The sequence below is a fragment of the Pseudophryne corroboree genome, chromosome 3 (genome assembly GCF_028390025.1).
Source record: "Pseudophryne corroboree isolate aPseCor3 chromosome 3, aPseCor3.hap2, whole genome shotgun sequence".
Taxonomy (NCBI): Eukaryota; Metazoa; Chordata; class Amphibia; order Anura; family Myobatrachidae; genus Pseudophryne; species Pseudophryne corroboree.
The window spans coordinates 530,119,965-530,264,143 of NC_086446.1; the positions used below are offsets into that span (position 1 = coordinate 530,119,965).

Consider the following 144,179-nt stretch of genomic DNA (forward strand, 5'->3'; position numbering starts at 1 on the left):
TCAGACCCGATCGCACGGCTGTGAAAAAAAAGGCAGCGTGCGATCGGGTCTGAATGACCCCAAAGTAAATTCTCACATTATCACGTGTGTGTATACTAGTATAGAATAGTTAGTGATATCGAGCAAAGATAGGACATTGCATTTTCAAGTGAGATGAAGAGTATCATTTCCCGTGACCGATGGACATTTGGCAGCCCGCGTTATGTGTTTTCCTCCTCTGCCACTACATCTGTCACCCAGGATAATAAAAGTAATAACTGACTTTCAGCTAAGGGAAGCAATGGCACATGACCAGGCCGGTGTTCTCCACTGTAGCCAGATCTGCAGGCCCAATTTCATCAGCTGTGTCAGGGGACAGATGCATATCAGACAGGTACAGAGCTGTTAAATCATTTTATTGAAACAGTGAATTTTTCTAAAGATTTTATCTGTATTTCTGTATTTCATTTGACAATAAGGCTTTATTGTTAACAGTTAAAAAGAAAAAGTTCTCACTGTGCTTCAGTATCATGCTGTGGAGAATAATTAAGACAAGTGGGAAATCATAGACTGAGAGGCCCATACAATTTCCTGTATTCACGCTGAAAATACTTTATGCGTGAAAATTATCTACATAGTAATCGAGTATCATGCATCCCGAGTAGTATACATGCACTGCGGGAGAGGGGGCTCGCCCCCCCCACCCTTTCTGCCAGCGACTCTCACTACCGTGACACACCAGGACTGAGAGGAACCCAGCAGTATGGGGCTCAACACTGGGTGAGTACTGTATAGTGGGCCAGGGACAGGCTGAGGTGACCCAGCATATGCCAGCTCCATATTACTAGTAGATAAATATTTAGCTCCCACCATTCTAATTTTGCTCCTATGTTATTTCTTCATGGAAAGTGTCATCTTATTTACTAAATTGCACAAGTTACTTTCTGTTAAATACAAGTAAGTACCTGAATCTGATCACGAGGCATTGGGTTGCAAACAATTTAGGGACAGTGAGATTCAAACATAAGCATTTGTGAATTTTCCTGTAATTTATACTAAATGTATATTAAATCATACCTTCCAACTGTCCCGATTTACTCGCGGCAGTCCCGTTTTTCTGGTGGTGGTGGTGGTGGTGGGGGTACCCTGTCATCCTGAGACAGGTACTGGGAACAGGCCAGCAGCTCACAGAGCACTGGGCATGCCCCTACAATGATGAAAATGAGAGTCATTGCTCACGATCGAGGCATTCCCATGAAGCCATGCCCCTTTTTGACGCACATGCATTCGGCACACACAGGAGTCCCGACTTGGCATGTACGGTATCAGCATGATCCCCTTCAGTTAAGGTAACCTCTGACGTCCTCATCTATTTGTAATAATTTCCTGTGGCGTGCAAAGCTAGCCTCCATGCCCGAAGCGTGGTGAGCAAAGTAAGCCCATGAGGGTACAAGTTTCTACTGTTGGTGGCCAGATAACAGGAAAAATAAGCTACATTTAGGACACAGAGATGTACTAAGCAGTGAAAAGAGTGGAGAAGTGAGCCAGTGGAGAAGTCGCCCATGGCACCCAATCAGCATTGAACTAAGAATTATAATTTGCATACTATAAAGTTATACAGAGCAGCTGATTGGGTGCTATGGGCAACTTCTCCACTGGCTCCCTTCTCCACTCATTTCACTACTTAGTACATTTCCCCCATAATAACAGTGCTTTGAGGGCATGTAACAGCACTCCCTCCCTCACTCAACGTCATGGCCGGGTACATTAACTGAAGGGGGTATAGACACAACCTTGGCCTTACACAATGTTGGGAGGTATGATTAAATAAACAATCAAAACATGTTCAGTATCACTGGCTCTCTACCCCATGCTTTTGCAGGTATGACAGTGGTATTTATATTGCCACAATGCCTATTCATTTTTGACCAAGGCAAAATAATCTTTGTTTGAATTTTAATTTTCAATATTGTTACAAAAATAAATAAGGATAGAAATGGGTAATCAGCCAACAGGTGTCTATGCGGTAAAGTTACTAAGGTGGGAGGTTTTTTTTTGAACTGGTGATGTTGCCATAGCAACCAATCACATTCTATCTATTATCTTCTAGAAGCAGCTAAATAAATGTTAAGTAGAATCTGTTTGGTTGCAATGAGCATCATCACCAGTTCTAAAAAAAAACTCATACCTTAGTAAATTTACCCCTATGTTTCATGTTTGGGAGCAGCTGGTAACTGAGAGCTGTCCAGTCTCATATAGAATTCAGTTAACGAATGAGTTAACCTGCGCTCACCTATGCTGATGGTGTGGCAGCATATGTAAAGAAATCATGTAGTGGTATGTACAGTAAATGCCTTCTATTGAGGAACAGAGCTCAGGTTATAAACATACAATGGTGATGTAATGAGATGCAATAACACATGTGCATCAGAAATCAAATGCATGCAACAATAATGTTCAGTATGGGGTTATGCTATGGATTGTCCTTGGAATTGCAATGTAGTCTTCGTGGTCCCAAGTGGTAGAGTTCTAGCTGATGATATGATTCACCTTCCTGAGCTACTTCTGGGTGCTGTGTTCTGGAAAGCTGGCTTCCCGTACCTTCTAGGTACAACAACTTACCCTCTCCAGCAGGCAGCCTTGCGGGTGTCGCAAGACTTGCCTGTGCCCGTATTCACTGTGGTGCTGTCTAGGCCGGTGAGAATTAGATCATGGGAGGTGGCCTGCTGGTTTTGGTGCGTCTAGTTGTGCGGTAACGGTATTTTTCTCACCGTCCATAAAGCCACCACCATTGGACACTTGCATCATCCTTGAGAAAGTCCTTGACAGCTGAAATGTGATGGTGTAGTTTTAATTTATTTATTGTAATTTTTTAATTTATTCATTTTTATTTATTTTTTGTTTCTTTTTTTTTCTTTTATTGGCAGGGAAGCGGCGGGGGGGGGGGGGGGGGGGGGGTTGGGGGTTGGTAATTACTGCCTTACCCCGGGTGCTGAAAATCCTAGTTTTGACCCTTTGAAACAACACCTGATTATTGCCAGTACTTTACTTTATTGTGCATAATCTGTTGCCAGACCTGGATTGATACAAGACCTGCTTTGATTTCACCCCAATCCTGCTGGATTCCTTACTGGGTTTTTTGGGACTGTGTCTAAATTCATATTGATTGGACTTAATTAATTGGATTTACAGTCTGGCTGCATATCACAAGTCCAAGGGTAGTTACCCTGAAGTCATCTGAACAGTTCAGAGAGTTTCCTTGTATACTAATTGCTTTCTTCCTGCTACCATATAATTATGCTTCAGTTGGGATTCAGAATTGCCTAAAAAAGTTTAACTCTAGTATACACGTAACAATATTATTGTTTCATGCTCTGAAAAATATAGAGGATGATTTGAATGCAAGTCAGTTTTGCGAATATGTCATGTGTGCACTGCTGATGATGGCTATGAAATCAAGTTTACAAACACTGGGTGGGATGTACTGGCATCGCATTCACAATACGGTATATCCCAGCCAGTCATCGGGTACATACCTGTGTAAATAATGCCAGTATATACCAAGAAATCTGCAAAGGACAGCCCTCCCTATGAGAGCTATCCTTTGTGATAGAAGGACTTCCAGGTTTATTACTTGGGAGCCCTTCTGCACATGCGCAGTGTGACGCAGTGGCTGTGTGTGTGTGTGTGTGTGTGTGTGTGTGTGTGTGTGTGTGTGTGTGTGTGTGTGTGTGTTATGGTTGCTGGGAGGGATCTGATTGGATGCCTCTCAGGTTGATTGCATTGAGAAAGTCATAGGCTTCTATTGGGTAACACCATATATAGATGGTGTTACCCACCACATCCAGCTTGGTACATATGGGAAATGCGGCCAAATTCCCCCCAAATTTTTTTTGTGATTTCTGGACACATGTTCACTTTAGTACATCTCGGCAAGGGAGGGAGCTATGTACAAGTGGGAGCTATTACGTGCGACTTGCATTCAATTAATTGGACCCACGATGTCTTGTGCTAGTCCAAAATAGGAACTAACTATAATGGCAAAGATCTAGATTTCATTTACACTGTCGGCCTAAGCAGTTAGCAATGAAAGTGTTCATAATATATTACATAATGTCGCATCAAAGCCCTTTTATTCTGCAATGCTAAATCAAACAATGTATGGCCATTCACATAGCTGCACTAGGAACATTTTAGAATACAATAGTGGGAACAAGCCCATAAGAAACCATTCATTAATGCACATTTAAGCCATTAGCAGTGAAAAGTGCTATGGCAGTGAATAAATGTGTACAATCCCTCAGAGTCTGTTTTGCTTAATTTTCAGAAATTGGTGCAGAAATTGGTGCCTGTAGGTGGAAATAGATATGTTACATTGTATTTTATTTGTGTTCCTTGCTCTTTAACAACAAACTCTTTTCCCAGATAAACATAATGTAGATGACTGTGTTGGACAGCAGTATGATCATGTGTGGTATTCACTCACAATGCCCCAGGCGGCAGTCCTGGCGTGGCCCAACACTAGTCAGCAGATCCACTCTTAATGCAAGAAACGCACCAGCCGCCTTTCAGCTGACAATGCAGAATATGATGCCAATATGCCATCAACAATTTTCAGAAAAGGGGTTAAATGGCAGCATGCTCTGCAAACTGTATTACACTAGACCGACTAAGGCAAATCTTTGCTTGCATTATGCCAACTTGGGTTATCCAAATGGGTGTTATAGAAAGGAAGTGTCTGAATATTTAGAATTTCTGGCTGGATAAAATGACACCGTGTATTTCCAGGAATTACTTTTTTCTTATTTGCTTTAAGAGCAGAGACAAAAATACTTAAAAAAAAACACCTTTGCTGATATGTTTAGCTGCAAGCTGTCATTTCTGTTAAGTTGTTTAGCAAATGGCAGAGATGATATTCCTACATGTGTGATTCAACCGTTTTGCACTTTCCAACGTTTGCTGTAAGCGGGCACATGGTAGCTCCATAGAAGCCTGAAGCAAAATGTAAGAATACATACTCATAACATTTAAAACATATATTATATAAACACATTTTGCATTGTTATGTAGCAGCTGCTGACGAGAGAGGATGGCATGCCAGAATAATCTTTATTTTTAACTTGCTCAGCACTCTTACCAAAGATGCTCCACCACAGTCCAGATGGACTTCACCCAAGGGTTCTTATGAAGTTTAACTCAGAAGTAGCAAGGCATTTAAATTTGATTTTTTATGACTCAATTAAAACAGGCATGATACCAAATGACTGGCGTATAGCAGAGGTAATACCAATATTCAAAAAGGGTAGCAAAACTCATCCTGGTAACTATAGACCTGTTAGTTTGACATCGATTGTTGGGAAAATATTGGAAGGAATATTAAAGGATAGCATACAGGAGTACTTGGATACCTCCAATGTTATTAATAGGAACCAGCATGGTTTCATGAGGGACAGGTCATGCCAAACTAACTTAATTAGCTTTTAAGAGAAAGTGAGCAAAAATCTTGACCAGGGTCTATTTAGATTTTGCAAAAGCCTTCGACACAGTGCCTCACAAGAGACTGATTTTGAGAGAACTCGGCCTAGGAAACACCATTTCTACTTGTAATTGGCTGGATAACAGGGAACAGCTAGTTGTGATTAATGGGATGTTCTCCAACTGGGCCACTGTATTCAGTGGACTACTGTAAGGGTCAGTACTCGGGCCTCTACTGTTCAATATATTTATTAATGACCTAGGAATAGGTCTGGAAAGCACAGCAACTAAATGGAGAAAGAGGTTTAACACGGAAAAATGTAAAGTCATGCACTTTGGAACTAAAAACAACCATGCAACCTACAAATGAAATGGAGAGAATGTAGGGTAAATGGTAATAGAAAAAGATTGGGGGGTGCTCATTGATAATAGATTTAACAACATTACCCAATGTCAGAGAGCAGCGACGAAGGCAAATAAGATATTAGCATGCATAAAATTAGAAATTGAGACAAGGGATTAGAGTGTAATTCTACCATTATATAAATCATTGGTACGGCCACACTTTGAATATTGTGTACAGTTCTGGGCGCCACACTATAAAAAAAATATACTAGAGCTGGAAAGGGTTCAGACACGAGCTATAAAATTGATAAAGGGGTTTGAGCCACTGGAATACTAGGAAAGGCTTACTTGGTTAAATATGTTTACACTTGAAAAAGGCGTCTAAGAGGAGACATTATAAATATATATATATATATATATATAAGTACAGTATATAAAGGGACAATACATCGAACTAACAAAAGATTTGTTTATTAAGAGATCTCTACAAAGGACATGCGGACACCCTCTGAGGTTAGAGGAGAGAAAATTTCATACCCAAAGAAGGAAGGGGTTCTTCACAGTGAGGGCAGTAAGGATCTGGAATTCTTTACCAGAGAAGGTCATAATGGCAGACACAGTTAGTAAATTTAAGAAGATTATCTGAAGGCTGAATAAGCCTGAGGCCATATAAGAGCCCCATTTTTTTGTGATTGGTTGTTCATGACTAAGCAGTTGCTAGGTAGTTTTGTAAGGGTCTGGCGAATTTTCCTATAGGTTGGTTGCCTGTCAGTCAAGGTTTTAGGGTGTGTGGGTTTAGGGCAGTATATAATCCCAGTCATGTGCCTCAGACTTCCTCTTGCCATTTTGGAATACTGGAAGGCTGAGTACACACACTGTATTTTATACTGTTCACTGTAATTAATTTGGCTTGGTTTTATTGAACTAATTGTTTCCGTTTTTCCTGATCGTTTGCTTTACTATTAATTTTTGTGGCCTCTGATATCTCCGCTGCCATGCCGCCACCCCGCAGGTCCGCTCCCCCCCCGTCGTTTGGCAGAGGCCGTGGCTTTTCGGCGCCCACGTTCCCAGAGCATGGCCTCCCCTGCCTGCGTCCCCGCACCTGCCTGTAGGTCGCGGCAGGTGCCTCTCCTCCGGCTGGCCAGTCGGTAGGCGGGCGTGGTGCCCCTGCCGCAGCGGCCGTGGATGGTGTTCGGCCACGGATGTGGGTGTCGTCCCCGGCGGCCGTGACGCTACAGGATGCCCTCTCCTCCCGCCTGGCTTCTCCTGGCATGTCCCCCTCCTCCTCCCCGATTGTGGCTCCGGCGCCCACATGGTGTCTGTCGGCCCGGGTCTGGCTGCGGAGGGGGGCGGGCAGCGGGATGAGGAGCCGGGATGACGCAGAGGCAGCAGCCGGTCACTGCATTCCCTGATCTTTGCTTTGCTGGGTGCCGGTTCTGAGCTCCCCCATGCGGGGGGGCCGGCCCTGGGGTACTCACTGAACATGGGTGGGGGTGGTGGCCCGGACACTTCTGGGTTTGGAGACGGGAATTCGCAGTTGCGCTCCGGGACGCAGGTGATGCGGGCGGTTTCTCTGGGGTCACCTGCCGCGGTGCTCATGGCAGGGTCTCTCCTGCGTGACCCCCCTGCTCCCTTGGGGCTGTTCCGTTCCTCTGCCCCCCCTTTTCCCGGCTCGTAGTCAGGGGTGATGTAGATGGTGGCTGCGCAGTCGTCTATGGCTGCATCATTTCACATGCCTGGCCCTCCTTCCTTGCTTTCGGCAGCAGCTGGGTTTGCCAGGGAGCAGTTTCCGCCAGTTTTCCCCGGAATGCATCCTATTCCAGTTGCGCAGTCATTTCCCGCATCCTCCATGGCGCGATGTCCAGGTCTGTCTGTTGCCTCCGCCCCGCAATTTTTGCCCTATTTCACGGTTTCGGCTCTTGGGGTTCAGCCCACGTGGTCCGTCAGTGGGCCTTGGGTAGCCATCCCCCACCCCGGCGTTTGTGGGCTCGTATCACGGGTCTTCTCCCGCGACTACAGCCCCGCATGCCCAGTTATGGCAGTCGTCACCCGCTCCCGCTCAGGAGGAACAGGGGGGAACTATGTTTCCCTGGACTGCGGGCTATGTTTCCCCCCCTCATGGCTTCCTGCCTACACCATTGGGGACGTCCCGTTGGTCAGGGCGGCCCCTCCTGCCACTAGGTCTTCTCTCCCTGTCGGGTGTCCTTCCCCGCCTCTGCCCGCTGGCCCCCCCTTGGGTTGCAACATTGTTTTGCCCCCTCTCCCGCCGGTGCCTCCCGTTTCTGTTGTTGATGAGCGGGTGCTGCCTGCGCTTGTTGTTACCTCTGTGTCATCTGCACAGGTGTCGGCGAGTCCAGGGGAGTCGGTGGCTTAGTCGCGGAGGAATCGGAGGTCTAGGAGGGATGCGGCTGTGGCGACAGCAGAAGACGCACCACTGTGATTGGTAGCGGTGGAGGCGGCTGATGGTGTTCCAGGTCCTTCAGGCATCGGTGAGCATGCTGTTCTTTCTCCTTGTTCTTCCAGCACTTCTTCTAACTCTTCTAGTAGTGTGTCCTCTGGTTCTCCTAGGCGCCCGCGTAAGTTGGCTAGGCTTATTGCGCGTTGCATGGCGAAAGAATCTAGGAAAGTTAAGGCGCCGGCGGCTTCAGTTCCCTCCGACCCCCCACTTTTCATGGAAATGGTGCATTGCACGAATACGGCCATTACCCGGGGCATTCGCAAAAGGATGAAGGGAAAGTACGTAGACATGTTCACCCTTACGGATGACATGCATCAGGGTTTTGATGCGGCCAAGAAAATGAGTGGTATTGGGGAAAATGCTTTCCGTAATTTCCATCAGTGGTTATGGGGGTTTTTGGTCTTTACAGCCTGTTACACGGAGTCGCGGCCTGCCGAATATCCCAACATGGTGAAATATTTGTTTTTAGTTCATGAAATGTATTTGAAATCCGAGGGTTACGCTTGGAGGGATTACGACGAGAAGTTCCGTCATAATCAAGATGGCAACGCGATCTTACCCTTGGGTTTCAAAGATGTGGGGTGTGGTTGGAGGTCACTCAGCAGGTCAGGCCCCCCGGGGAGGCCCCGGGCAAGAAGCCCCTCGCAGCTGGCGCTTCTGGTCCACGCTCCTTAGTAAAAGGCAAATGTTTCGCGTATAATGAGGGCAAGTGAACCAGGGGCGTTAACTGCCGTTTTCGCCACTCATGCAAGGTGTGCGGAGCCAGTCACCCATCCAAGGACTGCACCTCGGCCACATGCGGAAAGCCCTCTGCTCCAGCTGAGGCCGCCGGAAGTAACAAGTAAGGCCTATTCCCTGATTCGGGTTCCTGAGCTGCAACGGTGGCTTAGTTTATACCATGACAGGCTGGCAGCGCAGTTCTTGCTAGATGGTTTCAGTCACGGTTTCCGTTTGCCCATTTCGTATTCCGTGCACATGGTCGCGCACTGGAATTTGAAATCGGCTCGTGATTTACCGCATGAGATTAGACAGAAGGTGGACACGGAGATCGGCTTGGGGCGTATGTGTGGTCCCTATGCCATTCCCCCTCTTCCCGCCTTGTGCATCTCCCCTGTCGGGGTGGTACCCAAGAAGAATCCGGGCAAGTTCCGCCTTATCCAGCATCTGTCTCATCTTCATGGGGGTTCGGTTAATGATTCCATTCCCGAGGCCGTTTGCAGAGTGCGTTATCAGTCTTTTGATGAGGTTCTGCGTTTGGTTCGTGAATGCGGTCCGGGTGTCCTATTGGCCAAATTAGACGATGAGTCGGCTTTTCGTATTCTTCTCTTGCACCCAGATTCCCTATGGTTCCTGGGTTTCAAATTGGGTTCGGATTTTTACGTCGATAGGTGCCTGCCCATGGTCTGTTCTGTCTCCTGTGCCTTTTTTGAGAAATTCAGCACTTTCTTGCATTGGTGCATCCAGTCCGCCTCCGGCCAACCCGGTATTGCCCACTACCTGGATGATTTTCTCTTCATAGGCCCGGGGGACAGTTCGGTTTGCTGCAACATCTTGTCTGCTGCCAGGTCGTTGTTTGAGGTCCTGGGAGTTCCCGTTGCCCCGGAAAAATGCGAGGGCCCTACCAGTTGCCTTAGTTATCTGGGGATTGAAATAGACACCGTGGTTGGTTGCTGTCGCCTCCCCGCTGACAAGGTGCTGAAGCCTTTGGGTTTGATTAACTAATGCATGGGCAAGTGCAAGGTTCGGCTTAAACAGGTTCAGTCTTTGCTTGGCTCCTTCAATTTTGCATGCAGGATCATCCCCATGGGTAGGGTGTTTTTCCGTAAACTTGAACGGGCCACTGTGGGGACGGTCAGGCAGCATCACACCGTTTACCTCTCCCGCGAGATCAGAGATGATTTGCGTGTTTGGTCTTCATTCTTGGTTTCTTTCAACAGGGCAGTTTTGTGGCCTCATCCTCGTTGTTCCAACCGGTGCCTCCAGCTGTTCACTTATGCCTCGGGCAGTTTTGGCGCCTTTTTTGCCGGTGGCTGGTGTGCTGCTACTTGGCCGCCCTCTTGGGTCTTCCGGGGTTTCACTAGGAACCTCCTGTTGTTGGAATTGTTTCCTATCATTGCAGCCTTGGAATTGTGGGCCTGCAGGTTTTCAAATCGGGACATTTCGTTCCACTGCGACAACCTGGGAGTGGTTCTCGCTATCAACAATCAGCGTTCTTCATTTCCACAAGCTTTGCGCCTTTTGAGACATCTGGTGCTCGTCTGCTTGAGGCGCAATATAAATTTCAGGGCTCATCACTTACCCGGCATCGACAATCGGATAGTGGATGCTTTATCTCATTTTCAGTTTGATAAGATCTGTGAGTTGGTTTCGGGGGCAGCGACCGAGGGTTTACCATGCCCGCCTTATGTCTGGCAGATTGTCGAGACGGGTTAACTGCTTTGGCCAGGTATGCTTTAGCTCCTTCCACGCTTAGGGCGTACGATGCGGCCTGGCGTGATTGGATGGCGTTTTCCAGTAGGTATGATGCAGCAGGTAAGTCCCCAATAGACGGTTTGATGGCTTTTGTGTGGGAACATAACCAGAGAGGTAGGTCCAAGGCGGCCATGTCTTCTGCCTTTGCGGGCATTTCCTTACATTCTCAGCTGCGCGGGCTGGCGGATTCCACTGGGTCTTTTGTTCTTTCCAAAGCGCTTAAGGGTTGGGCTATGGTGCGCCCCGCGCCTGCGGATTCCCGTAGGCCTGTTACATTGCAGTTATTGCTGGGTGTGCTGCCTCATGTCACCGAGTCAGTGTTTGAGGTGGCCCTCTTTAGGTTAGCCTTTGCTTTGGCTTTCTTTGGGGCTTTTAGGGTCAGCGAGTTGGTGGCAAGTACTGTAGCAAGTCGTCTCGGGATTCCGGCCTCCTTTTCTGTAACGTGCGTTTGCAGGATGGTCTGTTGCTCTGCAAGATTGTGCGATCCAAGACAGATCAAGCTGATCGGGGTCGCGGGGTGTCCTTGGAGGCCCAGGAGGATGTGGGTGTCTGCCCATTGCGCCTGGCGTAAGAGTGTATACAGTTGCGGCCTCCGGGGGGGCGACCAGTTGCTGATACATGCGCTCGCTAGTCCTCTCACTAAGTTCCAGTTTGCTGCGGTGTTTAAGAGCTGTTTAGGAGCTTTGGGCTTGCGGTGTGCAGATTTCGGTACCCATTCCTTTTGGATTGTGGCGGCTACCCATGCGGCAGCCACAGGCTCCTCCACGGCAGCTATTCAGGAGCTGGGCTGTTGGAGGTCTGCTTCTTATAAGTCCTACATACATTTGGATACGGTTTAGTTGCGCCTGTTGCACTAACCCAAAAACCTAGTTTACCCGTCGGTTTTTTAACGAGTAGCGTTCAGAAATCGAGGGTGTGAAGTGAATTTTAACATTTTCTTCCGAGGGGGCCTAATGACAATTGGCACATCAAAGGTCCATGTGAGGTTTTTTGAGTATTCTCCTTCACTTGGGTTATTTCTGTTCTTCTTCTTTCTGTTTCCGCTATGTATTTATTTCAGTGTTCTGATGTTAGGATTTTTCTCTTGCAGCCGTCGATGATTTTTTGGAACAAGTATGGCTAGTTGGCCATTCTTATATTTTTGGGGCGGCGAGGCATCCCATGGCACTTAGGTCGGCTGATGTGTTTGGTAACAGGGTAGTCCGTTGGTTTGGTGTCCGTGGTTTAAGGTGGGGCGATTTGTTACAGCTCCTTTTTCACCGCGAGCGCAGTTGGAGTCGCCCTGACTGTATTGTTCTACATTTGGGTGTCAACAATATGGGTCGCATTAAAGGCATCAACCTCATTTTGTCTGTTAAAGTGGATTTGGTGGCTTTACGTTGTCATTGGCCGGGGGTCCAGATTGTTTGGTCGGAGTTTGTCCCCCGTTTTCATTGGAGAGGTGCGGTACATTTCTCGGCCATTGAGAATGCCCGCAAGAAGGTTAACTCGGCTGTTTCTTTGTTTGTTACGGCTTAAGGTGGAGTGGTAGTGAAGCATCCTTTGCTGGTTTTGCACAATAGACAGTTCTAGAAGGATGATGGGGTCCATCTTTCTCCGGCTGGTGTTCAGGTTTTCTTGGATAGCGTTTTTGGTCCTTTCCGTTAGTGGGGGTTTTGTTTTCCATTGGTTTCTGTGGTTTTGGATGGCGGTGGCAGGAAGTCGCTACCAGCCAGCAGTCAGGTAGGCATAAGTGGTCATTGTGGGGCACCCTCTTTAGAAAGATGGCAAGTGTGTCCTTACCTTGCGGGTAGACAATTAGACATTCCCCTGCGGGAACAGAGTATTTGCCAGAGATAAGAGTGGTGAGTCCTGCACAATGTGGGTTATGCAGGTAGGAGGCGGTGTTGTTGTTTAGTCCCCTCCTCAGTTTTTGTGTTTCAATCTAAGTGACTGGAGCTGGCGTCTGGTAGCGACTTTTCCTTTGCCATCCTCCAACATAAAATCATTCAATTTAAAATTTTAGTTTAACAAACAGGTCAGCTATCAATAAATACTGTCTGACATTTAACTACAGCTATCAGTGTCTGTGTCGTTTTTTTAGTGTTAAACTAGCTTAAAATAAGTGTTTAAGTTTATCGCAATTAAATTATGGGCGCCTTAGATTAGCTGAAGGCTGAATAAGTCTGAGGCCATATAATAGCCCCATTTTGTGTGATTGGTTGTTCATGACTAAGCAGTTGCTAGGTAGTTTTGTAAGGGTCTGCTGAATTTTCCTATAGGTTGGTTGCCTGTCAGTCAAGGTATTAGGGGGTGTGGGTTTAGGCCAGTATATAATCCCAGTCATGTGCCTCAGACTTCCTCTTGCCATTTTGGAATGCCCTCCCTGACGTTTTTTCTTTGGTTCTTGGTCGTTATTTGGTTGGCTATTGACAGCCAGATAGGCGGGAAGTCGCTACCAGCCAGCAGTAAGATAGGCATAAGTGGTCATTGTGGGGCACCCTCTTTATAAAGATGGCAAGTTTGTCCTTACCTTGCGGGTGGACAATTAGACGTTCCCCGTATTTGCCAGAGATAAGAGTGGTGAGTCCTGCACAATGCGGGTTATGCAGGTAGGAGGTGGTGTTGTTGTTTAGTCCCCTCCTCAGTTTTTGTGTTTCAATATAAGTGACTGGAGCTGGCGTCTGGTAGCGACTTTTCCTTTGCCATCCTCCAACATAAAATCATTCAATTTAAAATTCTAGTTTAACAAACAGGTCAGCTATCAATAAATACTGTCTGACCTTTAACTACAGCTATCAGTGTCTGTGTTGTTATTTTAGTGTTAAACTAGCTTAAAATAAGTGTTTAAGTTTATTGCAATAAAATTATGGGCGCCTTATGGGTTGGATAAATTTCTAACTGAAAAAAAATATCCAAGGATATAGCATTTAAAAAGATTGTATTGCATAACTACAGGTATATCTGTTAGTTACAGAATAGTATAGGATCTAAATAAAGGTTAAACTCGATGGACAACTTGTCTTTTTTCCACCTTATTAACTGTGTTACTATGTTACAGAGTGCCAACTACTGACAAGAAAGAGAAGCAGGCAGCAGTTTCCTACATGTAAATCTGCTGCTCCTCTATGTCAGTGTTACACTTCAAGTGTGAAATTTGGATGTATTGTAACATGTCATCGCTACAATCCCAGTCTGAGGAGCAGGGGTTGCCAACTTGCCTCCCTCCACTTCCCATCTGCCAAGATAAGAAGTAGAGATGAGCGCTTCAGAGTATGAATCCGAGGCACTCTGAACTTCTGGGATCCTAGTCACTCTGAGCCGCAGCTCGGGTATTCCTGACCGATTCGGATTCCAGGTCGAAGCAAAACATCATCTTCCCGTCATCGGATTTTCATGGGTTTTGGATTCAATATAAGGAGGCCGCATCTGAGACTTGGTGCCATTTCACTCCAGTCATGCTGCTGTACTGTATGTTGTGCTCTGCACAGCTGTGTCCTTCCAAGTGGCTGTGCGGAATACCAGTGTGCCGCTGTCACTGTGTCCATAAGGGGCTGTGCTGCTGTCACTGTGTCCATCTAAGGGGCTGTGCTGCTGTCACTGTGTCCATCTAAGGGGCTGATCTGCTGTCACTGTGTCCATCTAAGTGGCTGATCTGCTGTCACTGTGTCCATCTAAGGGGCTGATCTGCTGTCACTGTGTTCATCTAAGGGGCTGTGCTGCTCTCACTGTGTCCATCTAAGGGGCTGATCTGTGGTCACTACGTCCATCTAAGTGGCTGTGCTGTCACTGTGTCCATCTAAGTAACTCTGCTGTTCTGTGTCTATCCACAAGTTGTGTGCATTGCCCTTAGTCTAATTCCAGCACAGTGGTGCTGCACTGACTCCACAGGCCCCACCAACTGCCTTCACACAGTGTGACTCCATATTTCTCAGCAAAAAAGTGAAAAAAATAAAAAAGGTAAAAAAATATATATTTGTTTGTACTGTGCACTGCACCCAGTATGCTGTAGTACCACAGTGCATGCGCGCAAAAGCAGTCTCACGCCATACAGTGTGGGAAGAGCTGCCAGTTAAAAATAAGAATAAATAAAATTGTTGTATACTTTGTTTGTACTGTTCGGCGCACTGCAACCCAGTATGCTGTACCCCAGTATGCGTGCATAAATGCGGACTCACTCTACACAGTGTGAGCTGAGCTGCCAGTTAAAAAATGGATAATGATCAGTTTAGAGAAGAGCAGCACTCAAAAACTATTGCTGCATCTGCTGCAAACAGTCAAGATGACAATGCTAGTCATTCAATGTCACCCAAAGCTGATGCTCAAGGAGGTAGAGGGTTTAAAAATTAGGGTATCTGAATTAAAAAATATATATATATTACAGGGTGAAAGACAAAAACTAAAACACCTATATTGAATTGAAAGTTAAGTGCAGAAAAAGAAAACTATAAAATTGGTAAAATGCCATTCACCACACAAAGTGGCAAGAAAAGGCTCGGGCCTTGGCTTTTATTTTGAGTGGTGGTTCTGAAACTGTCAGTGAGGCATCTACTTCTGCCTCTCATGATGATGCAAAACCTTTTACATCAGTCTAGAAGAGGTGTAAAGAATACCCCAGACTTCCGGTTCCGGTCTCATGCTGTGAAGTCGCATCACAGCAGAGCTCCGCTAACCCCCGGCAGAAATATCGCTATCTCGACTGTTTTTCAGTCTCCCTTGCACAACTAACCCTCACAGCCCTCAGCGGTAGCGGTGATTTAAGCTCCGCCGGAGGAAGACGGCTGCATCGAGCCGCTGCCCTACACCCAGAGACCTACGTCTGGCTGCACGTCACAGTAGCGGTCTGCCCGGAGCTATCAGCGGGAGGCGGCGATTCCGTGGAGCCGTGCCCTTACAGACAAGTGACCCCGTCTGCCAGCACGTCTCACCAGCAGAGTTCTCGATCCTGCTAGCGGGTGCGAGAGCCGGATATCATCTCACCAGCGCAGCCGCTCTCATTCTCAGTGCTTCAGAGCACCCTGTCGTGGCTGCAGGGACATAGTACGTACCGGCCAGTGTGAATAGCAGTCTGGCAGCTGATTATCATCCTTACATAAGGTACAGTGCTTCTGACATATTTTACACAGCCCTCCCGCTGAGATGTTCTACACATCAGATATCTAATAGAGGCCTCTCTCTAAGTGTCTCCAAGCACCATTCAGCATACTTATAACACTCCCTGCATTGAACACAGAGACAATTCGAAACCACACGTATCTCCTTCTCGTCATTACCTATAGCTACTAATGGACCGATTCCTGTCCCCCAACTCTTCAGTTAAAGTCCCTGCTTCTTCCCTCCCTGTTAGACAAGAAAAAAGGAGGGCCAATACAATTATGGCACCAGGCATCACTACTCCTCCTTCGTCTCCAGCTCCCAAAAAGCTGATAGCGTCACAATCCCTTTCTTGCACACCGTCAACTGATCGGTCTCCTGACTCGCCAATAACATACGCAGATCTGACGGAAGCCATAACACAAGCTATGTCACCATTATTATCCAAAGCAGTGTCGGATATTTCACTTCAATTACAACATCTCTCACATAAAGTCTCCGTTAATGAGAACAGGATCGGAGGTCTTTGTCATGATATGGCAGATGTGCAAGGCAGCATTAAACGTCTTGAAAAGGAAAATTATCAGCTTTGGATGAAGCTAGACAATGCAGAAAATAGGTCCAGAAGAAATAATATTAGGCTGGTTGGTTTACCAGAAACTGTCAAGGGAGATGACCTCGTTCGGTTTGTACAATCTACTTTACCCACTTAACTTGGTATCACAGAATCTTGTAAAGACTTAGTAATTGAACGTGTACACCGTGTGGGTCCACCTCCTTGTTCTCCTACCGGTCGTCCACGGGTCACCTTGTTTAGATGCCTTAATTATCTTCACAAAGTTGCTTTCTGGACAGCGTCTAGAAAACTTCGATCCCTTCAATGGGAAAACAACAGATTGCTTATATTTCAAGATTTTTCTGCCGAGCTGATGAGAGCTCGAAAGGCCTTCAACCCAATCTGCACAAAATTAGTATCCATTAAACGCAGATTCTCCATGCTCTACCTGGCTAAACTTCGGATTTATGATGGAGACAAGCATCTAGATTTTACCAGTCCGGAAGATGCAGCTGCGTACCTTCGTGAAGAGTCCACGGAAGATCACGCCGACATCACGGATGTCATCACTACTGTGGACACCTAATTTTTTAGTTATACTCTAGAAGTTATGGTTTTGTTCTTTGTTTTGCTCTATTTGATAATGGGAGTATAAGTATGATTTCACTCTCTGATCTCCCCTGTTTAAACAGGGTACTTGTGATGGAATCCCTCAAGTTCTATTTAGTTAAATATGATATCTAGAATGCATCGTTACCTTTGCGGGCAGTCTCATTGTACTAACACTCATTTGTCCTTTTAACAATTATATTAACCTAGAGGTATATATCTTTCTATGCTGTATTTTACATACCGTCCTACAATTTTCTCTTTATAACGTATTGGCATACCTCCATTATATTATTATGTTTAATTACCCAGATACCACTGTCGGGGAGTTATCTGGAGTACTGCACCGGATTAGAATATATGCAGAGTCTAATCTTGGTTTTCTTACTTTATTTACTGTTCGGAAGTTTGTTTGATTGTCAAACATTTATCACAATTCACTATGTTTCCATGTATTGTTCCTATGCCCCTCCCCCTCCTATCCCCATTTCCACTTTTCTGATTCCGATCTTTAACGAAACTACTAACGACACACTATTTCTAATTTCTACCCTTTTCTGTTTTTTGAATGGATGACCTTAAAATTGGTACTCTAAATGTTGGTGGTATTAATTCCCCGGCTAAACGCCGTAAAATACTTTTGTATTTATCCAAAATAAATATTAATATTGCTTTTCTACAGGAAACTCACTTGACACAACAGGAGTCTTTGAAATTGCAGATGTCACATTGGTCCCTCATAGCGGTAGCCCCGTACAACTCCAAATCTAGAGGAGTTGTTCTCATAGCAAAGCGTAACCTAAACATACAAGTTCTTTCTTCTGATATAGACCCTAACGGTTGTTTTCTAATTGTCAAATTATCCATTAAATCACGTGTCTTCATCTTTTGCAATATAAAAAGCCTTTTTTCAGATGCTCCTAGTTAAATTAACTCCTTACGCCAGTGATTTTCAACCTTTTTCAAGTTGCGGCACACCAGCCAAGATCTTAAAATTGCCAAGGCACACCACCAGTAACACTCCCCCGCACAAAAAAAACCCACACATTGGCCTACACGGGGATAAAACACACACATTGATCCCCGCAGTAATTGAACACATTGCCCCCCCCAGTAGTGCCACACATTTGCCCCCACAGTAATACCACACATTAGCTCCCACTGTAATAATACAGATTTATAGTAATGCCACACACCTACCCCCATATTAATTATACACACCTGCCCCCATAGTAATTATACACGCCTGCCCCATAGTAATTATACACACCCGCCCCATAGTACTTATACACACCTGCCCCCATAATAATGACACACACCTGCCCCCCAGTAATGCCACACACCACACCTGCCCTCCATAGTAATGCTACACACCTGCCCCCCCCATAATTCCACACATTGCCTGCCTGCCCCCACCCACTGTAATTACACGGATTAATAATATATATATTTTGATATACATAGTATGCAAGCATCCGCACAGTACTGATTCTCCAAGGGACAACACGGTGGTGCTCAACTCCAAGGAATTTTTGGATTCCTGATAATAGTCTTTGTGAAAAAGAGGGCACTCACCAAGATTTCTTAAAAGAAGGTCAGAAGGTCATTTTAATGATACATTAGCTGGTCGACGTTTCGATCACATCCCAGTGATCTTTGTCAGGACAACAAAAGCAGTGTTGTATGGTGACAGAGCACCAGAAGCAGAATGCCAAACATGTTCAACATACAGGTATTTATACCATCATCAATCTGAATATCCTGCCCCTATTGCATATGTCACTTCCTGTTAATGAAAACTTTGAAAGTAAGAAATAACAATCCAATATGAGTTCAAATATAATTATTAAGGAGGAAGAGCACATGATACCTTAGTATATATATCAAATATAGCAAGAAGTTTGCTTAGAATAGTGTCAGTTAACATATAACACACTAATTGCGAAAAAAGGAAGTAGTCCGTGCGTTCCAGCAGTAGCTGGAACGCACGCGCTAACAGGAAATAGCCTCCGTGTACCGGAAGTGATAAAAATATAACCAGACAAAAATGTATGCGTTCCAGCATTATCTGGAACACACATTAATGCAAACAGAGTGGCTTATGTCACTAAAGTATGATACTCAAATGGTAAAAGAAGAGAAAATAACATGTGCGGTACCAGTAATTGTAATAGCTTCCGTAAACCGGAAGTGAGGTAAACGCGATCAAGAACACAAAAACAGGAAATGGTCCGTGCGTTCCAATGGTTGCTGGAACGCACGCGGTAACCGGAAATTACTTCCGTAAACCGGAAGTGAGGTTAAAGCGGTCAGATATAAACACAAACAAGAATGCATGCGTTCCAGCATCACCTGGAACGCACATCAATGCAAACAGAATAAATTTATATCAAAAACACATAATATTTAAATCATCAAAACAGGAAATGACATATGCAGTATTAGTAATTATAATAATAGCAATATTGGTGATTGTGAATAGTGTAAATATATCAAACGAATATCAAAAGCAAATATTACTCAGTCGGTTGGCCAAGGATGTCAGATGGATGATGGTGCACAATTTCTTCTAAACATTTAAAATTATTAAGTAAAACATAACTTTTAATATTAATGTTAAAATAAAAGGATATAATAATTAAAAGATATATACTATGCAAGTCTCGGGACACAGAGTGCTCTAATGAGGCTGCCATTGTATTGGCTGGCACTAAAAGAGTCACCATATACCCCAGAGTCGCAAAGATATATATACATTGATATACCTGAAATAGGGGAAAAAGAGGGAAAAAATGAAAAAATGAAATAAAATGAAAGTACACCATGACTGTGGTTTAACCTAAGAAAATACCATAAGGATTTGTTTCATTGAGACCTAGCGGAATAAGTGTCTCTAATTCAAAGATCCACCGTGATTCACGTCGTTTCAATTTCAATTCTCTATCACCCCCTCGGATCGTTAACGGAATATGATCAATTAACATACATTTTAGACTTGAGACTGAGTGCTTGTGTTGTAACCAGTGTTTAGCCACTGGTTTATCCGTCTTATTAGTCTCCAATGCCTGTCTGATGGAATATCGGTGGTTCGCCATGCGTTCACGGAAACACCGTGTAGTAATTCCCACATAGTATAGCCCACAGGGACAGATGATAATGTAAATCACAAAGTCAGACGTACACGACAACTTATGTTTGATGGGAATTCGTTTTCCACTTTGTGGGTGAACAAAGGAAGATCCACTCATCATAGATCTACATGTTGTGCAGTCCGGACATCGGAAACAGCCCAGTTTTCTCCTCGCAAGCCATGTTTGATTTGTGATACGTGGTTGTAAAGTCGGACGCATCAATAATTGTCGCAAATTAGGCCCCCTGCGATAGGAGTGCATCGGTGGTCTTTGGCTCAGACCCACCAGTTTGGCATCTGATGCAACTATAGGCCAGTGTTTCCTGATTGTTTTTTCAGCATCCTTAGACTTTGTGTCAAACGTAGAGGTAAAGATGAGACGACCAGGCTCATGTCTTGATGTAGGCTTCTGACCACTATTCCTGAATTTGACCTTAGCCTTCCTCAGGCATCTGGCGACCACCTTCGGTGAGTACCCTCTCGCAAGAAATCTTTCAGACATTTCAGAAAGCTGTAAATCTGCAGTGTCCGTTGACGAGTTATTACGTAACACACGTAGAAATTGGGAGATGGGCATACTTTCTTTCAGGCTTTCCGGGTGGTGACTTGTTGCAAATAATAGTGTATTCCTATCAGTATTTTTGCGGAATAGGGTGGATCCTAGGTGTGTACCTTCCCGGAAGATCGTAACATCAAGGAAATTGATACAGTCATGGTGTATTTCGTAAGTAAATCGAATAGGGCTATCAATTGTATTCAAATACTGAACCATTCCATGAAATTCAGACACAGTGCCCCTCCACAGGACAAATATATCGTCAATATAGCGACCAAAATACGCCAATTTGTCCCCAAATTTGGGGACAATATGCGTGTTCTCATACTGATGCATAAATAAATTGGCGTAAGCTGGCGCCAAGTTTGAACCCATGGCGGTCCCATTGCACTGGAGATAAAAATCAGTGCCATAGCAGAAATGATTTTTACTTAGAACAAGTTCTGCCAATGTTATCAAAAATTCAGTGGGGGGACCGCCATGAGCCCCATTACTCAACGCCACCCTCAATGCTTCAAGACCAGTAGAGTGGGGGATCACTGTATACAGTGAGTTGACATCCATGGATGCCAAGAATACATCATCACTGATATCACCAATTTTGTGGATTTTATCGAGAAAATCTCCCGTATCCCTGATATAACTCCACATATTGCTCACAAGCGGTTGTAGGAAACTATCCACAAAACGAGCAATGGGTTGTAATAGTGAATCATTTGCTGATATGATAGGGCGTCCCGGGGGGGTGTCAAGGGATTTGTGAATTTTTGGCAATGTGTACAGGACTGGGCACACTGGGTGTTCAACAGTGAGATATACTGCAATCTGTGCATCAATCCAGTTTTTCTGAAGACCCATGGAGATAGTAGAATCCACAAGTTTTTTTATCCCTGGCATGGGATTGTGTGTAATTTTGCAATATGTCTGAGTGTCCGACAGTTGTTGCATTATCTCCTTATTGTATTTGGCCCAATCCTGTACCACTATTGCCCCGCCCTTATCAGCTGGGCGGATCACAATTTGGTCATTATTTTTAAGTGCCTGTAATGCTAACCTCTGTTCTTTATTGAGGTTATCATAAAAATGGTCACCCCTCTGTTGTTTCATACCATGTTCAGTAAGTCTAAGGAATGTTTTAATACTCGGATTGTAAGAAATGGGGTCAAAATTACTGGGTTTAGAGAGAGTCTGATCACGAGGGTTCTCACAAGGTTGATTAGAAAAAAATTCCCTGAGCCTGAGTTTCCTACCTAACTTAAAATGATCAACAGACCATTGGAAGGCGTCGTGTCTAACTGTAGGGACAAAGGATAGTCCTAAAGAAAGGACTTCCATTTCGGTAGTGGAGAGTGTTGTAGTCGACAAATTAAAGACAGTAGTTAGGTCTTTGTTCCTTTGTCTTTTTTTGTATTTCCTCCCGCCCCTCCTTGTCGGGTATTTGGGGGACGCCTTTCTGGGGGTGTAGCGTTTTTCCGGGTACCCCGGCCTAAAAAATCACCCCTGGGCGGTCTAGAGTCAGTGAATTCACTGTCAGAATTTGATTGAGAGGAGCTATCGTATTGTCTCTGTGGTCTATACCTAGGATTATGCTGAAATCTACGTGTAGAGTTCCTAGTATCACCTTTCAACCACCTGTATACTTGATGGTTCAAATAATCAGCATTTACAGTGTCTAGTTTTTTTCTCTTGAAAGAGATAAGGTCACGTTGGTATGTAGTGACCTGCTCCTTGAGTTTATCAATCCAATTCTCAGTTTTTTCACGTGTAAGTGTACTCAGATGTGCTGTATTAAATTCAGTAAGTTCTTGTTTAACCTTACCCAATTCAGACCCTACTTCTTCAATCACGAGCAAAATCAAATCGAGTGAACATTTATTTAACACTCCACACCATCGTGTGCAAAATGACAAATTGTTACGTCCAATGGTGGGAGTGTTACTGACCCTAAAACCACGAGGGATTTTTTTATTTCTATAATAGTCAGATAAAAATTGACCGTGGAGAGTAAGATCTATTTCTCTCTTCCTTAATTTTAACAGTTTGTGGTACAAGTCAATAGGTGTATCATCTGGTAATTTCTGAAAATCACGGTGATCAAATAAAACTTTTTCAGCGTCATCATCAGTAAGAGAGACAAAATTATTTTGTGCCAAATTAAGCGTAGCCTCATCAAGTATATTACTTGCCCCAAATGACATACTAAGTAAACAGATTAGTACTCAAAGAGAAAACTTAAATCAAATCTCATGGAATGGTCAGAAGTGAAACAATGATATCCAAAAAAGCCCGTAAACAGGTATATATTAAAAACAACAGAACAAGCTGGTATATTATGCAACCTGTCGCACTGTAACAATCAACACATGCATAGACACAATTTTTCTTATTGATCAAGTGGAGAAAACAAAAAGAGTAAGTCCACAGGTGCTGGATGAAGGCAAAGGTTTGGTATACACGTTGCCACAATATATAGTATGCAAGCATCCGCACAGTACTGATTCTCCAAGGGACAACACGGTGGTGCTCAACTCCAAGGAATTTTTGGATTCCTGATAATAGTCTTTGTGAAAAAGACGGCACTCACCAAGATTTCTTAAAAGAAGGTCAGAAGGTCATTTTAATGATACATTAGCTGGTCGACGTTTCGATCACATCCCAGTGATCTTTGTCAGGACAACAAAAGCAGTGTTGTATGGTGACAGAGCACCAGAAGCAGAATGCCAAACATGTTCAACATACAGGTATTTATACCATCATCAATCTGAATATCCTGCCCCTATTGCATATGTCACTTCCTGTTAATGAAAACTTTGAAAGTAAGAAATAACAATCCAATATGAGTTCAAATATAATTATTAAGGAGGAAGAGCACATGATACCTTAGTATATATATCAAATATAGCAAGAAGTTTGCTTAGAATAGTGTCAGTTAACATATAACACACTAATTGCGAAAAAAGGAAGTAGTCCGTGCGTTCCAGCAGTAGCTGGAACGCACGCGCTAACAGGAAATAGCCTCCGTGTACCGGAAGTGATAAAAATATAACCAGACAAAAATGTATGCGTTCCAGCATTATCTGGAACACACATTAATGCAAACAGAGTGGCTTATGTCACTAAAGTATGATACTCAAATGGTAAAAGAAGAGAAAATAACATGTGCGGTACCAGTAATTGTAATAGCTTCCGTAAACCGGAAGTGAGGTAAACGCGATCAAGAACACAAAAACAGGAAATGGTCCGTGCGTTCCAATGGTTGCTGGAACGCACGCGGTAACCGGAAATGACTTCCGTAAACCGGAAGTGAGGTTAAAGCGGTCAGATATAAACACAAACAAGAATGCATGCGTTCCAGCATCACCTGGAACGCACATCAATGCAAACAGAATAAATTTATATCAAAAACACATAATATTTAAATCATCAAAACAGGAAATGACATATGCAGTATTAGTAATTATAATAATAGCAATATTGGTGATTGTGAATAGTGTAAATATATCAAACGAATATCAAAAGCAAATATTACTCAGTCGGTTGGCCAAGGATGTCAGATGGATGATGGTGCACAATTTCTTCTAAACATTTAAAATTATTAAGTAAAACATAACTTTTAATATTAATGTTAAAATAAAAGGATTGTTATTTCTTACTTTCAAAGTTTTCATTAACAGGAAGTGACATATGCAATAGGGGCAGGATATTCAGATTGATGATGGTATAAATACCTGTATGTTGAACATGTTTGGCATTCTGCTTCTGGTGCTCTGTCACCATACAACACTGCTTTTGTTGTCCTGACAAAGATCACTGGGATGTGATCGAAACGTCGACCAGCTAATGTATCATTAAAATGACCTTCTGACCTTCTTTTAAGAAATCTTGGTGAGTGCCCTCTTTTTCACAAAGACTATTATCAGGAATCCAAAAATTCCTTGGAGTTGAGCACCACCGTGTTGTCCCTTGGAGAATCAGTACTGTGCGGATGCTTGCATACTATATATTGTGGCAACGTGTATACCAAACCTTTGCCTTCATCCAGCACCTGTGGACTTACTCTTTTTGTTTTCTCCACTTGATCAATAAGAAAAATTGTGTCTATGCATGTGTTGATTGTTACAGTGCGACAGGTTGCATAATATACCAGCTTGTTCTGTTGTTTTTAATATATACCTGTTTACGGGCTTTTTTGGATATCATTGTTTCACTTCTGACCATTCCATGAGATTTGATTTAAGTTTTCTCTTTGAGTACTAATCTGTTTACTTAGTATGTCATTTGGGGCAAGTAATATACTTGATGAGGCTACGCTTAATTTGGCACAAAATAATTTTGTCTCTCTTACTGATGATGATGCTGAAAAAGTTTTATTTGATCACCGTGATTTTCAGAAATTACCAGATGATACACCTATTGACTTGTACCACAAACTGTTAAAATTAAGGAAGAGAGAAATAGATCTTACTCTCCACGGTCAATTTTTATCTGACTATTATAGAAATAAAAAAATCCCTCGTGGTTTTAGGGTCAGTAACACTCCCACCATTGGACGTAACAATTTGTCATTTTGCACACGATGGTGTGGAGTGTTAAATAAATGTTCACTCGATTTGATTTTGCTCGTGATTGAAGAAGTAGGGTCTGAATTGGGTAAGGTTAAACAAGAACTTACTGAATTTAATACAGCACATCTGAGTACACTTACACGTGAAAAAACTGAGAATTGGATTGATAAACTCAAGGAGCAGGTCACTACATACCAACGTGACCTTATCTCTTTCAAGAGAAAAAAACTAGACACTGTAAATGCTGATTATTTGAACCATCAAGTATACAGGTGGTTGAAAGGTGATACTAGGAACTCTACACGTAGATTTCAGCATAATCCTAGGTATAGACCACAGAGACAATACGATAGCTCCTCTCAATCAAATTCTGACAGTGAATTCACTGACTCTAGACCGCCCAGGGGTGATTTTTTAGGCCGGGGTACCCGGAAAAACGCTACACCCCCAGAAAGGCGTCCCCCAAATACCCGACAAGGAGGGGCGGGAGGAAATACAAAAAAAGACAAAGGAACAAAGACCTAACTACTGTCTTTAATTTGTCGACTACAACACTCTCCACTACCGAAATGGAAGTCCTTTCTTTAGGACTATCCTTTGTCCCTACAGTTAGACACGACGCCTTCCAATGGTCTGTTGATCATTTTAAGTTAGGTAGGAAACTCAGGCTCAGGGAATTTTTTTCTAATCAACCTTGTGAGAACCCTCGTGATCAGACTCTCTCTAAACCCAGTAATTTTGACCCCATTTCTTACAATCCGAGTATTAAAACATTCCTTAGACTTACTGAACATGGTATGAAACAACAGAGGGGTGACCATTTTTATGATAACCTCAATAAAGAACAGAGGTTAGCATTACAGGCACTTAAAAATAATGACCAAATTGTGATCCGCCCAGCTGATAAGGGCGGGGCAATAGTGGTACAGGATTGGGCCAAATACAATAAGGAGATAATGCAACAACTGTCGGACACTCAGACATATTGCAAAATTACACACAATCCCATGCCAGGGATAAAAAAACTTGTGGATTCTACTATCTCCATGGGTCTTCAGAAAAACTGGATTGATGCACAGATTGCAGTATATCTCACTGTTGAACACCCAGTGTGCCCAGTCCTGTACACATTGCCAAAAATTCACAAATCCCTTGACACCCCCCCGGGACGCCCTATCATATCAGCAAATGATTCACTATTACAACCCATTGCTCGTTTTGTGGATAGTTTCCTACAACCGCTTGTGAGCAATATGTGGAGTTATATCAGGGATACGGGAGATTTTCTCGATAAAATCCACAAAATTGGTGATATCAGTGATGATGTATTCTTGGCATCCATGGATGTCAACTCACTGTATACAGTGATCCCCCACTCTACTGGTCTTGAAGCATTGAGGGTGGCGTTGAGTAATGGGGCTCATGGCGGTCCCCCCACTGAATTTTTGATAACATTGGCAGAACTTGTTCTAAGTAAAAATCATTTCTGCTATGGCACTGATTTTTATCTCCAGTGCAATGGGACCGCCATGGGTTCAAACTTGGCGCCAGCTTACGCCAATTTATTTATGCATCAGTATGAGAACACGCATATTGTCCCCAAATTTGGGGACAAATTGGCGTATTTTGGTCGCTATATTGACGATATATTTGTCCTGTGGAGGGGCACTGTGTCTGAATTTCATGGAATGGTTCAGTATTTGAATACAATTGATAGCCCTATTCGATTTACTTACGAAATACACCATGACTGTATCAATTTCCTTGATGTTACGATCTTCCGGGAAGGTACACACCTAGGATCCACCCTATTCCGCAAAAATACTGATAGGAATACACTATTATTTGCAACAAGTCACCACCCGGAAAGCCTGAAAGAAAGTATGCCCATCTCCCAATTTCTACGTGTGTTACGTAATAACTCGTCAACGGACACTGCAGATTTACAGCTTTCTGAAATGTCTGAAAGATTTCTTGCGAGAGGGTACTCACCGAAGGTGGTCGCCAGATGCCTGAGGAAGGCTAAGGTCAAATTCAGGAATAGTGGTCAGAAGCCTACATCAAGACATGAGCCTGGTCGTCTCATCTTTACCTCTACGTTTGACACAAAGTCTAAGGATGCTGAAAAAACAATCAGGAAACACTGGCCTATAGTTGCATCAGATGCCAAACTGGTGGGTCTGAGCCAAAGACCACCGATGCACTCCTATCGCAGGGGGCCTAATTTGCGACAATTATTGATGCGTCCGACTTTACAACCACGTATCACAAATCAAACATGGCTTGCGAGGAGAAAACTGGGCTGTTTCCGATGTCCGGACTGCACAACATGTAGATCTATGATGAGTGGATCTTCCTTTGTTCACCCACAAAGTGGAAAACGAATTCCCATCAAACATAAGTTGTCGTGTACGTCTGACTTTGTGATTTACATTATCATCTGTCCCTGTGGGCTATACTATGTGGGACTTACTACACGGTGTTTCCGTGAACGCATGGCGAACCACCGATATTCCATCAGACAGGCATTGGAGACTAATAAGACGGATAAACCAGTGGCTAAACACTGGTTACAACACAAGCACTCAGTCTCAAGTCTAAAATGTATGTTAATTGATCATATTCCGTTAACGATCCGAGGGGGTGATAGAGAATTGAAATTGAAACGACGTGAATCACGGTGGATCTTTGAATTAGAGACACTTATTCCGCTAGGTCTCAATGAAACAAATCCTTATGGTATTTTCTTAGGTTAAACCACAGTCATGGTGTACTTTCATTTTATTTCATTTTTTCATTTTTTCCCTCTTTTTCCCCTATTTCAGGTATATCAATGTATATATATCTTTGCGACTCTGGGGTATATGGTGACTCTTTTAGTGCCAGCCAAAACAATGGCAGCCTCATTAGAGCACTCTGTGTCCCGAGACTTGCATAGTATATATCTTTTAATTATTATATCCTTTTATTTTAACATTAATATTAAAAGTTATGTTTTACTTAATAATTTTAAATGTTTAGAAGAAATTGTGCACCATCATCCATCTGACATCCTTGGCCAACCGACTGAGTAATATTTGCTTTTGATATTCGTTTGATATATTTACACTATTCACAATCACCAATATTGCTATTATTATAATTACTAATACTGCATATGTCATTTCCTGTTTTGATGATTTAAATATTATGTGTTTTTGATATAAATTTATTCTGTTTGCATTGATGTGCGTTCCAGGTGATGCTGGAACGCATGCATTCTTGTTTGTGTTTATATCTGACCGCTTTAACCTCACTTCCGGTTTACCGAAGTCATTTCCGGTTACCGCGTGCGTTCCAGCAACCATTGGAACGCACAGACCATTTCCTGTTTTTGTGTTCTTGATCGCGTTTACCTCACTTCCGGTTTACGGAAGCTATTACAATTACTGGTACCGCACATGTTATTTTCTCTTCTTTTACCATTTGAGTATCATACTTTAGTGACATAAGCCACTCTGTTTGCATTAATGTGTGTTCCAGATAATGCTGGAACGCATACATTTTTGTCTGGTTATATTTTTATCACTTCCGGTACACGGAGGCTATTTCCTGTTAGCGCGTGCGTTCCAGCTACTGCTGGAACGCACGGACTACTTCCTTTTTTCGCAATTAGTGTGTTATATGTTAACTGACACTATTCTAAGCAAACTTCTTGCTATATTTGATATATATACTAAGGTATCATGTGCTCTTCCTCCTTAATAATTATATTTGAACTCATATTGGATTGTTATTTCTTACTTTCAAAGTTTTCATTAACAGGAAGTGACATATGCAATAGGGGCAGGATATTCAGATTGATGATGGTATAAATACCTGTATGTTGAACATGTTTGGCATTCTGCTTCTGGTGCTCTGTCACCATACAACACTGCTTTTGTTGTCCTGACAAAGATCACTGGGATGTGATCGAAACGTCGACCAGCTAATGTATCATTAAAATGACCTTCTGACCTTCTTTTAAGAAATCTTGGTGAGTGCCCTCTTTTTCACAAAGACTATTTTGATATACAGATACACAGTACCTGTACAAAGGGAACCTGAAATATTTCCCTCTCAGTGGGGAGAAGTGAAAGCAGGCAGCACGGAGCGAGGAGCAGCAGTGGGCGGGCAGACATGAATGTGACGGCCTGGGTAGCATAGCGCTGCACTTCCGTGAAAACAGGCCTGCTCTCACGGAAGTGTAGCGCTGTGCTACCCGTGCACTGGGTTAGTAAGGGCGGCGGAAGTCATCTGGCGGCAGCGGCGGGTCTCTAGCGGCGCGGAGGGCACCTCTGGCTGGCGGCAGCGGCGGGTCTCTAGCGGCGCGGAGGGTCCCTGATGGGTCGGGCGATGGCGGCACACCTGGCAATCCCTCGCGGCACACTAGTGTGCCGCGGCACACCTGTTGAAAAACACTGCCTTACGCCAATGATAACCTTCTGGTTTGTGGTGATTTCAACTTAATCTCCTCTGCCTACTTAGACCGCTCCAATACTTTCAAGACACCCCAACACCTTCCTAAACTCGGGATACCTCTTTTCTCCGAAAACTTACAACTAATTGATATATGGCGTGCACTTCATCCTATTGAAAGATAATTTTCTTGCCACTCCTCCGCTCATGATACATTCTCTAGAATAGACTATATGCTTATTTCACAACATCTATTCCCAACAGTAACAGAATCGGCCATTGAACCCATTTTTATTTCTGACCACGCCTTGATTTGGTTTTCTTTCATATTACAACCTAAACACACATCGACTCCTCAATGGAGATTTCCATCTCATTTATCTAATTCTGCGAAGTTTTGTGACTTCTTACAAGGGGCTTGGGATTCCTTTTATTTCACAAATAAACTACACTCCGAAACAGACCCTCCCTTATTTTGGCAAACAGCTAAATCAGTACTCCGAGGGGACATTATCTCATACTCCACCGCTCTAAAAAAAAAGTATGCTCAACCTTACTTAGAGATGCAACATTCCCTTTCTGAAGCTTACCAAGCTTTCAAAACCCACCCCTCACCACTCACGAAATCTGCGTATTCCACAATAAAACTCCAATTTAATGAGTTTCTCTCTGCAATGGGAGATAAATACAAATTCAAAGTTGACTTTCGTTTTCATAAATTTGGAAATAAAATAGGTAAACTCCTTACTAATATTTTGAAACGTACTTCTCCTCCCATGATGGTACATCCCTTGAAACTCCCTGATGGCTCCCTAACTACTGATCCTCAATGTATAGCAAAAATCATGAAGTCATTCTACGAATCTCTTTATTCTGACTATACACCTCCCCATAATGAGTCTCTCCAACCTTGGTCTTTCCCCCATCTCCCTCAAATACCTTCTAACTTTCTGGATTCTCTCACCGAACCTATTACATTAGAGGAGGTTCGCTTCGCAGTTAACCACTTAAAACCCAATAAAGCCCCTGGGCCAGACGGTTTTTCTAGCGAATTTTACAAGTTGTTACTAGACAAAATTGATAACCACCTTCTGGCATTGTACAACTCCATAATTCAGTCTGGGACCCTCCCCCTATATTTTAACAGCGCTATAATAAAGGTTCTCCAAAAACCTGGTCGTGATTCCTCTCTTCCAAGTTCTTATCGCCCAATTTCGCTTTTAAATTTAGATTACAAAATCCTTACAAAAATTATAGCCGATCGTGTTAAATTTTCCCTCCCTCACATAATCCACCCAGACCAATCTGGTTTTATTTCGGGCCGTCACTCTGTAACTAATGTACGCAAAGTGATTTCTGTGATTCAACACTTAAAACCGCTTCCCTCACCTGCTCATAATATCATACTAGCTTTAGACGCAGAAAAAGCTTTTGATCTCTTGACTTGGTCCCATCTTTTTAGTTCTATGCAGCTTTTTGGTTACTCTTCATCTTTTATTTCAATTATTCAAACTTTATACACCTCACCTGTTTCTCAGCTTTACTGCAATGGCCAATTATCAACTCCTTTTACTGTTTCTCGAGGTACACGTCAAGGTTGTCCCCTCTCTCCTTTACTTTTTGCTATAGCTATCGAGGCTCATCTCCCACAGTGTAACCTTGTAGTGCGCCCAACATGGCTGCCTTATCTGGGGCGCTTGTGGATGGGATGAAAAATGCGTGGACCTGATGTTTCTATTGGAACCCTACTCTGAACTTAAGGACTCTGCAATCTCCACATTTTGTGTTCTCTTCTAGGGGTGGACTATTCCACCGTGGGTAATCCTACGCAGTGCGCCTAAGATGGCTGCCGCACCTGGTGCCTTGTGATGGTGGAATACACAACCCCTGGAGGTTATTACTCAAAATGCCTACACCAATCATGCATTATTCTTTCTGTGTCTTTGTCTGTGTGGTTTATCTTTTGATGTAATGCTTAAATCTTCTGTATTATGTGCATTATGTGAGTTCTAGTTGGCTCCGCGGATGGCTGCCTCGGTGCTGCTCTGCCAAGCAGCCTTAGTTTTTAGTCTTAAATGTATAATATGTCTACTGTACAGTTGCATATGTGCAGTATGAACTCATATGTGTAATGTTTGTAATGTATGCTACATTTTTTTCCTCCATGTTGCTGCTTGGCGATGCATTGTACCACAAAGAATTCCTAGTGTACGTGAGTACACCTGGCCAATAAAGCTGATTCTGATTCTGATTCTGATTCTTTGGCAATCTCTATTAGGAACTCCCCTAATATTCAAGGTATTTCAATCGGTGATGTCACATTAAAAATTGCCCTTTACGCAGATGACGTATTACTGTTTCTGACCAACCCTTCTACCTCCCTACCCTCACTATTCTCCTTAATATCCAATTTTGGCGCCCAAGCAGGATTTAAGATAAATACCTCTAAATCGGAAATTCTAACAATTAGCGATTCAGATACCATCACACTGCTTCCCTCTGACTCTTTATCTTTACCCTCACTCAAAACGGATATTAAATATTTAGGTTTACGTATTCCCTCTGATCTTTCCTCTCCATATAGACTCAATTATACTCCAACTCTCTCGAAAATATTTTCACTTTTATGATTCGTGGATTAACCTCCCATTATCTGTCCTAGGTAGAATAGCAATTGTCAAAAGCGTCATCTTCCCGAAAATTTTCTATCTATTACAAATGTTGCCGATTGGTCTTTCTACCTCGGATCTGAAACGTTTTGATCAACTTACCTCAAAGTTTTTATGGCAAAATAAGCGCCCTAGAATTGCTTTTCGTAAACTACAAACTCATAGATCTCACGGAGGCATGTCCCTTCCAAATCTAAAACTTTATACTCTAGCCACTCATTTTAGATACATTTCCGACTGGTTACTCTCTAAATCCTCTTACACTTCTTACACTTTAGATACAGCACTCTTTAGTCCATACTCTCCTAGTGCCCTTCTTCATTCCAAGAAATCTGACATTCCCACCCATATTCTACATCATATTTTATTTCAAGACACTTACTCAGCTTGGCTGACTATTAATAAAAAACTGGCGAGAAAACCATCTTCTTCTCCATACAACACACTTTAGGGAAACCCTTCGTTTTCTCCTTCACTTTACAACCCAATTTTCCTCACATGGAAAGACAAAGGTCTTTCTCTCACCTCAGGTCTTTGATCCTGGAGGCAATATACTCACTTTTTCCACCCTTCAACAACAATACTCTTTACACACTTCTAATTTCTTCATGTTTTTACAAGCGCGACATTATGTTCTTTCTTTAGATTCTAGTACTAGGAATTTACATTCTACTGATTCTATCAATTCCCTTCTACGCCTCCTTAACAGTATCCCCTATTGTACCAAACTTCTTTATTCTATGCTTTTGCCTACCACTACTACAAAACCATGGCAATCACTAGCGGTAACATGGCATACTGATATCCCTGACATTGATTCCACCCTGGTACTCACTAAACACTGTCATAAGACTCTTAAATATTTGAAATCCTCATATCTTCAAGAAGTGCATTGGAAAACCATACACAGAGCTTACATTTTCCCAGCACAAAGACAACATATGTCATCAAACATATCTGATGCATGTTTAAAATGTCGCTTTTCTCACGCTACTTTTTTCCATTGTTTTTGGGAATGTGGTAAGATACTGCGTTTCTGGAACAAGGTAACTGTTTATTTAAACTCTTTATTTTCCACACACGTACTTCCTGATCCATTAGCTTGCCTTTGTGCAAACTTCAAAAATTGGCTCCCCAATCAGAACCTTTCCTCCCATATACCGTTGTTGGTGACCATTGTGACACTTGCAAAGAAAATTATCCTTATACATTGGATATCTCCCTCTTCCCCAACCTTACAAGAACTTAAACTAAAGCTACTTCAACACCTCTACTTTGATAGAAATAATACTTTCCCTGATATTGGTAAACATGTTGAAAAGTTTTATGATAAATGGTCTCCTTTTATACAATCCCTAGATTTGCCTACTCAGGATCGTATTATGAAAGTATATGAAAATACAGAATGGCACTTATTACGCATTCTCGCTATGTCTTAATACCACATGCACTTTCACTTTGACTCACTCGATAAGTTTTTCTGTGCCTTTCTATACTACGAAGGATGCCCTTCTCTTATTTAAGATCAGACATCTCCCTTTCCCTTCCAGCCCTCCCCCCGTCACTCTTCTGTCCCTATTGTTTTCATTATTGCTGTCATTATTGTTTTAGAGAATTTATTATGCTTGAATCCTCAGCTGTAACCTAACATGCAATTTCTTTGTTGTTGTTTTCTATTGGCTTATGTTATGGGTTATTGTCTACAACAACACAAGGATCGCTTCTATACATTTGGATTCGTCCGTGCTGATTTCATGACGATACTGTTTTTGTATTGTATATACCTTTTTCTTTAAACAATAAAAATTGTATTGAAAAAAAAGAAAGAAAAGAATACCCCTAAGACAGTAGAACAAACTATGCTCACACATCCATTACACATCCCTGAGGAAACTCTAGGGGTGGCCATATTAGTTATGTGTGTGTCTAAAATTTCTCACACTGTCCTCATAGAGAAACCTCTTTTGCAACCTTCCACCATTGCTGCACCATCTGCACATGCAGGAAGCAGAAGAAGTAAAGATGGGGATTAAGACATAATAGAAATTGATGATGCTTGTGTGGAAGTGGAACAGGATGAGGGAATATGTGTGTACTACTACTATCTGACAATGAGGATGTTGATGATGTTGTTTGTGTAAATCAGCCACCAGTGGCTGCAGTTCTTGCACATGATAAAAATAATCCAAATGTGATGCCTGGACATAAGATCAAAAAGCCTCCTCTTGGATATGGAATTATTTTTACCCAAATCTCACCAATGTACTGTATGTGAAGGCATTTGCTCCATTTATGAGGCCAAAGTTAGTAGAGGTAGGGACATTAGCCATCTAAGCACCTCCTCCATGTTTTGTCATTTGCGGTGAGTTCATGAAATTTATTTTACAAGATTATAATCTAATTAACACCCTCATCATCAACCTCCTCATTAATGATTGGTCCTTCCAAAAAATAGTTTTGTGTGGGCCCAAACAAACCAAGAACTTCAGCCACAAAAGTGTCAGTCCCTGTCGCTGAAGTGCTTGGTTTGTTAAACTGTGCATGTCCTTTTTAATATCAAACATAAATGTGGGTGGGAAGGCTCAAGGGCAATTTGGGTTATAACTATTTGCATTAACTATTATTCTTTTTTTTTTGTCTTTTTTGCCGCTAGGAGTCATCTCACAGAGATTTTAAATCCATACAGTTGCCTATCACAATCAATCAATCAATCAATCAATCAATCAATCATTTTTTGATTCTTCTTTTATTGTCTTTTTGCTGCTAGGCCTTATAGAGAAAAGTTCATTCAAATCAGTGTCCCTAGTGGATCCTACAGTTGCCAATGTCTACACAATCAATCAATCAATTTTTTTTATACTTCTTTTATTGTTGACATAATAAATATAAACTGGGTGATTCGCCGCTCTGAGTTGTCATTTACAAAAAAAGTAAAAAAGAATTGCTCTTTTTAATTGTACAACTTGTGAATGTTGAGTTCATCAATATGGATAACGTGGACCATGCAGTTGCTTACCATAATCAATGAATCAGTCAATCTTTTTTTTAACTCTTCTTTTATTGTCTTTTTGCCGCTAGGCCTTACTTCACTGTCACTTACTGTAGTATATTCAGCCAGCTAGCTTGGTGCAGCCTTTTGGCCTAAACTGGATGAAAACATACTGTATTGTGAGCTTTGAGGTAGTTAAAATTGAGTGGAAATGACTGGAAATTAATGTTATTCAGGTAATTAATAGTCTAGGAACAAAAAAGCTTAAATTATGTGATTTTAGCTTTTTTGCTAATTTAAAAAAAAAAAAAATGCAAAACCAAAAATGCAAAACTGGACAAGCCAGAACCAAAACCAGCAAAATTGGTCAGATGCACACCTCTAGTAAGAACAAGCAAGGGAGGCGGTAGAACACCCTAATGGGGGCTTGCTTCAACCCTGATGCCAACAATTTAAAAAGTTAATAGCTTCTTATGACTGGTATACATAAGATGATAAAACAATAAGTTACATTCAGTTCATGTCCACTTAGCATCCCTATACAAATGTTTGCACAATAAAAACAGACAGTTTTGGAGTGAATGCCTGAAAACTACAGGTTGCTTTTTTTCTGATGGCACTGGGCAGTGAACTATACCTGCAGCATTTTTTCAGGATAATATTTCATTCTGATAGGTTGTCCATAAATAGGAAATCAGTGAAATCATATCAGAAATGAATAAAATAAGCATCTGAAGACTTGTCCAGGGTTTGGAAGCTGCTATATATCTTGTAATGCTAGGCGAGTACAGGCACTTCTTTTTCTGATTACAATTAATGTTTTTATAAGAAAAAACACTAGTGCAGAGCAGAAAAACTATATCTATAGTTTTCCCTGAGAATGTAACCTTTCACTTTTGCTAAGAGCTAGTGATGTACCTTAATGATGTCACAAGTTCTCAGTGAAGTGAGAGGCTGCTTTCCTCAGGAATATTATTTCAACCATAAGTGCATATGTGCAGGCAGAGGTACTGATTTATGCTTTTGCTGATGGGTACTCAAGGCATAGAAACAGCCGTAGCAGGTGGCAGAGGGGGTGTAAAGGGATAGCTGGGTAAGTCAGTCAGAGAGACAGCTGGTAAAGGGGCAGAAGCACTGCTGGTAAGGGGGTCCATATACACTGATAAGGACCTTCAAAATCATATACTCACACTCTGCTATTCCTTATGGGATTTGCCTTGCACATTCAAGGTCTGAAAATGGAAGCAGCGGGAGAAGTTGAACTGGGAGGTGGGACATACTGTATGGAGAGGCAGGAAGCACAGCTGGTCCGAAGGCACCTCATAGAGAAGCCCTCCAGCCTTCTCCACCTCTGTTGCTGATGAGAGAGTGGGGAGAGAGTGGCCCCTCCTTCATGTCTGGCCGGGAACGTAGCTGTAATTAAAATAGCCGCCAAGGCTCAGAGGCTACACTGCAGCGTTAGTGTCACGGTGTGGAGAAGAGCAGAGAGGGGAGGAGAAGGGAGAGAGCGGCCCCTCCCCTCTCCAGACAGACTGCTGTCAATCACCGTGTCACTGATTGAGAGTACCGGTGGCAGGCAGTGCAGTGCCATGGCATACAATGAGTCAGTGTGACTCATTGTATTGCCAGCGGCTGTGGCCGTGGGTGCTCATAATTTATTGCGGGTTCTCATGCCCTGGAGCACCCACGGAATCGGCTCCTATGTGTGCAGGGGTGGGGTGGGGTAGTATTAACTACCTGGGCAGGGGCGGATTGGGAACAAAAAGCGGCCCTGGAAAAATTTGTACTAGTGGCCCCACATGGGCAGCACCAGAGGTGTAAGGTCTAGCCATGGGCCATGGCAGCAGCTCCCTCCCCCCCAAAACTTTCCAGATAGTGGGCATGTCCAGCATCAAGGGGAAGTTAAAAAGAAATAAAATTAAATATTATGAGCACATTATATGATACACCTTCAGAATTTAGGAAACTATATAATTCTTTAGAAAGATATATTTTCTTGCTTATTACACCAACCGTATCCCAATCACTATTCACTCAATCTTATATTTCAGCCAAGCAGGCAGACAGAGCATACACTAGATCATCTGCAATCACAGGCTAAGTAGCAAAGTCATTTTCATATATGCAAATTATTTTGCATCATATTCATTATGTCTATAAAAAGGACCACATGTCCTCAAACAAAACAGGCCCCACGGGTGCGCCGGGCCACCGGGAATCTTCCCTGTAAACCCTATGGCCGATCCACCCCTGTTCCTGGGCTAGGGCTTGATGGAGGGGCCTGGTAGTATACTTACCCCCCTGAGTATATTTACTTTGCTCCGGGAAGTGGTTCCCTCCTGCTGATGCCAGTGACATCTTCGGGATGAAGTCGCTGCACAGTGAAAGTGAAGACATCTACCCTAATATGACTGGGAAGATGGCACCAACTGAGCAGGAGTTCCACACTTCCTGGGGAAAGCAAGATAGTATACTAAGATGCTTATGCATGCCTCCTCCTCCTCCTCCCCCCTCCCATAGATCTGTATGGTGCACCCCTTCCCCCCCCCCCCCCCCCCGCGGCCGGCTCTCTACAGCCCTGACCATGTACAGTATGTCCCAGTAAGTGGCTGATGATTATATTGCAAGAATGGAAAACCTAGCTATGGGGCACATAATTGATGTACATAAATGTTACGCCCTGTTCACAGACATGGCATAAGCACCAGCCTGACAGGTGAAACATGCGTGTCAGTTCCTTTGGATTCCCGCAAGTGCATAGTGGGTACTGCCGCATCCATGACAGAGACCAGTCAGCAGCCGCATAGATGATCAGGTATCCCTACTCTCCCTACTCGAGTATACTTCACTATGGGGCTAATTCAGGTTGGATCTCAAAACGTGATCTTACCGCAAATATTACGAAAAGGATGCGGGCGCATGCGCAGCACCCGACCTGTGCATGCACCTTCATTTTCTGTGTGTGTGTGGGGGGTGGTTGCCCCTCCATTTCCTAGGCAGAGATGGAGCGTTGCAGGGGCATGGACTCAAAATGGGGGGCGTTGTGGCACGAACAGGGGCATGATGGGGGTGTGATTGGCTGGCTGCGTGAAGTCACACGCAGCCGCCATGATCAGAAAGGTGGCGGCGGGTCTCCTGTTGGCTCCACCAAGCTGCGCCGGCACGACACTACACTAATTTCTACTATGAAGCAGAAATTGCAATGCGATCGCAATTTCTGCTTCATCAAGGAGGGCGTTAGCTAGAGATGAGCGGGTTCGGTTCCTCGGAATCCGAACCCGCCCGAACGTCATGTTTTTTTTCACGGGTCCGAGCGACTCGGATCTTCCCGCCTTGCTCGGTTAACCCGAGCGCGCCCGAACGTCATCATGACGCTGTCGGATTCTCGCGAGACTCGGATTCTATATAAGGAGCCGCGCGTCGCCGCCATTTTCACACGTGCATTGAGATTGATAGGGAGAGGACGTGGCTGGCGTCCTCTCCATTTAGATTAGAAGAGAGAGAGTGAGATTGATTTGAGACAGAGACACTTGATTTACTGGAGCTTAGGAGTACTGTAGAGAGTGCAGAGTTTAGTAGTGACTGACCACAGTGACCACCAGACAGTGCAGTTTTATTTAATATAATCCGTTCTCTGCCTGAAAAAAACGATACACAGTGACTCAGTCACATACCATATCTGTGTGCACTGCTCAGCCCAGTGTGCTGCATCATCTATGTATATATCTGACTGTGCTCACACAGCTTATAATTGTGGGGGAGACTGGGGAGCAGTGCCAGTTATAGGTTATAGCAGGAGCCAGGAGTACATATTATTAAAATTAAACAGTGCACACTTTTGCTGCAGGAGTGCCACTGCCAGTGTGACCAGTGACCTGACCACACTGACCACCAGTATAGTTAGTAGTATACTATATTGTGATTGCCTGAAAAAGTTAAACACTCGTCGTGTGACTTGTGTGGTGTTTTTTTTTTATTCTATAAAAAACTCATTCTGCTGACAGACAGTGTCCAGCAGGTCCGTTATTATATAATATATACCTGTCCGGCTGCAGTAGTGATATATATATATTTTTTATATCATTATTTATCATCCAGTCGCAGCAGACACAGTACGGTAGTTCACGGCTGTAGCTACCTCTGTGTCGGCACTCGGCAGTCCATCCATAATTGTATACCACCTACCCGTGGTTTTTTTTTCTTTCTTCTTTATACATACATACTACATCTCTTTATCAACCAGTCTATATTAGCAGCAGACACAGTACAGTAGTCCACGGCTGTAGCTACCTCTGTGTCGGCACTCGGCAGTCCATCCATAATTGTATACCACCTACCCGTGGTTTTTTTTTCTTTCTTCTTTATACATACATACTACATCTCTTTATCAACCAGTCTATATTAGCAGCAGACACAGTACAGTACGGTAGTCCACGGCTGTAGCTACCTCTGTGTCGGCACTCGGCAGTCCGTCCATAATTGTATACCACCTACCCGTGGTTTTTTTTTCTTTCTTCTTTATACATACATACTACATCTCTTTATCAACCAGTCTATATTAGCAGCAGACACAGTACAGTAGTCCACGGCTGTAGCTACCTCTGTGTCGGCACTCGGCAGTCCATCCATAATTGTATACCACCTACCCATGGTTTTTTTTTCTTTCTTCTTTATACATACATACTACATCTCTTTATCAACCAGTCTATATTAGCAGCAGACACAGTACAGTACGGTAGTCCACGGCTGTAGCTACCTCTGTGTCGGCACTCGGCAGTCCGTCCATAATTGTATACCACCTACCCGTGGTTTTTTTTTCTTTCTTCTTTATACATACTACATCTCATTATCATCCAGTCTATATTAGCAGCAGACACAGTACAGTACGGTAGTCCACGGCTGTAGCTACCTCTGTGTCGGCACTCGGCAGTCCGTCCATAATTGTATACCACCTACCCGTGGTTTTTTTTTTTCTTTCTTCTTTATACATACTACATCTCATTATCAACCAGTCTATATTAGCAGCAGACACAGTACGGTAGTCCACGGCTGTAGCTACCTCTGTGTCGGCACTCGGCAGTCCGTCCATAATTGTATACCACCTACCCGTGGTTTTTTTTTTCTTTCTTCTTTATACAGACTACATCTCATTATCAACCAGTCTATATTAGCAGCAGACACAGTACGGTAGTCCACGGCTGTAGCTACCTCTGTGTCGGCACTCGGCAGTCCATCCATAATTGTATACCACCTACCCGTGGTTTTTTTTTCTTTCTTCTTTATACATACATACTACATCTCATTATCATCCAGTCTATATTAGCAGCAGACACAGTACAGTACAATAGTCCACGGCTGTAGCTACCTCTGTGTCGGCACTCGGCAGTCCATCCATAATTGTATACTAGTATCCATCCATCTCCATTGTTTACCTGAGGTGCCTTTTAGTTGTGCCTATTAAAATATGGAGAACAAAAATGTTGAGGTTCCAAAATTAGGGAAAGATCAAGATCCACTTCCACCTCGTGCTGAAGCTGCTGCCACTAGTCATGGCCGAGACGATGAAATGCCAGCAACGTCGTCTGCCAAGGCCGATGCCCAATGTCATAGTACAGAGCATGTCAAATCCAAAACACCAAATATCAGTAAAAAAAGGACTCCAAAACCTAAAATAAAATTGTCGGAGGAGAAGCGTAAACTTGCCAATATGCCATTTACCACACGGAGTGGCAAGGAACGGCTGAGGCCCTGGCCTATGTTCATGGCTAGTGGTTCAGCTTCACATGAGGATGGAAGCACTCAGCCTCTCGCTAGAAAACTGAAAAGACTCAAGCTGGCAAAAGCACCGCAAAGAACTGTGCGTTCTTCGAAATCCCAAATCCACAAGGAGAGTCCAATTGTGTCGGTTGCGATGCCTGACCTTCCCAACACTGGACGTGAAGAGCATGCGCCTTCCACCATTTGCACGCCCCCTGCAAGTGCTGGAAGGAGCACCCGCAGTCCAGTTCCTGATAGTCAGATTGAAGATGTCAGTGTTGAAGTACACCAGGATGAGGAGGATATGGGTGTTGCTGGCGCTGGGGAGGAAATTGACCAGGAGGATTCTGATGGTGAGGTGGTTTGTTTAAGTCAGGCACCCGGGGAGACACCTGTTGTCCGTGGGAGGAATATGGCCGTTGACATGCCTGGTGAAAATACCAAAAAAATCAGCTCTTCGGTGTGGAAGTATTTCACCAGAAATGCGGACAACATTTGTCAAGCCGTGTGTTCCCTTTGTCAAGCTGTAATAAGTAGGGGTAAGGACGTTAACCACCTCGGAACATCCTCCCTTATACGTCACCTGCAGCGCATTCATAATAAGTCAGTGACAAGTTCAAAAACTTTGGGCGACAGCGGAAGCAGTCCACTGACCAGTAAATCCCTTCCTCTTGTAACCAAGCTCACGCAAACCACCCCACCAACTCCCTCAGTGTCAATTTCCTCCTTCCCCAGGAATGCCAATAGTCCTGCAGGCCATGTCACTGGCAATTCTGACGAGTCCTCACCTGCCTGGGATTCCTCCGATGCATCCTTGCGTGTAACGCCTACTGCTGCTGGCGCTGCTGTTGTTGCTGCTGGGAGTCGATGGTCATCCCAGAGGGGAAGTCGTAAGCCCACTTGTACTACTTCCAGTAAGCAATTGACTGTCCAACAGTCCTTTGCGAGGAAGATGAAATATCACAGCAGTCATCCTGCTGCAAAGCGGATAACTGAGGCCTTGACAACTATGTTGGTGTTAGACGTGCGTCCGGTATCCGCCGTTAGTTCACAGGGAACTAGACAATTTATTGAGGCAGTGTGCCCCCGTTACCAAATACCATCTAGGTTCCACTTCTGTAGGCAGGCGATACCGAGAATGTACACGGACGTCAGAAAAAGACTCACCAGTGTCCTAAAAAATGCAGTTGTACCCAATGTCCACTTAACCACGGACATGTGGACAAGTGGAGCAGGGCAGGGTCAGGACTATATGACTGTGACAGCCCACTGGGTAGATGTATGGACTCCCGCCGCAAGAACAGCAGCGGCGGCACCAGTAGCAGCATCTCGCAAACGCCAACTCTTTCCTAGGCAGGCTACGCTTTGTATCACCGCTTTCCAGAATACGCACACAGCTAAAAACCTCTTACGGCAACTGAGGAAGATCATCGCAGAATGGCTTACCCCAATTGGACTCTCCTGTGGATTTGTGGCATCGGACAACGCCAGCAATATTGTGTGTGCATTAAATATGGGCAAATTCCAGCACGTCCCATGTTTTGCACATACCTTGAATTTGGTGGTGCAGAATTTTTTAAAAAACGACAGGGGCGTGCAAGAGATGCTGTTGGTGGCCAGAAGAATTGCGGGACACTTTCGGCGTACAGGCACCACGTACAGAAGACTGGAGCAACACCAAAAACTACTGAACCTGCCCTGCCATCATCTGAAGCAAGAAGTGGTAACGAGGTGGAATTCAACCCTCTATATGCTTCAGAGGTTGGAGGAGCAGCAAAAGGCCATTCAAGCCTATACAATTGAGCACGATATAGGAGGTGGAATGCACCTGTCTCAAGTGCAGTGGAGAATGATTTCAACGTTGTGCAAGGTTCTGATGCCCTTTGAACTTGCCACACGTGAAGTCAGTTCAGACACTGCCAGCCTGAGTCAGGTCATTCCCCTCATCAGGCTTTTGCAGAAGAAGCTGGAGACATTGAAGGAGGAGCTAACACGGAGCGATTCCGCTAGGCATGTGGGACTTGTGGATGGAGCCCTTAATTCGCTTAACAAGGATTCACGGGTGGTCAATCTGTTGAAATCAGAGCACTACATTTTGGCCACCGTGCTCGATCCTAGATTTAAAACCTACCTTGGATCTCTCTTTCCGGCAGACACAAGTCTGCTGGGGTTGAAAGACCTGCTGGTGAGAAAATTGTCAAGTCAAGCGGAACGCGACCTGTCAACATCTCCTCCTTCACATTCTCCCGCAACTGGGGGTGCAAGGAAAAGGCTCAGAATTCCGAGCCCACCCGCTGGCAGTGATGCAGGGCAGTCTGGAGCGACTGCTGATGCTGACATCTGGTCCGGACTGAAGGACCTGACAAAGATTACGGACATGTCGTCTACTGTCACTGCATATGATTCTCTCAACATTGAAAGAATGGTGGAGGATTATATGAGTGACCGCATCCAAGTAGGCACGTCACACAGTCCGTACTTATACTGGCAGGAAAAAGAGGCAATTTGGAGGCCCTTGCACAAACTGGCTTTATTCTACCTAAGTTGCCCTCCCACAAGTGTGTACTCCGAAAGAGTGTTTAGTGCCGCCGCTCACCTTGTCAGCAATCGGCGTACGAGGTTACATCCAGAAAATGTGGAGAAGATGATGTTCATTAAAATGAATTATAATCAATTCCTCCGCGGAGACATTGACCAGCAGCAATTGCCTCCACAAAGTACACAGGGAGCTGAGATGGTGGATTCCAGTGGGGACGAATTGATAATCTGTGAGGAGGGGGATGTACACGGTGATATATCGGAGGATGATGATGAGGTGGACATCTTGCCTCTGTAGAGCCAGTTTGTGCAAGGAGAGATTAATTGCTTCTTTTTTGGGGGGGGTCCAAACCAACCCGTCATATCAGTCACAGTCGTGTGGCAGACCCTGTCACTGAAATGATGGGTTGGTTAAAGTGTGCATGTCCTGTTTATACAACATAAGGGTGGGTGGGAGGGCCCAAGGACAATTCCATCTTGCACCTCTTTTTTCTTTTATTTTTCTTTGCGTCATGTGCTGTTTGGGGAGGGTTTTTTGGAAGGGCCATCCTGCGTGACACTGCAGTGCCACTCCTAGATGGGCCCGGTGTTTGTGTCGGCCACTAGGGTCGCTTATCTTACTCACACAGTCAGCTACCTCATTGCGCCTCTTTTTTTCTTTGCGTCATGTGCTGTTTGGGGAGGGTTTTTTGGAAGGGCCATCCTGCGTGACACTGCAGTGCCACTCCTAGATGGGCCCGTTGTTTGTGTCGGCCACTAGGGTCGCTTATCTTACTCACACAGTCAGCTACCTCATTGCGCCTCTTTTTTTCTTTGCGTCATGTGCTGTTTGGGGAGGGTTTTTTGGAAGGGCCATCCTGCGTGACACTGCAGTGCCACTCCTAGATGGGCCCGGTGTTTGTGTCGGCCACTAGGGTCGCTTATCTTACTCACACAGTCAGCTACCTCATTGCGCCTCTTTTTTTCTTTGCGTCATGTGCTGTTTGGGGAGGGTTTTTTGGAAGGGACATCCTGCGTGACACTGCAGTGCCACTCCTAGATGGGCCCGGTGTTTGTGTCGGCCACTAGGGTCGCTTATCTTACTCACACAGTCAGCTACCTCATTGCGCCTCTTTTTTTCTTTGCGTCATGTGCTGTTTGGGGAGGGTTTTTTGGAAGGGACATCCTGCGTGACACTGCAGTGCCACTCCTAGATGGGCCCGGTGTTTGTGTCGGCTACTAGGGTCACTTATCTTACTCACACAGCGACCTCGGTGCAAATTTTAGGACTAAAAATAATATTGTGAGGTGTGAGGTATTCAGAATAGACTGAAAATGAGTGTAAATTATGGTTTTTGAGGTTAATAATACTTTGGGATCAAAATGACCCACAAATTCTATGATTTAAGCTGTTTTTTAGGGTTTTTTGAAAAAAACACCCGAATCCAAAACACACCGGAATCCGACAAAAAAAATTCGGTGAGGTTTTGCCAAAACGCGGTCGAACCCAAAACACGGCCGCGGAACCGAACCCAAAACCAAAACACAAAACCCGAAAAATTTCCGGCGCTCATCTCTAGCGTTAGCATGCTGGGTGGCCTTGCCCTGCGATGGGCGGACCCCAGCATGTGTTCACAAGGATTGCAAATTCTGCTAATTAGCAAGATTTGCAACCGTTACTGAATTGGGTCCTATGTATGCTCATCAGCTAGTGAGAATCATCTCACTACAGGAAACAATGGGCCTAATACAGACCTGTGATTTTTGCAGCCCTGCGATCAGATAGTCGCCGCCTACAGGGGGAGGGTATTTTAGCTGTGCAAGTGTGCGAACGCATGTGTAGCAGAGCTGCACAAACTAATTTTGTGCAGTCTCTGCGCAGCACAGGACTTACTCAGCCACTGCAATCACTTCAGCCTGTCCGGGGCCGGAATTGATGTCAGACACCCTCCCTTCCAATGCTTGGACATGCCTGCGTTTTTCCAACCATTCCCTGAAAACAGTCAGTTGCCACCCACAAAAGCCTTCTTCCTTTCAATCTCCTTGCGATCGCCCGTGCGAATGGATCCTTTGCACAAACCCATCGCTGAGTGGCAATCCGCTTCAGTGGCGGATCCAGGGGGGGGGCACTCGGGCCCGTGCCCCCCCTGTCATTTGTGGCTCCCCCCCCCCGCCCCCCCCCCCCCCCCCCCGGCGGCATCGGCGCCGCACAGGGAGATGACGGGCGCCCGCTGAGATTGTGTCACCAGCGGGCGCCCGTCTCCCTGCACAGCGGTAGCCGGAGGCAGGAGCTCAGTACTGAGCTCCGGCTTCCGGCGCTGTCAATGCGCCGTGCGCTATGGGAGAGACGTCAGTCATGACGTCTCTCTCATAGCACTGAGGAGAGGACGCCAGCCAGAAGGAGGACTACAGCGGCGCGGGAACGGGGCTCGGTAAGTATTATGTTTTTTTCTTCCTTAATGCAGCGGGGGCATCTCCTGGGGGAAACTACGGGGGGACATTACTACTGGGGGGGGGCACCAACAAGGGGCATTACTACTGGGGGGCATCAACAAGGGGCATTACTACTGAGGGGGGGGCATTACTACTGGGGGCATTATAACTGGGGGCATCACTACTGGGGGGGTCAGCTACTGGGGGCATTATTACTGGGGGGGGCAGCTACTGGGGGCATTATTACTGGGGGGCACCTACAGGGGGCATTACTACTTGGGGGCTAAACTACAGGGGCATTACTACTTGGGGGCTAAACTACAGGGGGAGCCAAACTACTGGGGGCATAACTACAGGGGCCAAACTATTGGGGGCATTACTACTTGGGGGCTAAACTACAGGGGCATTACTACTTGGGGGCTAAACTACAGGGGGAGCCAAACTACTGGGGGCATAACTACAGGGGCCAAACTATTGGGAGCATTACTACTGGAGGCTAAACTATAAGGGGGGCATAACTACAGGGGCTAAACTGCAATGAGGCAAACTACAGGGGGGCATTACTACTGGTGGCTAAACTATAAGGGGGGCATAACTACAGGGGCTAAACTACAATGGGGCAAACTATAGGGGGGCATTACTACTGGTGGCTAAACTACTGGGGTCATAACTGCAGGGGCATTACCACTGGGGGCATAATGACTGGGGGCATTACTACAGGCAACATTACTACTGGGGGCAATACGGGCATTGCATAAGGGACACCACTACTATGGGGTCTATATAAGGGGCACTACCAGTACAGTGGACATTGCATAATGAGCGCTACAACTGTGGGCATTGTATAAGAAGCGCCACCTCACATGCACCGAAGCCGCACGCAAATGTACTTGCCCCTTCCATGGTGCCCCCCCTATCATTTTGTTCTGGATCCGCCCCTGATCCGCTTTGTAGCCGTGCGACGCGCCTGTGCATTGCGGTGCATACGCATGCACAGTTTGGCTCTGATCGCCCACTGTGCGAAAACGCACAGCTGCGATCAGGACTGAATTACTACCAATACCCCACCACAAGCAGCAGCTGGAGCTTATGACCCCTGTACACTTGCATTTGCAAGAACCAGAACACAGCGCTGAGCATTCACATAACACATGCTTGCACTCACTGTGCTGGGTATACAGGGATCTTTTTCCTATTCAAACTATCACACACTATTCTATTTGAGATATGGATACCTACTGAATGACTATTGCGTATACATTATTTATCTAGCATAGCATATGCTACATTATAACATGGTCTCTGGAGATTTACTCTCACAGACCGGATTGTAATTTACCAGTCTTATGTTCTCAATCTTTTTTCACTTTTATAACTTTTACCTGGCATCACTAAATCCAACTAATGATGTATACACATGGTGAGATTTTTTCTTTCGATTTTGACTGTATAGTCAAAATCGCAAGAAAAGTTGGTGCAAATCACAAGGTGTTATGCCACTTGCGATCCCGATTCGATCCCGATGCGCGGTCCCGCCAGGTAGGTATTACAAGAAAAGATAGACTGTGCAGGCAAGTCAATCCTTGCTAGATCGGTGTACTATCTAGTTCATCTCACATGTCAATGACATCTCACATAAGCCAAAATCTCACATAAGCCAAAATCGTAAGCACACATAGTCCATATCTCAAGAAAAGTTAGTCAAAATCGGTGGTGCTGGGCTCCGTGGAGTTCAGGGGAAATCACAAAGTGAAAATTGGGCATAGCAAGAATCTCACTGTGTGTACACACCATTACTCTCCACTATCACTTTCTTTCTGCATTCTCATCGGTGCTAACTTGTCTGACAACAGTAGCAGGGCAGACTTTTTCCATACAGAGGACCCTTTATTAACCATTCAGTGTCCAGGTGGCACATGGTTAACAGTAGAATCAGGCAATCCGCACCCAAACCGTATGGGTTTTCTACATTACTGTATTTCTTTGTATTAAAAAATGATCATGCTTGCATAATTTTACATAATTTATGCGGTTTATGAGGTACAGAAAATATGCTCTTTTTATAACAGCTTACTCAATTACTAATCAGTCACTGTATTGATTCCATGGCTACATTATTCAAAGTGACATTTTGCAACTGAAAGACCACAAGTATCACATGGGGCCGAATGTAGTAGAGTGAGAGTTTCAGAAAGTGAGAGATTTGGTAAGGTTTTTCAGTTTTTTTTTAAGTGGCAATCATATACACTGAAAAACCAAGTTGATCTTGCAATGTAAATGATTGCCACTTTAAAAAAAACTGCAAAAACTTACCAAATCTCTCACTTTCGGGATATTACATGTTACTTTTACAACGCAATAGTAACTGTTTAAATTGCAACATTTGTTTCTGGTCTATACAAGATCAGATAACCTGTGTATTATATCATCTTTGTACCATACGCTGAATATTTGAAATTATAATTATGTTATGAGTGCCCCCACAAAGAGTCTACTCTGTTTTTTCAAATGCTTTCAAATGAGTCAAATTCACTATATCTTAGAAGTTCATGATTCTGAGGACTAATAAAAACACCTTCCTTTATCTTAGCATCACTTGATATGGGAAATTTTGAAGTGTGGTACTTGAAATCCTGATCTGTTTTGTCCATGGCTTTGAAAAAGATCTTCATCAGGCCCAGTTTTCTCATGTGTAATGGTGTAACAAAATATTGCTTGATTCAACAAGTGGTTGAATGCTGAATGTTTTTCTTCCCAGGCTCCAATAATGGAGTGCCCAGTATCTGGTGACATAGTGGGGATTTCTTGCATGACTGTCCTATTCACATAAATACCGTCTATCCACCCTACAAACCCACCACAAGAGCAACAACCTTTAAATTGCCACAGTTCTGCCACTGATGTTGGTCATAGTTTAACCTCAACAACTGCTTTATGTTGTCATAAGTTTCTTTCATATGGACTACATAACCCAATGGAATTGATTACTTACTATTCTCATTATGCAGCAATACAGCTTTAGTGACACAGTACTGTATCTTGAAAGTAGAGCTTATCAACAATTTCATCATCATTATCAGTGACCCAGAATTAGTAAAAAAAAAAGACATTTGCTTCAGAAACATTTTGGCAGCAGACCGGTGTAACCTGTCCCTTGAGGAGCTCCCCCAAGTCCAGGGGCCCTAGTGGCACACTATGTTCCTCTACAAGTGTCCCTGTTAAATCTGCAATGCTCCCTTATTCATCTACGAGCACGCCTCCTGTCAAATCTGCAAGAACGCCTGTGTTTATCTGATAGCACTCTTGTGTTTATTTACAAATGCTCCTGTTACCCTGCAAGCACTCCTTTTATCCACATACACTCCTGTCACTCCATTAGCGCTCCAGCAATTCCTATTTATTTATTAACAGTTTCATAGATAGGGCAGCATATACCGTTATGCTTTACAATTGGAAACAAAAATGATAAAACAAAACTTGGTAATAAAAAAGCATAGAGGTAAGAAGGCCCTGCTCGCAATCTTACAATCTATAGTGAAATAGGCATAATTGTCCACCAGATTGCAAAGGTTCTTGGTGGGCTGCATGATATGGCCACACAGCAATGATGAACGGGAGTCAGGAGAGAGGGAAAGTGAAGAAATAAAAAATATGTGAGGATATGTGTGCACTGTACAATGGACATGTAATTGGATAGGAATTTGATAAGCTTGCCTGAAGATGTGAGTTTTCAGGGAACGCTTGAAGGTTTGGAGACTAGTGGAGAGTCTTATTGTGCCTGGTAGGGCATGCCACAGAGGTGTACCTAATCTGTCATAAACACATTATTATTACACTATTTTGATCTTTAAATATATGACTCTGATATAGTTACAGTGAAAGATAATGTAATAATATATTTATGGTCTTATAGATGTTCCTCCGGTGCTACCAAATTAAATAAATGTAAATAAATTGCACACCTACCCCTTTTCTTGCACCCCATAGTGATTGCACTTACTAGAAGTTTGCTGTTCTTTCAGATAGGAACAGTTACAGCTGCACAGCCCCTTTCTGCACGCCCACTCGCGAGACACTGTCTCCCGACTCCTGAGTCACGCTCAATCGCTTAGGTTGCGGTCACGTGATGTCCACGACCAGAGCAGCTAGACCACTCACCAGACCGGTCACAAGGGAGGAGTGCCGCTAATGGTGATGTGCTTCACCCGGTTGCTCCTCAAACTGCTGGAAGGACATGGGGGACAATGGAGGAACCTTACACAATGGAGGAAGTGCCCCCTTCAGGGCTTGTGCCATGCGGCAACTGACTTCATTGTCTCCGGCAGTTCCATCCCTGCCAACACAGATGGAGACAAATCTTGGGAGGATAGGTAGATTTGAGTATCACCTGCAAACAGATGATACTGAAATCCAGAAAAGCTGATTAGTTTACCAAGAGATGTGGTACAGATTGAGAAAAGCAGAAGATTTAAGTCTGAGCCTTCTACTGTGATGTGCATGGCCGAACAAATGAGTCTAGTCCTCATAAAAATGGTTTGGATGCCAGTCTTAAAATAAATATGTAACCTAAAAGTATAATTAGTAGATTGCATTCTGGGTGATTTAGGAGCTGGAGCCATGAGTCGGATAGGATTGGTGAACAGTATGTAGGTAGTGGGGCCGTCAGCAGCATACATGTTATGCCCCTCCTAGCAGGGGCATGCTGGATCAGTAGGTTGGCAGTGGGTGCAGGGTGACCTTTGACATCCGGACGACACCTACTTTGCACACTTTTGGGCACACATATATTTGGCTCCATAGTCCTTGATGCGGATGTGCTATCAAGGGGTGCATTCCGGCATTGCTGATCAGAGTGGAGGTGGAGCAGCTGTGCTGACTTGGCACAGTATCAGCACATATCAGTATGCATTACCCTGCATCCGACATTGATACCCAGAACCAGGACCACACAGCCCAATCATATTTCAGTTTGGTTATGCGCCTCCCAAATCTAAGTCTCTCTGGACATTTTACATACAGTATGCCTCACCTGCACTGCAACATGGGATCCCAAATGTATTTGCTCTGCTTTGCTGTGCTCCCAGTTCAATTCCATACATTTTCAGAATCATCCCCAGTATGTCTTTATTATATATATATATATATCTATATATATATATATATATATTATTTTTTTTGCCTGCTGCCCACCCCATCCTGCTCTGCCCACTCTGTCTGCTGCTGTGCCCCCATCCTGCCCCCCACTCTGTCTGCATCTCCATCCCCTCTGTGCCATAGCTGCAAACTTGCCTGTTTCCAGCGAGACCTACTCTTTCCCAGCAAGATTCGGAGTCTGACTTGTCACTCTCTGCAGTGGGAGTTGTTGCACAAGCATGTTGGAGACAGGACAAACCGTAGTGGATTATATATACATATATATATAATTTAATACTCATCCTCATTATATCCTTTCCTTTCCAATTCAACCTCTAATAAGCTGAGCTGAACTCTTCCCTTTTGCTCTCTCCAGCCCTATGCAAGGGGGTAATTCATATCTGATCACTGCTGTGCATTTTTGCACAGCGTGCAATCAGATCCGAACTGCGTCACACAGCTGCAATGGGGATCGCCGGTCAGAGACGGGATTGTGCAGAGGATCCATTCGCACAGGCGTTCGCAAGCAGATTGACAGGAAGAGGGTATTTTGGGGTGGCAACTGACTGTTCTCAAGGAGTGTCATGAAAAACGCAAGCGGGATCAAGAGTTTGAAGGGAGTGTGTCTGACATCAAATCCGGTCCTGAACAGGCTGATGTGATCGCAGCGGCTGAGTAAGGTCTGGGCTGTGCAGAGACTGCACAAAATCTGTTTGTACAGCTCTCTACACATGCGTTCGCACACAATACACTCCTCCTGTAGGCAGCGACTATCTGATTGCAGGGCAGGACAGCAAAAATAGCCTGCTAACGATCAGGTCTGAATTACCCCCCATGTCACCATTTATCACTTGTCAATTGTCTCCTTTTCCCATTCAGCGATTCGTACTGATTGCACGCCCATACATTGGGGGAAGAGGGGGGCGTCTTTTTTACCCTGGGTGACACAAAGCCCTGCTTCACTTATGTGGTGATTGACTGAGGAAATGTAACTGAATTTTGGGGGGTCAGGAGAGTCCTGAGATGCTATATTGGCACCTGTCATATTGGGATTTTTATTTTATTTTTTAGAATTTATGAATGGTTGATTCTATTGGACCAGTGTCTTTGTTTCAGCTTTACTAATTATGTAAGTATGTAAAAATAAATACCACATGTTTTGTTTGATCAGAGAACTTTGATATATTTCAAGCTTTGTAGCCCTTGTCAATTTTTGCATGTGTCTGGACTGCTGGAAAATAAACTAGTGACTCTTCCTGACCTACAATATAAAGAAATTCATTTTTCTTACATGTATTAGAATTTCTCCACTGGAATTTCTCCACAGGGAAGACACATGTTCAATAAAATAACATTTAATTGATATTGCAAATGCCAGACAGACAGTATGGAAAAATCACAGTAAGGGTCACACAGAAAGTATGTGATATGTACACTAAAAAGATAAATTCTTCACTGTGAAAATATACAGACCATTGTAATGAACATCTGTACTGTTATACATTATAGTTCAGAAACTACCAGCCCTCCACTCTTTTCTAATGCATGTTTGCATCGGGTTTGGTATGAAATGCCGGTGGTCACATGACCGACTGCGGGATCCCGACAGTGGGAAGTAAATATTTTACCCCTCCTCTAACACTCCGGGTTGCTAGCTAGGGCAAACCCTCCTGGAGTATACGCGTCCAGTTCCCTTCGTGGAGAGGACCTTTGCTGTGCGCGATGACGTCATTGCGCACCGCACAGTAAAGGTCCTCTCCACGAAGGGAAACTAGACGCTATGCGTCTAGTTCCCTTCACAGCGGGGGGCAGCGGCAGCGGGACAGAGCGGGCAGCGGGGGGCACAGCAGCAGCGGATCTTGCCATGGTGCGGCGCCCTCCGGAAGGCGGCGCCCCCCGGGCAAAAGTCTTGCTTGCCCGTGGCAAGATCCGCTACTGATTAAAACATACAAACAAATATATATAGCACTGCTGTATCAAGGTGGATATTATATAACAATACCACAGTTATAATTAAAACATATATTTATTACACAATTTTAATACACTCGGCCGGTGTAAGCAAGTATTACATCAAAATGAAAACAATTAAGACAATTCTGATAGTGTTCCTAAGCAGCCGAGTTTAAACTAAACTGTTTCTTGCAATAGAGCAACAGTCCATTGTTTGCTACAAATTTCAACAATAATCTCAAAGCTCCAAAGTTCCGTCTTCAACTGAAGTTTAGATTAATATTAACATTCTACACAGAAACAGTTTTTGGCCTGTTCATTAATTAACTCTCAGATGGATTAATTGGTCAGATTTTCTGACCTATTTGTTGTCTGTTCAAACATATCACAAATGGTGACTGAAGTTTCTAACAACACTCATAAGGTATCATGTTCAGACCCATCATATTGAACAGCAGGTACAGAGTCCCGAGTAAGCGCTCCAAATAGGTATGGGTTTCAATGCGTAGACTCCGATTATCTCTCCCCCGATCAATGTTGATAAGCACGGTGATGGGTCTTCTCACCCCACTAGGTAGCAGCTTTTCCTCAGGAGCACCTTGTTCATGCACACACCAAGCCTCCGATGCCCTTTACGTGTTTCTCAGCTTAGCAGAATCTCAGCGGCTTCTGATTTTGCTAAACAGAGAAATTGCAACTGAAGCTGAATTAGGTCCAAAGTTTGGAGGTATAAGACGTGTCAATTCATGGCAATTGTGCTTTTTAATAGCACAGACTTACATACCTCCCAACTAGGGGTGTGGTCTCATGAGTGGAGGGGCGTGTCCTCGTGAGTATGGGCTGTGGTCTCACGGAGGGTGCCACAATCGTGAACCACGCCCCATTTTCGCAGCTGTGAGGGCATGCCCAGCGCTCTGTGAGCTGCTGGCATGCCCTCTCTCCCAGTGAACAGACGCTGCGCACATGCGCACAGTGTCTTTCACCACTCCAGAGCAGTGAGTGAGAGAGGGTCTCCCAACTGCCCTCCCCCCACTGCGACCAGCAGGTGGGACAGCGGTACCGTCACAGAAAGACGGGACTGTCTCGACAAAATCGGAACAGTTGGGAGGTATGGACTTAATTATGCTCATTTTCAACACATCTACTACATTTTAATGACTAAAAAGATGGGGCAGTCCTTCACCACCAAAACACATCCCTTACTGTCCCTGACACATGCCTGCCTACTCTTCCAGAATGTCCAGGTAATAGCCTTAACACCATCACACCATGTTAAATTCTGCACTCCTAATTATCAGGGGCAGCTACAGGTTTTAAGGCCCCTGAACTTAAGTGTTTTCACCAGGGATGTGAGGTGTTCTAAACATATTCTCCTATTTTGCATATTGGATGCAGTTTAATTTTATTATTTGCTAGATAATATGATGTTTTCATTCATAAACAAAAATGGCAGTATAACAATTCCAGTGTGCTGGGAATTGTATTTCACTGTAGTCATCTCAGACCGCACCATGGGGGTCATTCCGAGTTGATCGCTCGCTAGCAGTTTTTAGCAGCCGTGCAAACGCTATGCCGCCACTGGGAGTGTATTTTAGCTTAGCAGAAGTGCGAACATTTTTATCACAGAGCGCCTGCAAAAAATGTTTGTGTCATTTCAGAGTAGCTCAAAACCTACTCAGCGCTTGCGATCACTTCAGACTATTCAGTTCCGGATTTAACGTCACACACCCGCCCAGCGTTCGCTCAGCCACGCCTGCGTTTTCCCTGGCACGCCTGCGATTTTCCGAACACTCCCTGAAAACGGTCAGTTGCCACCCAGTACGCCCACTTCATGTCAATCACTCTGTGGCAACCAGTGCAACTGAAAAGCATCGCTAGACCCTGCGCAAAACTGTATCATTTGTTGTGCCTGTACGTCGCGCATGCGCATTGCGCCGCATACACATGCTCAGAATGCCGTTTATTTAGCCTGATCGCTGAGCTGCGAACAAATGCAGCTAGCGATCAACTCGGAATGACCACCTATGTGTAATACACTTCATTCCACCTGATTGTAGATAACATGGAAGTATAATTAAACACTGGCAACAGTATATAGTATGTCCATCTGCACATGATGATGATGCAGCCTAGTGCAGTGGGATGGAATTATTACAATACTAATTTAACTAGAGAATACCTTAAATGATATTATTATTATTATTATTATTATTATTATTATTACAGGTTGAGTATCCCATATCCAAATATTCCAAAATACGGAATATTCCGAAATACGGAATGTTTTGAGTGAGAGTGAGATAGTGAAACCTTTGTTTTCTGATGGCTCAATGTACACAAAACTTTGTTTAATACACAAAATGATTCCAAATATTGTATTAAATGACCTTCAGGCTGTGTGTATAAGGTGTATATGAAACATAAATGCATTCTGTGCTTAGACTTAGGTCCTATCGCCATGATATCTCATTATGGTATGCAATTATTCCAAAATACGGAAAGATCCAATATCCAAAATACTTCTGGTCCCAAGCATTTTGGATAAGGGATACTCAACCTGTATTATTATTATTATTATTATTATTATTATTAATAATAATAATAATAATAATAATAATAATATTAGTAATAATAATCATACTAATTTACTGTTTGTATAATCACTGAATTTGTATTTAATCACTAGGAAAAAATGTGTTTAATGAGGAGAAATGTACCCCACTCCTGTAAATGATGGATATTAGACCTGTAGCTTTGAGCTTTCTTATGTTCACATAACAACTCACTGTTATATAATTTACAGCAGACGCTGCATTATGACATATATTATTAATCTGATACTTCATTGTCATTGATGTGCTTCCTTGACAGACATTTGTATCCTCTCTGGTATATAAGGTTCAATTAGAATTATGAGTTAACATAAACATTACAATAAATACACCTGATAACTTTGTTGTCAGAATAACATCTTGGTTGGTGGAATGTTGCAGGGAAAAATACATAATAATATATTTACTATGGAACATATTCATGGTCAAAGGAATGTTAGTTAATTTACTGACAGTCACTAACAATATATCCATTTATTGTTTATAAAGAAAAGAAAAAAATCAGTATGGCAGTCTCTAAAGTATTGTCCAGGAATCCTTGGTTTTCTGTGTTCTACCATAGTCATATGTTTTTTTTAAATTTGTATTGTTATTAGTATACTGTACATGAATAGCAGAAGTTGCGTGTTAAGTATTGCTGTAATATACTGCTCATACCACTGCTAGAATTTAGAACCCATTTGACTTGTAGAGGTTCTCCGGTTCAATAATTTGAAAATGTTGCTGTTTTACTAACACCCCACTCCTTCAGATTGTCACACCAGCAATTTCTGCTATTTCCATGAAAACTTTGTTGGCTTCCTCTTCATACTCCTTAGATAGTTGTTTAGCTTTGTCTATGTTCTGTATGTTCTCTTCAAGGTTGCCCACTAAACGTATCTGATCCAGGTACCCAGTATTAACCTCCTGTATATCATTAGCCATTTTGTTTTTTTCCTGGCTCAGAGAAAATATCATCCCGCCAAGTCTAGTCTGAGTTCCTAGGAGAAGTTTGGTTGCCTGACTCAGTCGTGTCATGACTTCCTGGGCATTCTTCAGGTCATCTGGAATATCTTTTGCTGCCTTTATTTCAAGGGAGAAGTTGTAACCTTCCATTTGTATCTGGATATCATAATTGTCTGAAAACAAGAACAGAAACTTTTACTAACCAATTACAAAAGATACTGATAAATACCAAAAATCTGAGACCTCTAAATCAAATGACTGCTCTGACTGAATTTCCTACAGAACTTCAAAACATTTGGGTTCTATGTACTAAGCCTTGGAGAGAGATAAAGTGGACAGAGATAAAGTACCAGCCAGTCAACTCTTGCCATGTTACAGGCTGTGCCTGAAACCTTACAGTTACTGTTGGAGCTGGTTGGTACTTTATCTCTGTCAAATTTCTCTATCTCCAAGTCTTAGTACATAGACCCAAGTATCCTTTTGTATGTGGCCATCTCAAGAGACATTTAGCATATGTCTCTAAGAAACATCCATTTATTTGGATCACTTACAGTACTTCATGAAAATCAACAGTTTTTAATGGAATTCAGTAATAATACGGGATGGTATCAGGACCCCCGGCGCTTGGGATGCCGGCGGTCAGAATACCGACATCAGCATCCCAATGCGCAGGATCCCGACACCTAGTAGGTAAGTAGTATAACCCAAACCCCCGGCCCCCTAACCCTCCATTCCCAGAGCCTGACCAACATTATAATCTTTTTATTTTATTGTAATTTGTTATAAATGTAGTTTCCAAAATAAAATGCATCAAGCCTGCAGCAGGGTTAGGAGGCTGTGTAGCCACCAACTACACCTGGATCCTCCCCAGTGTTTTATTTTTGACTCCAGATGCTCATTTAATACTTTATCCACAATTCAAAATCATTTTCTTTTGCGTTCAGGAGTAGAAAAACTCACATTAATGCAGCTAGAATGCAATCAGCAAGCAATATCTGATCTATCCATATTCTCCCACTAGAGGGAGCAATACTTACATCCCCACCCTCAATTTTTTTTTTTTAAATCACATTCATGTTGACACATAAAGGGGCCCTATATATGAAAATTTGTGGGTCAGCCTCTTTACATTTATGAAGGGTCAGACACTGGGTATAATAGCTTATCCCAGAGAAGAGTAAAAAGTAAAGTGCTAATGTTTCACAGTGCAGGTACTAATTCTCAGTCATAATGTCAGTTGAAATGTCTATATTTTTCAATAATCCATCTAAGCAATAAAAGCATACCCTCCAACATGACCCGCCCCACTAGGTACAAAATGCTCTGTTTCTGGACTTCCGTCTTAATTTGTTATTGCCATCACCTGTGAAGAAACAGCTTTCTTATCATTTAACTAGTTCAACACAGGTGATGGAAATCATAAATTAAGAGGGAAGTCCAAAAACAGAGCATTTTATACCTAGTGGGGCGGGTCATGTTGGAGGGTCTGTAAAAGTGCCCTTTTTGTGCCTGTTGGTTGCAATTCTTCCATGTATTTATTATTCTCATGGCTTTATAATTTAACATCAAGGAGTATTTAAAATGCTAAAAATAATGTTCTAGTCAAATCCAAAAAACATTATAATGGGGATTCTGTTGTAGGTACACTAGGCCACAATAAGTCAACTTTGGCACACACACTGAAAAACAAACTAACTGCCAGCTATTTTAAATGTTGGCAAAGGTTCTGACAGGAAGTCTGATGTGCAGTGAAAACCCCAAGATCATACAGTTATCTGTAAAATGATTAGCTACTGAATCATTTACATACAGTATACTATTTGTTGTCGCAATTCTCTTATAAAAAATTGGAGGCCTAGTGATCTTCTGATGTGTGACAAATGAAGATTAAGCTTTAAACAATCTGTTATCTATTCTGTTTCTGCATATAACATATAATTCATCTGAGAATTGTCAACTTAAAAGAAAATATTGAAGGGACACCTGCAGTTATAGGTTTGTGTACAGTAGCTGATATTGGAAAAAGTTCCTAATATGTTATCTAGTTTAAAGCCTCTGTCTTTCCCATCAATGTCCCATGAATTAGCCAGCCAGTTACAGTGTTTTCCTCCTAACCTAATGGAATTGCCTCATGATCCGCCTGGAACTCAGCGAGCTGCTGGTTTATTTTCTTTAATGCGGGTTTGTTTAAGATTGGTATGTATTTTGGCCGAATGTTTGCCTCTTTCTGTGTCTGGCTGGACAGATTTATGGCCAGTGAGGAGGTTTTGATTTGCACACACTACTAAAAAATAAAACCTGCAAACTGGTCTGAGACAAGCAAAAATCTGAAAGGCCCTATACTGTAGGTCTCTCACAGAGAAGTTACAATGCTTCCATTTGGCCAATTGGATCAAAACATACTATCAAGTAAAGAAACGAATTGGTTTTACTGCTACTATTATTACTGCTAATCAATTATTGAATAAAGAAATTAAGAAAGGTATGCTGACATAGGGACATTTACCTTATCTCCTCCTTCATCCTGATTCTAACTTTTAGTTTCTGACTAAAGTTTCACATATGCACTGATTATGATTCCTAATTTGTTTCCTATAACATAATAAAACACTATTATCCCTATTTGTTGTGGTCTATCTAGCTTCCATTTTTACAGACTATAATCTCAATAAATGGAACATTGTTTTCTATATCTGACAAACATTATAATTAAATCAATTTGTTATTCATTTTGATATTTACCCAATGTATTGATTCATATATGCAGGCATTGTTTATGTAAAAAGCTTTAAAAGTATAAATATATGTTCCGCTTCCGGTTGCATGCAGAGCACAGCGTGATCGTGCTCCTCCGCACAATACCCGGAATAATATAACTATTAATGGCTCCTGCAGCTTCCACAGCCTCGCTACCCGACCTTCCTGCACCGTTCCCCCTCTGATGGAGAAATTCCTGGCCTCACCGCCTGCCGCTAAACACCCGCCGGGCCGTCAGGAGAAGCGCCGTGCAGACCCCACAATGGCGCCGGACGCTGAAACGGCTCACAGCATACCAGCCTCAAAGAAAGCTGCAGCAGAAGCAGCAGATGATGCAAATGCTCCAAAGGTACGTCGCCCGCCAGAATCCCCAGCGACTTACCAGGACATAGTAGACGCCATTAAGAGCACTATGACCCCCCTGCTAACACAGGCTGTAGCAGACATCACACAACAGCTACACCACTTACAGGGAAGAGTCACTGACACAGAACACCGAGTAGCGTCAGTCTGCCACGATATGTCAGAGGCACAGCGAGCTATTTTAAATCTACAGAAAGAGAACCATCAACTGTGGAACAAAGTAGATGATATAGAGAATCGCTCCAGGAGATCGAATATAAGAGTGGTAGGAATACCGAAGTCCGTTAAAGGCCCAGACCTCCTCTCCTTTGTATCTGTTACACTTCCTCAAATGCTAAAAATTGAGTCAGAATGCAAAGACTTAATAATTGAGAGGGTACACATAGAGATGAGCGGGTTCGGTTTCTCTGAAACCGAACCCGCACGAACTTCATGTTTTTTTCACGGGTCCGAGCAGACTCGGATCCTCCCGCCTTGCTCGGTTAACCCGAGCGCGCCCGAACGTCATCATGACGCTGTCGGATTCTCGCGAGACTCGGATTCTATATAAGGAGCCGCGCGTCGCCGCCATTTTCACACGTGCATTGAGATTGATAGGGAGAGGACGTGGCTGGCGTCCTCTCCATTAGAAATTAGATTAGAAGAGAGAGAGAGATTGTGCAGAGTCAGACAGAGTTTACCACAGTGACCAGTGCAGTTGTTGTTAGTTAACTTTTATTTATTTTAATATATCCGTTCTCTGCTATATCCGTTCTCTGCCTGAAAAAAAACGATACACAGCAGCAGCCAGTCACACAGTGTGACTCAATCTGTGTGCACTCAGCTCAGCCCAGTGTGCTGCACATCAATGTATAAAAGGCAAAGCTTATAATAATTGTGGGGGAGACTGGGGAGCACTGCAGGTTGTTATAGCAGGAGCCCCCAGGAGTACATAATATTATATTAATTTAAAATTAAACAGTGCACACTTTTGCTGCAGGAGTGCCACTGCCAGTGTGACTAGTGGTGACCAGTGCCTGACCACCAGTATAGTAGTATATTGTTGTATGTATTGTATACTATCTCTTTATCAACCAGTCTATATTAGCAGCAGACACAGTACAGTGCGGTAGTTCACGGCTGTGGCTACCTCTGTGTCGGCAGTCGGAACTCGGCAGGCAGTCCGTCCATCCATAATTGTATTACAATATATACCACCTAACCGTGGTATTTTTTTTTCTTTCTTTATACCGTCGTCATAGTGTCATACTAGTTGTTACGAGTATACTACTATCTCTTTATCAACCAGTGTACAGTGCGGTAGTTCACGGCTGTGGCTACCTCTGTGTCGGCAGTCGGCAGGCAGTCCGTCCATCCATAATTGTATTATTATTATAATATATACCACCTAACCGTGGTTTTTTTTTCATTCTTTATACCGTCGTCATAGTGTCATACTAGTTGTTACGAGTATACTACTATCTCTTTATCAACCAGTGTACAGTGCGGTAGTTCACGGCTGTGGCTACCTCTGTGTCGGCAGTCGGCAGGCAGTCCGTCCATCCATAATTGTATTATTATTATAATATATACCACCTAACCGTGGTTTTTTTTTCATTCTTTATACCGTCGTCATAGTGTCATACTAGTTGTTACGAGTATACTACTATCTCTTTATCAACCAGTGTACAGTGCGGTAGTTCACGGCTGTGGCTACCTCTGTGTCGGCAGTCGGCAGGCAGTCCGTCCATCCATAATTGTATTATTATTATAATATATACCACCTAACCGTGGTTTTTTTTTCATTCTTTATACCGTCGTCATAGTGTCATACTAGTTGTTACGAGTATACTACTATCTCTTTATCAACCAGTGTACAGTGCGGTAGTTCACGGCTGTGGCTACCTCTGTGTCGGCAGTCGGCAGGCAGTCCGTCCATCCATAATTGTATTATTATTATAATATATACCACCTAACCGTGGTTTTTTTTTCATTCTTTATACCGTCGTCATAGTGTCATACTAGTTGTTACGAGTATACTACTATCTCTTTATCAACCAGTGTACAGTGCGGTAGTTCACGGCTGTGGCTACCTCTGTGTCGGCAGTCGGCAGGCAGTCCGTCCATCCATAATTGTATTATTATTATAATATATACCACCTAACCGTGGTTTTTTTTTCATTCTTTATACCGTCGTCATAGTGTCATACTAGTTGTTACGAGTATACTACTATCTCTTTATCAACCAGTGTACAGTGCGGTAGTTCACGGCTGTGGCTACCTCTGTGTCGGCAGTCGGCAGGCAGTCCGTCCATCCATAATTGTATTATTATTATAATATATACCACCTAACCGTGGTTTTTTTTTCATTCTTTATACCGTCGTCATAGTGTCATACTAGTTGTTACGAGTATACTACTATCTCTTTATCAACCAGTGTACAGTGCGGTAGTTCACGGCTGTGGCTACCTCTGTGTCGGCAGTCGGCAGGCAGTCCGTCCATCCATAATTGTATTATTATTATAATATATACCACCTAACCGTGGTTTTTTTTTCATTCTTTATACCGTCGTCATAGTGTCATACTAGTTGTTACGAGTATACTACTATCTCTTTATCAACCAGTGTACAGTGCGGTAGTTCACGGCTGTGGCTACCTCTGTGTCGGCAGTCGGCAGGCAGTCCGTCCATCCATAATTGTATTATTATTATAATATATACCACCTAACCGTGGTTTTTTTTTCATTCTTTATACCGTCGTCATAGTGTCATACTAGTTGTTACGAGTATACTACTATCTCTTTATCAACCAGTGTACAGTGCGGTAGTTCACGGCTGTGGCTACCTCTGTGTCGGCAGTCGGCAGGTATCCAATACTAGTATCCAATCCATCCATCTCCATTGTTTACCTGAGGTGCCTTTTAGTTCTGCCTATAAAATATGGAGAACAAAAAAGTTGAGGTTCCAAAATTAGGGAAAGATCAAGATCCACTTCCACCTCGTGCTGAAGCTGCTGCCACTAGTCATGGCCGAGACGATGAAATGCCAGCAACGTCGTCTGCCAAGGCCGATGCCCAATGTCATAGTACAGAGCATGTCAAATCCAAAACACCAAATATCAGAAAAAAAAGGACTCCAAAACCTAAAATAAAATTGTCGGAGGAGAAGCGTAAACTTGCCAATTTGCCATTTACCACACGGAGTGGCAAGGAACGGCTGAGGCCCTGGCCTATGTTCATGGCTAGTGGTTCAGCTTCACATGAGGATGGAAGCACTCAGCCTCTCGCTAGAAAACTGAAAAGACTCAAGCTGGCAAAAGCACCGCAAAGAACTGTGCGTTCTTCGAAATCCCAAATCCACAAGGAGAGTCCAATTGTGTCGGTTGCGATGCCTGACCTTCCCAACACTGGAGGTGAAGAGCATGCGCCTTCCACCATTTGCACGCCCCCTGCAAGTGCTGGAAGGAGCACCCGCAGTCCAGTTCCTGATAGTCAGATTGAAGATGTCAGTGTTGAAGTACACCAGGATGAGGAGGATATGGGTGTTGCTGGCGCTGGGGAGGAAATTGACCAGGAGGATTCTGATGGTGAGGTGGTTTGTTTAAGTCAGGCACCCGGGGAGACACCTGTTGTCCGTGGGAGGAATATGGCCGTTGACATGCCAGGTGAAAATACCAAAAAAATCAGCTCTTCGGTGTGGAGGTATTTCACCAGAAATGCGGACAACAGGTGTCAAGCCGTGTGTTCCCTTTGTCAAGCTGTAATAAGTAGGGGTAAGGACGTTAACCACCTCGGAACATCCTCCCTTATACGTCACCTGCAGCGCATTCATAATAAGTCAGTGACAAGTTCAAAAACTTTGGGTGACAGCGGAAGCAGTCCACTGACCAGTAAATCCCTTCCTCTTGTAACCAAGCTCACGCAAACCACCCCACCAACTCCCTCAGTGTCAATTTCCTCCTTCCCCAGGAATGCCAATAGTCCTGCAGGCCATGTCACTGGCAAGTCTGACGAGTCCTCTCCTGCCTGGGATTCCTCCGATGCATCCTTGCGTGTAACGCCTACTGCTGCTGGCGCTGCTGTTGTTGCCGCTGGGAGTCGATGGTCATCCCAGAGGGGAAGTCGTAAGCCCACTTGTACTACTTCCAGTAAGCAATTGACTGTTCAACAGTCCTTTGCGAGGAAGATGAAATATCACAGCAGTCATCCTACTGCAAAGCGGATAACTGAGGCCTTGGCATCCTGGGTGGTGAGAAACGTGGTTCCGGTATCCATCATTACTGCAGAGCCAACTAGAGACTTGTTGGAGGTACTGTGTCCCCGGTACCAAATACCATCTAGGTTCCATTTCTCTAGGCAGGCGATACCGAAAATGTACACAGACCTCAGAAAAAGAGTCACCAGTGTCCTAAAAAATGCAGCTGTACCCAATGTCCACTTAACCACGGACATGTGGACAAGTGGAGCAGGGCAGGGTCAGGACTATATGACTGTGACAGCCCACTGGGTAGATGTATGGACTCCCGCCGCAAGAACAGCAGCGGCGGCACCAGTAGCAGCATCTCGCAAACGCCAACTCTTTCCTAGGCAGGCTACGCTTTGTATCACCGCTTTCCAGAATACGCACACAGCTGAAAACCTCTTACGGCAACTGAGGAAGATCATCGCGGAATGGCTTACCCCAATTGGACTCTCCTGTGGATTTGTGGCATCGGACAACGCCAGCAATATTGTGTGTGCATTAAATCTGGGCCAATTCCAGCACGTCCCATGTTTTGCACATACCTTGAATTTGGTGGTGCAGAATTTTTTAAAAAACGACAGGGGCGTGCAAGAGATGCTGTCGGTGGCCAGAAGAATTGCGGGACACTTTCGGCGTACAGGCACCACGTACAGAAAACTGGAGCACCACCAAAAACTACTGAACCTGCCCTGCCATCATCTGAAGCAAGAAGTGGTAACGAGGTGGAATTCAACCCTCTATATGCTTCAGAGGTTGGAGGAGCAGCAAAAGGCCATTCAAGCCTATACAATTGAGCACGATATAGTAGGTGGAATGCACCTGTCTCAAGTGCAGTGGAGAATGATTTCAACGTTGTGCAAGGTTCTGATGCCCTTTGAACTTGCCACACGTGAAGTCAGTTCAGACACTGCCAGCCTGAGTCAGGTCATTCCCCTCATCAGGCTTTTGCAGAAGAAGCTGGAGGCATTGAAGAAGGAGCTAACACGGAGCGATTCCGCTAGGCATGTGGGACTTGTGGATGCAGCCCTTAATTCGCTTAACAAGGATTCACGGGTGGTCAATCTGTTGAAATCAGAGCACTACATTTTGGCCACCGTGCTCGATCCTAGATTTAAAGCCTACCTTGGATCTCTCTTTCCGGCAGACACAGGTCTGCTGGGGTTGAAAGACCTGCTGGTGACAAAATTGTCAAGTCAAGCGGAACGCGACCTGTCAACATCTCCTCCTTCACATTCTCCCGCAACTGGGGGTGCGAGGAAAAGGCTCAGAATTCCGAGCCCACCCGCTGGCGGTGATGCAGGGCAGTCTGGAGCGACTGCTGATGCTGACATCTGGTCCGGACTGAAGGACCTGACAACGATTACGGACATGTCGTCTACTGTCACTGCATATGATTCTCTCAACATTGATAGAATGGTGGAGGATTATATGAGTGACCGCATCCAAGTAGGCACGTCACACAGTCCGTACTTATACTGGCAGGAAAAAGAGGCAATTTGGAGGCCCTTGCACAAACTGGCTTTATTCTACCTAAGTTGCCCTCCCACAAGTGTGTACTCCGAAAGAGTGTTTAGTGCCGCCGCTCACCTTGTCAGCAATCGGCGTACGAGGTTACATCCAGAAAATGTGGAGAAGATGATGTTCATTAAAATGAATTATAATCAATTCCTCCGCGGAGACATTGACCAGCAGCAATTGCCTCCACAAAGTACACAGGGAGCTGAGATGGTGGATTCCAGTGGGGACGAATTGATAATCTGTGAGGAGGGGGATGTACACGGTGATATATCGGAGGGTGAAGATGAGGTGGACATCTTGCCTCTGTAGAGCCAGTTTGTGCAAGGAGAGATTAATTGCTTCTTTTTTGGGGGGGGTCCAAACCAACCCGTCATATCAGTCACAGTCGTGTGGCAGACCCTGTCACTGAAATGATGGGTTGGTTAAAGTGTGCATGTCCTGTTTTGTTTATACAACATAAGGGTGGGTGGGAGGGCCCAAGGATAATTCCATCTTGCACCTCTTTTTTCTTTTCTTTTTCTTTGCATCATGTGCTGATTGGGGAGGGTTTTTTGGAAGGGACATCCTGCGTGACACTGCAGTGCCACTCCTAGATGGGCCCGGTGTTTGTGTCGGCCACTAGGGTCGCTAATCTTACTCACACAGCTACCTCATTGCGCCTCTTTTTTTCTTTGCGTCATGTGCTGTTTGGGGAGGGTTTTTTGGAAGGGACATCCTGCGTGACACTGCAGTGCCACTCCTAGATGTGCCCGGTGTTTGTGTCGGCCACTAGGGTCGCTAATCTTACTCACACAGTCAGCTACCTCATTGCGCCTCTTTTTTTCTTTGCGTCATGTGCTGTTTGGGGAGGGTTTTTTGGAAGGGCCATCCTGCGTGACACTGCAGTGCCACTCCTAGATGGGCCCGGTGTTTGTGTCGGCCACTAGGGTCGCTTATCTTTCTCACACAGTCAGCTACCTCATTGGGCCTCTTTTTTTCTTTGCGTCATGTGCTGTTTGGGGAGGGTTTTTTGGAAGGGACATCCTGCGTGACACTGCAGTGCCACTCCTAGATGGGCCCGGTGTTTGTGTCGGCCACTAGGGTCGCTAATCTTACTCACACAGCTACCTCATTGCGCCTCTTTTTTTCTTTGCGTCATGTGCTGTTTGGGGAGGGTTTTTTGGAAGGGACATCCTGCGTGACACTGCAGTGCCACTCCTAGATGGGCCCGGTGTTTGTGTCAGCCACTAGGGTCGCTTATCTTACTCACACAGCGACCTCGGTGCAAATTTTAGGACTAAAAATAATATTGTGAGGTGTGATGTGTTCAGAATAGGCTGAAAATGAGTGTAAATTATGTTTTTTGAGGTTAATAATACTTTGGGATCAAAATTACCCCCAAATTCTATGATTTAAGCTGTTTTTTAGGGTTTTTTGAAAAAAACACCCGAATCCAAAACACACCCGAATCCGACAAAAATAATTCGGTGAGGTTTTGCCAAAACGCGTTCGAACCCAAAACACGGCCGCGGAACCGAACCCAAAACCAAAACACAAAACCCGAAAAATTTCAGGCGCTCATCTCTAGGTACACAGAATCGGCCCTGTTCCTAAGCCACATGAAGAGACCGCGTGTAGTTATCTTCAAATGCCTTAACTACCTTCACAAGGTAGCTATTTGGAAGGCCTCTCGGCAGATACAAAACCTCTCATGGGAAGGCAAACGCATACATCTATTCCAAGACTTCTCAGTAGAGCTCACGAGAGCTAGAAAAGCCTTTACTCCAGTATGCTCTGAATTGGCCTCAGCTAAACAGAAATTTGCCCTCATGTACCCGGCGCGTTTGCCATATTCTTTTCAGACAAACATTATGACTTTAACACACCGGAAGATGCACGAGCATTCTTGAATGAAGATCAGCAGTCTCAAGTCGATGATATATCCGATGTAACACCTACTCCCAGTGATTCTCGTTGACAGTCCACCTCACAGATTATATATATATAGTTGTATATACCACTGCAGACCCTCTTCCCTTAAATGATTACTCCTCCCCCACTTCAGATATCCAATTCTCCACAAGATCCTCACATAGTTATCTTATACCCCCCGACCTATCCCACAAAATTCTCAACCCCCTCTGGCAGCTAATACCCCCTTATGCCTGACGATTTAGGCTAGTTCTGCGGTGATATAGGTATGGAAGGATCAGACAATACACTGTTCTAATAACATACGTAAGTGGTCTGATAATTCTGATGTTTATAATAGGGTATTGATGCACCTGTTATGCTCCATTATGATGCTATGTTAAATTTAAACACTATGTTTAGTGTTTTGTTTTTATATATTTTTTTTTCCTATTTGCGGAAGTATCGCGCATTCATACATGCGGATACAGCTGTAAATATGAGGTATGTAACTCTAATATGCCTATGCTCCTTTCTATCTCTCTTGTCTTGTCCCCCCCACCCCTCTTGTTCTTCCCCTATATGTTCCCCTTTCCACTACAGGATTTGTTACGAGTTCCTTAGGATGTCTCCCTCCCCGGAATTATCTACATGCCACACGCTGACGTAACTTCATTACGGGTTGGCTCTCTGAATGCTGGGGATTTTGGCACTCCGGCAAAGCGACGCAAGGTATTAATATATTTAAATAGACAAAAATTGGATATTGCATTTATTCAGGAGACGCACCTTACGCATCCGGAAACACTCAAACTACAAATGCTTAATTGGCGCCTGTTGGCCTCCTCTTCTTTCAACTCAAAATCCAGAGGAGTAGTAATCTTGGTTTCTAAATCACTCCCACTAGAGATTATATCATCTGACTGCGACCCAGAGGGCAGATATGCCATCGTCACCATAAAATTATACACTAACATATATACCTTATGCTCAATCTATGCCCCTAACTCCTACTCTAAAGCTTTCTTTCAACAGATACTACGTAAATTATTACCCTTATCTTCTAATAATCTCATTATGGGCGGAGATCTCAATCTGATCTCACACCCACATTTGGACAGATCCCATACTAGAAGATCCCACCATTCCCTACCAAAATTAGGTATCCCCACGTTCCTGTCCTCTCTACAACTAATTGATGTCTGGAGGGCCCTACACCCCACAGACAGAGGTTATACATGTCTATCTTCCGCACACCATTCCTTATCCCGGATAGACTACGTCACTCTCTCTAATAACTTATTCTTCCAAGTCCTGGACTCAGGTATAGAACCAATCATCTTATCTGACCATGCACTGGTATGGCTTACAGTTAAAACACAAAATGAAAGATCTACACATAAGACCTGGAGATTCCCGGCGCACCTTTCTAAAATTCCTAGATTCATTAATCATGTACTACACTCCTGGGATGAATATCACGAAAATAACAAACAACACCTAGCCACTAATCCACCACTATACTGGATGTCTGCAAAGGCAGTTTTGAGGGGTTCGATCTTAAACTTTGAATTTAAGGAAAAAAAAGAATGGTTCTAAATCTTATCTCCTACTCCAACAATCCCTCACAGAAGCCTATTCAACCTATAGCTTACTACCTACCCCTGCCAACAAGTCCATATACCTAGCAGCTAAAATAAAATTTGAGGAAACCCTCCAAACCTTATCAGACAAATCACAATTCTACTCTAATTACCGCTTCCATAGATATGGCAACAAAACTAGTAAGTTATTGACCAACATTCTTAACGGGACTAGACCCCCTATGACAGTACACCCCCTAATCCAATCGGATGGCACACATACCACATCCAACAAACAGATCTCCCAAAACATGCAACACTATTATACAGACATATATTCACATCCCCAGACACCCTCGGATATTGACCCTCCTAATACTCCTCCAACTCTTAATTCCCCCCGATCCTTATGGGACACTCTTACATACCCCCAAACTCCTAAAGATTCTAATAATTTGTTAACACAACCGATCACCCTATCTGAAGTCATTCAGGCCATGAAAACGTTAAAATCAGCGAAAGCACCAGGACCAGATGGCTTCAATGGAGATTTTTATAAATTATTTGACAAACGTATAGCCCCAATCTTAGTATCAGTCTTTAATTTTATCCTCTTTAATGCAGCCCCTCCCCCCTATTTTAATTCGGCAATTATCAAACTTATACTTAAACCTGGTAGAGACCCTGCACAATATGCTTCATACAGACCCATCTCCTTATTAAATTCTGACTACAAACTCCTTACAAAAATCTTAGCCACCCACCTCAACCCTATCCTCCCCTCAATAATACACCATGACCAAACAGGATTTATTAAGGGCAGACACTCACTCACAAATATCCGAAAAGTTTTGGCAGCAGTACACATGGGTAGTGAGGGAACAGGTGGGTCCAGTGGAAAAGCAATTCTATCAATTGATGCAGAAAAAGCATTTGACCTAGTACACTGGTCCCACTTGTTCCTCACTATGGAGAGATTTGGTATCCCACCCACTTTTATCTCTTTTATTAAAACACTATACACAATGTCATCCTCACAAATCTCATGCAATGGATTCCTATCTTCCCCCTTTCCAATTCAGAAGGGTACTCGGCAGGGTTGTCCCCTGTCACCACTCCTTTTTGATATAGCGATCGAACCTTTGGCTATCGCCCTTAGATCCGCATTAGATTTCACCGGCATTAAAGTCTCCTCATTAGAATTGAAAGTGTCCCTCTTTGCAGACGACATGTTACTCTTCATATCTAATCCTATTAAGTCCCTCCCAGTGATTTTAGAGATAATATCATCTTTCAGCTCGATAGCAGGTTATAAAATTAACGTTGCTAAGTCCGAAATTCTCCCCATATCTAAGCAATCTCCTGACTTCCACTCCTTACCGATACTGTCCCAATTTCGCATTAAAACCTCTCAGCTTAAATATTTAGGAGTACAGATCACTAACGATTCTCACTCCCTATATTCATCTAATTTCCCCCCCCTCCTTACAAAAATCTATTCTCAACTAGAAGGGTGGGCAAAACTCTCTCTATCGCTACTAGGTAGAGCAGCAATATTGAAAAGTGTAATTTTTCCAAAAATATACTACCCCTTACAATTATTACCATGTGTCATATCCAAACAAGACCTTAGCACCCTCGAGAAAAGAATCTCACTATTCTTATGGCAGGGCAAACGTCCTAGACTAGCTCTAAAAAAGCTATACAAACCGAAGTCAAACGGTGGTCTCAGCATCCCAAATTTTGCACTATATTCTGTCACGACTCAATTCAGGATAATAGCAGATTGGCTTATGGAAACCTCAAAATTCACTGATAAGGCGCTTGAACAATCCTTATTTTAACCATTTTCCCCAGGAGCTTTACTACACACACCTCTCCACTTAATACCTCCACACATCGCAAACCACTCCTTGTTTAGAAACACATACAACAGCTGGATCAAGCTGAGTAAAAACCTCAAATTCCCACACACATTCTCACCTTTCTGTCCATTATGGGGCAACCCCAATTTCCAAACCTCCCTAACTAATCCAATCTTCCGCCAATGGTCCCAAAAAGGCCTTAATCTAGCATCGAAACTTTTTGATCCTGGAGGCCATATACTTACCTTCTCCACCCTAAAAGACACTTATGACCTCCCTAACTCCCACTTTTATTTATATCTACAAGCTAGACATTATACAATGTCATTACCTTCACTAAGCCCCTCACTTAAAGCTACTCACCCTCTGGATACTATCTTTAAATCCTATAATAGTCATAAATCCTCAACCAAGATGCTATATGCTCTCCTAACAAATTCAGTAAATGAATTGGGTCTAACTAACCTTGTGTCTGCTTGGAGTGCCGACATCCCTGGGATTACAAGTGCCGAGATTATTGATACCTTCCAGTTTCCAAAAATTATGAAAACACTCCATTCATCTTATCTTCAAGAAGTCCACTTTAAGTCTATACACAGGATCTATATCTCCCCAGCACAAAGAAGACATATGTCTACCTCAGATCCTGGCTCTTGCTACAAATGCTCTATGGTCAATGCCAAATTCTTTCATTGTTTTTGGTCCTGCAATAAGGTGTTAAAGTTTTGGCGCAAGACTATAGCCTTTCTCAACTCTACACTACACCTAAATCAGGACCTCAATCCACTTGCCTGTATATGCCTAAACTTTAAAGATTGGAACTTTCCCAAGACAGAGAGCCCGCCCACAGCATTTCTTATCACAGTATTCACTATGGCGAAGAAGCTCATCTTGATACATTGGACACAAAAAACCGCCCCGTCTATTAGTGAACTTCGGAACAGAATCCTCCAACTAATATATTTCGACAAAAGAACACTCTCACTCAACACCGAATACTCCTTCGATTCCTTTATTAAAAAATGGGGAAAGTATATATCTACTTTAGATGACTCTACTCAACTGGACATTTGGAGGAACTTGCTGTAACCCTAGTAACCTCATTTAGTAGATCCTATATGTAATCATAGTTTATATGTATAATGCTTTAAAGTATGATCTATGTTCTACTGCTAATTCCCCCCCCCCTCCCCCTTGAGTCTGTCGTGTCCTCAACTATTGACCCTTCTCTCCTGTCTTCTTTTATTTACTCCTCTTTCATCATATACCTGCTTTTATTTTATTTTTCTTCTTCCTATTTTCACTCTCCTCTACTCATGGTTGCCTATCAAAAGTGTTACATGTCCACTTTGTGACTCACTATTATCGGAGATCCTAGAAAAATACATTTGAAGGCAACACATCATTCACACTTACTTGACTATATATGTTCAGACCAATACTCAGATATTCTTACTTCTGTTCAGGTAAATGGAGTGCAAAACCTCATGTCCCCACCTGAGGGCATTTGCTAAGCTTCATATTGTTTGATTCATATGTTACTTCTTTGTCAAAATTAATAAAAATCTTTGAAATCAAAAAGTATAAATATATATTTTTTAAACTTGTGGGATTCCCCCCAAACTCATTAACCAGTCCTTGAAAAAAGAAAAGCGGAGAAGGGTCCCCTCTATTTACCAATAACCAGCACTAGGCTGAACCAGACCAGGCTGCTCAAGCCATAGCAGGATGGGTTCAGTATGATTTGCCGATGGACGGGATGTCAGTTGTCAGTATACCGACAGCGGCATCCTGTCCATCAGAATCCTGACAGTCCCCCATTCAGTCCCCTAATCCTTATCTTTTCTCTACCCTTCCCAGTGGTGCCTAACCCTAACCCTCCCTGCTCGGTGCCTAACCCTAACCCTCCCTTCCCCGCTGCCTAAACCTAACCCTCCCCACTTAATACCTAACATCCCCTTCTAAGGGCCTAACCCTAACTCTCTCTCCCGGGTCCCTAACCTTCCCATCCCTGCTCCCTAACCCTAACAGCCCTTCTCCTGTCTAAACCTACCCCCCCCCCTTGCGGCAGGACACCAGCGCGTCCCGCTGTGAGGACGGTTGGGATGCCGGCTGTCTAATTTAACACCGGTATCCTGAGCTGCATCGGTATGTGGACGCCGGCATTACAGACAGTGCAGTTCTACTTCTTATGACACACCGAGCGCTCTCCAGCTGCGAACAGATTTACAGGCATATTTTGGTACACTCAGAATATGGTCTGTAAATGGTCCTGACAAGCCTGCTGTATGTGTATCTATACCCCCCACCACCACCACCAGTTACGGTACCTCTCCCAAATGTTGACTTCCTGTCCCTCACTTTGTGAATAAATCCTCTGTGCATGCGCATGTGCATCTCTAATTAATCGCAGTGTGGCTTGGGTGCATGCGTATTGCGTCCAACTATGAATCAGGCCCTAGATCTGCTCTCTCGTCCACTTGAGTCAAGCAAGTTGAAAATTACAGTTCTTCAAAGTATCTTTTTTTAAGACCCAGAAACATATGGCAAAAATGACATTACGTTTCACAAATGTAGCAATCCTTCACTAAACTTCCTGTCCTGCATACCGAAATCAAATCTATTGTGCTGTTCTTTTTAGAGGATGAGCATTCTATAGAAATGCTAATTGTAGCCTACTCTTTGTGCTCCACCATGCGATGGAATGTACGAGCACTGAGACACACACCGTCCAATTCTGTGGTTTGTGCTTTTGCAATGGAGATTGTAAAGACTCCAAGATCGACACAACATCAGTTGCACCATCAACATTTGCAGAAGCCTAAGGTCTACTCTAGCTACTCTTCTCAAATTCAGCTAAACATGGCCTCTGAAGCAGTGGATTTGAGGTTGGGCGTGCAGTAGCTTTCCCAGACACGCCCGTGACACTCCCATAGTATGCCCATGAAATGGGCCCTTTTTGTGCTCACTTAAGGTCACCTCCCAGTGTCCACCCTGGAATGCCTAGAGATCTCAAAGTCCTTGTCAAGTGTTAATGGTGTCATATGCAATTAGGGACGACATATGACAATTGGGTTCACACGTGTGCTGTACAATTTTCAAGTACTTTTTGCGTATGTGCAAAAACCTCCCAGTCAACTATGGAAACATCAACAGTGCGTCCATCTCTGAATCAGGCCCCGTAGGCAAGTATTCCACAAGCAACTCTGGGCCTAATTGAGATCTTATCGCAGCAGCAAATTTGTTAGCTAATGGGCAAAACCATGTGCACTGCAGGGGGGGGGGGACAGATATAACATGTGCAGAGAGAGTTAGATTTAGGTGGGGTGTGTTCAAACTGAAATCTAAATTCCAGTGAAAAAATAAAGCAGCCAGTATTTACCCTGCACAGAAACAATATAACCAACCCAAATCTAACTCTCTTTGCAAATATTATATCTGCCCCACATGCAGTGCACATGGGGGGTAATTCCAAGTTGATCGCAGCAGGAATTTTGTTAGCAGTTGGGCAAAACCATGTGCACTGCAGCACTGCAGGGGGGGGGGGGGGGCAGATATAACGTGTAGAGAGAGTAAGATTTGGGTGGGTTATTTTGTTTCTGTGCAGGGTAAATACTGGCTGATTTATTTTTACACTGCAATTTAGACTGCAGATTGAACACACCACACCCAAATCTAACTCTCTCTGCAAATGTTATATCTGCCTCCCCCTGCAGTGGACATGGTTTTGCCCAACTGCTAACAAAATTCCTGCTGCGATCATCTTGGAATTACCCCCATGGTTTTGCACATTAGCTAACAAATTTGCTGCTGCGATCAGATCTGAGTTACCCCCCTATCTTGGCCTGTAAACCATGTTCTTTTTGTGCAAGGAGTCATAAAATAAACAACAGTTTTGCACATTCCCAAATCTATTCCACTGGACAAAATTGACACAGTACTGTATGGGTAAACCAGAGCTAGCTGTTACAAATGAAATAAAGTCTTGTTCCTGTTTATAAAATGCCGGTCGCTTAACACTCTGGTTTTCTGTACTGAGTTATAGATGCAATCTGTGTTGGACACAATGGAACTATACATGTATAGTTGTTCTGTATATAATTGTATATGCTACCTATTGCTAAATTTTTATGTGATTTTATTTTTGTTTAACAAATTTATAAACACATACTGTAATTTAAACTGTGTTATAAAGGCAATTTAAATGAACAGGAATTAATTATACACTGAAAGCAGTTTTAGAAAAGTTACTTGATCTGTTTTAAAAATACAGTATACAGATACATCATTTAGACAGGCCATGATGAGATTTAATAGTATATGACTTAATCCTTCAATAAAGATACTATATATTTTAAGTCTTGGTAAAATAAACATAAAATGAAGCACATATCTATGTTAGTACTACAGTATATATTAATGATATACTACTTTTTAAGGAGCTCATGGTAAATTGCACTAAAACATTGCCTAAATCGCAAGTGCGAAATATGCCCCTCAAAAAGATACATTATGCTCAGAGGCTGATAAGAATTATTCCAGCAGTGCAAATGTACATTAGCATTTGTGTGTATTTTACTCTTGGAGAGAACAGATTACATTCACCTGGTGCACGCCTGGCGATGTGACTTCACAGTGGGAGTAGTACTGCAAGTGCACAATATAATTTGTTTCTGGATAGTGTTATTAATAATGGGAGACAATCAATTTGGCGGCTGTTGGGATCCCAGCGGTCAGGATACCGACGCCGGAATCCCGCCAGTCGGCAATGCCGCCAGCCGGAATACTATCTCACAGGGACTATTTCCACTCGTGGGTGTCCACGAGTGGGAACAGATCCTGTGGCGAGCGCAGTGAGCCATCATGCCTGCAAGTGAACCCGCAAGGGGACTTGTACCGCTCGTCCCTCTGCCGGCATACTGGCAGGTGGCATGCCCGCTGTCAGGATACTGACAGCTGGCATCCCGTCCGGCGGGAATACATATGTATTCCTTAATAACTAATAAAAGTCACAATTACCATATAAATGGAAATTTGGACAAGGAACAAAGACAAAGTATTAATTAACATCAAATCAATACATGCATCCATTGCGTGCCCCTTTGGCCACCTATCCCTTAAATATCTGCCTTGCCATTTTGCCTGTGTCAGATATAGGGGTCTATTTACTAAGTCTTGGATGGAGATAAACTGGACGAAGATAAAGTACCAGCAAACCAGCTCCTAACTGTCATTTTTCAAACCCAGCCTGTGACATGGCAGTTAGGAGCTGATTGGCTGGTACTTTATCTCCGTCCACTTTATCTCCATCCAATGCTTAGTAAATAGACCTCTTAATTCCTGTACTGTAGTGATAATCTGAGCTCCTTATCGGTTTGGTGTTTTGATTCCTGGGAGTAAATTTTACTAAACTTTGATTTTGGATTCAGTTTTATAAATCAATAAAATCAACTGAAATTGATTCTAATCGAACTGCTAAATCCCTTAAAAAATCCTTCATTTACTAATATTCGATTTTGTATTCAAGTTTCAAGTCAAATTCGATTTTGGTTGGTTGATTATAATAAGGGATCTGAACATGAAATCGAATGCAAAATCAAACACAACTCCCTCATTGCTTCCTATTGGGCCAAATGTATCGCATGCACACTAATTAACGGGAAAAATTGGAAACACTTGGTACACACTCTAGAAAACTGTGAGTGAATGTGAAATGGAGTTATTTTAGTTTTCCTAACCATACAAAACTAATGTTTGTTGTTTAATGTTAGACAAGCATACAAGTTTAAAGTGATTATTTTTGGCCCATTCAAAATTAGAACATTACCAAAAAAGTGTTGTAGGCAAATGGTGGTCACAACAAATATTGATTTGATCAATATTTCTCTTCTGTTCATTTACTTTGCATTTTGTTAATTGTTACAAATAAACTTTTTACAATTCTATTTTTGAAACATACTCTACTACTCTCCTGGAACAGCCAAAAGGCTCCAGAATATTGGGTGGTACTGCCATCCTCCTGGAAGAGTGGACAAGTCTCCCACATGACGCTCCCCTCTCTCCATCTGCCCACCGCCACCTGCACACGATTAGCGCTCAATTGTGTCATTGTAGCCCCACCCTCTGCTTTTCAATGTTAATAATGTAGGCATTTCAAAGCAGGAGGATATAATGATGTGTCGCGTCTCTAAAACCCCCTTCCTGTGTGTTCTGGCTACTTCCTCCCAAAAGGAGCAACCTTAAAGTAGGCAACTATGTTTTGAAAGCAATCTTACATTGCAGCATTTTTTCCACACCTGCCTAAAAGTTTTACACAGTATTGTGTATATACTACATACATTGTATATTGTATAGTACACTGCAAATCATTTCCACTTACTATGCTTTGTCTTCAGTGTCTCTATGCAACTGGCGAGGCCCGCAGAAGTGTTGCCATTTTTCAGTTGAGATAAACAGTCTTTCATCGTCACATAGTAATCCACCTGTTTATTGTACAGCTCAGCAATTTCCGAAAACTTCTCATCATGTATCGCCACATTTACTTTCTTTACAACTAGTTTGTTGCCTTTCTCCAGAACTACGAGAAGACCAGAAGAATGAGATGAGGCTTTGTGTTGATAGAAAAGTGTGTGGTGGAGATAAAGGGGGTCATTCTGAGTTGTTCGCTCGTTATTTTTTTCTCGCAATGGAGCGATTAGTCGCTAATGCGCATGCGCAATGTCCGCAGTGTGACTGCGCCAAGTAAATTTGCTATGCAGTTAGGTTTTTTACTCACGGCATTACAAGGTTTTTTCTTCGTTCTGGTGATCGTAATGTGATTGACAGGAAGTGGGTGTTTCTGGGCGGAAACAGGCCGTTTTATGGGAGTGTGTGAAAAAACGCTACCGTTTCTGGGAAAAACGCGGGAGTGGCTGGAGAAACGGAGGAGTGTCTGGGCGAACGCTGGGTGTGTTTGTGACGTCAAACCAGGAACGGCAAGCACTGAACTGATCGCAGATGCCGAGTAAGTCTGGAGCTACTCAGAAACTGCTAAGAAGTGTCTACTCGCAATTCTGCTAATCTTTCGTTTGCAATTTTGATAAGCTAAGATTCACTCCCAGTAGGCGGCGGCTTAGCGTGTGCAAAGCTGCTAAAAGCAGCTTGCGAGCGAACAACTCGGAATGACCCCCAAAGACTGTATACTGTACAATAACTTTTACTTTACAGAATTCTGCCACCATTTAATAACTTTTATTTTTATTGAATGTTTATTATTAAATGTTTTTTGTTATCTTTTATCAAAAGATATTTACGGGACATCCCTCCCAAATAAAGCATTTTAGGGAACTACCCGGAAATACTAATAGGAAATTAGTGGCCTCATGAAGCCTCTTCCCTTCCCAAATATTGATATGGTTCTCAGCTATGGAGTGTTAAACCCCTGGATGTAAGGTAAGTAATGAATCTGCATTTTGATTGCTCCACTTCATTTATTGCAAAGTTCTAAAGCGCCAGGATAAAAGTAACAGGACATTTTTACTGTAAAGTTGGGTGTTATGATATGTATCTTATGCATTGAGGCACTAGAAAATAAATATACTGATAGTTTTTCTGTTGGCAGATGCTAGAGAAAGGACATTACAGAAAAGCAATAGAAATGACATACCTATCACTTGCTTCTGGATTCTGGATCCACTGGATAAGGGTTCTTGCTGCAAATATAAAGATACATGTTTTTAACAGGGGTGTGATAGGAAATGCTGGCGTTTGGGTTCGGGATGACTTTTAGAATGCAGACAAGGGATGGGGTAATTAATTTACTCCTCCTCTGCACCCTACCCTGATCCACCTGGGATGGTGGCTATGGCTAAGATAGTGGGGGTGGCAGCTACGGCTAATCACAGGGAGTGGCGGCTAAGGCTAAGACTCGTGAAGGGGGTGTGTCGGATAGGGCTAGGGCTAAGCCCCCCTGTAGTGCATCTTCAAGTATGAAGCAGTGCCGCTCACTGATTTTATACCAGCATTAGTATCTGCCTCAAGCTAGGTGTAAGAGAACTGTCAGAAACAGGCTTCCATTCACATGACTCAGAATTGCACAAAGCTTTAGCTACATGCCCAAGACACTTCCAGGAGACAGATCTCTTGCATGTTGCTGCCCAGTTTCAGCCCATTTCATGCAAAGTGAGATCTGGCAGAAATGTGTCCATCATTGGAATTGATCATATTTATGCAAAAACTGCATAACTTGCTTCTGCATATGTGCTGTAAAACTTGGGATTTATAAAATGAGGAAAGGTCCATCTGACTCAGAATCAGGCCCGTTCGGAGAAGGACTAATCATAAGGTTTAGAGCCATAAATGTCATCATATTATCACTCTTGCAAAATACAGTATATGGCAGTATACTGAAAAGCAGAAAAACAGTGCTTCATAACATAACATAACAGTGCTTCATAAATATCAATCCCTTTATCCAGATAAGAAATGATGCAACAGCAGTTTCTGCATTATTTACGTAAAGTTACTTTTTACCAAGTAATTAGTACAGGACTGCGCTAGATAAATGATAGAAGCTGATTGATTGCTTTCCAACGTCTCCACTTTATCTCTATCTAAGGGTTGATAGATTGGAGCAGAGGTAAGGTTTTTTTTCTTCAAATTACTGTATTTAAAAATTAAAAAAGTGACTATATCACTTGCATATCATGGAAGTATAAAATATAACAAAAAAGGAGATTTATGGTAGACTTACCATAGTTAAATCTCTTTCTGCGAGGTACACTGGATTCCACAGAAAATAACATCGGGGGTGTAGAGTTGGATATTGACACAAGGCACCAACAGCTAAAGCGTTGACTGTTCCCAGGATGCATTGCACCGCCTCCTCTATAGCCCCCTCCAGGCACTGGAGCTCAGTTTCGTTAACTAGTCCAATGCGGTAGCAGATAAAAGAGATGGCAAATGTTAGTCACATAGAATCACATTCTCACGACAGGAGAAGGGACCAGCGGCTAATGCCATACAAACCCAAAGAAGCTAAGTGTGTCAGGGTGGGCGCCCTGTGGAATCCAATGTACCTCGCAGAAAGAGATTTAACTATGGTAAGTCTACCATAAATCTCCTTTTCTGCAGCGGGGTACAGTGGTATTCCACAGGGACTAACATCGAGGGTGTCCTAAAGCAGTTCCTCATGGGAGGGGATGCACTGTAGCGGGTACAAGAACCCAGTGTCCAAAGGAAGCATCCTGGGAGGCGGTAGTATCGAAGGCATAGAACATGATGAACGTGTTCACAGAGGACCACGTAGCTGCCTTGCACAATTGTTCAGCGGACGTGCCTCGGCAGGGCCACCCAAGAAGGTCCAACAGACCGAGTAAAATGGGCTTTGATAGCAGCAGGAGCTAGAAGACCAGCCTGTGCATAGGCTTGTGCAATCACCATTCTGATCCATCTGGCCGAGGTCTTATTCGCAGGCCAGCCACATTTGTGAAAACCAAAAAGTACAAAAAAGGTATCTGACATCCTGAGGGAGGCAGTCCTCTCTACGTAAATACGGAGGGCCCGTACCACATCCAAAGACCACTCTTGGAGGACAAACCAGATGAGATAAAGGCCGGAACCACAATCTCTTGGTTAAGATGAAAATATGATACCACCTTAGGTAGATAACCAGGGCGAGTTCGAAGAACTGCCCGGTCACGGTGAAAAATCAGAAAGGGTGGACGACAGGACAAAGCGCCTAAGTGCGACACCCTCCTAGCAGTGGCAATAGCCAATAAAAACACAACCTTAAGTATAAGACATTTAAGGTCCACAGACTCAAGAGGTTTGAATGGAGACTCTTGCAGGGCATTTAAGACAACAGACAGATTCCATGGAGCCACAGGAGGGACATAGGGAGGCTGAATCCTTAAAACACCCTGAGTGAAAGTATGAATGTCAGGAATAGATGCAATTTTTCTTCGAAACCACACCAACAAGGCAGATATATGAACCTTGAGGGAGGCCAGACGAAGGCCTTGTTGCAGAAGAGCCAAAAGCCTAGAAGTTCTGAGTGAATAGGCATCATAATTCTTAGCAGCACACCATGTGAGTAACAGTTCCAGACCCTGTAATAAATCCGTGCAGGTTTGCGGGCCTTAAACATAGTTTGAATAACTGCCTCAGAGAATCCCTTGGCCCTCAGGAGTGAAGCTTGAAGAGCCACGCCATCAAAGCCAGTCTAGCCAGGTCCAGATAGACACAAGGGCCCTGAACGAGGAGGTCTGGGCATTGAGGAAGTAGAAGAGGACGCTTTATCGATAGACCCTGCAGGTCTGAGAACCAATGCCGTCTGAGCCACGCTGGAGTGACTAGAATTAGTATTCGTTTTTCTTGCTTGAACTTCCGAAGTACCCTGAGCAGGAGTGACACTGGAGGGAACATATATGGCAGCCCAAAGTTCTATAGAATTGCCAGTGCGTCCACGAACACTGCTTGAGGATCCCTTGTCCTTGATCTGAAGACAGGAACCTTGTGATTGTGTCGAGACACCATCAGGTCTACATCTGGTAGGCCCCACTTGTCCACTAGGAGTTGAAAGACTTCCGGATGAAGACTCCACTCTCCAGCATGTACGTCCGGACGACTGAGGAAATCCGCTTCCCAGTTGAGGACTCCGCGGATGAACACTGCCGATATTGCTGGCAGATGGCGTTCCGCCCAACGGAGGATTTTTGATACTTTCAGCATTGCCTTGCAGCTTCGAGTGCCGCCTTGATGATTTATGTACGCCACCGTGCTGGCGTAGTCTGATTGTACTTGAACAGGCCTGTTCTGTACTAGAGGCAGGGCCAGTGTCAACGCATTGAACACCGCCCCCCAATTCCAGAATGTTTATCGGGAGGAGAGACTCCTCCCTCGTCCACCAATCCTGGAGAGAGTGTTGCTCCAACACCGCGCCCCAAACCCTGCAGACTGGCATCCGTTTTCAGTAGGACCCAGTTGGAGATCCAGAAAGGACGACCCCTGCTCAACTGTTGGTCATGTAGCCACCTGCTCAGTGACAGACGAACCTCCGGAGTCAAGGAGATCATTTGAGACCTGATCCTATGAGGCAGGCCGTCCCACTTGGAAAGAATTGACCTCTGCAGAGGGCGTGAATGAAATTGAGCGTATTCTACCATGTCGAAAGCCGACACCATGAGGCCTAGTACTTGGATTGCCGAGTGCATCGACACTCCTGGACGAGAGAGGAAATATCTGATCCTATCCTGAAGTTTCAGGATTTTCTCTGGAGACAAAAAAAAATCATTGGTTGTGTGTGTCCAGTAGTGCCCCCAGGTGCACCATGCTTCGAGCAGGGACCAGTGAGGACTTTTTCCAGTTGATGAGCAACCCATGAGCTTGTAGGAATTGGACCATCAGTTCCATATGACTGAGGAGAAACAGGATCGAATAGTAACCCCTGCCTCTCTGAGACAGAGGTACCGCCACTGCTACTCCTATATCCAGGAGGGATTGTACAACCAAGTGTAGAGTTTGCACCTTTAACAGATCCGTTGTGCAAAACTGGCAAGGGGGACGTCTCTTGAAAGAGATTGTGTACCCGTGAGAGACAACTTCCCGCACCCAGGCATCCAAAATGGTCTTTAACCAGGCCTGGGCAAACTGCAGAAGTCGGCCTCCCACCCTGGGGTCCCCCAGGGGGAGGCACGTCCCGTCATGCAGCAGGCTTGTCTTGTTTGGAAGCAGGCTGATGGGCGGCCCAGGATTGTTTAGATTTAGGCTTAGTGGTTTTGGAAGCAACGAGCCTGTCCCAGATACGCCTGACCCTTTGCTTTTCCTGGAGGTCGAAAGGAATGAAAGGTGGTACTCTTAGCCTTCGGAACAGAAGGATTAGTATTCGGGAGACACTCAGTCTTGGCATTAGCCAAATCAGTTACAATTTTGTTCAGATCCTCCCCAAATAGGATGTCTCCCTTAAAAGGGAGCACCTCCAAGGTCTTTTTTGAGTCCAGGTCCACCTTCCAGGACCTCAACCACATAATTCGACGAGCCAGGATAGACGTAGTAGATGCCTTGGCCACCATTACACCTGCATCAGAGGCCGCCTCCTGAATATAGTGGGAGACTGTGGTAATATAAGACAGATATTGTCTGGCAGTGTCAGAAAAATCCTGTGGCAGCTAATCCTCAATTGCCTAAACCTATGCTTCAATACTTTTCGCAGCCCAGGAGGCTGCCATAGTGGGTCTCATAAGCGTGCGCAGCACATTTTATTAGGGGGTGCACTTTTGGAGGGATGTGTATAGCACCGCTTTTTGGGCGTGTCCAGCACCATCTATTGACGGTCAACGCAATATCAAATATCCACCCTTGTACCAATCCTAATATGTCAGATGTTGTGGTGTGCACCAAACAAACACCCCTGATGGCACTCACTGCAATTACACTGCTCCTCCTCAGCCTGGTCTGGCTCCCTCTCTCTTTCCCCTGCAAGCTGCAGTCATTCACTGACACTGACAGTCGCAGACTAGTTACTGCTGCTGCTGGAAAAACGCATTATGGGGGTAATTCTGAGTTGATCGCAGCAGGAATTTTGTTAGCAGTTGGGCAAAACCATGTGCACTGCAGGGGACATTGCTCCACAATGCCATCAGCATTTTGTGGAAATAGGTGCATTTATATTTATGTGTTGTCCTCAGTTTGGAAATCAACCCATTGACATCACCTGCGCTCTATTCTAATTTACGGTATGAACTGCTGTAGTCAATAAGGGACCTACAGTTATTTTCTTAGATATGCTTTAATGCATTGCTAGACTGAGTAAATGTGTTTACATGACAATAATATTATTTTAGTCCTTCAACATTTAATATGGGAGTTGCTGTGACATCATGTGTCCTGCTAATGTGTACGGAGTAAGTAATCCACATAGGGGGTAATTCGAAGTTGATCGCAGCAGGACATTTTTTAGCAGTTGGGCGAAACCATGTGCACTGCACGGGGGGCAGATATAACATTTGCAGTGAGAGTTACATTTGGGTGGGTTATAGTGTTTCTGTGCAGGGTAAATACTGGCTGCTTTATTTTGACACTGCAAATTAGATTGCAGATTGAACACACCACACCCAAATCTAACTCTCTCTGCACATGTTATATCTGCCTCCCCTGCAGTGCACATGGTTTTGCCCAACTGCAAACAAAATTCCTGCTGCGATCAACTTGGAATTACCCCCTATGTGTCAATGCTGCTGCCGACCTCCTGCCAGTATTGAATTTGTCTTCCTAAGAAGAACGCTGGCTGCAGCTGCTCCTCATCAGTGGCGGGCGTTGGCATAGAATAGAAGGAGAGAGGTGGGCGTGTGACGGGTGTGACAGGTGGGCGTGAGAGCAGCATGATGTCATCACGTCACGTCACGATGTTTTTGTACATTGAGGTGGAGCCGGGAATTTGAAAGCCGGTGGCAGTGGCACCCTTGATTAACCCAGGCGTCCAGTCAGTAATGCAGTCCTGACAGGGTGCAGTGCAGAGGGGACAGTGATCAGCATGCTCGGCGATCGCTGCATCAGGCATGTGAGATCAGGTTGCCGGACATTAGGGGGTGCCTGTGCGCACCAGGCACCCCCCCTGCGCACACCTATAGTGGGTCTATGTACAGCGCCAGTAAGGGAGTAAATAGACTTTAGGCATCCCTCCACACGCTTATCTGTCGGTTCCTTCAGTGAGGTGACAGTGGTGACAGGCAGAGTAGATGACACCACAAGACGGGCGACATGAGAGTCCACCGGCGGTGGAGTTTACCATTTGTTACTCAACTCCGCAGGGGTAGGATAATCAGCTAGCATCTTTTTAGACAGGGATAATTTCTTTCCTGGAGACGACAAGGATTCCTGACATACAGTATGTCAATTAATATGGTAAGACTATGGTAAGACTATGGTCAAAATATGGTAAGACTACTTTAGTAACCTTCTGACATTTGAACTTATCAGGTTTCTTAGACGCAGTAGGAGGCTCAATGTCATCATCTATTTGAAGAATTAGCTTACTAGCCTCCACTAGGTCAGGAACATCAACCTGGGTTGTAGATTCCTCATCATAAGCAACTGTATCAGTGTCTGACGGATCAGTATATTCCCCATCCTCATCGGAAGAATTATCCAAAATATTAGTGGATTGTGAGGAAGAAATGGTCCGTTTAGATGACCCCTTGGTCCCAGAGGAGTGTGAGGTAGACTTTTGTCTAACCAAAGATTGATTTAATTGTTGTAATTGGGTAGACAAAGTATCCGCCCAGGGCGGATTAACTACAGGGACAACATGTGACTGCAATGGCACAGGAGGTCCCACAGGGGGCGTAAGACGTGTCACAAGTGTAGTCAGCAGACTTGAGAACGCTGCCCAGGGTGGGTGCTGATTGGCCACAGGTGCTGTAGGTTGAGTGGGTGTATGGCACTCAGCGCCTGAACCAGCAGCTAAAACTTCCCCCTCAGGTAAATCCGTGGTGCAAGAACTGCAGGATGCAGAAGCGTACGCGGATTTCCCACCCTGTGTAGCAGACATTATAAGGAATGTAGCCTTAGGGCGTAACAGTACAATATAGCCAGACAAACACAATACCTGCTATATAACCCCCTATGTTATGTGACCGTAAACACAGTACACAAAACAGGATTTAAGCGGTCTGAGGTGACTGAAACTCTAAGTAAAAATACCCAATCGTATATTCTGTGAAACACTATATAAATATATATGGGACCCTGACGCACTTTGCCCCTCAGGGTACATAATATAGTGATAGCAATATATGATAAAGGAGAACGGAATCCCACACTACATGAGTGAAAATGGCGGTGACGCGCGGCTCCTTATATAGAATACGAATCTCGCGAGAATCCGACAGCGGGATGATGACGTTCGGGCGCACTCGGGTTAACCGAGCAAGACGGGAAGATCCGAGGCTGCCTCGGAACCGTGTAAAATGGGTGAAGTTCGGGGGTGTTCGGATCTCGAGGAACCGAACCAGCTCATCACTAGTGTTTACATGTATATGTCTGTGTGTGTGTATCTGTATGTGTGTGTGTGTTTATGTGTAAATGTGTTTGTGCGTAAATGTATATATATGTCTGTGTGCATATGTGTGTTTATGTGTATACATGTATGTGTGTGTTTATGTGTATATATCTTTGTATACAGTATGTGTGAATATATATGTGTGTGTTTATGTATCTATGTATATGTATATGTGTATGTCTGTGTGTATATGTATGTGTGTATGTCTGTGTATATCTGTGTGTATATTTGTGTGTGTATGTGTATATACTGTATCTGTGTATACTGTATGTGTATGTTTATGTATGTCTGTGTGTATACTTCTGTTTATGTGTGTATATATCTGTGTATATGTCTGTTTTTGTATGTCTGTGTATTTCTGTGTGTATATATGTATATATCTGTGCATACTGTATGTGCGTTTATGTATAGCTGTGTGTGTATATGTGTGTGCTTATGTGTGTATATGTGTATATATCTGTGTATATGTGTATATATCTGTGTATATGTGTGTTTATGTATGTCTGTGCCTAAATGTGTGTATGTATGTATGTATGTATGTATTTATGTATGTATGTGTGGTGGTGGGTGGGGGCGCCATGACACGACCCAGCTCCGGGTGTCATGTCTCCATGCTACGCCTCTGCATACCATAGACAACTTTCTTGTTGTCTCTCCTCATTGTCTGGTCTTGTCAGACAGATAGAAACATACACATAGAGATTTATGGTAATAAATTACTGTTGATAAATCTCTTTCTCTGCGAGGTACACTGGGCTCCACAGGGAATGACATTGGGGTGTAGAGTAGGATCTTGATCCGAGGCACCAACAGGCTAAAAGCTTTGACCTTCTTCCCAGAATGCATAGTGCCGCCTCCTCTATAACCCCGCCTCCGTGCACAGGAGCTCAGTTTTTGTTAACCAGTCCAATGCAGTAGCAGGTAAAAGAGACGACAACCGTTAGTAGCCACATACTCTACATTCTCACAACAGGAGAAAGTGTCAGCGGCTAATGCCATATCAACCCAAAGAAGCTAAGTGCGTCAGGGTGGGCGCCCTGTGGAGCCCAGTGTACCTCGCAGAAAGAGATTTAACAATGGTAAGTTCTTACCATAAATCTCATTTTCTGCTGCGGGGTACACTGGGCTCCACAGGGAATGACATTGGGGATGTCCTAAAGCAGTTCCTCATGGGAGGGGACGCACTGTAGCGGGCACAAGAACCCGGCGTCCAAAGGAAGCATCCTGGGAGGCGGAAGTATCGAAGGCATAGAACCTTATGAACGTGTTCACTGAAGACCACGTAGCCACCTTGCTCAATTGTTCAAGGGACGCACCACGGCAGGCCGCCCAAGAAGGTCCAACAGACCGAGTAGAATGGGCCTTGATGGTAGCAGGAACTGGAAGGCCAGCCTGTACATAAGCATGTGCAATCACCATTTTAATCCATCTGGCCAGGGTCTGCTTGTGAGCAGGCCAGCCATGTTTGTGAAAACCAAACAATACAAAGAGAGAATCAGACTTCCGAAGAGATGCAGTTCTCTTCACATAGATACGGAGAGCCCGTACCACATCCAAAGACTGCTCTTTGGAAGAAAAGTCAGGAGAGGCAAAGGGTGGAACCACAATCTCCTGATTAAGATGGAAAGAAGACACCACCTTAGGCAAGTACCCGGGGCGTGTTCTAAGAACCGCACAGTCATGGTGAAAAATCAGATATGGGGAACTATAAGACAAAACACCCAGATCCGACACCCGTCTAGCAAAGGCAATAGCCAGCAGAAACAATACCTTAAGAGAAAGCCACTTAATGTCTGCAGATTCAAGGGGCTCAAACGGAGACCCTTGCAATGCCTCCAGAACCACCGACAAGTCCCAAGGAGCAACAGGCGGGACATAAGGAGATTGAAGCGCAGCACACCCTGAGTGAACGTATGAACATCAGGTAAAGTCGCAATTTTTCTCTGGAACCAAACCGACAAGGCAGAAATATGAACTTTGATGGAGGACAGACGAAGGCCCAAGTCCAGAACCTGTTATAGAAAGGCCAAAAGTTTGACCGTACTAAACTTGTAAGCATCCTGATTGTTAGTGGCGCACCAAGCAAAGTAAGAATTCCAGACCCTATGATAAATCCAAGTAGAAGCCGATTTCCGGGCTTTCCAGATAGTTTGAATGACCGCCTCAGAAAATCCTTTGGCCCTCAAAAGGGAAGCTTCAAAAGCCACGCCGTCAAAGCCAGCCGGGCCAGATCCTGAAGACACAAGGGTCCTGAATGAGGAGGTCTGGTCATTGTGGAAGCAGAAGAGGACGCTCTAACAAGAGACCCTGTAGGTCTGAGAATCAATGCCATCTGGGCCACGCTGGAGTGATCAGAAGTAGGATTCCTCCTTGTTGCTTGAATTTCCTTTATACTCTGGGCAGGAGTGACACTGGAGGGAACACGTAGGTCAGATGAAAGTTCCATGGAATTACCAGTGCATCCACGAACGCTGCTTGAGGATCCCTTGTCCTTGCTTCGAAGATCGGAACCTTGTGATTGTGTCGAGACGCCATCAGGTCTACATCTGGGAGGCCCCACTTGTCCAATAGGATTCGAAATACTTCTGGATGGAGGCTCCACTCTCCGGCGTGTACGTCCTGATGACTGAGGAAGTCCGCTTCCCAGTTTAGGACCCCCCGGAATGAACACTGCTGATATGGCTGGCAGATGGCGTTCTGCCCACTGAAGGATTCTTGATACTTCCCTCATTGCCATGATGCTGCAAGTGCCGCCTTGATGATTTATGTACGCCACCGTGGTGGCGTTGTCTGATTGTACTTGAACAGGTCTGTTCTGTATTAAATGCTGGGCCAAGTTCAGAGCATTGAACACTGCCCGCAGTTCCAGAATGTTATTGGGAGTAGAGACTCCTCCTTGGTCCACCGACCCTGAAGGGAGTGTTGCTCCAACACCGCACCCCAACCTCTCAGACTGGCATCCGTCGTCAGAAGGACCCAGTTGGAGATCCAGAAGGGACGATCCCTGATCAATCGTTGGTCCTGAAGCCACCAGCTCAGTGACAGGCGGACCTCCGTAGACAAGGAGATCATGTGAGACCTGATCCGGTGAGGCAGGCCATCCCACTTGGCAAGAATCAATTTCTGTAGAGGGCAGGAATGAAATTGTGCGTACGCCACCATGTCGAAAGCCGACACCATGAGACCTAGCACTTGCATCATTGAATGTATCGACACTTGCGGACGAGATAGGAAGTATCGAATCCTGTCCTGAAGTTTCAGGACCTTCTCCTGAGACAAGAACAACCACTGGTTGTGAGTGTCTAACAATGCCCCCAGGTGCACCATGCTCTGAGCAGGGACCAGGGAAGATTTCTTCCAGTTGATGAGCCACCCGTGGTCTTGCAGAAACTGGAGCGTCAGATCCAGATGGCGTAGGAGAATTTCTGGGGAATTTGCCAGGATCAACAAGTCGTCCAGATATGGCAGGATCCTGACCTCTTGACAGCGGAGTACAGCCGCTATTACCGCCATGACCTTGGTGAAGACTCACGGAGCCTTGGTGAAACCAACAGGTAATGCCCGAAATTGGTAATGGAGGTTGCCAACTGCAAACCTCAGGTACTGCTGATGCGACACTGCAATGGGAATAAGCAGGTAAGCATCCTGTATGTCAAGGGAGACCATATAATCCCCAGGTTCCAAGGCCAGAACAATAGAGCGAAGAGTTTCCATACGAAACTTGGAGACCCTCACAAATTTGTTCAATGACTTGAGGTTGAGAATGGGCCGAGAGGACCCATTCGGTTTCGGGACTAGGAACAGCGGTGAATAGTACCCCTTGCCTCTCTGAGCCAGAGGCACCTGTACTACCACTCCTGTGTCCAGGAGGGACTGTACTACCGAATGAAGAGTTTTGCCTTCACCTCATCCGAAGGGACATCTGTCAGGCAAAATCGATGAGGGGGATGATTCTTGAAGGATACGGCGTAACCTTGAGTGACGACTTCCCGTACCCAGGCATCGGAAGTGGTCTTCAACCAGTCCTGGGTAAACCCTAGAAGTCGGCCCCCCACCCTGGGATCCCCCAAAGGGAGGCCCGCCACGTCATGCAGCAGGCTTATCAGTTTTGGAAGGAGGCTGACGGTAACCCAGGCCCGTTTAGGTTTGGGCTTATTGGGTTTGGAAGTGCAAGCCTGTTTCGGGTATGCCTGACCCTTTGCTTTCCCTGAAGGAGGAAAGGAGCGAAAGGAAGTATTCTTATCCTTCGGTACCGAGGAAGCAGTACTAGGTAGACAAGCTGTTTTAGCAGAGACTAAGTCAGCCACTATCTTATTGAGGTCTTCTCCAAAAAGAATGTCTCTCTTAAAAGGGAATACATCCAGGGTTTTCTTAGAGTCCAGATCTACAGACCAGGACCGCAACCAGAGAATCCGGCGAGCCAAAATGAACGTAGTAGAAGCTTTGGCCACCAGAATACCGGCATCAGAAGCCGCCTCCTTAATGTAATGAGAAGCTGTGACAATATACGATAGACATTGTCTAGCATGATCAGAAACGTTGGAAGGCAGCTCAGCTTCCAACTCCTGAGCCCACGCTTCATTAGCCTCTGCAGCCCAAGTCGCTGCAATGGTGGGCTGAAGCGCAGCACCTGCTAGGGTGTAAATCACCTTTAAACAACCCTCCACACGCTTATCCATAGGTTCTTTCAGAGACGTGACGGTAGTAACAGGCAGAGCTGAGGATACCACCAACCGCGCCACTTGCGAATCCACTGGCGGGGATGTCTCCCAATTTTTACTTAGCTCCGCCGCGAGGGGAAAGCGAGCCAGCATCTTCTTGTGAGGCGTGAATTTCTTCCCTGGATTTTCCCAGGATTTCCCAGGATTGTGTATTAGCACAAACAGAGAGTTCCAGAGGTATATGGTGACTAAAAATCACAGAGAAAAATACACAATAAGTATATCTTGTGAAACACCTATATTAAGTAATAATCCTGATGCATTTAGCCCCCTCAGGTTATAGAATATAGGTATAGCAATCTGAGTGAGATACACGAAATGGAGGTCACACAGCAGCTATATGCACACACACATAGTCACATTGGGGGTCATTCCGAGTTGATCGCTCGCTAGCAGTTTTTAGCAGCCGTGCAAACGCTATGCCGCTGCCCACTGGGAGTGTATTTAAGCTTAGCAGAAGTGCGAACGGTTGTATTGCAGAGCACCTGCAAAAATTTTTGTTTAGTTTCACAGTAGCTCAAAACCTGCTTAGCGCTTGCGATCACTTCAGACTATTCAGTTCCGGATTTGACATCATACACCCGCCCAGCGTTCGCCCAGCCACGCCTGCGTTTTCCCTGGCACGCCATGTGCAGAATTGCCATTTTTTAGCCTGATCGCTGCGCTGTGAACAAATGCAGCTAGTGATTAACTCGGAATGACCCCCACTGTACAATGCAGAAATTATGACATGCAATAAAACCGCACTGGACTAGCAATACAGAGTAATACTAAGTATAGCTATATACTCAATAGATATAACAATGCACAGTAAAGAATGGATGTATATCACAGGGTACTTGTACTAAATAACCCTGACTAAATGTACTTTTTCTTAACTAACACTGTCAACAGACATGTAGAATACTTATGTGTCCTGTAAAATGCACAGCGCTGACATGCAGGCGGCTTTACAGAGGATGATTTGCCCAAACAGTCCCAGCTTGTCCTAATGGCACCCAAACGCTGACAGGGAGTGAGGGAGAGAAAGATATGCAGCTCCAGGGTGGGAACATTTACTCTAAATGGCGCCCTGGGGCTGGGGGAGGGGCTACAGGTCAGAGCCTTATCCCCTTGCTGGACTTCACCACCGGGTACTGTGGGCCTTAGCAAACGGATTTTTGAGAGAATCCGACCTGTGCCCTTGCCCTGGTGGTCTAGTGGGGTCCCTGTACTGCCACAGTGTCGACGCCAGCGTGCACGGCCCGCCTCCCACCGGCCGCGCCGGATCGCGGTTTACATCGGGTTCCGCCTGCGGACCCACTTACCTCCTCCCTGAATGCGGCCACGCGATCCTAGAGAGCTGCGGTGGTGTGTGTGCTTGACTGAAGAAAACCGGAGCCTCCACTGTAAGTATCCGGCAAGCAGGGTGCAGGAGTATACAGCACCGCTGGGGGAGGTGATGGAGCTGCAGCAGGAGATGTCTGATTGACATCTAAGACTCACAGTGTCTCTGCTGCAGCCCTTGAAGTATTCATTTTTCACTTAAAAAAGCTCTTCTGAGAGCTGCTGGAGCAGCCCCCTTGTTGTATGCCTGCACTGCTTGGCACCAACTACAAAACTGAGCTCCTGTGCACGGAGGCGGGGTTATAGAGGAGGCGGCGCTATGCATTCTGGGAAGAAGGTCAAAGCTTTTAGCCTGTTGGTGCCACGGATCAAGATCCTACTCTACACCCCAATGTCATTCCCTGTGGAGCCCAGTGTACCCCGCAGCAGAAACTGTATGTTACACTCTGTTAAGGAGGAGAAAGGAACAGCAGAAAAAGGGTAGAGAAAAGCTGAGAAATTAATATGAAAATAAAGAAGCACAAATGACAGTATAAAATGGTAGTGTGTGCAAGTGGTAGTGTGTGCAACACATGTTAGCGAAAGTTAATGCAAATAGCATTAGTATATCCTGTAGCTAAAAAACCCCAATATATAATGTGTTATAGTATTTAGTCAATTATGGTCCTAATATCACTATGAGGGTCATTCCGAGTTGTTCGCTCGTTATTTTTTTTTTCGCAACGGAGCGATTAGTCGCTACTGCGCATGTGCAATGTCCGCAGTGCGACTGCGCCAAGTAAATTTGCTATGTAGTTAGGAATTTTACTCACGGTTTTTTCTTCGTTCTGGTGATCGTAATGTGATTGACAGAAAGTGGGTGTTTCTGGGCGGAAACAGGCCGTTTTTTGGGTGTGTGCGAAAAAACGCTACCGTTTCTGGGAAAAACGCGGGAGTGGCTGAAGAAACAGAGGAGTGTCTGGGCGAATGCTGGGTGTGTTTGTGACGTCAAACCAGGAACGACAAGCACTGAACTGATCGCAGATGCCGAGTAAGGTTGAAGCTACTCAGAAACTGCTAAGAGGTGTGTAATCGCAATTTTGAGAATCTTTCATTCGCAATTTTACTATGCTAAGATTCACTCCTAGTAGGCGGCGGCTTAGCGTGTGCAAAGCTGCTAAAAGCAGCTTGCGAGCGAACAACTCGGAATGAGGGCCTATGTTATTTCTCACTAGTCAGAGGTAATTGCAGAATTAAGTGTTCTTCCATTGGAGCAAACATTCTCATGCAAGATTAGGATTCTTAGTAGTTTGAACAGGAGGGTACAGCCCTGTTTACCACTGCAGTCATATGGCATAGAAATACTTTCTGTTTGCCTGCCTATGTCCTCCACCAGTACGTGAATGTCTTGAATTATTTCCCTGTGCTTTCCAGAACTAAAGTGAAAGTATCGAATAATAGGATTTTAATTACCTACCGGTAAATCCTTTTCTCATCATCCGTAGAGGATACTGGGGTCCACATTAGTACCATGGGGTATAGACGGGTCCACTAGGAGCCTTGGGCACTTTAAGAAATCAATAGTGTGCACTGGCTCCTCCCTCTATGCCCCTCCTACCAGACTCAGTCTAGAAACTGTGCCAGAGTAGACGGACATATCCTGAGGAAGGATATAACAGAACAGTGGTGAGATTTGTACCAGCACACACAAAACAAGAGGAAAGCCATGCTAACCAAACTTGAACAGGAACAGCAACAGCTGAACCCACAACATTACTTAAAGTAACAGTGCAGGAAACACGAAGCACTGGGCGGGTGCCCAGTATCCTCTAGAGAAAAGGATTTACCGGTAGGTAATTAAAATCCTATTTTCTCTTACGTCCTAGAGGATACTGCGGTCCACATTAGTACCATGGGGATGTACCAAAGCTCCCAAACTGGGTGGGAGAGTGCTGAGGTTCCTGCAGAACTGATTGACCAAACTGTAGGTCCTCAGAGGCCAAAGTATCGAACTTGTAGAACTTAGCAAACGTGTTCGAACCCGACCAAGTAGCTGCTCGGCAGGGCTGTAAAGCCGAGACACCACAGGCAGCCGCCCAGGAAGAACCCACCAACCTAGTAGAGTGGGCCTGTATTTTAGGAACCGGAAATCCTGCCGTAGAATAAGCCTGCTGGATAGTAAGTCTGATCCAGCAAGCAATAGACTGCTTTGAAGCAGGACACCCAATTTTCTTGGGATCATAGAAAACAGTGAGTCTGATTTTCTGTGACGAGCTGTCCGCTTCACATAGATCTTCAAAGCCCTCACAACATCCAAGGACTTTGAGGTAGCAGAGGTGTCAGTAAGCACCGGAACCACAATAGGTTGGTTGATATAAAACGCAGACACCACCTTAGGAAGAAATTGCTGACGAGCTCTGAGTTCAGCTCTATCTACATGAAAAATGGAATATGGGCTTTTGTGAGACAACGCTCCCAGTTCCGACACACGCCTTGCTGAAGCTAAGGCCAACAGTGTAACGTTCTTCCACATAAGGAACGTTACGTCAACCTCCTGTTAAGGTACAAACCAGTCCAATTGTAGAAACTGCAACACCACGTTAAGATCCCAAGGTGCCGTGGGAGGCACAAAGGGTGGTTGGATGTGCAGAACACCCTTCAAGAGCATTTGAACCTCAGGGAGGGAAGCCAATTGTTTCTGGAAGAAAATGGACAAGGCCGAAATCTGGACTTTCAAGGAGCCCAAACATGGGCCCACATCCACACCTGACTGTACAAAAAGGAGAAAACGTCCCAGTTGAAATTCCACTGCAGGAAATTTCCTGTTTTCATACCACAAGACATATTTTTTCCAAATACGGTGGTAATGTTTAGACGTTACCGCTTTCCTAGCTTGGATCAGGGTTGCAATAACCTTGTTCGGAATGCCTTTCCGGGTTAAAATCTGACATTCAACTTCCATGCCGTCAAACGTAGCCACGGTAAGTCTTGATAGACGAACGGCCCCTGTTGCAGAAGATCCTCTCGCAGAGGCAGAGGCCATGGGTCCTCCAGAAGCAACTCCAGTAGATCCGCATATCAGGCACTTCTCGGCCAATCTGGAGCAATGAGAATTTCTTGAACTTTTTCCCTTTTTATTCTTTTGAGAATTCTTGGGATCAGTGGAAGAGGTGGGAACACGTAAACCATCTGGTAAAACCACGGAGCCACCAGAGCGTCCACCGCCACTGCTTGTGGGTCCCTCGACCTGGAACAATAGCATTTTAGCTTCTTGTTGTGACGAGAGGCCATCATGTCTATCTGTGGAATTCCCCACCGACTTGTCAAGGACTTGAACACCTGCGGGTGAAGGCCCCACTATCCTGGGTGGAGGTCGTGTCTGCTGAGGCAGTCTGCTTTCCAGTTGTCTACTCCCAGAATGAAGATTGTCGACAGCACCACCGCGTGTCTTTCAGCCCAGAGGAGAATCTTTGTTACCTCTGACATTGCAGCTCTGCTCTTCGTTCTGCCCTATCGGTTTATGTACGTTACTGCCGTCACATTGTCCAACTGAATTTGAATGGCTTGATCTTGAAGAAGATGCAATGCTTGTAGAAGGGCGTTGTAGATAGCCCTTAGTTCCAGAATGTTGGTTGGAAGAATGGCTTACTGACTTGACTATTTTCCTTGGAACAGTTCCCCTTGGGTGACTGCTCCCCAACCTCTGAGGCTTGCGTCCGTAGTTAGCAGCATCCTATTTCGAATCCCGAACCGTCGACCCTCGGTCAAGTGGGAAGTCTGGAGCCACCACAGAGGAGAAATCCTGGCTTTTGGTGACAGACGTATCCTCTGGTGCATGTGAAGATGCGATCCGGACCATTTGTCCAACAGATCCAGCTGGAATAGCCTGGCATGAAACCTTCTGTACTGCAGAGCCTCGTAAGAGGCTACCATCTTCCCCAGAAGGCGAATGCACAGATGCACAGATATCCGGGTTGGTTTTAGGACATCGCGCACCATTGACTGGATTACCAATGCCTTTTCCAACGGAAGGAACACCTTTTGTTCCTCCATATCCAGGATCATTCCTAGGAATGGAAGCCTCCGTGTTGGTTCCAGGTGGCATTTTGACAGGTTCAGAATCCACCCGTGATCCTGGAGAAGTCTGGTTGAAAGGGCAATGCTGTCCAACAACCTATCCCTGGAAGGCGCTTTTATCAGCATGTCGTCCAGGTATGGTATGATGTTCACTCCCTGTTTGCGGAAGAGAAACATCATCCCTGCCATCACCTTGGTGGAAACCCTTGGTGCCGTGGAGAGGCCAAATGGCAGGGCCTGAAACTGGTAGTGACAGTCCTGCAGTGCAAACCTTAGATATGCCTGATGAGGCAGCCAAATCGGAATGTGAAGGTACGCATCCTTGATGTCGAGAGACACCAGGAATTCCCCTTTCTCCAGACTCGAGATCACAGCTCTCAGAGACTCCATCTTGAATTTGAACACCCGTAAGTACGGGTTCAGTGATGTGAGGTTTAAAATGGGCCTTACCGAACCATCCAGTTTTGGTACCACAAATAGGCTGGAATAAAATCCTTTGTATTGTAGGTGAATTGGAACTGGAACAATGACCTGGGCCTGTACCAGTTGCTGAATTGCTGCCTGTAAGGTCAAACTTGCTTCTGGAGAAGCTGGTAAGCCTTATTTGAAGAATCTGAGAGGTGGGAGCTCCTGAAACTCCATCTGTAACCCTGTCTGATAAGATCTTTGACCCAGGGATCATGGCATGATGTTGCCCAAATGTGACTGAAATAACGCAACCTGGCTCCCACCTGCCTGTCTTCCAGGCAGTGTGCACCACCGTCATGCTGAGGGCTTTGAGTAAGCAGACCCGAAGACCTGTTCCTGAGAACCTGCAGCAGCGGGTATTCTGGGTTTACCTCTATTCCCTTCGAAGGTTGTAGAAGAACCCTTGGAATTGCCTTTAAATTTGCTGTCCGAAAGGACTGCAGAGTTGGAGCAGAGTAGGTTTTCCTAGCTGGTGTTGCTGTGGAAGGAAGGTATGTAGACTTACCCGCCGTAGCCTTGGATATCCACGTATCCAGTTCATCTCCAAACAGAGCCTCACCCATGAATAGTAGACTTTCCATGCCTTACCTGCAGTACGCAGTCCACTGGCGTAATCACAAGCCCCTGCGTGCTGACACTGCCATGTCAGAGGTGCGTGCGTTGAGTAGACCAATTTCTTTGATGGCCTCCACCATAAAGTTAGCAGAAACCTGAATATGCTGCAGGAGTAAAACAATATTGTCCCTGGTTAAAGAATGTAAACTGTCAATTAGATTAGCTGACCATTTAGCAATGGCCCTAGTTATCCATGCACAAGCAATAGTGGGTCTCTGGGCCACCCCAGTCGATGTGTATAAAGACTTGAGAGTGGTCTCAATCTTGCGGTCAGCAGCGTCTTATAAGGACGCAGCCCCGGGAACCGGTAAGACTATCTTACGCAACAACCTGGACACAGATACATCCACAATCGGCTGGTTTTTACATTTCTTCCTATCCTCTGCAGAAAAAGGGAAAGGAAGACATCAATCTCTTAGGGATATGAAACTTTTTATCAGGGTTTACCCACATTTCTTCAAAAGGGGCATTTAATTTCTTTGAAGCGGGAAAGGTAGCCGAGGATTTCTTTTTAGTATTAAAATAAGATTCCTCTTCAACCTCATCTGTCTTGTCAGGAATATGTAGGACAGTTCTGATAGCCTCAATGAGGGCCTGTATTCCCTGTGACGGGACGGCATCCCCCACACTCGTATCTACTTCACCCTCCTCAGGATCTGATGTATCAGGATCCGTATCACCCTGCATGATTTGGGCCAGAGAACGTTTTTGTGGGCAAATGGCGAGAGCTTGGGGTGCAGGCATGGGAGCTAAATCTCTATGTATCAGGTCCTCCACAGACTGCCGCAAGAATTGTTTCCTTTTCATAATTAGCCAGCTTAGTTGAAATATTTGAAATCATCCCTTTAATGGAAGCCAACACTGGACTGGGAGTGAACACTATCCTGAGTACAGGGTAGTGAGTCCCCAGGGGATGAGAGACATTCAGCTGTACCAGAAACACAGTCCCTGGATATGATTGTAAAGGGACACCCACACACACACAAAATATGTGAAAACACAGTATATGTAGGCAGGGTCTTAGAGAGACACAGAATTCAGAGCCAGCCACACAGCGTCCCTTTAGCAGTAGTAAAAACTAAGCTGGGTCGCAATAATTAAGCACCGGAGTAGTGCTTATAATATTAACACTGCTCACCCCCCCCTCCCTAAGTCTCCCTGGTACCGCTGAGGAGACTTGGGGTCCTGTTAGAGGAGCTGCACCTGCTTGTCTGAGTTGCAGAGGGAAATGGCGCTGGAGAGCTGCTGGATCTGCTCAGTGGGAAGCCCCGCCCCTTGTAATGGCGCGCAGCTTCCCGCAATATTTTATACTGACCCTGAGGTAAATTTTATCTAACTAAGTGTAGAAACGCTTGTTAGCAGTGTTTGGCCAGTGTTGGTATCTTGGGTGGCCCAGCGCACCCCTCACAGCGGGACCCGCCACAGCATGTGCCATTCTGGGCCTCCCTGGAGCACAGCCTGCATTCAGAGCTGCACTCCTACCATATTGCCGCCATTCCCGTCGGCGTCCTGGTTAGCTGTACTCACCACTTTTCAATCTTCAGGCTCTGTTAGGGGTGGCTACGTGCTGCAGGAGGGTACGCTGCACCATGGTGTGGCATGCAAATAACTCTCTTAGGAGCTCAGTGTCCTGTCAGCAGAGAAACGGGACCATTAACTCTCAGGAAGTTGGGCCGTTCTCCCCCCTATGTCACACGAAGCAGTCAGGCTGTTGCCTAAACAGCCCTGACTGAAAATAACAAGCATTGAAAATAAAAGTAGAAAACTCTTCAGGAGCTCTCCAAAGCGTGACCGACTCCTGCGGGCACATTTTCTAAACTGAGTCTGGTAGGAGGGGCATAGAGGGAGGAGCCAGTGCACTCCTATTGGACCCGTCTACACTCCATGGTACTAATGTGGACCCCAGTATCCTCTAGGATGTAAGAGAAATATTATTGTTGGAGAGGAGTACGATCTTACACACTCCTTTTCAATGCTGCAGGGCAGGGCCGTAATCAGGAGAGACTGCCGTGACTCTAGTCCCTGGCCCAGACCCTCAGAAAGAGATGGGGCCCGTCTGCTGTCTGCTCCTACAGCAGGATCCAGTTATACCACCAGCCACGGCCACTGGCTCCTACTGCCGGCTGCTGTCCTCAGGGCTGCCAAGAGAAATCCTGGACCCCGGTACAACAACTTCCTGGGCCCTCCTGTCCCCACTGGAGGGGGTGTGACCACAGCATGTTGAGGTCATGGCCACTCCTGTCCTCTTAGGGGCATGGCACTCACAGGAGCATGGCATGCCTCCCAGCCAGGGCAGTAGAGAGCCTTGCTGGGCCCAGGTACTTTTCAGGGGGCATGGCCTAATCAAAGGGGGCGTGGACCTGGACCCCCACTGGGCCCCTCTATTAGACCTGGGCCAAGGTAATTTGTACCTTCTCCCCCCTCTCTCTGCGCCACTGGCTGTCCTAGGCCTGCTGCCTGCTTTGGTCCTACCACCAACCCCACCACTGGCTCCTACTACCCACTGCTGCCATCAATGACAATGAACAATTACGTTTTTGGTATTTTCCATGCTTCCCATTGCGTGATGACATGGCGTCATGCTCCGCTGCTGTAAGAGAGAGGAGCTGCACTGCATAAGGAGCAGCCAGAAGAAGGCAAGTGTAAGTGTTGTATCATGAGGAGACTTGCTGTGCAAGACTGGAGAGACATAAGGGGGCTGGCTGGGGCTGTATGCACAGTGCAGGGCTGGAGAGACAGAAGGGGGTTGGCTGGGGCTGTACACACAGGACCTAATTCAGAGTTAATCACAGCAGCAAATTTGTTAGCAGTTGGGCAAAACCATGGGGGTCATTCCGAGTTGATCGCTCGCTAGCAGTTTTTAGCAGCCGTGCAAACGCTATGCCGCCGCCCAGTGGGAGTGTATTTTAGCTTAGCAGAAGTGCGAACGGTTGTATCGCAGAGCGACTACAAAAATTTTTTGGGTAGTTTCAGAGTAGCTCAAAACCTTCAGACTATTCAGTTCCGGATTTAAAATCACAAACCTGCCCAGCGTTCGCCCAGCCACGCCTGCGTTTTTCCGCACACTCCCTGAAAATGGTCAGTTGCCACCCAGAAATGCCCACTACATGTCAATCACTCTGCGGCAAGCAGTGCCACTGAAATGCATCGCTAGACACTGTGCAAAACTACATAGTTCGTTGTGCCCGTACTTCGCGTGTGCGCATTGCACCGCATACACATGCACAGAACTGCCATTTTTTAGCCTGATCGCTGCGCTGCGAACAAATGCAGCTAGCGATCAACTCGGAATGACCCCCCATGTGCACTGCAGGGGGGGGGGGGGGCAGATATAACATGTGCAGAGAGAGTTAGATTTAGGTTGGGTGTGTTCAAACTGAAATCTAAATTGCAGTGTAAAAATAAAGCAGCCAGTATTTACCCTGCACAGAAACAAAATAACCCACCCAAATCTAACTCTCTCTGCACATGTTATATCTGTCTCACCTGCAGTGCACATGGGGTGTCATTGCGAGATGATCGTAGCTGTGCTAAATTTAGCACAGTTACGATCATTCACACAGACATGCGGGGGGGACTGCCCAGCACAGGGCTATCCCGCCTCGCATTTCAGTGCCGCCCCCCGCAGAAGTGCAAAGGCATCGCACAGCGGCGATGCCTTTGCACTTCAAGAGTAGCTCCCGACCAGCACAGCTTTAGTGTGCTGGCCGGGAGCTACTCATCGCTCCCCGGCCCACTGCGGCTGCGTGTGACATCACGCAGCCTCTGCGGCCCGCCCCACGTTCGGTCTGGCCACGCCTGTACCACGAAATGGCGGCCAAATGCCACCGTTCCGCCCCCTCCCTGCCCAGTGACCGTCTCTGCCTGTCAATCAGGCAAAGGCGATCGTAGCGGCCCGACGGCCATCGGCAGTTCTGACCCGATCGCACCGCTGCGATAAACTGCAGTGTGCGATCAGGTCAGAATGACCCCCATGGTTTTGCCCAACTACTAACAAATTTGCTGCTGCAATCAACTCTGAATTACCCCCACAGTGCAAGACTGGAGAGACAGAAGGAGGCTGGCTGGGGCTGTATGCACAGTGCAGGGCTGGAGAGACAGTAGGGGGCTGGCTGGGAATGTACACACAGTGCAAGACTGGAGAGACAGAATGAGGCTGGCAGGGGCTGTATGCACAGTGCAGGGCTGGAGAGACAGAAGGGGGCTGGCTGGGGCTGTATGCACAGTGCAGGACTGGAGAGACAGAAGGGGGCTTGATGGGGCTGTATGCACAGTGCAGGGCTGGAGAGACAGAAGGGGGCTGGCTGGGGCTGTATGCACAGTGCAGGACTGGAGAGACAGAAGGGGGCTGGATGGGGCTGTATGCACAGTGCAGGGCTGGAGAGACAGAAGGGGGCTGGCTGGGGCTGTATGCACAGTGCTGGGCTGGAGAGACAGAAGGGGGCTGGCTGGGGCTGTAAGCACAGTGCAGGACTGGAGAGACAGAAGGGGGCTGGATGGGGCTGTATGCACAGTGCAGGGCTGGAGAGACAGAAGGGGGCTGTGCAGGACTGGAGAGACAGAAGGGGGCTGGCTGGGGCGGTATGCACAGTGCAGGGCTGGAGAAACAGAAGTGGCTGCCCAACTACTAACAAATTTGCTGCTGCAATCAACTCTGAATTACCCCCACAGTGCAAGACTGGAGAGACAGAAGGAGGCTGGCTGGGGCTGTATGCACAGTGCAGGGCTGGAGAGACAGAAGGGGGCTGGCTGCGGCTGTATGCACAGTGCAGGACTGGAGAGACAGAAGGGGGCTGGATGGGGCTGTATGCACAGTGCAGGGCTGGAGAGACAGAAGGGTGCAGGCTGGGGCTGTATGCACAGTGTTGGGCTGGAGAGACAGAAGGGGGCTGGCTGGGGCTGTATGCACAGTGCAGGACTGGAGAGACAGAAGGGGGCTGGATGGGGCTGTATGCACAGTGCAGGGCTGGAGAGACAGAAGGGGGGCTGTGCAGGACTGGAGAGACAGAAGGGGGCTGGCTGGGGCTGTATGCACAGTGCAGAGCTGGAGAGACAGAAGGGGGCTGTCAGGGGCTGTATGCACATTGCAGGACTGGAGAGACAGAAGGGGGCTGGATGGGGCTGTATGCACAGTGCAGGGCTGGAAAGACAGAAGGGGGCTGTATGGGGCTGTATGCACAGTGCAGGGCTGGAGAGACAGAAGGGGGCTGGCTGGGGCAGTATGCACAGTGCAGGGCTGGAGAGACAAGGGGGCTGGCTGGGGCTGTATGCACAGTGCAGGACTGGAGAGACAGAAGGGGGCTGTATGGGGCTGTATGCACAGTGCAGGGCTGGAGAGACAGAAGGGGACTGGCTGGGGCTGTATGCACAGTGCTGGGCTGGAGAGACAGAAGGGGGCTGGCTGGGGCTGTATGCACAGTGCAGGACTGGAGAGACAGAAGGGGGCTGGATGGGGCTGTATGCACAGTGCAGGGCTGGAGAGACAGAAGGGGACAGTAGTTCAACCTACTACAACTACATAAGGAATTATCTTAAAATGATGCTCTGTTTAGCTTTATTAATATACAGTATTCACAGTGTGGGCACATTGGTCCATACTTTATTACACTTTTATATATTTGAACATTTTCATTACTATACATTAGTGCTATAAATATGAGTTACAGGGATGTGGGGTGGGTGGGGGTGGGGAATGGTTTGTAAGTCCCGCGTCCTGCGATGTCTGATGGCAGCCCTGCTCTGGGGACATGTCCAGCATTACCAGATATGCTGGACTGCCCCCGGACACTAGTCTGCCTGCACAGTGTGCACTGCCGGCTCCTACTCCTGTGACAGGAGCTGAATGCTGCACATAATGTTACAGAGCAGCACCTGGCTCCCTGACACTGGGGGGGGAGTCAGCATTTTGGTATCACCCCTCAAAGGATGACACTCAGGTTGGGCCCGCACCCCCCAGTATTGCTACTGCACTTTGCAAAGATGGCCAATGGAAGAGGCACTGTGCATGCCTAACCCATGCAGCACCTAGCTCCTCATAGGTGTGAGTACCTGTTACCACTGTTACTACTATTACTGCTGTTCCACATTAAACCTTAAGCCTGGTTAAGGATCACTATGTGGCTTAAACGCTATTTCACAATTGAGCTGGTGCCTATTAACCTACTAGGTTTTACACCAATAGGACATATCACCAATTATCATGTATTACAGGCCTGCAGGTTTGTTTCCTCTCAACACCCCTCACCCCCCTTTATCTTACTACTGTACTGTATTCTTGTCTTACCCAGTATTATACCAAGCCCTTCCTCTCTCTCTCTCTTCCTCCCTTTCTATCTCTCTTTACTACTATTCCCCCATGATCATCTCTGCCACCCTTTTGCTCCATCTATCTTCAACCTGCCCCCCCCCCCCCCCCCACACACACACACACACCTGTGTTCCTTTCCTCCCTTTTCTATCTTTGTTAGTCCTTTTTCTCTATCCTTCTCTTTGTAATTGGGGATTGGATGGTGATTGAAGTGCCGTAAGTGGAGAGAGGGGACCCGATGGTGCTACAAGTGGGGGGAGAGGCTCAACAGGCGTGGGGGTGGCATGAGTGTTGGTTGGGAGTGTGGTGCTGCTGGTGGGGACTGGCCTCAAGTGGTGGGTGATACTGGCTCTAGGTACTCAGTGGACTCAGTGCAGGCAGTACTGGCTGTGTCTGTGATTGGTGGTGGGAATGCATTGTATGTTTATCTAGCAGTCACTGAGAGCTCTAAGGGGGGTAGAATTTAGGCCTCTTATAGTATAGATTTACTTTGTACAGCAATGCAAAATGGTCTCCACTCGCATCTACTGCTCTAGCGAATCTACAGAGACAATGCAGAGAGGCCAAGATACAAGACGCAAGGTAAGTAGCCTTCAGTCTATAACATTTTAATGTTTATAAGTGTCTCTGGCTCGTCAATGTTGTGGAAGTGCAAAGTACTAGGGGCATAACATGTGTGGAAGATGATGGGACGATCAGGATAAAAGAATCACATATATTTCAAGACAACGCTGCCAAAAATGTTAAATAATACAAGGTCCAGTCACATTATTATGATCACCAGCTGATTGCCATAGTAACCACTGCATACAGCATGGACAGCCACTAGACAGGCTGGGAGTGACTCAATAAGGTGCAGGTACCTCAATAACATTAATTTCCAGTAATTTTCAGTCAATTTTGAACACCTCACAGCTTTTGATATTGTTTTCATCATTATTGGGCAAAGGCTGAAGAGACATGGTTGGTTACTAAGCAACAGAGCAGTGGCAGAAACAGAGCAGTGGCACAGAGCAGTAGCACATCTATGAAACATTGCCACACAGCAGTGGCAGAAATGAATGTTGGTGCAATATGGAATTGTCCTTGTGACCTTTCTTCCACCCTTATGTTGGATATTAAAAAGGACAAGCCCACTTTAACAAACCAAGCACTTCAGCGACAGGGACTGACACTTTTGTGGCTGAAGTGATTGCTTTGTTTGGGCCTCCACAAGACAATGAGGGCCTTTGTTTGGGCATCCGGTCACTAATGAGGAGGTTGATGATGAGTGTGTTAATTACATTATAATCTTGTAAAATAAATTTCATGAACTCGCCACAAATGACGTAACACAGAGGAGGTGTCTAGATGGCTAACGAGCATACCTCTACTAACTTTGGCCTCACAAATGGAGCAGATGTCTTCACAGACATTGTCAGGATTTGGGTAAAAATAATCCCACACTCAAGTTGTGGCTTTTTTGATCTTATGCCCAGGCATAACAGTGGCTTTCATTTTATCATGGGCAAAACTACAGCGGCTGGTGGCTGACTTACACAAACAACATTATCAACACCCTCAGTGTCAGACAGTAGTAGTACACACATATGCCCCTCATCCTGTTGCAAATTTCTATTATGCCCTCGTCACCATCTTTACTTGTACTGCTCTCCACATGTGCAGATGGTGAAGTAATGGTGGAAGGAGTTAAAAGAGGCTTCTATATGTGGGCAGTGTGAGAAATGTCAGACTCACACATACCTAACGTAAACACCACTAAACCTTCCTTAGGAACATTTGACGGTTCTGAACGCACAGTTTGTTCTACTGCCTGAGTGGTTTTAATTTTTTTGACAGCTCTTCTAGAGACTGAGTGGAAAGTTCTTGCATTGTCATGAGAGGCAGAAGAAGATGCCTCACTTACAGTTGCAGAACCACCACTCAGAAATAAAGGCCAAGGCATGAGCTTTGTGGTGAATGGCATGTTGCCAATTTTATGTTTTTCTGCAACAAACCTTCCCTTTATAAAAGGTGTCTTTTTCTTTAACACTCTATATTGTTTTTTTTTTTTGTTTTACATGCCCTGACTTGGACCCGCAATGCCAATGAGCATCAGCTTTAGTAGATGACATTCCTGAACTAGCATCGTCATCATGACTGGTGGCAGCAGCTGCTGCACTAGTATTTGGTTGCTTTTCTCTGCGCATATAACAGGACAAATAGATGCACATGAACAAAGCGCACTTGAGTAAAGCGCACCAACCAACCAGTACAAAAACAATAGATACATATTTGTTATTTTTCTATTTTAAAACTTGCATCTCAGTTCGAACTGTGTGGATCACATGGCTTATAGATGCATGTGAACAAAGTGCACTTGAGTAAAGCGAACCAACCAACCAATACAAAAACAATAGATATATTATATATATATAATTTTTCTATTTTTAAGCTTGCAGCTCGGTTTGAACTGCATGGGTCACAGGACTTATAGATGCATGGTAACAAAGTGCACTTGAGTAAAGCACAACCAATACAGCAGCGCAACACACAGCAGCGTGCAATCTGCCCATATATACACAGTCACTATACTGCACAGCCACAATTAGTCTAGAGTCTCTGGATGGACACAGCCAGCCAAAACAGCAGAGTATAGCGCAGTGTGCCCCAATACAGTCACTATACTGCACATCCACTTAGAGAAGTTTGGAGTCTGGACACGGCACAGCCAAAACCGCAGAGTATAGCGCAGCGTACCCCTATATACACTGTCACTAAACTGCACAGCCACTTAGTGAAGTCTGGAGTCTGGACACAGGACAGCCAAAACAGCAGAGTGTAATATAACAAACAGCAGCATGCATTGAGTCCTGCCATGGTGCCTCATATGAAATCCAAGTCTCGTGAGAATCCGACGCTGGGAAGATGACGTTCGGCCTCGACTTGGGTGGACTGGGATTACCAATGTTTGAAGCGGCTCGGATTCCAAGCAGTTTGAACTGCTCATCTCTAATCAATATATACAGGAAATTGGACAGAACACAAAACAAGGACAGAACATATAAACAATCTCGATTGAAAAGTCAATGAGCACAACTACAAGTGATCTGTATATTTTCTGATTTTCTGTGACCTGTAATATTACAGAGGAGGCAGATACAGCATTGTACTGTGGCTATTATGTTCTGTACACACACAGGTGCAGTACGGTAATCCGATAAAATAAAGCAGGAAGTAGGTGTGAGACAGAATGGGTTATATTGTTATCCGGAAATAAAATAATTTGCATATAAGTAGGGCACAGATGTCATGGTAAACATATTAGGATTGTTAGAAGTTATTTTCTGGTACTATCAAGTGTTAATCACAGTAACATCCTTAAGTATGTTTGCTTCTCTCCCCCTGTAAAATCTCTGTCCAAAGATCATTCTAGCTAGTAGTTAGTTACATGGTTAACTGTGAATCTTACTACACAGAGTATACATAGATTATTATAACACTAATATAAGACTATTCCTACCTCTTCCTTACTGGCTTCGACACAACACCCACAGCATAGGAAACAAGACATGATCACACAGAGTTAGCTGCATGGAAAATGACACTTTGATTAAAAAAAGTGAAACAGCCAGAGATTGAGCAAGATCACAAGACTGCAAATTAAGAGAGCTGAGATCTGGTGACGTGACATGTGCCTGGTGACAGTAAGAGTAGTTGAACCAGTTTCCTGGTTGTTTATGTCTCAAGTACTACAGTATACTGTATGGTGAAAGGTAGCCGGTGAAACAAGACAATCATTTTCTTTCCTTTATACCTAGAAATCAGTGATCATGGGGGGCTCTGACATTCTAGGTCTATTTTCTACACAATAACAAGTTTGTTAAATTATTTTATTTATTTTTCTTTCTGTAAATGAAAATTATGTCAAGTATAAGTAAAGTAAAACAATTAAAAACTTGAGCTGAATTAGAGTACAGTAGAGCTTACTGTACTTTTGAAAATGTATTTTGGGAGACTGAAAGCAGTACCTACAGCACTGTATGCTTGTGTCGCTCAAGAGAGCGTGTACGGCTTTGTGCGAGAAGCTTGTTTATAAAATTTACTTACTGTACGTACAGCATAAAATGTATTTATTTTATTATTTATTAACAGTTTATTATATGGTGCAGCATATTACGCTGCGCTTAAATTAGCCCTTAATCAGTTATATAGTTTGGGACTTATAAACCGGGTCTACTACGATATCCCGGCTGTCGGGATCCTGGCGCCCAGCATATCAGCGCCGGGATCCCGAACGCCGGAATGCCGGCAGTGGGGCGAGTGCAAAAGAGCCCCTTGTGGGCACGGTGGCTACTTATTCTACCTCCAGGGGTGTCGTAGACACCTTAAGAGGGAGAATAGTTGTCGGTATTCCGTCGGTCGGGAAACCGGCGCCGGTATGCTGAGTGCCGGGATAACGGCAGCCGGGATATTGAATGCTTCCCTTACAAACCATATACATAGACAGATCAGATGTTTCATTTTTCATATAAGATAGATTACCATAGGCATGAGTGTGCATTAAAAATATGCCGCTCACTACTATTTTCTAGCATCTTAATAACCGCCTCCTGCTCTCTCTTCCATCAGGTTCATGCAATTGGTCACACATCCCCTGTAATGTAGCACACATCTTTGGGCACAGGTCCCCTGTAATGCAGCACACGCCCTCTTATAATGAACCACACATGCACTGTAATGTAAAGCACATGCCCTGTAATGGAGTATACATCTTCAGTAAATAAGCACACTTCCATGGGAACAACTCACCTGAAATTCATCACAAATCCTCGGGCACATTACCACTCATGTACTTGGGTGTAACTAGAGGCTTGTACGCACCTGTCAAACTCTCAAGGTGGACCTCTTATTTGATTTCTATGAACCCTTAAGGGAGCCAGCATCGGCAAAGTGCATACACATTTGCTGATGCCGGCAGCGATGGTGTCGGCCATGCTGTATTCAGCAGCATGGCACTCACTATGTCTACCCTTGGCCCTGCATGTAGGACTGATGGAGGATGTCGCAGATGATCCACAGGAGCGGGAATTACCAGCGACATACAGTAGTGCATGCACACTAGACTGTCAGCGTCCGGAGTCTTACTGGTATGCTAAGGCCGCGGGGCTGGCTTCTCTGGCGGTGTGCAGGCAGTGGCAGAGGTGGGCTGCTGCGCCGGGTCCGTGGGCGGCAGTGGCTGCGGTGAGGCGGTCCGCTCGTGGCGGCGGGATGCCGTTACAGCGGGTTGCTCTATCTGAGCCATTGCTAGGAGACCAGAGGCAGTGAGCAATGTGGCTTTGCAGAAAGGTCTGCATTACTGGGCGCCGCCATATTGGAGACCAAGTTTTAAGCATAGTTCCTGTTTCCTGTTTCTTCCAGCCAATCCAGGGGAAGCTCTCCCTATAAAAGGGGGCTGGTTTAGGACAGGGATGCCAGTGTTTCAAGTTACAACCCTGTTTTAGGTGCTTTAGCCTGTGCTCCCAAGATCCTTGTTGTATTCTGGTAACTCCTGATCCTGCTTGGTCGGTTCTCTGTTGCTGCTGCAGTCCTGCCGTTCCTAACCTGCTACAGCCTGTGGAAGCACTCCTGGAAAACCTGGTCCAGTAAGACTCTTTGGGCACAGTTGGCCCCCGGGTCTTCTACCTCGCCTTTCAAGCCACACTCCATAGATCTACGTCACTAGCCACGTCTTTGTACCACCGACCACAATCTGCAGATTGTTATCTTCAGCCTCATCCCCCAAACCACAGCCCACAGTCCTTGTCTCCAGCCACGTCTTCAACTACCATCCACAGTTCCACAGTTCATTATCTACAGTCTCGTACAGTCCACAGTTCTTTGACTCCAGCCATGTCTTTTAACCACTATCCACAGTTCCGCAGTTCATTATTCACAACCTAGTCTTTCAAGCCGTAACCTGCAGTTCTTTATCCGCAATTACGTTCTTTAACCATCGTGCTCCAGCCACAGTTCTCTACCTCTGCCCTGTACATAATAAATACTATTCATTGACTCTCAACCCTGCCTACGTTCTTCATTACTCCGTGTCCCATGCAAAGGAACTATATCCAACCCCCTCATCTTGTTCACCCACAGCCAACTAGCTCCTCGGGCAAGTCTCAGCTGCCAGATCCTCAAACTTTGTTAGACGTGACAGTAAGCACTGGCCCAATGGATTCGACGGGTGATCAGGCCTCAGGAGGGGATTCAACTGCAGATATCTGGTCTCGCTTAAGTAAGCAGGAGGCCACACAATCTCAAATTGTGCAGTTCATGCAGAATATGTCAGAACATCTCGACTCTCTCTGTGTTGCCATGACGGCCCCTCAAGTATCTACAGCTACTCCCACATTAGCACCCCCGGTCCCGCTTCCTCCTGTACCAGTACCACTTCCACGGTTGCATTTGCCATCTCCCAGTAAGTTCGATGGGAATCCAAAACAGTGACGTGGGTTTCTTAACCTGTACGAAATCCAGTTCGAACTACAGTCGGCCAACTTCCCATCAGCACGAACCAAAGTAGCTTATATAATTTCTTTACTTACCGGGCAAGCGTTGGAATGGGCTTCACCTTTGTGGGAGAGGATGGACCCCATCCTGTCTAACTATTCAGAATTCGTGGCCACCTTTCGAAGAATCTTCGACGAACCGGGCAGGACTTCTGCCACCTCATTGGAGATCCTGTGCCTGCGTAAAGGCACGCGTATGGTCAGTCAGTACGTGATCCAGTTTCGTACTCTCTCCTCAGAACTGAACTGGAACGAGGAGGCTCTCATTGCAACTTTCTGAAGCGGGCTCTCCGAAAAGATCAAAGATGACCTCGCGACTCAGGATGTACCTGATAAGTTGGATAAATTTATTTCTTTATGCAATAAATTAGACCTGAGGTACAGAGAACGCTGTATGGAGAGGTCGCAGTCAGATCGTCCTAAGCGTAGAGTTGTTCTTCCACCAACACCATCATCACCAACTGCGGAAGAACCCATGCAGATCAATCGCTCCCGCCTCTCCAACGAAGAACGTCAGAGACAGCGACAAGGGAACCTCTGCTTGTATTGTGGTGCATCTGATCACTTTGTCAAAACTTGCAATCTACGTCCGGGAAACGCCCGCTCCTAGCTTGTGCTGGAGAGGTCAAACTAGGAGAATTCTCAGAATTACATACCAAGAAAGAGTCTGTCTTGTTAACCCAATTGGAGCTCCCTTCTTCTTCTCTTCGCATCCCTGCACTACTCGACTCCGGAGCCACCGAAATCTTCATTACATCAGCTCTGGTCAAACGATCTGGAATACAAATGGTTCCTTTGGATCGTACCATTTCTGTCACAGCGGTGAATGGAAGTTATATCCCTGAGGGTATTATATCCTTTCGTACTATTCCTCTCAAGATGTAGGTCGGAGTTCTTCATTCAGAAAAAATCTCTTTCCTTGTAATTCCTAAAGCCTCTCATGAACTGATCCTAGGGTTTCCATGGTTAATCAGACACAATCCCCACATAGACTGGCAGACTATGGATGTTCTCTCTTGGCGACAAGACTGCTTCCAGAACTGTTTACCTTCAGTAAGACCTCTCTGTTTTTCCAGTCCTTCCAGCCTTCCTGTGGAATACCAAGCCTTTCAAGATGTTTTCAGTAAGCATGGGGCGGACACCTTGCCCCCGCATCGTACTTGGGATTGTCCCATTGAGCTAGTACCTGGTAAGACTCCTCCCCAAGGTCGAATCTATCTTCTCTCACTTCCCGAGACACAGGCCATGTCGGAGTATATTCGGGAGAACTTGGATAAAGGGTTCATCAGATCTTCCACATCTCCGGCCGGGGTGGGGTTTTTCTTCGTCAAAAAGAAGGATGGGGGTTTGCGGCCCTGTATTGTCTATAGAGGTCTCAATGACATAACAATTAAGAACAGATATCCGTTACCCCTGATTCCAGAACTGTTCGACCGTGTTAAAGGAGCTACTGTATTTACTAAGCTGGACTTACGGGGGGCCTACAATCTTATACGTATTCGCCCAGGTGACGAATGGAAGATGGCATTTAATACCCGCGACGGCCATTACGAATACCTGGTAATGCCTTTTGGCCTATGTAACTCCCCAGCCGTCTTTCAAGAGTTTGTTAACGAAATCTTCAGAGACCTCCTCTATGACTGCTTGGTAGTGTATCTGGATGACATCCTCATTTTTTCTAGGGATCTGAAGACCCATCGGGAACAAGTCAAAGAAGTGCTAACTCGTTTATGAAGGAATCAATTATTCTGTAAATTAGGGAAGTGCACCTTCGAAGTACCCACGATTCCATTCCTCGGTTACATTCTTTCAGGGCAGAGGTTACAGATGTACCCCCCTAAAGTCCAGGCAATTCAGGACTGGGTACTTCCAGCTACCCTTAAAGGAGTTCAACATTTCCTTGGGTTCGCTAAGTTCTACCGAAGATTCATTCAACATTATTCTTCTGTCATAGCTCCCATAACCGCATTAACTAGGAAAGGAGCCGATCCTGCCAAGTGGTCTCCGGAGGTGTTGGAAGCCTTTTCGTCTTTAAAGGAGGCCTTCATGACCGCTCCAGTTCTTCGACAACCTGATCTAAGCCGTCCGTTCTTGGTGGAGGTTGATGCCTCTACTGTAGGAGTAGGAGCAGTATTATCCCAGCTCTTCGAGGACAAGAAGGTCCATCCTTGTGCGTTCTTCTCGCAAAGATTTTCCCTCGCTGAACAGAATTACGCTATTGGGGAACAGGAATTACTGGCGATTAAGTTGGCCTTTGAGGAGTGGAGGTATTTGTTGGAGGGAGCTCAGCATCCAATCTCGGTAACCACGGATCACAAGAACCTCCTGTATCTACAGTCAGACCGATGTCTGAACACACGCCAAGCAAGATGGGCACTCTTCTTTACCCGTTTTAACTTTAAACTTAGTTACCGACCAGGTTCCCTCAACAAAAAGGCAGATGCATTGACTCGCTCCCTAAGTTCTAAAGAACCCACTGACCGTTCAAAAGAGCAATTCATCCTGGAATCCACCTCTTTTTCGGCAACAAATACCTCTCCACTTCCTCCTCCAGGAAAGATCTTCGTTGCACCAAATCTTCGCAAAAAACTTCTTACATGGGCTCACTCCTCTTCTTTCATGGGCCATGCAGGCGGTCATAAAACACTCAAATTCATTCAGCGCTCCTACTGGTGGCCTCATCTCAGGACTGACGTACAGGAATTCATGGCTGCCTGTCCAAAATGTGCCCAGCATAAGAGTCCCAAAGGTCCTCCAGCCGGGTTACTCCATCCACTAAGACCATGGACGCATATTTCTATTTACTTTATTACTGATTTACCTATGTCTGGTGTACGGAACACCGAATGGGTCATAGTTGACCGATTCTCTAAAATGGCACATTTCGTTCCTCTGGCTAATCTTCCGTCAGCATCCCAGTTGGCAAAATTATTTATAGCAGAGATCTTTCGACTTCATGGCCTACCGCAGGAAATCATGTCTGATAGAGGTCCTCAGTTTTTGGACAAGTTTTGGAGATCCCTATGTTCTGCTCTTGGTGTGAAATTGAACTTCTCCTCATGATATCATCCCCAAACGGACTGTCAAACAGAGAGAGTGAACCAGGATCTGGAGACTTTTCTGCGTTTATTCATATCCTACTCACAGGACGACTGGCTGGACTTCCTCCCATTTGCAGAATTTGCCCATAACAATCTATCACTCTGCCACAAAATCTTCTCCATTCTTCATTAATTATGGTTACCATCCGAGAGTTCCTGACTTCCAACTTCTGCCTACGCTCGAGGTCATTGCCGCAGAGTCAACACTTCGACAATTTACTGAAACCTGGAAACAAATTCACAAGGCCTTGCTTAAGATATCCAAGAGGTATAAGACCTATGCAGATCTGAAGTGAAAAGCTGTACCAAGTCTTAAGGTTGGAGATCGGGTTTGGGTTTCCACACGTAACCTAAGATTAAAGGTTCCTACGAAAAAGTTTGCTCCCAGATTTATTGGGCCCTACCCAATCGAAAAAGTTTTGAATCCTGTGGCTTATAAAGTGAAATTACCTCCGCAGTTAAGAATCCCTAATGCATTTCATATTTCTCTCTTAAAACCTTTGGTACTTAATCGATTCAGAGCTGCTTTACCTAGATCACCCAAGATCCAATCAGCACAAGGAGACGAATTTGAGATTCACAAGATCCTCGATTCTCGCAGAAGTTATGGTCGCCTCCAGTACCTTGTTGATTGGAAGGGAAATGGACCAGAGGAGAGATCTTGGGTAGAAGCAGAGGATGTCCATGCTCCAAGACTTCTTCGGACATTTCATGCCAAGTTCCCAACTAAACCATATAGGTGTCCGGAGTCCACCCGCAAAGGGGGGGTACTGTCAGCGTCCAGAGTCTTACTGGTACGCTGGGGCTGCAGGACTGGCTTCTCTAGCGGTGTGCAGGCAGCGGCAGAGGTGGGCTGCTGCGCCGGGTCCGCGGGCGGCAGTGGCGGTGGTGAGGGGGTCCGCTCATGGTGGCGGGACGCCGTTACAGCGGGTCACTCTTGCTGAGCCTTTGCTAGGAGACCAGATGCAGTGAGCAATGTGGCTTTGCAGAAAGGTCTGCATTACTGGGCGCCGCCATGTTGGAGACCAAGTTTTAAGCATAGTTCTTATTTCCTGTTTCTTCCAGCGAATCCAGGGGAAGCTCTCCCTATAAAAGGGGGCTGGTTTAGGACAGGGATGCCAGTGCTTCAAGTTACAACCCTGTTGTAGGTGCTTTAGCCTGTGCTCCCAGGATTCTTGTCATATTCTGGTTACTCCTGATCCTGCTTGGTCGGTTCTCTGTTGCTGCTGCAGTCCTGCCGTTCCTAACCTGCTACTGCCTGTGGAAGCGTTCCTGGAAAACCCGGTCCAGTACGACTCTTTGGGCACAGTCGGCCCCGGGTCTTCTACCTCGTCTTTCAAGCCACTCTCCACAGATCTACGTCACTAGACACGTCTTTGTACCACCGACCACAATCTGCAGATTGTTATCTTCAGCCTCATCCCCCAAACCACAGTCCACAGTCCTTGTCTCCAGCCACGTCTTCAACTACCATCCACAGTTCCACAGTTCATTAGTCACAACCTCGTCTTTCAAGCCGCAACCTGCAGTTCTTTATCCACAATTACGTTCTTTAACCATCGTGCTCCAGCCACAGTTCTCTACTTCTGCCCTGTACATAATAAATACTATTCATTGACTCTCAACCCCGCCTACGTTCTTCATTACTCCGTGTCCCATGCGAAGGAACTATATCCAACCCCCTCATCTTGTTCACCCACAGCCAACTACCTCCTCGGGCAAGTCTCAGCTGCCAGATCCTCAAACTTTGCTAGACGTGACAGTGACGATGTGCCCAATATCTTGTGTACACAGCTTAAGGTTCACGTAGACTCTGCACTGTAAACTGCACTTTCACAAATGCTACAGCTGTGTATGTTCCAACGGAGCCTGGCAGGGAATAGGTAGACAAAGAGGGAGCTGTACAGAATGCTGGTCTAAGACACTCCCAGGGGATAGACACACCAAAGGTCAACTGCAGGGGCACCCCTATGGGAACATCAACCTCCACAGATGGACCCCAACATCATAGGAGCCTCCTCGGGTGAGTGGCAGACAGTGGGAGGTCAGGTGTGCCTAGCAGGCAGCAGCGTCAGCATGGTCACAACAGGAGACAATCCATGAGTTCAGAAATCCAGGCTGAGGTTTCGGGCCTATCCAGACACCAGAGCTCGCTTTGCCGCTTCACCTTGTGGGCCCCTGGACATTTGCCACTCTAGCAGCCCTATAAATAGAGCATTGCTCATGTAGCCATCAGCATCCCGGAGAATGGTGGCCGTTTTCACTTACAGTAGATCACAACCTTCTCTCCAGTGCTTCCTCCATGGCAGGTGCGAATTGATGACATCACCACTGTGTTGGAACCAGAGAGTGCTAGACTCTTCAGGGAATCAGGGAGATCACCGCTACATCATGGCGTCTCCCTAAGATTCAGGAAATTAACAAATGACTATGGAAATATTGTAGCTACATAGGATATTGTGCCAGTATAAAGGATGGATGGATGCACCAAGACATCTTTTTCTATGTTTGATCGCATCATCTCCAAGTGCTGGTGACCTAGCTCTCTGCATACTTTTAATGTGAGAGACATTGTTTCCCCCAGCACCCTGAATGATAACAGTAACCGGATATAACCGGATATAAATCCCGCATAATATTAGAATTATGAGGGAAACAATGTCTCTCTTTTTTTTCTTGCTTAGAAATACCCCTCCCTTTCGAGCACCTGAATGATATCATTAAGCTGATTGAGCATCTACTATTATATATGTCTACTTTTAATGTGACCCAGGTCGGATGACCCTGGTCACATTGTTCACACCACAAACTACCCAAGTCGGTGCTGGGTTCGACCCTGGTAGCTACCAGGGTTGGATTCCCAGGTAACACAACTCGGGTAGACCCATTCACACCAAACTGGACCCAGCTTGCCTCGGAAATGACCTGGTTTATAAGTTTGGTATGAAAAAGGTATTACTAAATATTCCTCAGTAATGTGAATGTAATAACAAATATAGTGCAAAATTAATTTTAGATCACTTATAGCCTGGTCATAAAAACAAAGGACAGGCAGATTTACACTAGATATTATAATATATGTGAACTATTATAGTAGAGACACCAATTGTCGAACAGTAGCAGAGCATTAGGGCCGATTTGTACTATTTTCCAGTCATAAAGAAGGTGTATAGAAATGTTATGAAGCTGATGAAGTATCATATGGATTTGGTTAAAGCGCTGTTTGCCAAACCTGTGGTGATACATGAGCACCACTAGGATTAAATGTGAAGTGCTGGAACATGCAGGTTTAGCTAAAGGAAACTAAACCCAGAAATTGACATTTTCATGTATGAAACATAAAGCAAGAATGCACTACTCAGTCTTACACAGGCTTTCCACTGAAGCCCTATTAAAAGGTAAATATGTGAAAAATACATCTGTCTAAAGTACCATCTAACAACTCTTAGATGTTGGTTTAGGAATGCTGTCATGATAAGGCAGCACCAGAGAATCAGCTCCAGTCATGTTATCAGTGGTGTGGGGGTGGGGAGGCACTAATACCCGGGCTGCTTGGGGGCCCATATATGCTGACTGCCGCCCCTCCTTGGAGTATACCTGTGATTAGCACCATCTTCCTGGTGATCTCTTCAGGAAGATGTTGCCGCACATTGAAAACAAAGACTTTGGCAGAGTGCCAGAGTCTTTGCTCCCTAGTGGCCAGTCATCCTCCCAAATATCACTGGGAAGATGGAGCTGGCCGGGGGGGGGGGGGGGATCTGCTTCGAGGTAGGAAGCAGGTGCCCTCCCCTACAAACCCCCCCCCCACACACACACACACACACACACACACACACACCCCTGCCTGCCCGACTGTGGGCCTAACTCAGATCTGATCGCAGCAGCAAATTTTAATTTGTTAGCTAAAGGGCAAAACCATGTGCACTGCAGGGGGGCAGATACAACATTTGCAGAGAGAGTTAGATTTGGGTGAGGTGTGTTCAAACTGAAATCTAAATTGCCCTGTAAAAATAAAGCAGCCAGTATTTACCCTGCACAGAAACAAAATAACCCACCCAAATCTAACTCTCTCTGCACATGTTATATCTGCCCCCCCTGCAGTACACATCGGGGGTGATTCCGAGTTGATCGCAGCCAGCAACTTTTGCTGCTGGTGCGATCAACTAATCCCCGCCTATGGGGGAGTGTATTTTTGCTTAGCAGGGCTGCGATCGCTTGTGCAGCCCTGCTAAGCGAAAAAAGTTTTCAGCAACCTAGGAGTAAGGCTGGAGCTACTTACCCTGTGCGACGGATCCAGCGATGTTCCTCCCGGCTTTGACGTCAGACATCCACCCTCTGTTTGCCTGGACACGCCTGCGTTCGGACGACCACTCCCCGAAAATGGCATCCAACGGTGAGTATCCGCACCGGAACGCCTCTCCGCTGTCAATCTTCATGCGATCGGCGCGGCGTCTTCTTTTTTCGTGGTGCGCGTTGTTGCCAAGTGCGTACGCCGCGCATGCGCAGTTCTGACCCGTTCGCACCACAACGAAGAACTGCTGTGTGCGAACGGGTCGGAATGACCCCCATGATTTTGCCCATTAGCTAACAAATTTGCTGCTGTGATCAGATCTGAATTAGCCCTGTGTTACAATGTCGCCTCCTGTTCTCAAGCTCTCAGTACAGTTATGGAATTAAAGAATAGGGGGGCAAAGAGAGGGGGGCTCAGGACAAGTGCCCCCTGTGCCACACCCAAACCTCTTAAACTAGCAACCAGCACTCCACAAACTGGTTCTGGCCCATCAACACCACCCAGGTGTAGCCTCCATATATAAGGTGGATATGTGTGTAGAAGTCCTGAAGGACCCCTTCCTTGTCAATTTCCTAAAAAGAGAAAATAAATTATACAGTACATATTTGTTGCCACAGACATAGCTTTCAGCATAGATTATTGTAAAATATGATCTTGCTATTTTTTCATTTGTAAGATGTTTTCACCTTATTTCTACTAATTGTACATTGGTCCTAATTCATGTATGGTCGCAAATGCAAGCGCAGAAGCGATTTTTCTAGGTTACGACCTAGGTTGCCACCAGAGCCATTGCAAAGTCCTCCGCAATTGCATCCTCATACACAGCACTTATGCAATAATGAGCAATATCGACTCCTAAGGTTGTCCTATGACTACGCAGACTGGCTGCAGCAGTAGTGACGCTTGCGCCATGTTTCCTTACGTACATAAAAGCTGCTGAAGGCAGATACATACCTTGAAAACAGCTATGGCACGCCTGCATTTTTGCCACCACTCCAACATTAACTCCCCCAAACGGTCCCTTCCTGTCAATCACTGCATATCAAATGTTAGTGCGAGCGAGATTGCAAAGGTACCTTGGGCGCATGCACAGAGCAATCGCAGCCCATGTGCAATCTGCTGATAATCACTCCGATGTGAAAATATCAGCATTGCATACAAACATGAATTAGGCCCATTGTACCCTGTTGCATACTACGTTGAACTTTTACATACTTAAAAAGTTTGGTGGCTTCAGTCACACAAAACAGCCCCTCTCTGCGCACAAAGGCCCTCATTCCGAGTTGATCGCAGAGATTCATCGCATCGCAAACGGCAAGAAATCAACTAACTGCGCATGCGCAAAAGCGTAAATACGCATGCGCGAGCACACCGATACGACAGTTGTGCAGAAATACTAAAAAGAAAGCCACACGTTACTCAGAAACGAAAACGGGGAGTGGCGGAGGCGTGGCAGGGGCGAGACTTCGCAATGGTCCGACATGGGCGTGAAAGTGGGCGTACAGTGTGGGAGTATGCAAATAGCAATAGGCGTGTTTTTCGCAAAAAAACATTGTCAATGTTAAAACTAACATAGGAATCCATTGCAATCTTCACGCAGCAGCAGAGTAGGTCTGCAGTTACTCTGCATTTGCGAAGTACTGTTACAAGTGTGTATGCACTAATTAGCAGTTAATTGGAGAGCACATTCATCTGTTGGCCAATTACTTGTTAAATACTGCTCAGATGAGAGTTAGCAAACAGCAATTGTCTGAACCCACATTACATGTTTATTCTAATCACATATAAATCTCACACACTGCCAAATAAGGTTGTTATTTGTGTTCAAGTTGGTGTGTAAACATTTTTGTAAAGGGCAGGTTTTAATGTGTGTAAGACTACCAAATGCAAACAAGTGAAATTACTCAAAATGTAATTTAAAAGCTGCAACATTTAACCTAAATAAACTGTGACCAACATAATGCAGCATACACTTAATTTTGTGCATAAATGATAGTTTCATCTTTGTTTTTAATATCTGTCAATGTTTTAAATGATGTCCTGTTGCCCATTGTAAATTAGAAAAATAGTTGTGTCATTTTAATTAATATGGACCTTAAAGTGTGGTGCAAGGCATACCTGTTGCATTTTTAAAGATGCAATTTTTTTTTTTTTTTTTGCAGATTGTTCCCTTGTTCCCCAAGTGTCTATATGCTTACCTAATCTTCCTGGAACTAAGATTTACCTAATGCATTACCTTGAATAAAGTACTCAATTTTTTTTAAGTAATAATTTTTTATTACTGTAGTAATATATTTTGAAATCAAAACAACATGGCTACAGGTGAGTCTCACAGGCAGAGATGGACCAAGCAGCAAGCAGATGCCACTGACACAAATGATATAGCAGAACTCAGTACTCGGCAAACTCCAGCTTCTGGCCAAATGATAATTTGAAGTAAAAAAAAAAATATTAAACACCCTGCCAGACAAAAATATTGGGCCAACTGAGAAAGAATTAGGATCCACCACACAAACACATCAATACATAGCACACTAGTAAGAGGAAGATGGCTCTGGTGTTTCAGAAAAAAAGCTCACAGGCTACAATACCTTCAAACATTATTCATACATTTCACTAAGAGGGAGTTAGCCATTCTGGCCACACAAGCCAACTCCAAAATAACATAGAGACAACATGAAAAACATGGGTGCTGCCCATCTTGAGAGACATCACTTTCTTCTTTTTCTCCCCGCCTGAGGCTGTTCTTCTTGGCTTGGTCTGCGGAGCGACCTTCGTTGGCCCTGCCCAGTGGGCTGTTCTTCCTGGGCAGGGGCAGGGGAGGGAGCCGATGTGGGTGGCTCTCTGCCACTGTGGGCAAGGGAGACAGCGATTGCCTGGAGGCCTTGCAAGATGTTAGTTGCAAGGCTTTGGAATGAGGAGGCAAGTTGTTCTTGTCCCTGCCTGATCTCTGCCAGACCTTGGCAGAGTTGAGCAACACCTTGCTCAACACTGGTTCGGTGCTCACTGAGCCGGACAGCTATCTGGCTTACCTCCCGGATGACCCCGTCTTGAAAAGCATTTAGGCTCTCACCATACCTAGCTATTTCAAGCAGGATCTCCGGGATAGCAGAGGGTTGGGTGGGGGGGCCAGTTGGAACCTGGAGAGGTGGGATTTGTCGTCCCACACTGCCAGACCCACTAGGTCCCTCCACCTCAGCCTCAGCCACATAACCCTCCTGTGACTCCAACTGCTCACCCCCCTGTGCTGTGTTATGTTGCAAGCAAATAGAAGAATGTGTGGGAAAAGAGTAAAAAAAAGAATTATTTTTTGTATTTTTAGACAGTTTAAAAACCAGAAAAATATGTGTGTAAACTTACCTGGCAAGTCATGTTCCGTCAGGATCTCAGGCAGGTCCGTGTCCATATGAGACACCCCTTGGCCCTCCTCATAACTCACACAGTCCATCGCCATCTCCTCCAAGTCGGTAAACTCCACAGCGACAGCTGTTCCTCCACCTGTAGCCCTTGAGGTATTCCACTCCGCAGCCCTCTTGCCCTTCAGGCGGGATTTTAAGTCGGCCCAACTACATATGTTTGGGAAAATAGGGGCAAGGTAGAGTATTATTCTTTAATGTAATAAATATATAGGACACATGTTCTGCTTTTGTTTGCTATACCCAACATCACATGTAACTACCTTTTTAAGACTACTTAGCACAGAGAATGGACTGCCAAGATGCACTTACCGTCGTCTAACTTCCTGTGATGTTCTGACGATAGAGCCGACTTCATTCACTGAATGTGTGATGTCCCTCCAGATGCGATCTTTCGTAGCAGCACCCATGTTTTTCGGTCCTCTATGTATTTTGGACATGGCCTGCATGACCAAAACACGCAACTCCCTCTTAGTGAATGCTGGCTGTCTTTTTCTATGTCTGGAGGTAGCCTGTGAGCTTTGCTCCTGTTGCTCCTCACCATCTTCCTCGTCACTAGCAGCTTCTGTATGTTGTGCTTGAGTGGCTAATGATGATTCTCCCTCAGTTTGCCCAGTATGTGTGTCTGCCAGGGTATCCCCACTTAATTGTTGGTGCTCAGAAGCTGGAATTTCCTGAGTACTGGGTCCTGCCTCTTCCAAATCCGCAGAGGCGGATTCCAGCATTCGTTTCTGGCATTGTATGCGTTTTTTGGTCAATTCTATCTGCTGCTGCATAATGCGGTCCATCTCTGCTGCTAATTCTTCACGAGTAGCCATGTTGGAGATGACGTCTGTACGCCCAGGTGTGTGGCTATTTATACCTACGTGCGCCGCGATCATTCACACAGGTGTACAGTATGCTAATAGTGTTACTGATTGTACTGACTATATAAGGGCCTGGTTTGCACGCTGTGAGTGTGTGTGTGATGAAAGGAGTTGCTGCGTCTGGTGTGAGAAGGTGGTCTTTTGAAGTTTGCAGAGTGAGTAATTTTAGCATTGTCAGGCATACAGTTTTCCGTTTATTAGCTTATAGCATGTACAGCGTATTCCGTTTGTTTTGCGAAATTTCGTTTGTGAGTATTCCTGCATTCTTTTTTTTTTTTTATGCAAGTATGTTTGTTGTTGCAATGCAGGTGTGGTTCAGATTTTGGGAGGATATCTGATTCAAATTTTTTTTTTTTTTTGGATAACCTGTACTTTAGTGTTTATGTTTTATTTGTTTGTTTTGTTCTTGTTGCTCTTAGCCTCCTTGTCTGTTTCTTGTAGGTATTTATTTGTGGAGACTGTATCCCATTGTCTTATTTTGGCAAATTAGCCTGTTTATTTTGGCACTGCCTAAGCAGAATTTCACTATTTTCTTATTGAGCCGGTAAGTACCCTAGGCCTGTGTTTGTGTCTCTTTGTGGTAATTGTCTATATGTGCTCTTAGCCTCCTTGTCTGTTTCTTGTAGGTATTTATTTGTGGAGACTGTATCCCAGTGTCTTATTTTGGCAAATTAGCCTGTTTATTTTGGCACTGGCTAAGAAATTAATTTCTGTTGCTTTCTTGAGCAGGTAAGTAGCCTAGGCCTGTGTGTTGTTGAGTATGTGTGTGTTCAAAGTGTTTATATTATGTTTGTAATCACAATTTGATAATTTTTATTAATTTTTTTGAATTTTAGTGATTTTGACTCAAAGTAGTGCTGTTCTTGCCTGTAATAGCTACTAAAGGGATCCAGTTTGTCTACAATGTTGTTTAAACTTTAAACATAATTTACAATATTTATACTTAGTTGTTTGAAAATTTGTAGTTGTTCTTATTATATGTGTATGTTTGGCTTGTTTACACATTGAGAATTGGTTTGCTTAACCTATGTTTGTTTCAAAATTCTAATTAGTGCTTTCACTTTTTTTTCCAAATTTATACTTGGACCGTAATTGATTCAAGAATAAATGTCGTATGCTCCTGCAGTAAGTTAACACCCAGACAATTTTACTTTGATTATGGTTGACAATGTGTGTTTATAACTTGTCTTATTCTCAATATTCTTACCTTTATTTTAAGTTGGTGATGTCCGTATTTGTGGCTGCTGAAGCCCTCCCACCCCAACCCACGAAAGCACTCCCACCCCAACCGCCAGCCCGCCAACCGCAACCGGCTCCTCATCAACCAAGGCAACGGAGGCGTGCTAGGCCACCAATTTTCCCCACCCGTGTCCTCCTTTTTGGGATGCCAGATGATGTGGTTTTGCGAAGATACAGGCTGCCACCACATCTAATCCTAGACACTCTCTCCGGTATCCTACAGCAATACCACCATTGACACAATTCCTTGCTGTGTTACATTTTGTTGCCACAGGTTCATACCAACATGTTGTGGGAGACCTGGTTGGCATGTCGCAGGGACAGTTCAGTAAGGTCCTGCGGCGTGTCAGCCAGGCTTTCATAAAGCGTGTGAAGCAATTTATTGCTATGCCTTTGGATGATGGTGCCCTAGATGTGGTGAAGCGGCAATTTGAGGAAGGTGGTAGTCGCTTCCCACATGTTATTGGGGTTGTGGATGGCACACATGTAGCTATTGTGCCACCAAGACATAATGAAGAAATTTATAGAAACAGGAAACTGTTTCATTCTCTGAATGTAATGGTTGTTTGTGGGCCATCCCTCCAGATCCTTTCCCTGAATTCCAAGTTTCCTGGAAACTCACATGATGCCTATGTCATTAGACAATCAGGGATATGGCAGAGATTAAGATCAAGTCCACGGCAAGACATGTGGTTATTGGGTGAGTCTTTAAACATATTTTTTTGCAAAATTTAAAAAACAAAATAATATTCTCATTCTAAATTTATTTTCTCATCAAACAGGAGACCGTGGATATCCTTGCACCCCCTGGCTCATGACTCCTTACCGTAAGCCCAGGCCAGGACCACAGACGGCATTTAACTCCGCGCTTACTGCCACTAGACAGCTGGTGGAGCACACAATTGGGGTCCTTAATGGACGTTTTCGTGTGCTCCACCGCACTGGTGGCGACATCATGTATTCGCCGGAGATGGCAAGTAAAATAGTGGTCCTGTGCGCTATACTCCATAACATCGCGGTAAGGAGTCGCGTTGAGCTTCCTCACACAGAGGAATTGCCAGATGAGGAGCCAGGGGTTGGCCGGAGATTTGGTGGTGGGAGAGTTTCCCGGAGGGGAAGCGAAGTAAGGGCAAGCATTGTGCAAGAATATTTCAGGTATAGTGTATTTTGTTATGTTTTTGGAAAGTACTAAAAAACACTGTATGCTTATGGTCATTTTGCTCAGATGTAATTTAGGTTGCTATTGTAAGGTCATTGTGTAATTGTTAGGGTGTGTGTGAATATCTTATTATGTTTTTAAAATGTATTAAAAAACATGTTAAGCTTACAATGTTTTTTCTTTGAATATAATAATGTGACGTTGCTAAATAGTGTCTTTTTTTTTTTTTTTTTTGTAATCCTGTTTTTTTTTACATTAAACCCCAACATATGTTACTAAATGTTGGGCACTTTGTGACTGTGCAGCTGATTTATCACACAAAATGTGGTGAGTACACAGAGTTTTGTGTTAATTTTATACAAAGTGTGTGTGTGTGTGTGTGTGTGTGTGTGTGTGTGTGTGTGTGTGTGTGTGTGTGTGTGTGTGTGTTTGGGTGTTTGTGTTGGGAGTTTTGTGAGAATAGTTTAGACTTTTATCATGCTCTTCCGCGACTGCGTATTTCCGCTCTAGCGAACTATCCACTCTGCTCTTCACAGCATTGCAGACATCAATAAAGTTTATTTTAATGACAGCATAGATTTTAGACCAATCACATGCTAACACACACTATAAATATATGCCCAAATAAGGAAAACGCCATTGCCATGATGCGTGCAGCACCCTTCACACGGCGGGAACTCCGCGTGCTAGTGGCGGTGATGGACCGACGAGTAGGCCGCGTAGGGCGATTTATCCCAAATAGGGTTAAACGCGAGACCTACGCGGAGGTCCGCTGCCTGTTACGGAGCCGCCTCCGCTGCCGCAGGAGCATAATACAATTAGAGAGGCGCTGGAGCGACCTGCGGAGGCGCACGCCAGACCTCCTAGCGGAGCTCCGCCAACAGATCAGGAACCTACGTGTCCGCAGTAAGTAACATTTCGTGCCCTAACGGGTTTTACGCATAACCTTTGCATACTTTCGCTAAGTGTGAGTGCAAAAATTTGCACAAATAAAATTTGCATGAGTGTGTGTAGGTAGGTTATGCAGTGATGCATACCTCCCAATATGACCTTTTGCAAGAGGAACACAATACTCTGCTTATGGATTTGTAACTTAATTGTTATTCTCAAGTTTTCTATGCACAAGTGATGGCAATCATACATTAAGAGTGAAGTGACGGAGCAGAACATTCTGTCCCTCCTGGAGAGACTCATGTTGGGAGGTATGGTACTGACTGTATGTTGTTGTGCATAATTACTACACAGGCAGAAAACTGAACAAAATAACCTGCTCAGTGGTTTTTGTTTTTAACAAAATGTGTGGTTTTTTTTTAAACTGGGGATGTTGTTTATAATTAAAAATGTAAATATAGTTTTTTATGGATAGAAGGTATTTAATAAAGTTTAGTTAGAATAGGTTTGTTTGTTAAGGCCAACATCACCATAAAATATATTTTACTAACTTAGTAATGTTAACCCTGTCTCTTTAACATGGTACAGAACAGAGTAATAGGAATATGCTGTGGTTCAAAATGATTATGCTTTTTGATAAATTTAACATATGTCATTATAGGGCGAGCACAAGGGCAAGGTGCTGGTGCTGGGAGGCAACCCCAGCAACATTCCCCATCACCATCCCCTTCACGATCACCCTCACCCTCTCCTGCCCAATCCCCCTCTCCGGCCCAATCCCCCTCTCCGGCCCAATCCCCCTCTCCTGCCCAATCCCCCTCTCCTGCCCAATCCACCTCTCCTGCCCAAGCCCCCTCTCCTGCCCAATCCACCTCTCCTGCCCAAGCCCACTCTCTTTCCCAATCCCCCTCTCCACGCCACACCACCTCTCCTGGCCAATCCCCCTCTCATGCCACCTCTGCCTCTCCTGCCCAATCCCCCTCTCCTGCCACCTCAGCCTCTCCTGCACAAACCCCCTCTCCAGCCCACACCCCCTTTCCAGCCCAAGCCCACTCTTTGGATAAATTCCCCTCTCTGCCCCCCTCACCCGCTGTGTCCCAAAAAAAACACACCCCCACCCTCACCCTATCATTCCCAAACCCACTCTGAAACTACCTCCCCCTTCCATCCTGTCACACAATTTGACCCTCCTTCCCCCATCCTGCCTCCTTCCCCCATCCTGCACCCATCCCCCATCCAGCCAACCTCACCCCTCCAGCCTCCATCCCCCAGCCAGCACCTATCCCCCATCCAGCCTCCATCACCTAGCCAGCCTACATGTGACACCGAATGGGCAGCAGAGGCACCAGAGGCAGTAGAGGGAGGTGGACAAGTGGCTGAGGAAAGTAAGTTCGGACACATTCCTTTGTTAAAATTAAGAAATATACAACAAACAATCTTAAAATAAAAATGTTGTACAGTGGCCAATCTTTTCTCTAGGTTAAATGCTTGTCTTCTTCATCATGGTATGGATGATGCATTCACATTTGTGTGTGGGACATTATATGTACAGTGTGTACATCTGGTTGATAATGACTATGTCGACAGGTTTGCATGCACAACACGGTTTGGATATTAAACATTATATGCAACACATTTAGAGCAGAGTGTTAATTTTTGTGTGTTTTAACTTTAACAATTGAGCTTTGGTGTTGCAATATTTTAATTCAAAAGTCGCAGGAGTCACTTTGTTATCCAGCATAAGGACACAATGATTTGTGTTGTGTAAGTTACAATCACAAAATGCAATTATTATAAAATTAAAAGTAAAAAAAAAAAACAGAATTTTGTAAGGCAGCCTTTCAGGGAGTGTGGGCATGCTAGGATATGTTGTCCTTCTGAAGATGTTGATATGCATTGTGATGATGCAGGTCAAAACAGCACAAAAAACAAGTCTGCTTCACTACAGATGTGAATGAAGACCAGTATGGGGTTACATGTACTAATTTGGGGGTGTGATACAAGATTGGATGTTTACCATAGCAACCAAAACAAAACAAAGTTACAGTTATTTCCAACCTTCTAGAAGAGAAGTTGAATGTTATTGGTTGCTATGGACAACATCACAACCTAAATATTACTCCCAGCTTAGTAAATGTACATCATGGTGTGTTAGAATTTTACACATTTTAATTTTGCTATGACAAACATTGCTGAGTATGATTGTGTGTTGGTATGCTACTGTTTTGTCTTTAATACATCCATGATGTTTATTATTTTATATGGAAGTGTGCTTTGTGGAATTGTGAAGTAATAGGTAATGTGAGTTATGTTTAAAATTGATTTTTTACTCTGCATTTCAGATGTTGCCGTTGGAGATCCCAGAAGAGCGTCAGTCATCATTGAGCGCATGAAGGCCCATTTGGAGGGCATGCTATGTGAACTTGAAAGTTTAAAAACATTTATATAAAAAAAAAGTAAAAAAAAAGTTAATTTAAGTTTTGAAATGTTAAAAAAATGTATTAAAAAAAAAAAAAATCGCCATTATGCGATTGTTATGTTTTTAATGCTAAAAAATTAAAACATATTGCAAAGGAAAAATTGGTTACCTAACAACAACAACAAAAATACTTTAAACATTAGTCTTATTTATTACATACAAATTAGGTTACTTAGTAGGTTATATTGTAAAAAACAAATGTAAACACATACATTCACACAATAAACAAACACACAAAATTATGCTATTTACATTTATGTCAGGCACAGTTTACACATCTCTTGCACTTGCTTTAAAAAAAAACATGGTAATGTCCAATTAGGCAAACAAAGTGTTCTTGAGGTATTCTTTGCAGACTTAATTGGTCATGCACACAATCAATCAGTACACTAATTTGTTTTTAAATTGAGAGACGCTTGTTGAGTTTGACTTGCAAGGTGTCATCTTAATTATTGGCAAAAAACATTGGCCCTCATTCCGAGTCGTTCGCTCTGTATTTTTCTTCGCATCGCAGCATTTTTCTGCTTAGTACGCATGCGCAATGTTCGCACTGCGACTGCGCCAAGTAATTTTGCTATGAAGATAGTATTTTTACTCACGGCTTTTTCTTCGCTCCGGCGATCGTAGTGTGATTGACAGGAAATGGGTGTTACTGGGCGGAAACACGGCGTTTTATGGGCGTGTGGATAAAAACGCTACCATTTCCGGGAAAAACGCGGGAGTGGCTGGAGAAACGGGGGAGTGTCTGGGCGAACGCTGGGTGTGTTTGTGACGTCAAACCAGGAACGACAAGCACTGAACTGATCGCAGATGCCGAGTAAGGTTGAAGCTACTCAGAAACTGCTAAGTAGTTTGTAATCGCAATATTGCGAATACATCGTTCGCAATTTTAAGAAGCTAAGATTCACTCCCAGTAGGCGGCGGCTTAGCGTGTGTAACTCTGCTAAAATCGCCTTGCAAGCGAACAACTCGGAATGAGGGCCATTGCTGTGCGTTTGTTTGCTAAAGCCTTAGCACATTTAAGAGGAATGTGTAAATCTAAGATGACATCGTATTTTTGCGAGGAAGTTTGTGCGTATACGTTGGATTCGCATTACTGCGTTGTAATATGGCATACGCCTACCTTGTGTAATACTGCGTACGAAATAGCAGAAATACGTTGGGGGCGGACGTTCGCAATTTTGCAACATTATCGCAAAATTGCGAATATGTTGTGCGAACGAAACACATAGCGACCAACTCGGAATGACCCCCAAAGCCCTGGACATTTTCTCTTTTTTCGCTTAAAATGTGCAACTGCATTGTAGTAATAAAACAATTGGACGCAGCAAAACTAATTTGCTACTAGATTGCACTGATTAATTGATGTTTAATTTTAGTACATACAGTATGTGTGTGAATGTGCCTGAGTTTGTGTGCGAAGTGCTGCCAGGCCCGGCCCTACGCATACGCCGACTACGCGGCTGCATAGATCGGCGAACATGTGAGGGCACTGATGAAGTCACTGTCACTCTCTCTGCTGCCCGCACGCTTACCGACCACGTCCTGCCGCTCACCACCCGTCGCTCACCGCCCGCTGCAGCGCTCACCACCCGCCTCCTGCCGCTCACCACCCACCACTTACAGAGAGTGGGAACTGCCAGTGTGCAGTAACTCGGAGACAGTCAGTTGTAGTGTGACCCCCTCCTAGCATCTCATCATGTGACCATCACAGACCTGCTTGACAAGTGCAAATCACAATCCTACTGATCCAGACCCTCCTCCTCCTGGCCAGGGTATCTCACCTCTTCCTCACTTTCTGCCTGTCTGCCCCATTGACCTCCAACTGTCAGGTCAGTGCTAGTGTTTGAGTCCGACACCAGCCACTGTCTGAGATACTGTGCTCTGCTTGATCTGTAGTACAGGGTGTGATGCATCAAGCTGACTGTATATGGCAGCGGCACACTTTGGTCTGCCCATAGCTGCCAGTAAAAGACAAGTTGCTGCCAGGACATGGCTGTTGTTTAGGGATGTGGGGGGGGGACTCTGACCTGAAGGCAGGGACCCCTTCTCTGTCCATGCATGGGAATACAGTCTCACCAGGCCCCCACCTCCCACCATGGACAGTAACAACCAGGCACCATAGAGCTGGAGACATGGAACTGTCTGATGATCCACCTCCCGAGTGACTACTCTGTCTCCACAGCCCTTCCCCGATGCCAGGGAACAGTGCTGTGCCTTCTAACAAGGGGGAGCTGTAGGGATGACCTACAGATGTAAGGTATGTGCGTGGCAGAGGCAGCGTACCCTGTACAATGTGTATGTGTGTCAGTGTGCCCCCTATGCAATCTATGTAATGTGTATAAGTGGCTCTTCCGAGGTGTAACATGTATAAGCGGTTCTACTAGGGTGTGATGTGTATAAGCGGCTCTACTGTGGTGTGAAGTGTATAAGCGACACTTCTGTGGTGTAACGTGTATAAGTGGCTCTACTGTGCCGTGTAATGTGAATTGATACTATTCTATGACCACACCCCTTCCCAGTGAAGCCATGCCCCTATATAATCCATTAATGGGCGGCAAAATATATATTCGCATACCAAAAGAATTAGGCTCGGGACGGCCCTGAGTGCTACATTGTGCTTCATTTGCAAGTTCCGCTGTGTATTATCTGTGACTTTGGCCTAACTCACTAAGGATTGCATTTGCAAAGCTGCTCACGGCAGCTTTGCAAATGTAGGACCCTATTCAGAGGCTGTAGTACCTCAGCAAACTGCACACTCTCCTGCCCGGTCATTCACATTGCGGTCGCGTTGGATGGGTGGCAATGTGGCATTGTGGGGGTATGGTTGGAAAAATGGGGGCATGTCAGGAGCGTTTTCATAGCAGCTGCATGACGTCATGCTTTAGGGAAAAAAAATGGTGACTGACCATCTGCCAGCGCAGCCAAGCAGGGCAGGGGTCAGCCTCAAATCGATGTATTCACAATTAAATTCAGAACGCATCACGGGGCTGCCTGTCACACATGCCGGGTGGCCTTGGCCTGTGCTCGTGGCTCCCAACATGTGAGCAGATGAATGCAGATCTTGCTGCAGAAGCAAGATCTCCGTCCATCTATGAATAACCCCCACAATCCTTAGCAATGTAAATGCATATGCATCTCCTTCCTGCATTTGCGATCTGTACACTGTGACCATCAGTTGCGATATTCATCTGAGTAGGCTTTCTCAGGCTTGCCGTCACAGGGCAGTTTGCAAGGCCAAGGACACTGCGTCTCATGACGCAGTCCTTGGCCTTGCCACCCCGGAATACCACACCCCTCCCCTCCCTCCCCATAAACGCTTCTGTCTGTCAATAAGGCAGAGGTGTTCGCATCCCTCTACTGCGATCGCAGGACCCATTCTGCACATGCGCACAATGGGAGTCATTCCAACCCGATTGCTCGCTGCAGTTTCTCGCAGCGCAGCGATCGGGTCAGAACTGCGCATGCGCCGGCGCATACCAGCCGTCGTTTCCTAGTGATTGTCTCTGAGGCAGAGGCGGTCACTGGGTGGGAGGGGGCTGGACGGCGATGTCAAGCCGCCGTTTATGGGGCGTGGTCCGGCCAACACAGGCGTGGCCGGACCGTTGGGGGGGGCGGGCCGCGGCAGCTGCATGACGTCACAGCCGCTGTGGTCCGGAGAGCGACGAGTAGCTCCCGGCCAGCACGCTAAAGCTGCGCTGGTCGGGAGCTACTCTTGAAGTGCAAAGGCATCGCCGCTGTGTCATGCCTTTGCACTTCTGCAAGGGGGGGGTGGCACTGGCATGCGGGGCGGACTAGCCCTGTGCTGGGCGTCCACCCGCATGTCAGTGTGAATGATTGTAGCTGTGCTAAATTTAGCACAGCTACGATCAACTTGGGATGACCGCCAATGTGTCCTGCACATGCACAGTTTCCTGACCGCCGGGAAAATGGTGGCTTGATCGCGATTGCGATCCACCCTGAATTAGGCTCTTTGTGGTATATTTACTAAGATTCGTAATGTTCAGAATTTGGTTGAAGTTTAAACATGACTGACATCGGTAGTGTTAATTTGCCATTTTTTTTTTTTACGACTCATTTACTAAGCTTTCGTATTTTGTGTTTTCGTATTTTTCGAAGTCGATGTCATTCGTGTATTTTTTTATGTGAACGCGGCCGAATCTTGTATTTGCAGTCGTATTTTGGTGGATTGTTACGGATTCATAAATTAAATTTCCACTGCAGTGTTTTTGTCCCTTCCCGGCCGCGTTATTTTCTAACTTTCGTTTTCGTCACTCGTCCGTGATTGGTTGTGTTTGTCATGGAGGAGTGTCTGTGCTCATTAGTATAAAAACACCCCCAACCAGCCGCACCTCGTGGGTTTAGCTAGTGGAGAGGTGAGAGGAAGTTGGTGTATTGGAGTTGCTGATTTGTTGGTCGGTTTTGGAGGTTTCTTGCGATTGTTGAGTGCTGTATTGTGTGTGTAAGTAGTCTTGTGATAATTGTTGTGTAGTCTCTTTAAAGTTTGTGTCATTTTTAGTGTTTGTGCATTTTAGTTACAGTCTATTGTCATTGTTTGTGAGTGAGTGTGTGTGTGTGTGTGTGTGTGTGTGTGTGTGTGTGTGTGTGTGTGTGTGTGGTGTGTTGTTTGTAATCGTAGTGGAGGAGTGTGTTTTGTGTTTTTTTTTATTAGTGTTATTTGTTGTTTGTCATTATTATGTCCCAGTCAGAGGTGAGTGAGAGGTAGGAGGTGAGTGAGAGGGAGGAGGTGAGTGAGGTGGAGGAGGTGAGTGAGGGGGAGGAGGTTAGTGAGGTGGAGGAGGGTGAGGTTGCTGCTGTGGCCTCGAGTGATAGTGACAGTGATGGTGGTGTTGCTCCGCAGCCACGCACCACTACCAAGACGGGCAGAAATGTTAAATTTAGCTATGCGGAAAATATGGCTTTGGTGCATGAGTTGATGCGCCATCATCGCCAGCTGTTTGGGCGTAATGCGGCCAAGGTGCCTTCACGCAGGAAAACTGTTCTGTGGGGGAAGGTAGTAGCGGCAGTAAACAGTGAGGGTGTGGTGAAGAGGACCATGGAAAATTATACTACTTGGCTATGTTTTTTTCTTTGGAAATGGAATCTCATTAGCCTTTTCACAAACAATGAAGCAACCCATTTTGAAATAATTATTTGGTAGAAAGTGTACTCATAATGGTAATCATATGGCCACATCACTAAATGTTGCTGCTTACAAAAGTACACACTGTAATTAAAGGTCATAAACACCAACTTATCATTTTTACAGTACGAAAGCAAGCCACCATTTCCGGAACACAAGCAACACTGTCAAGAGCTTTGGATGCTGGCGATACAGGTAACCCAAAATTGACACGAGTTAATGTGCCCACCACAAAATTTACAAACAATCTAATGTTTGCATTAATCCATAGGAACTTCAACATCGCATCATAGTCCACAAAGATGTCCTTCACAGGGGTCTGGCAGCCACACGAGCAGGCCTACAAAGAGACGTCGTCCTGATGTCGCACCAACACCTGCATTAAGCCCACCCCCACGTCGTATTTCAACTGTGTTGCCTCAGCCACCAGAACACATTTTGGAGAGTACTCAATCACCGGAACAACATTCCCCTCAGCTGTCTGGTGAGTAAACACAAAACAAAAATTACAAATAACATACTTACACACTGTTTTTGCACACAAAATACACATCAGCAAAAGAAAAAAAATCCTAGTACTTATCCACAGCAGCAAGCAAATGGTTTTCAAAATAAAAATGACCCAATTTCCACTATAAAAGTTGCGCAAATTTAGAGTGTTCTCTTGCGCCTTACAGTAGTATTGTGTTGTCATTATTTATTTGAATAGGAATAAATTGTGCTTCAGGTAGATTCACACCCTTTCACAATGGTGATAGAATTCATATTGTCATTTACTGTTTGATATTTTAATGCAAGTACGATATGGCGGATGACAAATCACTTTTTTCATGGGGTAAACTTTGTACCTCTGTGTGTTTGTTTCGTAAGTGTGGTCTTTGTCAAACATGTGTCCACTTTTGTTTTGATGTAAATTGTTTTGTCATAGAAACCTACATAATTGGCCTTTTTGATTGTGTATACGAGTCTTGGTGAACATCCTAATTTTCTTTTGAAAAATGTTTGACAAACAAGTCTAGAAAGTTAAAATAAATAATAAAACCAACATAATTTAACTAAATTCTCAAATTTTGTCCCCTTAAACCCCATACAGAACCAGACATCTTGGTGAACATCCTAATTTTCTTTTGAAAAATGTTTGACAAACAAGTCTAGAAAGTTAAATAAATAATAAAACCAACATAATTTAATTAAATTCTCAAATTTTGTCCCCTTAAACCCCATACAGAACCAGACATCATGCCCCCGGAAGCCCAGCAGGAATCTGAACAACAGGAAACATACACCCTCCATCTGCAAGCTACAGACGTTATCCAACCTACCACGCCTCAGGAAAGTACCCCGCCACCCCAAATGTCACCACACCCACAATTGAGACAAACAACCCCCACCCCACCCCCGCAACAACCTGACCCATCATTTTGGGTAACATGGAACCAACAACAGGCACAGAATATTGATTGCCTACGCACACACACCCAATACCTAGCCAGTCTGCCCTATCATCTACCGAGACTGTGTAGAAACACAACCAGGCAAAATATCCAGCTATGCAGAGTCGCAAACAGTATGGAGCAGATGAGAGCAGATAACAGCCAACTTATTGTTACCTTCCAGCGCATAATGGATGAGCAACACCGCCATCAACAAGCGCTCATTCAGTTAATACAAAATAATCAAATTATATCAGAAACCATGTCCCGCATCATAGACAACAACACAACAGCCACAACACAACTTACCACAACCCTCGCTAACCTCAGTCAAAATATTAATTTGTTGGCACAACACCAACAAGGTTCCAGCTCAGGGACCAACACACCTACACAGACCCCAATTTCATCACCAGTTCGAAGATCAAGCCGAACCCGTTCCACTGTCCAAACCAAACCCACGTCAGCCACCAAAGAACAGCCTAAGAAACAACCAACCCTGCAGCTGGAGACACATTGTTCACAATCCTAGGCATACAAAATAGCACTTATTTGAAATGAAAACACATGTTTTACAGTAATAAATGTGAGAAATGATTGATGTGCAATTTGTTATGTGAAAAAAACTGTCAGTGTAACAGGATAATTAATTGAGTTATCACTCACATGTGTTGTGACTATTCTAGCATCATTACTAACATGAAGGTTTACCACACCACAGCCATAATTATGTGTAAACAATTTGGTAAGGTCGGTGTTAGGCAATGTATGTTTGGCTAATTGGCACACATTACTCAATGTCCATTATGTTATGGTAATGAGGTTAAATATTTCAAACACAGCTTCAGAAGAAAGTCTACACAACAAACACAAACAATAGGCTAAACAAAAATGGTTGTTAGGGGCATACTAATTTATTATGTAGTATTGTGGCAAACATTGCGAATTGGAAAAACAAACTTTTAACATTATAAACACATAATTACTAACAAAAATCTATATACAAATAGCTAAGTAATACCCAACAGTTAGACATAAACACATATAAAGCAAAATTACAACACTCAGCTGACTAGCTTGAGAGGGAGCAAGAGCCACATTACTACAGAAAAAACATTGGTGTGCCTTAATTGTTCATATACAAAGCACACAGGCAAATTTACTTACCGCTAAAATGTGCCAAAATCCTGTCTCCCTATATCTGTACTCACAGTGTCGCCAGATGTTTCTAACTCCTCTGCTTGCTGACTGTTTTCTTCATCATCATCATCATCATCATCATCATCATCATCATCATGTGGCATATGTTGCTGCAAACACATGTTATGAAGAAAACAGCAGCAGAACACAATCCTAGTCACCTTTAAGGGACTATACAACAAAAGCACGGCAGACTTATCCAGACACCGAAACCTTGATTTCAGTACACCAAAACATTGTTCTATCACATTCCGCGTAGACTTATGTGCATGATTGTAATTGTGTTCAGCAGGGGAATCAGGGACGGACAATGGAGTCAGAAGCCAAGAGTAGCAGCCATAACCCCCATCACCTGTAAAACAGTTATTGGCAAAATTGAAAAATATTGATGCACAAACACAATGCAAACATAATGTGCAGGTTGAGGTAAACACATAATTAAACACAAATACTTGGTACATACCCAGAAGCCAGCCATCCGGCATTTCTCCAGCCTCAAATTTATCAAAGAGGGATGACTGACTAAGGATGAAGGAGTCATGGCAGCTGCCAGGGTAACCCGCAACAACACTCATAATTTTGAGATTTGCATCACAAACCAACTGGACATTAGTTGATTGGCCAAGATGTCTATTTATATAAATATACTGCCTGCCCCTAGGTGGTCTCAGCTCAACGTGTGTGCAATATATGGCACCTAGCACATTGGGCATGCCAGCAAGCTCATAGAAAGCTACCCTCACTGCATGCTACTGAGACTCCTGGGTAGGGAAGCAGATAGAGGCATCTATGTGGGGTTCCAATGCATCCAAAACCTGAGTGTACATTCAAAAATATAAAGTGAGTGTCTTAAGCACTTTGTTAAAATATACTGTATAAATTCACATTACACAATACAAAAATGGGGCATAGAGGAGTATGTATGGTTTGCCTTACCTGATTTAAATATTTTGAAAAGGTGGGCTGTGAGATTCCTATTACATCACCTGTCACAGCCTGAAAGCTACACAGCCAGGAGTTTGTGCAGGCCTGAGACAGAGCGAGAGCGTGCTGTCTCAGGGTCTAGGTCCAGTTTGACTAGGTCATACAGACGGAAAATGTTGCTCCTATTTAGCCGGAACATCTGTATGACCTGGTCATCGGCCAATGCGTTTAAGTTTAAACGCCCCCTAAAAAAACGAGGCCTGCGCAGCCTCCACGGCACCTAAACAACCTGCTGACCATGTTCAGTTTCCAGGCCCTGGTTTCTTGTAGCCTCATGGAGCAGTCTCAGGAATCCCACAGCAAAACCAAATTCACTACTACACATGGCAGCAGCCATTTCAGAGTGAATGATTTGACAAATGTGATGACCCACCTTTTAAAGGGCCAAAAATGCAGGTGTGATTAATGATGAAGTCGGAACACATGTAAACACGCTTCTCAAAAGCAGGTCTACTTTTTTTTCGTGTTTTTTTACGAATTGTATATTTTTACGACCGCAAATGCACTTTCACGGTGGAAATTTCAAATATGAATGAATAGTAAATGACCGAGTTCTATACCTAAACAGCCGTGTTTGACCAATGGTGTATTCATTCGTACAGTATTTCTGAACTTGGGCCATCCAAAAAATACGAATGCCCTCATCACGCCCGAGATTTGAGTTTAGTAATTTCCCGAGATGACACTTTGAAGAAAAAACACCAAATCTGTCAAAATCGGGAGTTTAGTAAATATACCCCTTTGTATTTGTTTAAAATAATTCCTGTGCAGTTAAAGTAGCAGCCCAGCATCTATAATACACTTTTAATGGTATTTCTGCAGCGGGGTACACTGTTTTCCACAGGGAATACATCAGGGTGTACAGTTGGATCTTGATCCGGAGGCACCGACAGGCTAAAGCTTTGACTGTTCCCAGGATGCATTGCATGGTCTCCTCTATAACCCCGCCTCCGGACACTGGAGACCAGTTTGTAAGTTGGTGCCTGCAGAGCAGTTCACTTAACAGGCAGGGCTGCGCTAGGCAGCCCTGAAAAGAGCTTTTATTAGAAGATTCTTCAAGGGCTGCAGCACTTTTATGTCCTAGTGACATACTGTGCTGTGGCTCCAACACCTCCCCAGCAGCGCCGCATACTCCTGCTGGCCGGGTTCCCGGGTACTTACAGAGGAGGTTCTCCGGTTTACAGGCACATGCCGCTGGCGCTCTCCAGGATCGCGTGGCTGCTTCTTTGGGAGGAGGTAAAAGGGTCCCCAGGTGGACCCGCTGAAATCGCGTTCCGGTCATTGTCTTAGGAGACAGACCGCGATGCTGGTGTGGACACTGTGGCCGTGCATGGACCCCACTATATCCACCAGGGCTGGGAGCACAAGTCGGATTTCACAAAAATCATTTTAACAAGGCTACACAGTACCCGGTGGTGAGGACCAGCATAGGGGATAAGGTGCTTACCTGTAGCCCCTCCCCCAGCTCCGGGCGCCATCTACTTAAGAATGCCAAATTGATTTCTCACAAATATTTAAAATGCCCGCTCTAATATATATTGTAAACGCCTGCACCTCTTATTACCATATCCCATGACTGTGCGCTATACATCGCAAAACACTGCATCCCATAAGAGAAAACAATACACCCACACATTATCTGAGTTCCAAAGCTCATTAACGTATATATTTGTTATTAAAAAGGATATGGATTCAATATATATTACAAAGTACAGTATACCTATAGTTACATGATTACAACTCACACAGTAAGCAGATTTAACTTACAGTTACATACAGTTACATACAGTTACATGCAGTATCATGCAGTTACATGCCAGCGACACAATACCATTATCTTTAAGTTATAAAAATTTGTCTTTCCATATCACTCTCTCTCTCTGTAATGTAATGCTGGGACTCCATCTTCCTCTGAGACCTTACAGCAACTCTGAGACCAAAAACAGGAACTACCTTCCTGAGTGATCAGTTTGTTATCTAGTTTATGGGGGAGGGATTCACGATGAGTCACCAGTTCCTTTGTATGTGCTGAACAGGCTCAGCCCTGGGGACGTCCAAAGGGGCAGGCCTGAGCATCCTGTCCACTGTCCTATTCGGAACATCCATTGTTCTAACAAAAGTGATTTAAGCTTTTATACATTTAATCATAACTATCTGTCACAATGTCCTACAACTTAATAACAAGTATCAAATTAATCTACACATTAAGCTGGTTGTTTTAATAGTAAATATGACAGGTCTATCTTGCTTCGTTCAAATAATACACATTCATGACATTAATTCATTAGATAATTTTAAATCATCATGATGTCTGGCACTTGATATTATTATAATTATGTACTGTATGAAATAAGTGTCGAATCCATCTCTGTGGCATGTCCGTGTAAATGCGTGTGTTACCATATATGGCTGTGCTCGCTGCGCGTATTTGCAAGTATAGCGACTCATAATGTGTGTAGTTTGTATGTTCTCTTTATGTAATATTTTTTACTTCGACAGTCCACCCTTTGGCAGTAAACAATAACTGCCATCAATTATTAACATAAGAAAAAATATTTCATACCATAATCGGTGACCTAGACACAAGTATGTATGCATTTTGCAAATCAGACACTTCACTATATTTGGGGAAGACAGGGAGGAGGACGAGACATCCTCTATATGCACTCGGCGGTCACGGGACCACTGGTTGGGTGTGGGACAACATTCAACCTATAGAGTATGCTGGGACAGTGCTTTGGCCTATAATGTCTGATTTGCGACGAACATTTCACACATACATGTACCTACATCTTTGTACACTGATGTTTGGATTCAATTGAGGTTCTGCTGGGTAGGTGAAGAAGACACAAACAAATCGTGACAGTGACATATAAAATTTTCATGATCTACATATTCCTATCATTTTCTGTGTTTCCATTTCTGGAACGTATGCTAGGTCTGTTTAATCATTGAACAAGGGTTATAAGTAGTGTCCTTCCTAAATAACATAAACCTTCGGAGTTCGGGGAGAGCCACTCATAAACCTTTCTTCCACATATATTAGTGAGCTCTTTATCTGCAATGTGTGAATAGCCATTGTCTGGCTGTTCCTGATTACCTCTGAACTCCATAACTACTAGAACTTGATTTTTCTCTGATTTTAACAAACTGATCGGCTAATCCTGGGATCCTATTAGGAAATCACTCCTTCCTAGAGAACCAGTTCCAGTCCCACACTCGACTCCTCATAAAACAAACCTCACAAAAATAGAATATCCTGTGTCCTGGTGTGGACACTGTGGCTGTGCAGGGACCCCACTATATCCACTAGGGCAGGGAGCACAGGTCGGATTTTACAAAAAGCATTTTAACAAGGCTCCACAGTACCCGGTGGTGAGGACCAGCATAGGGGATAAGGTGCTTACCTGTAGCCCCTCCCCCAGCTCCGGGCGCCATCTACTTAAGAATGCTAAATTGATTTCTCACAAATATTTAAAATGCCCGCTCTAATATATATTGTAAACGCCTGCACCTCTTATTACCATATCCCATGACTGTGCGCTATACATCGCAAAACACTGCATCCCATAAGAGAAAACAATACACCCACACATTATCTGAGTTCCAAAGCTCATTGACGTATATATTTGTTATTAAAAAGGATATGGATTCAATATATATTACAAAGTACAGTATATAGTTACATGATTACAACTCACACAGTAAGCAGATTTAACTTACAGTTACATGCAGTTACATGCAGTTACATGCTAGCGATACAATACCATTATCCTTAAGTTATATAAATTCGTCTTTCCATATCACTCTCTCTCTCTCTCTGTAATGTAATGCTGGGACTCCATCTTCCTCTGAGACCTTACAGCAACTCTGAGACCAAAAACAGGAACTACCTTCCTGTGTGATTAGTGTGTTATCTAGTTTATGGGGGAGGGATTCACGATGAGTCACCAGTTCCTTTGTATGTGCTGAACAGGCTCAGCCCTGGGGACGTCCAAAGGGGCTGGCCTGAGCATCCTGTCCACTGTCCTATTCGGAACATCCATTGTTCTAACAAAAGTGATTTAAGCTTTTATACATTTAATCATAACTATCTGTCACAATGTCCTACAACTTAATAACAAATATCAAATTAATCTACACATTAAGAAGGTTGTTTTATTATTATTATTATTATTATCCTTTATTTATATGGCGCCACAAGGGTTCCGCAGCGCCCAATTACAGAGTTCTTAAATAATCAAACAGGAAAACAGCAACTTACAGCTGATGACAGTATAGGACAAGTACAGGGTAAATAAACATAGTTACATCAGCAGATGACACTGGAATAAGTATCAGGTGGCAGAAGACTGCTAGTGTTGATGCAGTTGAAGATTATTAAAGTAAGAAAGGATAAGCACATGAGGGGTGAGGGCCCTGCTCATGAGAGCTTACATTCTAAAGGGGAGGGGTAGACAGACAGGGGTGACACAGATGGGGTACATGGAGAGTGTAGAACAGAGGGTTAGGATGAGATTTGGCTGGGTTTGGTGAAGAAGTGGGTCTTGAGAGCCCGTTTGAAGTTTTGTAGGGAGGTGGAGAGTCTGAGGGGGAGAGGCAGGGAATTCCAGAGAAGTGGTGCAGCACGCGAAAAATCTTGGAGGTAGGAGTGGGAGGAGGTAATCCGTAGGCAGGAAAGTCGTTGTGCATTAGCAGAGCGAAGAGGACGTGTGGGAATGTAAAGGGAGATAAGATCAGAGATGTAGATGGGAGAGGAGTGGGTGAGGGCTTTGTAAGCGAGTGTGAGAAGCTTGAAATGGATTCTGAAAGGGAAGGTCTAGTAAGAGAGGAGAGGTAGACGTAGTGCGTTTGGTGAGTAAAATGAGCCGGGCAGCAGCATTGATGATAGATTGGAGTGGAGAGAGGTGTTTGTCAGGAATGCCAGTCAGGAGGAGATTGCAGTAATCCAGTCAGGAGATGACAAGTGAGTGGATAAGAGTCTTAGTAGCATCCTGGGTCAGAAAGTGTCTGATCCTGGAAATATTTTTTAGATGAAAATGGTAGGTTTGTGAGAGGTGCTGAATGTGTGGTTTGAAGGAGAGGGAGGAGTCAAAGATTACTCCAAGACAGCGCACTTGGGGGCTAGAGGAGATAGTAGTGCCATCAATAGATAATGAGATTGTAGGAGGTGAGGTTATGCGGGAGGGAGGAAAGATGATCAGTTCGGTCTTAGACATGTTAAGTTTAAGAAAGCGCTGGGACATCCAGGAAGAGGTAGCAGAGAGACAGTTGGAGATACGAGTGAGGAGAGCAGGGGAGAGGTCTGGAGAGGAAAGATAGATTTGGGTGTCATCAGCATAGAGATGATATTGGAAACCAAAAGATTTTTTAATAGTAAATATGACAGGTCTATCTTGCTTCGTTCAAATAATACACATTCATGACATTAATTCATTAGATAATTTTAAATCATCATGATTTCTGGCGCTTGATATTATTATAATTATGTACTGTATGAAATAAGTGTCGAATCCATCTCTGTGGCATGTCCGTGTAAATGCGTGTGTTACCATATATGGCAGTGCTCGCTGCACGTATTTGCAAGTATAGCGACTCATAATGTGTGTAGTTTGTATGTTCTCTTTATGTAATATTTTTGACTTCGACATACTGCTAGTGTTCCTGCTCTGGAGCTGCTTCTCACTCTCCCTCACTCCCTGACAGAGATTTTGGCGCTTTCTTTACACAAGTAGCTGCGCCTGATCTCCGGGACTGCAGGGCAATGTCTCCTCTGTTAATCTGCCTGCCTTATCAGCGCTGTGCATTTACAGTCATTTAAGTATTCTACTGTACATGTCATTTTAGACAATGTTAGTTAAGAACAAGTGTACTTCTACCTGAATATTTACTATAAGTATTCTCAGATATACATCCAATATCTACTGTGCATTGTTCTATCTATCTATCTATCTATCTATCTATCTATCTATCTATCTATCTATCTGTCTGTCTGTCTGTCTGTCTGTCTGTCTGTCTGTCTGTCTGTCTGTCTATCTATCTATCTTTATATGTAGTTTTACTAGTTCAGTGCAGTTTTATTGTTTGTATGAAATAACTTCTGCATTGTAACTGTGACTGAGTGTGCCTGTAGCTGCTGTGTGGATTTCCTTCTAGTGTGTCACACTAAATGCTATCACTATATTCTGTACCCTGGGGGCCTAGGTGCATCAGCAGTTCTGCTTGACAGTTATACCTTCGGATCTGTTGACAGCGCAAGCTCTACACTTGGTTGTGTGATCTCTCCTGGATACAGGAGTGGTTGTGCCGGTACCTCAGTCCCAGAGAGGCAGGGGATACTATTCGACCCTGTTTCTAGTTCCGAAACCCAATGGGTCCTTCAGGACTATACTTAACCTCAAATCATTGAACAAATTTGTGAGGGTGTCCAAATTCCGTATGGAAACTCTGCACTCTATTGTACTGGCCATGGAACCCGAAGACTATATAGTATCCCTGGACATACAGGATGCTTACCTGCATATGCCTATTGCCATATTGCATCAATAATATCTGCGGTCTGCTATTGTCAACCTACATTATCAATTCCAGGCTCTGCCATTTGGACTGGCCATGGCCCCTCGTATCTTCACCAAGATCATGGCCATGATGACGGCCCTTCTCCGCCGTCAGGGAATCAGGATCCTGCCGTATCTGGACGACTTGTTGATCCTGGCGAACTCCCAAGATGTTCTCCTCAGTCATCTGGAACTGACGGTCCAATTCCTACAAGCCCATGGGTTGCTCATCAACTAGAAAAAGACCTTGCTTGTCGCCGCTCAGAGCATGGTGCACCTGGGAGCACTGGTAGACACACACAGCCAAGTACTGTTTATGTCTCCAGAGAAAATCTTGAAACTTCAGGACAGGATCAGATACTTCCTTTCTCGCCCAAGAGTGTCAATATACTCAGCGATGCAAGTACTAGGCCTCATGATGTCGGCTTTCGACATGGTAGAGTTCGTTCACTTTCATTCCCGCCCTCTGCAGAGGTTAATCCTTTCCAAATGGGATGGCCTGCCTCATCGGATCAGGTCTCAAATGATCTCCTTGACTTCAGATGTTCGTCTGTCACTTAGATGGTGGTTAAAGGACCAACAGTTGAGCAGGGGCTGACCCTTCTGGATCCCCAACTGGGTCCTACTGACTATGGACGCCAGTCTGCGGGTTGGGGGCGCGGTGCTAGAGCAACACTCTCTCCAGGGTCAGTGGAAGAAACAGGAATCTCTCCTCCCGATAAACATTCTGGAATTGCGGTGTGTTCAATGCTTTGAGTCTTGCCCTGCCTCTGGTACAGAACAGGCCTGTTCAAGTACAATCAGACAACGCCACCACGGTGGCATACATAAATCATCAAGGCAGCACTTGAAGCCACATGGCAATGATAGAAGTGTCTGAAAACCTTCATTGGGCAGAACGCCATCTGCCAGCAATATCGGCAGTGTTCATTACTGGAATCCTCAACTGGGAAGCGGATTTCCTCAGTCGTCAGGACATACACGCCGGAGAGTGGAGTCATCATCCGGAAGTATATCAACTCCTAGTGGACAAGTGGGGCCTACCAGATGTAGACCTGATGGCATCTCAACACAATCACAAGGTTCCGGTCTTCGGGTCAAGGAAAAGGGATCATTGAGCAGCGTTCGTGGACACACTGGCAATTCCATGGAACTTTCGGCTGCCATACATGTTCGTTCCAGTGTCACTCCTGCCCTGGGTACTACGGAAGTTCAAGCAAGAAAGAGGAATACTACTTCTAGTTGCTCCAGTTGCTCCAGTCTGGCCCAGACGGCATTGGTTCTCAGACCTGATCGAGCGTCCTCTTATACTTCCTCAATGCCCAGACCTCCTCGTTCAGGGCCCTTGTGTCTACCCAGACCTGGCCAGACTGGCTTTGACGGCGTGGCTCTAGAAGTTTCACTCCTGAGAGCCAAGGAATTCTCCTAGGCGGTTATCCAAACTATGCTGAAAGCCCACAAACCGGCTTCTGCACGGATTTATTACAGGGTCTGGAATTT

At 44.7% G+C, this 144,179-nt stretch overlaps 1 protein-coding gene across 1 annotated transcript; it reads right to left on the reverse strand.

The window, feature by feature from the left end:
• Window positions 1-56,177: 56,177 nt before the first annotated feature.
• Window positions 56,178-107,041, reverse strand: LOC135056233 (uncharacterized). The gene is made up of 4 exons (XM_063961145.1): window positions 106,893-107,041; window positions 78,506-78,551; window positions 77,240-77,437; window positions 56,178-56,836 (listed from the first exon to the last, which is right to left on the reverse strand). The coding sequence occupies exons 1-4, from the start codon at window positions 106,941-106,943 to the stop codon at window positions 56,466-56,468; spliced, it is 666 nt and encodes a 221-aa protein (XP_063817215.1). The 5' UTR covers window positions 106,944-107,041; the 3' UTR covers window positions 56,178-56,465.
• Window positions 107,042-144,179: the final 37,138 nt, after the last annotated feature.

What these genes read in the sequence shown, in the direction of transcription:
- LOC135056233 (XM_063961145.1), bottom strand. Translation starts at nt 106,943, where the DNA reads ATGTCTTGTTTCCTATGCTGTGGGTGTTGTGTCGAAGCCAGTAAGGAA. An exon ending in TCGAAGCCAGTAAGGAAGAG is followed by an intron (nt 78,552 to 106,892) that starts GTAGGAATAGTC and finishes TTATATTTGCAG; the next exon opens with CAAGAACCCTTATCCAGTGG. An exon ending in GACACTGAAGACAAAGCATA is followed by an intron (nt 56,837 to 77,239) that starts GTAAGTGGAAAT and finishes TCTTGTTTTCAG; the next exon opens with ACAATTATGATATCCAGATA.